The sequence below is a fragment of the Aquarana catesbeiana genome, linkage group LG08 (assembly GCF_042186555.1).
Source record: "Aquarana catesbeiana isolate 2022-GZ linkage group LG08, ASM4218655v1, whole genome shotgun sequence".
NCBI classification, from domain to species: domain Eukaryota; kingdom Metazoa; phylum Chordata; class Amphibia; order Anura; family Ranidae; genus Aquarana; species Aquarana catesbeiana.
This window is the reverse complement of record NC_133331.1, coordinates 301021693-301138088: the sequence shown is the minus strand read 5'-3', so window position 1 is coordinate 301138088 and position 116396 is coordinate 301021693. Positions and strand designations below refer to the sequence as shown.

Sequence of the window (116396 nt, the reverse complement as noted above, 5' to 3'; positions counted from 1 at the left end):
CCTGCTACTGATACTGAGGATACCAATATGCCTATGCGGTCTGCTTCCCCGGAACCGGAGACAGGTGACTCTAAGCAGCTCAGGAAATGTGATGGAGGATGTACAAACCTGCGCACTTTCTCTAAAAACACAGCCTCTGGTCTTTAACTCTTTCTAGCTTATTGAGTCCCATTCGTATTAGAATATATTGAAATACAGTATATTAGTTGGACAATAAATCTTAAAGATGGCTCATTGACATCTAAGGCCCTTGTGGCAACTCAGAGTTGTACTTCAGGGCAGGACCTCACTGGGAAGGTTCCTGTGTTTCTTCTCTACTCAGAAGTTTCTTACCACCTCCATAAGGGGGGGCGGCACTGTAGTCTACGTCCTTGTAGCACACTATTGCAGCCAATATCTTTAGGGAGGCCTAAGCACAAGACTGATGTTATAGCAGCATCTTCTCAGGGTAAAGCCCTGGAAGGAAGACCATGTGCCAAGAAGTGCCTGAGATGCTTAATATCTCTCCCAGCATGCATAGCAGGCCCACCCAGGCTGCAGAGTGGCCAAGTCTTAATCACTTGCTGTTTGATCGTTTTACATAAGCAGCTGTCTCTTGAGCGTGGGAGGTCATTTTAAAATGGCACCCTTTTGAAATGTTCATGCACACCCTCTAGCACATGTGCAAACATGCTCGGCAATTGCTGTGTCCATCGTAAAAATGGCAGATCATAGAGCAGAGTTTAGGGCCAATTAAATTGGCCCTGTACCATATGATCACTGGGACCAATACCAGGGATCACAAATGTAAACAAAAGCTGTGTTTTGCAGCCAACACGCTATTTCCTCTCACAGATCAGACAGAGTATGAGACAAAACAGAGTGTTTCAGTAAAGTGTCCCTCAGTGCTAGTCACACCAGTACAGTTTCACCAGTCCAGTGTAGCCAAGTCAGCTCAGTAACAGTGTTCCTGATCGCCAAAACACGAGTCTCTATGTCACTAGACCAGTGCAGGCGGCAACAGTCTTCTTGATCACCAACACACCAGCCCCAGTGTCATCAGGCCAGTGTAAGTCAACACTGTTAAGTAACAGTGTTCAGGATCACCATGCCCAGTGTTCAGGATCACCACCATACCACTCCCAGTGTCACCAGACCAGTATAAGAAAGTAACATTGTTCCCGATCATCACCACATCATTCCCTGTGTCACCAGACTGGTGCGGCAAGCTATAGTAATCTTGATCACCACCACACCAGTTTCAGTGTCAGCAGAGCAGTATAACCCCTCAACAGTGTTCCTGATCACCATCACACCAATCCCAGTGTTACCAGACCAGTGTACGCCAGCAACAGTTTTCCTGGTTACTACCTACACCAGTCCACCACACCAGTCCCAGTGTCACAAGACCAGGGTAAGCCACCAACAGAGTTCCTGATTGCCGCCACATCAGTTACAGTGTTGCCAGACTAGTGTAAGCCAGCACTAATGTTGAAGATCACTGTATTACCAGACTGGTGTAAGCCAGAAACAGTGTTCCTGATCGCTTCTACATCAGTCCAGTATCACAAGGCCAGTGCAGCCAGCAAAAATGTTCCTGATCACTACCCAACCCAGAGCCAGTGCAATCAGCAACTGTGTCTGTGGTTGCCACCAAAATAGTACAGCATCATCAGGGCCAGTGCAGCCAGCAACAGTGTTCCCGGTAGCTAGCCACACCTGTGCTAATGTCAGCAGAACTAGTGGAGCCAACAGTGCTCCTTATCGCTGCCTTCCCAGTGTCACTAGCCCAGTGTAAACCAGCAACAGTGTTCCTGATCGCTATCACACCAGGGTTACCGGACCCAGTGTAAGTCAGAAAGTGTTCCTGATCGCCGCCACATCAGTTCCTGTGCAGCCAGACCAGTGTAAGCCAGCAGTGTTCTTGATCACTAATTACACCAGTCCCAATGTCACCAGACCAGTGTAAGCCAGAAACAGTGTTCCTGATTCCACATCAGTGTCAGATTACTAGATCAGTGCAGCAAGCGACAATGTTCCTGTTCGCTAGCCACCCTAGTGCAAGTGTCACAAGAACCAGTGCAGCATGAAACAGTATTCCTGATTGCCACCATGCTAGTACAGTGTGACAGGAGCCAATGCATCCTGTAACCGTGTTCTTAAATGGCAGTCACACCAGTGCTATTGTCACCCGAAAGAGTGAAGCCAGCAGCAGTAATCATGGTTACCACCACACCATGGCAGTGTCGCCTCTACCCGAACCAATCCTTTGCCTGTTTGCTGATCAAACACTTTTGCCTGCTGCCTGTACTGACCCATCTGTGTGTCCATTATCTTGCTCAGAAGCCAGGCACAGCCATCATCTGGTTTCTGCAACCACAGGAACTCTTGTTCATCCCTTTACTTCCTGGCTAGTAAACATGGCATTCCTGGGGGCAGCAACATGCCAGTAGGTTAGGCTTGCTTGGCTTAAAGGAAAGGGAGCTGCTATAGGTGACACTACACTGAGATATAGTTCCTGACCACACATACAGAGGCGACCATTGCAGTACACTGTTTTTGATACAATATTGGTTGTTTTTTTATCATATACAAGATACAAGGTCCAGTACATAATCAGTCCAAACATTGAAACAGCCTGACATATGTGGTATCCCCATATTTGGGAGGGGTAGCAGAACGTGTTTGGGGTATAAGTCTAAGTCTGCCCATACTGTCTATAAAGAATATCTACCCTATGACAACTCCCTATTTCCCAATTTTCCAAAATCATGCGGCAGACAAATGAAATCTTCAAAAGACTCACCATACCTCTTAAAATATACCTTGGGGTGTTTACTCTCCAAAATGTGGTAATTTTTTGGGTGTTATTACTTTCCTGGTGCTCAGGGGCCTCCAGATACGGGATAGGTAGCCAGGAAATTAGATGCTCCTTGAAAGAATGAAGGTGTTCCTTGGATTTGGGGCCCCTCAATGCATGTAGGCTGCAAAAAAGCCTCACACATGTGGTATCCCCATACTTGGGAGGAGATGAAGAATGGGTTTTTGGGGTGAAATTGTAAGTATGCCCATACAACGTGTAAGACATATCTTATTGCATTAACATATGACAGCTCCCCATTTTCCAAAAACTTCTGGAAGACAAAATCTTCAAAAGACTCACCATGCCTCCTAAAAAATGCCTTGGGGTGTTTACTCTCTGAAATGTGGTATCCCCATACTTTGGAGGAGCTGAAAATGTGTTTTCCAAAATGTGGTAGTTTTGTGGGTGTTATTACTGTCCTTGTGCTCCAGGGCCTCCAAAAATGGGATAGGTAGTCACAATATTAGATGCATAATTTATGCCCATTGAAAAAATGAAGGTGTTCCTTGAATTTGGGACCCCTCTATGCTTCTAAGCTGCAAAAAACTTACTTGGGAGACATAACAGGATGTGTTTTGGGGTATAAGTATGCCCATACTGTGTGTAAGACATATCTTATTACAATAACATATGACAGCTCCCCATTTCCCAAAAACTTGTGGCAGACAAAATCTTAAAAAGACTCACCATACCTATTATAAAATACCTTGGGGTGTTTACTCACCAAAATGTGGTCATTTTGTGGGTGCCATTACTGTCCTGGTGCTCCCGGGCCTCCAAAAATGGGATAGGTAGCCAGGAAATTAGTTGCATAATTTATGCCCCTTGGAAGAATGAACGTGTACCTTGGATTTGGGGACCCTCTATGCATCTAGGCCAGTGTTTCTCAATTCCAGTCCTCAAGGCGCCCCAACAGGTCATGTTTTCCGTATTTCCCTCAGATGAAACGTCTGTGGTAATTACTAAGGCAGTGAAACTGATCAAATCACCTGTGCAAAATAATGGAGAACCTGAAAACATGACCTGTTGGGGCGCCTTGAGGACTGGAATTGAGAAACACTGATCTAGGCTGCAAAAAAAGTCTCACACATGTGGTATCCCCATACTTTGGAGGACTAGCAAAATGTGTTTTAGGGTATAAATCTAAGTATGCCCATACTACATGTAAGCAATATCTTAAAATTAACATATGACAGGCCCCCATTTTCCAAAAAAACTTGTGGAAGACAAATAAAATCTCCAAAAGACTCACCATGCCTCCTAAAAAATACCTTGGAGTGTTTACTCTCTAAAATGTGGTAATTTACTTTACTAAATAGGTGTTATTACTTTCCTAGTGCCCCAAAGCCTCCAGATACAGGATAGGTAGCCAGGAAATTTGATGCATAATTTATGCCCCTTGGAAGAATTAAGGTGTTCCTTGGATTTGGGGCCCCTCAATGCATGCAGGCTGCAAAAAAGCCTCACACATGTGGTATCCCCATACTTGGGAGTAGTTGAAGAATGAGTTTTTGGGGTGAAATTGTAAGTATGCCCATACTGCATGTAAGAAATATCTTATTACATTAACGTATGACAGCTCCCCATTTCCCAAAAACTTGTGGCAGACAAATAAAATCTTCAAAAGACTCACCATACCTTCTAAAAAATACCCTGGGGTGTTTACTCACCAAAATGTGGTAATTTTGTGGGTGCCATTACTGTCCTGGTGCTCCAGATACATGATAGGTAGCCAGGAAATTGTATGCATAATTTATGCCCCTTGGCAGAATGAAGGTGTTCTTTGGATTTGGGGCCCCTCAATGCATGTAGGCTGCAAAAACGCCTCACACATGTGGTATCCCCATATTTGGGAAGAGTTGAAAAATGGGTTTTTGGGGTGAAATTGTAAGTATGCCCATACTGCATGTAAGAAATATCTTATTACATTAACATATGACAGCTCCCCATTTCCCAAAAACGTGTGGCAGACAAATAAAATCTTCAAAAGACTAACCATACCTCTTAAAAAATACCCTGGGGTGTTTACTCACCAAAATATGGTCATTTTGTGGGTGCCATTACTGTCCTGGTGCTCCAGGGCCTCCAAAAATGGGATAGGTAGCCATGAAATGTGATGCATAATTTATGCCCCTTGAAAGAATGAAGGTGCTCCTTGGATTTGGGGCAGAATACATTTTGGCCTAAATTTATGAAGAATGGTTCTTTATTTGCAAAATTTTATAACAAAAAACAAACTTTTTTCTAAAAACGTTTGGTCTTTTTTTCTTTTATATAGTAAAAGTGGTGAAGAAACGCAACCAAAAGAAAGCTCTATCAGTCTCAAAAAAATTATATAACGTTTATTTGGGTACAGTGTTGCACGACTGAAGAAGAAGAAATTAGCTTGCCTGAATTCTTTGGTGTGCAATAAAAAAAATTCTGTAACTGAAACATTTCCTGCACTCTAAACACAGATGAGGAACACACTCAAACTCATGTGAATCAAGACAAGAGTATTTTTCTGAATGAAACTTTTCACGAAATCTGAACATGAATAAAGACGTTCAACTTTGTGAATCCTCTGGCGTCTAAGAAGTATTACTTTCGGGGTGAAGCATTTCCCACACTCTGAACATAGTTAGAGACGCTCACCCATGTGAGTTTCCTGGTGTCTAAGAAGGTCTCCTTTCTGAGTAAAACATTTCCTGCACTCTGAACATGAAAAGGGACGTTTACCTGTGTGAATTTTCTGATGTTGAAGAAGGTTTCCTTTCTGAATAAAACATTTCCCACACTCTGAACATGAGTATGGACGCTCCCCTGTGTGAATTCTCTGATGTTTAAGAAGGCATCCTTCCTGAGTGAAACATTTCCCGCACTCTGAACATGAATAGGGACGCTCACCTGTGTGACATCTCTGGTGTCTAATAAGACTTTTTTTCTCAGTGAAAGATTTCCCGCACTCTGAACATGAATAAGGATTCTCACCCGTGTGACTTCTTTGATGTATAAGAAGTTTTCTCTTCGCAGTGAAATATTTCCCGCACTCTGAACATGAAAAGGGACGCTCACCTGTGTGATATCTCTGGTGTGTAAGAAGGTCTCCTTTCTGAGTGAAACATTTTCCACACTCTGAACATGAATATGGGCGCTCTCCTGTGTGACACCTCTGGTGTCTAAAAAGACTTCTTTTCTCAGTGAAACCTTTCCCGCACTCGGAACATGAATATGGACTCTCACCTGTGTGAATTACCTGATGTTTTAGAAGGCTTTCTTTTTGAATGAAACATTTCCCGCACTCTGAACAAGAATATGGGCGCTCGCCTGTATGAATTTTCTGATGTTTACCAAGGTGTCCTTTCTGAATAAAACATTTCCCGCACTCTGAACATGAATAGGGACGATCACCTGTGTGAATTCTCTGATGATTTAATAGGCTTTCTTTCCGAATGAAACATTTCCCGCACTCTAAACATGAATATGGACGCTCACCTGTGTGAATTATCTGATGCTTAAGAAGGTTTGCTTTCCGAATGAAACATTTCCCGCACTCTGAACATGAATATGGACGCTGATCTGTGTGACATATTTGGTGTCTAATAAGACTACTTTTCTCAGAGAAACATTTCCGGCACTCTAAACATGAATAGGTACCCTCACCAGTGTGACTTTTCTCATGCTTAAGAAGGTCTCTGTTTTCTGTGAAAAGTTTCCCACACATTGAACATGACAATGAACTCTCTTCTGTGTGATCTCCTTCCTGCCCTGAAGAAGATTCCTCAGGAATAGACGGATCTATTAAAGTATTTCTACTGTGAGATCTTAGAGTCCTGGAATGTGATTTATCAGAAGATTCCTCAGACGTATTCCGGACATTATGGTCATCTGCTGAGAAATAATTTTACAATAAATGTTAAAAGAATTTTTTAAACCTTCCATTCAGGAGTCATATATGTTGATTGATCTTTGTCATGCAAGTGGGTGCAATCAGAAGAGAGAGCAAAATATGAACACAAACCAGATAAAAGATATAAGGAACCCCAAACCACACTGGGTGACATTCTGCATTGTTGACCTTGTTACTGTTAAAACAGGAGATGGACCTTAATTTACCTAATTACTAAAAAATACACCATACTTAAGAACAGAGATGGACCTTTCATATAGTGTACAGTATCTCCTCCTAATTTGTTGGGGACATGACATTATATTAGGGAATGTAGATGGACCTTTCATATGGTGTACAGTATCTTCTCCTCATTTGTTGGAAACATGACGTTATATTGAGGAATGGAGATGGACCTTTCATATGGTGTACAGTATCTCCACCTCATTTGTTGGGAACATGACATTATATTAGGGAATGTAGATGGACCTTTCATATGGTGTACAGTATCTTCTCCTCATTTGTTGGGAACATGACGTTATATAGAGGAATGGAGATGGACCTTTCATATGGTGTACAGTATCTCCACCTCATTTGTTGGGAACATGACATTATATTAGGGAATGTAGATGGACCTTTCATATGGTGTACAGTATCTTCTCCTCATTTGTTGGAAACATTGGGCAGTGTGGTAAATATAATTGTCTTTTTCCGATGATGACCACAGATGAGTTTTTCATATAGTGTGCAATACATTGTGCGGTGAAGTAGGTACATCGATGGTTTTTTTACTGTCAGTAATAAGGTTTCTCAGTTTTTCCTGTACAGAAGGATGCAATGTTCTCCACTTTGAACAAGAGCAGATTGCATGTAATTGGAAGAAAGAAAGCTTTCACCTCTGTATAAGGAAGGGGTGCTTTGTTTTTAATGCTGTGCAGATGAGGGATTGCCTGGTTCTCGATGACTCGGTATGTTATTAAAAAAAAATGACTGGATGGGTTTCTTATTACTAAAAAAGGCTACTAAAAATTGTAGGAAAAACATTGTAGAATGTTGATCCAGGGAAATGTCTATTGGAATCAGTAATTCTTTGAATCTAAAGAAGATTAGGCCGAGCTGTATATAGGTATTCTGTCCTGTGGATCAACTGCCTCTTTGAAACCTTTCTTTTTCTTTAGGGTGACTTTCATAGACATACTTTATACTCATAGAAGTAAAATAAAAATGTGAACTGTTTCTGCATTTAGTGTTGATTACTTACTTATATCCATATGTAGAGAAGATTCTCCGTGCTTACTTTTCATAATCATCTCCCCCTCCTCCATAGACTGCTGATCTCCACTCACCAACATCTCTTCTTCTTCTTTGTCGTCAACCTTAATGTCTTTTAGTTTTTCATCCTAAAACCCAAAAATGATAAAATACTTTTATAAACAAAGAACAAGAGATTTCATGGAAGAATGTCCTCTCATAGCTTAGAATATTTTTGAGTTCTAATTGCTCAGTCCCACCTACCTGATGATGGTGAGGGATGGTGTGATCTTCCTGTGTGGAATCCCAAGAATACAGAGGACCTCCCCCTCCCATAGACTGCTGAGCTCCATTAATTAGTGTCTCTTCTTCTTCCTCTTTCCTCTGCTGATCCCCAAACCTCTCTTCTTTTTCCACTTTAACCTCAACTTTGATGTGTTTCAGTTCTTCACCCTAAAGCACAAATATGATAGAATGGATTTGTAAAAAAAACAAAACAATAGATGACAGAAGAATGTTATCTCGAAGCTTAGAATTCTACAACGTATTTGAGTTCTAGTTTCTCAGTCCCATATACCTGATGATGGTGAGGGATGGTGTGATCTTCCTGTGTGGAATCCCAAGAATACAGAGGATGAGGACATCTCTCTGGTGGGTTCCCATTACTGGATCCATCTGAAGGAAACACACACACTGACTGAATACATTGTTTCTATGTGTTTATCAGATGATGGGGGATCTAGGTGGACCCTCTGTACTGCTCTCTCCTTTACAATAAAGTCTCCTCTTACCCGGTGATGTGAGGGGTGGCTGATTCTCCATCATGACGTCCTTGTAGAGATCCTTGTGTCCTTCTAAATACTCCCACTCCTCCATGGAGAAATAGACAGTGACATCCTGACACTTTATAGAAATTGAAGAGAATCATTGACCATGTATGATGGAGGATATGTGGACATGACACGAGTATATATGTGCATATGTAGACACATGTTCTGTTCAGTGGCCCGGAAATGTCTATATTGTGAGCCCCGTCATAGTAGTGTCTCTGAACACTACATGTACTGTACACATAGGTCTGGGGGCATCTGGGGGCATATGGTGAGGGGCCAAAGAGAATCAACAATCCTCCGCTAACATACTGTATAGAATTGCATCATCACCTCCACCAAACCACAAAAATCAGGAGATTTATCCCTTATTCTCTGTACTTTAGGGATGTTCATTCCTTCTGCTGCCTGGATTAGAACTTCTTCCTCCCCATATCCTGATCCAGAGAAGACATGGTGTCCATTATCTCACAGTGATGAGAGCCAACAACCCCGAGACAGCTTTATGGAGGATGGATAAATGGTTCTATATTTAGGATGTATCCGGTCTATAAACCAGAGGCTCTGGATGGACAGTTGGATAAATGGTTCTATATTTAGGATGTATCCGGTCTATAAACCAGAGGCTCTGGATGGACAGTTGGATAAATGGTCCTATATTTAGGATGTATCCGGTCTATAAACCAGAGGCTCTGGATGGACAGTTGGTTAAATGGTTCTATATTTAGGATGTATCCGGTCTATAAACCAGAGGCTTTGAATAGACTGTTGGATAAACGGCTCTATATTTAGGATTTATCTGTGTACATATTAAAATAGCGCAAACTTCTCTGCTGAATTTAAAGGATATCACAGTGACTATGGAGGAAGAGAACGGAGGGTTACTGGCTGTAAATGTAAAACAATTCTTATTACCTCCTCTGCCTCCGGTTGCATGAATATTGCTCTATACTTCCTACATACTTTCCTCGTTCTAGGAACTTCCTGTCTGTAGATGACATCACTTCCTGTCTGTAGAAGACATCACTTCCGGTGTGTATCTTCTATCACTTCCTGTTTTTGCATTCCACTGAGAATAAGTGAGATCCCCACCTTGTGGAAAAAATATAAAGTGCATCCTATGTTTTTAAATACTTTGCCGCTTCGTGGTTTGCTCTGCAGTTTTGTTTCTTGATATGACATACAAATAAAAAAAATCAAACAATAAAAAAAAAAAAAAAAAATGTTTTAAATAATTTTAGTTGTATGTTAAAATTTAGAATACATAGAAGTATGAATTAACAACTGAGATACAACATTGTTTTGAAAAAAATGTACAATATATTTATATCTATAAATTATGACCCAGTTTGAAGCAGAAGGTCTTCAGCACTAAAGATAGTTCAGAAAAAACATTTGTTTTTGAGTTTCAAACATTCCTTCTATGAACACTTACGCGACATACAGTAGTCGGTGTCAGTGGAATAAAATAAGTTCAATCGCTGGTGTTAATAGAATAAACTAATTGCCATTGTTGGTGTCAGCGGAATAAAATAAACCACATCAATGATGTCAGTGGGATAAAAACAGTCTAATTGTTGGTGTCAGTGGGATAGAATAAGTCCCATTGTTGGTGTCAGTGGGATAAAATGAGTCACATCATTGGTGTGATAAATACTATATTACCAAGAGTATTGGGACGCCTGCCTTTACACACACATGAACTTTCATGGCATCCCAGTCTTAAAGCGGAAGTAAACCCATCCAGAAAACCGTTTAATTTACGGCACGTGCCGGAAATGTAACACTCCCATTGGTTGTGCTCTCAACCAAACTGTCAAACCATCCAATGGTTGGTGTCATAACTGATCACATGGGAAGCATCATGGCAGTTGTAGTTTAAACAGAGGCAAAGATGACAGCTTCCTTGGCTGAAAACCATAGGGGGTTTACTTACACTTTAAGCCTCGTACACACGATCGGATTTTCGGCAGGGAATTGTGTGATTACAGAGTGTTGGCCTAAAATCCGACCGTTAGTACGCTCCATCAGACAATTGTTGTGCAACTTTCCGCCAACAAATGTTGGATAGCAGGCTAGTATATTTTCGGCGGACAATTTTCGTATTGTGTGTACACAAGTCCGTCACACAAAAGTCCAAAGTACAAACACGCATGCTTGGAATCACTGCTCACCAAACACGACATTAGCAGAAGGTGCCCAAAGGGTGGCGGTCAAGAGCTGAAATTCCACGTAGTACATCACTACGTTCGTATTTGTTGGCCGACAATTGTGTGCCATTAGTATGCAAGACAAGTTCCTGGCACACGCCCTTCGGACAAAAGTCTGACGCTCTGTTGGCCAACAATCTGATCGTGTGTACGAGGCTTTAGTCTGTAGGGTTCAATATTGAGTTGGCCCACCCTTTGCAGCTATAACAGCTTCAACTCTTCTGGGAAGGCTATCCACAAGGTTTAGGAGTTTATAGGAATGTTTGACCATTTTTTTGGATGAGAAGACCTGGCTCACAGTCTCCACTCTAATTCATCCCAAAAGTGTTTTATCAGGCTGAGGTCAAGATCAGCAGGTGTACAGACCTGGGAAGTTAGCACGGGGATGGTGGGAACCTCTCAGAATGGGCACAGCGGGTGTACAGATCCAGAAACTGAGCACAGGGATGGTGGAAGCCCCTCATAATGGGCACACAGGGATGGTGGGAACCCTTCATAATGGGCACAGCAGGTGCACAGACCCGGGAGCTTAGCACAGGGATGGTGGGGACCCCTCATAATGGGCACAGCAGGTGTACAGACCTGGGAACTTAGCACAGGGATGGTGGGAAGCCCTCATAATGGGCACAGCAGGTGTACAGACCCGAGAGCTTAGCACAGGGATGGTGGGGACCCCCCATAATGGGAACAGTAGGTGTACAGACCCAGAAACTCAGCACAGGGATGGTGGGAAGCCCCCATAATGGGCACAGCAGGTGTACAGACCTGGGAGCTTAGCACAGGGATGGTGGGGACCCCTCATAATGGGCACAGCAGGTGTACAGTAGGGGTGCACATCTTCAGTGGTCTCACGATTTGATTCAATTACAATTATCAGGTCAAAGATTCGATTCGATTCCGCGATGCATCACAATTGCTGGTTTTCATCAACAAATTCAAGCAGTCAGAAGAACTGAAGGATGGAAGAATCAAAGGATGGAGGAGTCTGGGGATAGAAAGGAGGAATCCATGAATTGAAATGGAAGGATGGAGGAGTCTGGGGATAGAAAGGAGGAATCCATGAATTGAAATGGAAGGATGGAGGAGTCTGGGGATAGGGAAGGAGGAATCCATGAATAGGGAAGGAAGGATGGAGAAGTCTGGAGATAGGAACTAAAGGATGGAAGGAGTCCGGGGATAGAACTGGAGGATGGATGAGACCCTATTTCTGTGGCTAATATGCTGTGGCTCCCACTGAAAGACAGAGCTCACCTCTCAAACCCCATTACTAAACACTCCCTAACCATATGGGACAAATTTAGGGGCACCCGCAATCTCCAATCCCAGCACAACCCCCTACTCTCCTTCCTCAGAAATCCTGCCTTTTACCCAGCTTGGGAATCCCCTTCGGCGTTCACGGCCTGGTCTAACGCGAACCTATTCAGACTCCATATGCTAGTCTCTAACAATGGTATCCATGCATTCCCAACCTTATGCTAAACTTTTGGACTCCCTAGAACTGAACTCTTTTGTTACTTATAAGTAAAAAATTTCTATATGCCCTTCCTCCAGACGGGATCACCACTAAACCAAATTACACTATTTGAACACATCTGTAAGAATGACCCACACATCAGAGGACTGATTTCACTCCTATATCAACATCTTAATGCAATTCCAAACGCTGCACTACCATCTTACACCACCAAATGGACGCAAGACATGGAGTGCACATTCGAGATCCCAGATTGGTCCAGCATATGGCTAGCCACCAAATCCTCCTCCCCCAGATAGCTTGACACTTGAAACCATTTATAAGGTTCTAGCACGATGGTATCTAGTACCAGCTAGAATTACAAAATTTGTCCCATCATACCCAGGGACTTGCTTTCGGGGTTGATCTGATCCGGGCACCCACATTCACATATGGTGGCAATGCCCAGTCGCCCAAGAATTCTGGAAAAAACATTTTGCTATGGCCTCCAAAGCCTTGGAAACCGATAATTCTCTCCAACCCACCCACAGCCCTTTTGAACCTTAAACCAGCTGAACTTATACTCAATTCCGATTACTCATCCACCACCTTGCCACTGTAGCCAAACAAACCATAGCCACGGCATGGAAATCCCAAACCTTGGTTGTGGCTGAAGCCAAACATAGGATGAATAGAGCCCTTGTCTTCGCCAAAATGACAGCTATTGAAAACGATAAAATAAAGAAATTTGACAAAATATGGCAACCATGGGTCAAGCACTGCTTACCTCCTGACTTTGACAAGTCTCCGTTATTGCCTTGTTAATAAATGCACCCTACCACCTATTAGAAACATTTCCTGACCACAAACCGCACTACCATTATGGTAGAATTTCTCCCCCTCTTTCTCTTCCCCTCTCACTTTCTCTTTCATGTTGATCTACTAGGAGTAGGCATTGTGTAGTGACACTTGCCATTCACAAACTCTCGAGGAACTATGACCCACCACATGCCCGCACCTGGGCCTTTCACCCCTTTACTTTCCTAAATCTACCCTCAACCATATGGCCCATCTATATGGAATATCCTTTCACCTTCCAATCTATAGCTTGTTACCGAAGTTGAACCCATACCAATCTACCACAAATTATGTCCTTTACAACTCTCTTATCAGACTAATTTTTCACGTGAATGTAGGTAGTGACATGAAGTACACACTACTTGCATACTCCCTATACCACACCTCTAGCTACAGTCAAGGACGAAATGTTATCTGACAGACGTGCCCCCACCCATTCACAGTTTGATCCCATTAGGGGTGAGCGGGTGGACTGGAGGCACACCCCACATCATACAATGGCCCTATGTTTCGGTCCTCTTTGTTAACCTGTTTTATTGGTTTTGTATTAATTATACTTTACATGTTCACCCTCCGGCGCATAAGCTTACATATGCTAGTGTTCGAAGAAATTGTATCCCATGTAACTGCTTATAAACTTTTCTGTCTTTCTGTCAGTAATCGTGGTTCCAGAGGCAAAGTAACTGGTGATCTCTCCTGGGTCGTATTCAGCCATCATGGGTTGAGGAACCTCCAGCCTCGGCGCTCCCAGATGCGCCATGTTTCCTTTCAGGCCACGAGGTCTCAGCATGAGGATCCAAGATGGTGACCCGAACAGTAATGCGTCCTCCTCTGCAGAGACTCCTCCCCCTGCCAACGGATTGGTGCAAAAGTTCTTTGGGAACTGTGGCGCCCACCTTCTTCCGGCTGCGGCGCCAAAACTATAATGGAGTATATTTTGGATCCTGTAATAACCCTCACAGTGCTGGCAGGAAGTGTCAAAAGACCAGGCTGATCCTCTCCCCTGAGCAATGAGACTTGGTGGTTCTTCCCCACATTGTAGTGGTATAGGACACACGACAACACAGTCTATAAGAAGGGTAAATGTTACTTGCCACCTTCCCACGGAGCCAGCCAAAATCCCAATGGAGCTGAAGCCGGTTGCTATGGGCGACTGCTGCAAGGACAACGCCTTAGCCCCACGTTTGGCGTCAAATGTAGCAAGGTCTCTGGCCTTGTCCAGTCTAATGAGAACTTTCCAGGCCAAAGATAGCTGACATCCTTCAATATGTAGTGGGGTGTGAAGCCTAGTGGTTGCAAAGATGGTGAAAGCCATTGGGTGCCAGACACTTCTTGGATGTAAAAGAGGTTTTATTTCTCTCCCGGTCTCTCACTGGACCCTCTGATTCACTGACTTTGAATCCCTTGAGCTCCTCCAATCTTGGTATCACCCTCAAGCGTCGCCCACGCTTCCCTGCTGGGTCCCTAGATTGGCACTCTAGATACTTCTCAAGCTTCACCCCACTGGCCTGTTCAGTCCCTGGCTTGACACACAAGGCTGCTCTGCAAGAGTCACCTCCGCTTGTTGGGTCCCTGACTTGATCACCGCCTGAAGTTTCCAGATTCTCCACCGTGCCCGTTCGACAGCTTTTATTCTACCTCCGACCATGACAGGTTATACGGCCAGCAGAACCGTCACTTTTGGTTGGATTGCAAGCCACAATCCCAACCCTGCGCTGCCCTCTTACTTCTGGATAAGCCCTCACACAGCCTGGCAGCCTGATGCCCCCGGGATAGGCCCGATCTCCGGCCTAGCAGCCTGGCCGTATGACACATGCCCACCCAGACAGCCGCCCAGGTGGCACAGAACATAGATCACCTGACCTCACCTGAATATTTAGGTTCTCACAGCAGGCCAAGGGATTCAAGAAAACCCCTGTCCATTGAGATACCCCATATACATATAACCGGACCTTGGGTTGTCCTTCTCGTGTCTAGTACCACCAGGCCTTTTTTTCAGCGGGAACACGGGGGAACGCAGTTCTGGCACCTCCTGGACTGACTGTATGTAATGGCAATGGGTGCTGGGGTGTGCTGCAGGGTATTGATGCTCACTGCTGGGGGATCTATTCTAGCTGGAGGGGATCTATTTTTGCAGGGGGGGGTCTATTGTTGCTGAGGAGGTCTGTTGTTGCTGGTGGGGGACCTATTGTTGCTAGGGGTGGGTCTTGCTGTGGGATAAGTGTGGCGGTCAGGCGACGCTGTTTAGAGATCACTCAAAACAGTTGATGCCATCTGAGGAATTGTGGGGGAGGTTCCAATATTTTGCCTATATATTGGCGGAATCTCCTGTTTAGTCTGCATCTTTGCTTATAGCTATATGCACCCTTTTGTCTTTTTGGCTATACGTAACTTCGTGATCCCTGTATTCAACCATTGCGCCGTGAATTCCTTTTTCCCGTGCACCAACGGATGTTCTTTTTGCATATAATCAGGGCTCCTTTTGATTCCCCTGTAGCCAAATACAGGGTTGAGTGTGACAAGTGTTCTTAGTGCCCTGGGGGTGTCCTCCTTGTGTCCCGGAGTTCCTGCATGTGTTTTTACTTCATGTGTTAATCCGTACATTCCCCTGACGAAGCCAATGTTTTGGCGAAACTAGTTGGGAACTAGTGACCAGCGATCACCCTTTAACATCTTGGTGACGGTTATTATTGTGAATTATATATCGTACTTTTTTGTCTTTGTAATTTTCTATATATGTATGTCTAATGTACATTTTTTAACTTTTTTTGATACGATTAAAATAAAAAAGAAAAAGATTTTAATAATAAAAGTGTTCAACTTATTTGTGGCACCGTAATAATCCCACCCCCCCCCCCCCCAATTTCTCCCTTTTGAATATTCATTAACAGGGATGAGGTGCCGTATCTAACAGGACATACCACCTATCACTTATCTAGGGGTGGGTCTTATGTTGCTGGAGGGTCAGTTGTTACTGAAGAAGATCTACTGCTGGGGGAGGGGTCTATTGTTGATGGCTGCCAGAGATTCTATTAATGCTGGCTGTGCGGAGATCTGTTGATGCTGCCGGGAGTCTATTTTTGCTGGGGGGGGGAGATTTTGTTGTGGGTGGTACATTGTTGTTAGGGGGATCTATTGTTGCTGACTGAAGGGGATCTATTTTACTGCTTTTCTTGATATCATTACCAAATTCCATACAAATTACTTATCACCACAAAATGATACTTGGTTCTGTATTGTCTAAAAGGGGTGGTACTGGGAGGTGGGTAGGAGATGGAACAGAGGGACGGTGCTCGGAGGTGGGTAGGGGCGGGGAAAAGGGGTGACTCGGAAAAGGGGAGTTCCTGCACCTATTGTATGCGAAAAAAAGCCCTGAGTACCACCAAGTACCCGGCCACCTATCGGTAGAAGAGAAAAGTGCAACAAGACCAAACTTGGAGAGAAATTAATGGATCGATATCAATCAACCAGGATAACTACTCCTGGCAAGTAAATTTGTGAGGAGCTCCCAGCCTAAGCTACAGGGTGCTACAGATGACCGCGCAATTGTCATTCAAAGTGTGACAGCGCTGAAAGCTGAAAATTGGCCTGGGCAGGAAGGGGGTAAAAGTGCCTGGTAGGCAAGAGGTTAATTGGGTTGAGTGAAAGTTATAGCGTCCACAAACTATGGGATATATACTGGAATTTACACAGCTATAGATGCTATACTGGTAATTGCGGTGATCAGTGACTTATAGTAGGACTATGGCAGCATGGTGGGCAATCTGCCAATAGCCGACGCTGGCTGGGAGGTACACTAACTTAAACCTATAGTGATACTAATACAGTGATCAATGCTAATACTGTACACTGTCACTGTACTATTGACCCTGGTTGGGAAGAAGAAAGGCCGTGACATACAGGTACGTTGCCCAGGCTGGAGTTGTTGCCCGTTCGCTGTATCACTACTGTGGACAGGCAACAAGAAGTTAAAAAAAAAAACCCAAAGGGATAGAAAAGTTGGTCAGGTCTATTAACTCTCCAGCATCCACCAAACATTAAAATCTCTCTTTTGGATGGACTGACTTTCTAATTTCTCCATAGTGATTAATCACTTCAATACCGGACACTTTCACCCCCTTCCTGCCCAGGCCAATTTTCAGCTTTCAGTGCTGTCACATTTTGAATTATATGAATGACACTGTACAAAAACCACGTTTTTTGATCATTTTTTTTTAAGACCAATAGAGCTTTGTTTTGGTGGCATTTACTCTAATTTGTTTTGCTAAACAAATGAAAAAGACCAAAAATGTTGAAAAGAATAAGTTTTTCTTAATTTCTGTTAGAAAATGTTGTAAAAAAAAGGTATTTTTTTCTCCTTCACTGATGGGCACTGATGAGGAGGCAGTAATATACAGCACTTATGGGCACTAATGAGGAGGCACTGATGATGAGGCAATGTTGGACAATGATGAGAAGGCACTAATATGCACCACTTATGGGCACTGATGAGGAGGCACTAATATGCAGCACTTATGGGCACTGATGAGGAGGCACTAATATGCAGCACTTATGGGCACTGATAAGCTGCACTGATGAGTTGGCACTGATGAGGAGGGACTAATGGGCACTGATGAGAAGGCAATGTTGGGCAATGATGAAGAGGCATTAATATGCAGCACTTAGGCTGCACTGATGAAGAGGGACTGATTGCCACTGATGGGCAGGCACTGATGAGGAGGCACCAATATGCAACACTTATGGGCACTGAAAGGCTGCACTGATTAGGAGGGACTGATGGGCACTGATGAGGAGGGACTAATGAGGAGGCACTGATGATGATGGCAATGTTGGGCAAGGACGAGGAGGCACTAATATGCAGCATTTATGGGCACTGATAGGCTGCATTGATGGGCACTGATGAGGAGGCACTAATATACAGCACTTATGGGCACTGATAGGCTGCACTGATGAGGTGGCACTGATGAGAAGGGACTAATGGGCACTGATGAGGAGGCACTGATGAGGAGGCAATGTTGGGCACTGATGAGGCGGCACTGATATGCAGCACTTATGGGCACTGATAGGCTGCACTGATGGGCACTGATGAAGAGGGACTGATGGCCACTGATGAGGCAGCACTGATGAGGAGGCACTAATATGCAGCACTTACAGGCAATGATGGGCAGGCACTGATAATAACTGATAACTGATAGTATAATCAGCTTGTTCTGAAGGACGTCCAAATGAAACCCCCGCCCAGCTGTCATTGTGCTATAGGTCGTGCGGGAAGGTGTTAAAGAAATCTGAGAACAAAGTATTGGAAAGTGCGGAGCGTTCTTATTTATTAATCACTAATTCTGATTTTCTGAAATAAACAAAAAAAAAATAAACAAACAAGAATCAGCATAAAATCTTATATAACTGAAGAAAATAAACTATAAATGCATTCATTATTGGATGGACCAATGAAAAGCCGGCTTCTTCCGTAAAACATCAAAAGTACAATTTCCCGCACTCTGAACATGAATAAGGAACGTTCATCCGTGTGAATTCTCTGTTGTGTACGAAGGTCTCTGTTCAGAATAAAGCATTTTCCGCACTCTGTACATGACTAGGGACGCTCATTTGTGTGAAGTCTCTGGTGTCTAAGAAAATTTGCTTTAAAATTGAAATGTTTCCCGCACTCTGAACACGAATAGGGGTGCTCACCCGTGTGACTTCTCTGATGTTCTAGAAGGGCTCTTTTCTGAATGAAACATTTCCCGCACTCTGAACATGAATATGGAAGCTCACCAGTATGAATTTTCTGATGTTTAAGCAGGTCTCTGTTGTGAATGAAACATTTCCCGCACTCTGGACATGAATAGGGACGCTCACCCGTATGAATCTTCTGGTGCTTTAAAAGTGAAGATTTCTGACTGAAAAATTTCCCACACTCGGAACACGAATAGGGACGCTCACCAGTATGAATTGTCCGATGTCTAATAAGGCCACTTTGATTAATGAAGGATTTCCCGCACTCTGAACATGAATAGGGACGCTCACCCGTGTGAATCTTCAGGTGCATTAGAAGTGAGTATTTCTGACCGAAACATTTCCTACACTCAGAACACGAATAGGGACGCTCACCCGTGTGACTTCTCTGATGTGCAAGAAGGATTCCTTTCTGAGTGAAACATTTTCCACACTCTGAACATGAATAGGGAAACACACGCCTGTGAATTCTCTGATGTGTACGAAGGTCTCTGTTATCAACGTAGCATTTCCCACACTCTGAACATGAATACGGACGCTCACTTTTGTGAGTTTTCTGGTGTTGAAGAAGGTTTCCCTTCTGAGTGAAACCTCTCCCACACTCCGAACATGAAAAGGGACGCTCACCTGTATGAATTCTCTGATGGGCAAGAAGGCTTGCATTATGAAGGAAACATTTCTCGCACTCTGAACATGAATAGGGACGCTCAGCCGTGTGAATTTTCTGATGTGTACGAAGGTCTCTGTTCAGAATAAAGGATTTTCCGCACTCTGAACATGAATAGGGACGCACACCTGTGTGAAGTCTCTGGTGTCTAAGAAAACTTGCTTTACGATTGAAATGTTTCCCACACTCTGTACATGAATAGGGACGTTCACCCGTATGACTTCTCTGATGTTCAAGAAAGAGTCCTTTCTGAATGAAACATTTCCCACACTCGGAACATGAATATGGATGCTGCTTGATCATGTGACTTTTCTTGTGCCTAAAAAATTCTCTGTATTCTGTGAAATGTTTCCCACACATTGGACATGACAATGAACTCTCATCTGTGTGAACTCCTTCATGGCTTAAAGAAGATTCCTTGGGATTAGAAGGATCTATTGAAATATCTGTACTGTGAGATCCTATAGTCTTGGTGTGTGATCCATCAGAAGATTCCTCAGGATTAGAGGGATCCATTGATCTCCCCAATTGGGAAGGTCTGGGATGTATATTTGGAGTAACGGGATTTCCTCCTGGAAAATATTGTACAATGTTATTATCTTCTGCTTTATAATCTGGAGATACAATGAGATGTTCCTCAGAGGTATTCCGGACATTGTGTCCACCTGTCAAAAAGAAATTTCACAATAAATGTTATTATTTAAACTTTGAATTCAGAAGTCATACATATTGGTCTAGCATTAAATGTGTTCTAAGAGTCCTGGTATGGAATTGGGTGCAATTAGAACAGAAAAATACAAACCAGATAAAGGATACAATACACCCAAATCACTCAGAGTAAATTTTTTTGTGAAATGATGCCATTGTTACTTTAAGAATGGAGACGGACCTTTCATATGTTGTACAGTATCTCCTCCTCATTTGTTGGGAACATGATGTTATATTGAGAAATGGAGATTGGAGATGGACCTTTCATATGGTGTACAGTATCTCCTCCTCATTTGTAGGGAACATGACATTATATTAAGGAATGGAGATTGACCTTTCATATGGTGTACAGTATCTCCTCCTCATTTGTTGGGAACATGACGTTATATTGAGGAATGGAGATGGACCTTTCATATGGTGTACAGTATCTCCTCCTCATTTGTTGGGAACATAACATTATATTAAGGAATGGAGATTGACCTTTCATATGGTGTACAGTATCTCCTCCTCATTTGTTGGGAACATGACGTTATATTGAGGAATGAAGATGGACCTTTCATATGGTGTACAGTGGCTCCTCCTCATTTGTTGGGAACATTGGGTAAAGTAATAAATATGATTACTTTCTTTTGATGAGGACAAGAGATGATTCTTTTATATGGTATACAATATAAACAATAGATTGGGCAGTGGGGTAGATACGCTGATGACGTTCCTACTGTAAGCAGTTAAGCATTCTCAGTCTTTCCTGTACAGAAGGATATGATGCTCTTTATTTTGAACATGGGCGGCACAGATTGTGCATATTTGGAAGAAAAAATGTTTCACCTCTGTATACGGAACGGGTGTTTTGTTTTAAGAGTTGTACAGATGGGGAATAGTCTGGTTCTCGAGGGCTCAGTATATTACTGAATAAATGACAGGAAGTTTAAAATAGTAATTCTTGTAGGAAGTGAACTGATTAACTTGGCATTTGGGATCAGGAAGGATCCGGTTTAACTTGAAAGAAAACTAGGCCAAGCTTTATATGGGTATTCTGCCTACTCCTGGATCAACTGTCACTGATTTATTTTTATTTTTTTCTTATTTTCCTCTTTGGGTGAATTCGATAGACATATACTTTTTTCTGAAGTGATGAGACAATGTAAATACATTGTTTATACGAGGAATGAGGCTAGGAATAAAGGATTTGCATTAAACTCTGGCTGTTATTGTTAGCTGAACGGGCAAATTAATTGTCTTATTTGCCCATCCGCTGAAACGAACCACATTTTTTTGGGTGACTTTGATAGACATACAGTATATGTTTCCTCAACTATGTAGCAATGTAAATAAATACTTTATACTAACAAAAGTAAAATGAAAATGTAAACTGTTAGATTAGTGGTTGTTGATGTTACATTTAGTGGTTTTGTTACTTACTTGTGTCCATATGTAGACAAGATTCCTCCAGTTTAATTTTCATAATCATCTCCCCCTCCTCCATAGACTGCTGATCTCCACTCACCAACATCTCTTCTTCTTCTTCCTTTTTAATCTCAACTTTAATGTCTTTTGGTTCTTCACCCTAAACCCCAAAGATGATAGAATACATTTGTAAAAAAAAAAGGAATAAGAGATTATATACTGTTAAACAATCTCAAAGTTGTAGAATTATTTTGGATTTCTATGTCTGAGACCATCTACCTGACTATGGCGTGAATAGTTGTGATCTTCCTTTATGGAATCCCAGGTGTACAGAGGACTATCATCCTCCATAGACTGCTCATTTCCCCTCACCAAGATCTCTTCTTCTTCCTTTTTAAACTCAACTTTGATTCCTTTCAGTTCTTCACCCTAAACCACAAAGATGATAGGATAGGTTTCTGAAAAGAGCAAGAGATTACATAGAAGAATGTCCTTAGATAGCTTAAAATCCTTTTGGTGCTCTAGTTGCTCCATCCCACCTACCCGATAAGGTTGTGCATAGTTGTGATCTTCCTGATTGGAATCCCGGGAATAATGAGGACTGGGACATCTCTCTGGTGGGTTCCCATTACTGGATCCATCTGTAGGAAACACACACAGACTGAATACATTGTTTCTATGTGTTTATCAGATGATGGGGGATCTAGGTGGACCCTCCGTACTGCTATCTCCTGTACAATGAAGTCTTCTCTTACCCGGTGATGTGAGGGGCGGCTGATTCTCCATCATGACGTCCTTGTAGAGATCCTTGTGTCCTTCTAAATACTCCCATTTCTCCATGGAGAAATAGACAGTGACATCCTGATACCTTATAGGAACCTGACTCACACAATGATACAGTCACCATCCAGACACATCCCTTGTCTGTTTCTGGATAATGTCCCAGAATTCCCAGCACTGCTCCCCTCTCCTGTCAGCAGATCAATGATCTTGTTAATGACTTCTGGAATCTTCTTGGCACTGGTTGCCTCTGTTGTCAGGCAGTGAGGTGGAGGCGCTGTGATGGGTGATGTCCTGTGAAGACAACTGTTGGGTAGTAATAGGCTGACTGCATAGTTTACTTCTTTTTTTTTTTTTAAATCCTGTGTAAAGAGAGAAAAGTAACAATTATCACTACAACCTTCCTAGAATCCTCCTCACCTTCTACTGATCTATACAGGACTCTACTTTCTGTAGACTAGGATAATAAACTGAGAAGTATCTGGACTGTACTGGGATGAATAATATCTGCACAGAGTTCCTCCAGAGTTCTAGCACTGTAACCTCTTTTAACCACCTCAATACCGGGCACTTTCACCCCCTTCCTGCCCAGGCCAGTTTTCAGCGCTGTCACAATTTGATGGACAATTACTCATGGAACACTGTACCCAAATTAAATATGTATTATTTTCTTGAGACAAATAGAGCTTTCTTTTGGTGGTATTTATTCACCACTTTTTTATTTTATTTCTTGCAATATGACCAAAAAAGACATAAAAATTACAGAAAATTTTGGAAGAAAAAATTTTTTCCTAGTTTCTGTTATAAATTTTGCAAATAAAAAATCTTTTGTCATAAATTTAGGCCAAAATGTATTGTGCTACATTTCTTTGGTAAAAATAACCCAAATCAGTGTATAACATATACTACTGTGTGTGAAATCTATAGTCTTCAAATTATGGGATAATTGAAAATAGATCAGTCCTGATGTACTGATCCCAAATCTGCCAGGATAGTACAAACGCCCCCTTTTTGGAAAGTAGACAGTCCAAGTTAGTTAGTTTTTCGACATAATTTTTTTTTGGCACAATTTTTTGGAAAATTAAGAAATTAAATAAAAATAGTTTTTTTTCACAAAGTTGCAATTTTAACAAGTTATTTCTCACACATAGCATAGGCATATTTATAATTACAAAAACACATTTTGCTATGTCTCCTGAATATTGGGATACCACATGTGTGAGACTTTTTTACAGCCTAGATGCATAGAGAGGCCCAAAATCCAAGGAGCACATTTGGGTTTTCAAGGAGCATACATTCCACATCTACTTTCCTGACCACCTATCACATTTTTGGAGGCCCTTAAACACCAGGAGAGTGGGAACACTTAAAATGACCCCATTTCGGAAAGCAAATACTCCAAGGTATTTTCTGAAAAGCAGAGTGAGCCATGATTTGTCAAATATTTTTGGAAAATGCAAGAAAGAAAATGTAATGTTTTTTTGTTTTTGTTTTTACACAGTTGTCAATTAATAAGATAGTTCTAACACGCATCATATACATATTTAGAATTATACCTCAAAACATATTCTGGCACTCCTCCCATGTATGACAATACCACATGTGTGTGAGGGTTTCACAGCCTGGCCACATAGAGGGGCCCAAAATCCAAGGAGCACCTTTAGGCATTCTAGGGGGATACATTTTGTGACTACCTATCACATTTGTGAAGGCCCTGGAGCAACAGGATGACAGAAACACCCACAAGGTATTTTTTAGGAGGCATGGTGAGTAATTTAAAGACTTAATTTTTGGAAAATGCGGAAAGAATTTTTTTTTTTAAGTAGCACTGTGGGGGCAATTTTGTATCACTAGTTCATGAAAAGAGAAGCATTCAGAGTGCAAAAATCTAAGCCCAGAAGCTCCAGATGTCAGGCTTGCACGGGAAACCCATATTCCTGCAGCTAAGACACACACAAGCCCCCTGAGCATGTGTGTGTGTAGACTTCCCTGGGCCTTTCCATGATTAACTTGCTGCCAGTTACTAGGTGTTTTCACACCACCAACCATACTGTCATCTGCTCGTTATCCACTAATCAATCCAGGGTGCTTGTTTTTTTGGAATTTTTTTGTTGAAAGAAGGGAATAGTGGGATACTCCAACTGGAACTATTTACAGATGAAGACAACTCTCACTTGGCCTCACCAGGTTTAATGTGGTAGCAGACTCTCTGCTATACCATACTGCACTCATATGGGAGAAATAAGTCCTTTGTTTGCTCTGGCAGCAGACTTGATGAATTTTATTTTCAGGACACTCACTAGCATTCCCTTTGGCTGACACCCATGCACTGACTCTACTAGCTGAAGGGATGGCCCCCACAGGACAGGCCCCAAGACACAGATCTGTACTCACAGTAGGCAGGAACAGATGCTTCATGGCATGTCTCCCTTCCAGTCAGCTTTGCAGGACATCTGGGTTGAAGCTTTACTCAGATTCAGGCCCTCAGGTCGACCACCCTAGGCTACATGTCGCCTGCGCAGAGGAGGGGCAGTCACCCCCTCCCTCTGGGACCCCGCTCTCCAACCCAAGACCCTGAGCATATGTGCCCTTGGCATATATACGGTCACCCAGCATGCATTGAGGCACTTTCCTCTGCCAATGGCCAGGGCTGTAACTATGCCTATGCTCTCACTTGTCAGGTTTCCTCTCACTATCCAATATGCCCCATCCTATTGGACTAGTGTGAAATATTCAGACAACACGAGCAGCATCTGAGCACCATGAGCAGACCCCATCAATGGATCCTTGCTCCCTGGTAGGCAGAGAGCACCCAAATTTACCTGGAAGACTTCCTGGTAAGCAGAAAGACCAACAAACTATACTCTCTGCTAGCACCTACCTAGGAAGGTGCTACATTTACCAAAACTGTCAATTTGATAATATATTTCTCGCACACAGCATGGATGTACTTAAAATTACACCCCAAGACACATTCTGCTACTCCTTCTGAGTATGGCGATACCACATGTGTGAGAATTCTTCACCGGCTGGGTTGAATATATACCGGACGTTGTATCTTGTGTATCATACAAATCAACCAATTGTATAAAGACCAATGTACTGTACTGGTCACCTCTATATGAGTGGTCAGGGAATATAGCTTATTGTAGCTTCACCTACAGCACCTATAGCATTTCCAGGGGATGGCTGAGACTGGTGACTCACAGGAACATAGTCAGTTGAGCATGCAGATGGGTCAGTTCAGGTGACAGGCAAATACATGGTCATCAAGCAGGCAAAGAATTGGTCCAGGAAACATGCAGAAATGTGGTCAATAGACAGGCCAGAGTCATAACAGTTGGCGGGTAGAGGCAACAATGCACTGGTGTGGCGGTGATCAGGAACACTGTTGCTGAATTATACTGGTTGGGTGACACTGGGACTGATGTGGTGACAATGAGGAACACCGTTGCTGGCTTACACTGGCGTAGTGACACTGCCACTGACGTGGCAGATATCAGGGACAATAGGAGTGGAGTGGCGGTGATCAGGGATAATAGGACTGGAGTGTCGGTGATCAGAGACAATATGACTGGTGTGGCAGTGATCAGGGACAATATTACTGGTGTGGCGGTGATCAGGGACACTTTGACTGGTATGGCGGTGATCAGGGACACTTTGACTGGTGTAGCAGTGATCAGGGTTGTTGTGAGTAGGTGGTGGTGATTGGGGACAATTATTGGTGCGGTACAATGTCACCATAGTGTAAGGTTTTGTTTTATTTTTTATTTTTTTACAATGTTTTCTCTCAAATTTTTTAAAATAAATCATATCATCACAGCAGGGAATGGTTGTATAAACAATAATTTCTGATAGCTCTCAGCTGCATGGTTCTATATTTAGGATGTATCCGTTCTATAAACCAGAGGCTCTGGATGGACAGTGGGATAAATGGCTTTATATTTAGGATGTATCTGGTCTATAAACCAGAGGCTCTGGGTAGACAGTTGGATAAATGGTTCTATATTTAAGATGTATCCGGTCTATAAACCAGAGGCTCTGGAAAGACAGTTGGATAAATGGTTCTATATTTAGGATGTATCTGGTCTATAAACCAGAGGCTCTGGATGGACAGTTGGATAAATGGTTCCATATGTAGGATGTATTTATGTAAATATTACAATACTCTATATAAGTGTATATCAGCATCTTCTGGAGATAAAAGAGATCACAGTGACTATGGAGGAAGAGGAAGGACATGACGGAGGGGTTACTGGGTGTAAAAATAAAATAAGATCTTATTACCTCCTCTGTTGCCGGTTGCAGGAATATCTCCCTCTACTTCCTGCAAGTTTTCCTTGCTCGGCGAACTTCCTGTCTTTAGGACTCTGTTGGTAGATGACGTCACTTCCTGTCTCTGCGTTCCACTGACAATAAGTGAGATCACCACCTTGTGGAGAATATTAAAACTGCAGCCTTTTTTTTTTTCTTTTCTTCTTTTTTTTTTGTTCACTAACTATTTTTATTGGGTACAAAAAGGTGGTACAAAAAGCTTTTGTCATATGCCATAAAAAGTACAATACAGGTAGTTTACACATAATGATGATTAAAATATATTGTGTGATTGTTGATAGATATATTTTGTTTTAGTAAGTTAACATGTTAACATTAATCTCTATGATTGTTATATATATATACATATCTTATATTGTTTTTTTGGACTCCGATTCCTGGTAATGTCATTCAGGGTTGAAAAGGAGATTGGAAAGGTTAAGCCATGGGTCCCATTTTTTATTATAAAAATGATTAGTATTCTGTAATGTGTGGAATATTTTTTTCCATAAGATTAATGTTGTTAATTCTGGTTTTCAAATATGTTAGAGAAACTGATGAGTATTTCCAATGGAATGCTATCAACCAGTGTATTGCTACACATATTGTGTGGCTCAGTCTCATATTATGGGTGGTGAGTCCAATAATAGGGGAAAATAGGAGAGAGTTGTGGAGAGTGAGGTTTATACTACTATCTGAAATGTTAAAAGCAAATTTTTCTAATTGCTTCCATATATGTGTTACCTTCTCACAATTCCCAACAAATGTGTGAGAATGAACCTGTGGAATTGCAACCTCTAAAGCATGTCTGAGGAGTATCGGGGGAAAATGGCATGAATTTTAACCAGAGTATAATACCAACTTGTGAATAATTTAATTGCAGTCTCTTTAATCGTGATTGATCTTGTGCACTTGTGTAAATTATTGATGCAATTGTCCCATTTTCTAGTGTGAAAATATATAACAACTGAGTGGGGATAAATGATGTCGGCAAAGGGTGGGTAGCCACCCCCATTATCTTAAAGCGGAGTTCCACCCAAAAGTGGAACTTCCGCTTTAAGTACTCCTAGCCCCCTGACATGCCACAATAACCATGTAATTTTTTTGGGGGGGGGCTGGGTACCTGGTTTGGAGTGGGACTTCCTGTCCCACTTCCTCCTTCCGACCCCTGACTGCCTAGGCGATTCCTAGGCGGCCCTTCCCTCCCAGCAATGTTCTGACAGGTCCCAGAACACTGCCTGGCCATTGACGGAGCACAGCTCCGCTCGCGCATGCGCAGTGCGTGGCGCGTGCCCGGCTGTGAAGCCGCAAACTGTCACAGCCAGGTGCCCACACTCACAATGTTGGCGCCGGCGGAGAGGACGGGGAGAGAAGGGAGGCTTCGGGCGGCCGCATCGCTGGACCTTGGGACAGGTGAGTGTCTGTTCATTAAAAGTCAGCAGCTACACTTTTTGTAGCTGCTGACTTTTAATAAACTAAAAAAAAGAGTGGAACTCCACTTTAAAGTATTGTGGGCAAAATAAAAGAGTTGAAGCTTGTTGTACCATGTTACGACAGTAGATGTCAGTGTGTCTTCGTTATTTGGCTGAATTTAGCCATTTTAGCTGTGAAAATGTACTTTACACAAAATACGTGCATAGGGCTAATATTGCAGTTAGTAAATGTTCTGGTGTTTTTATGTACAGGTTTATAACTATGAGGCCTTTCCAATTAGTTAGGGTGAGTGGGTATAAACCTGTTAAAGTAAATCTTTCAAAAAAAAAGAAAGAAAAAGAGAAAAATAAATAAAAAGTAAAATGCCAAAAAAAAAAAAAAAAAAAACTATATATATATAGTTCTCGAGGCCACTTGGTGCTAGGAACCCCAAACTGGTGTACAAACCCAGTGGAACTAGCACTACAACATATCCGCAGCTGGGGTTCCTAGCACCAAGTAGTGATATAATATATATATTGTGGTGGTATGATGTAGAGTGGGTAGTGATATAAATAATATTGTGGTATGGTGGTATGATGTAGAGTGGGTATGATAATGAATTAGTAAGTACTCTTCCGCAGCAACCCAATTCTTCCAGAGAGATGCACTTTATTGACTTCCAACACAGAACAAAGTCCAAAGTCCACAGATGACAAAAAAATCCGACAGAGTAGATATAATTCAGAGACCCATTTCCTAGGTCTGTGTGTTCACACACAGGCAAGCCTCCCTTCAACTATAGACTGAATGCCGTGTTATATTCATTAGATATTGAATGGCTGAGCAATTTGATTGGCCGTCTCCATTCAGGTCTTTTATATACTTTAGTCTTTCAGATAGACAACAACTCACAGCCGTGAACAGCTGCAGTCATAAACCACCCCAATTTGCACTCCCGCATATCAACATCAACAAGTCCCCTTAGATATGTGTAATTAGATTAGATTAACAGATACCACCTGAACACCCTTTGAGATGTTCAAATAGACTCGCATAAGATTAACACATCAAAGGGTCTTCAGCTGTCCCCTTGCTATGTTAAAATTCAGTTGACTTGGACAATTCAACTGAATTTCTGGTCATCATGGCACTCCAATACAATATTATACATAAATTGGCCAACATATTACAACATATACCCCCACTTGGGTCGGTTCTAACTACTAGAACTGACCCATAAATTAAACAACAAAAAATATCATTACGAGTTAAGGTACTGGATGCTTTACAATGGCTCATATAAAATATGAAGTTGAAACTGGTTACATCTCTCTTCACCAGCCTCTAAAATATCCCCATAAAACAGTTATTAGATAATATAACTTTTAGATCATGACTGGAAAAGGATTTGGTAAACATCAGTGGCCCATATAGCTGTTAGGCCTTATTATATCACATCAAGATCTTGAATATTGCGCAAAGACGAGCTGATGTCACAGTCCATTCTTTGGTCTGACTTCATCACATCTCTCACCATCTCACTGAAAGTAAACTTGGTATGCTCTGGGAACTCCAATCCACATAAGTCCAGGATTTTTTTCATCTCCAGGCTCAAGTTTTCCATTTTTAAAGATGCTTTTACGCAAACATTCTACTTTCATCTTTATAGTAAGAAGAACTATCAGTGTATCAGCACCCACTTTCAAGGTAGAAAAGGTTTGGATATGGCAGTAAAAACTGTGCTGCAAACTATTTCCTTGCACTTGACATTCATGAGTTTATCTTTGTTGATTGCCAGTCACAATTTGCTTTTGTAATTTGCTGTAGGCCGACCCCTCATTGCCTTCAATAAAGCAGTTACTTGGATCATTCAGTCCACAATTACACCTGAATGGTATACCAACATATACATATAGATATACCCCCACACGATGGTTCAGATAGAGTCATCAGTGTTTATCAGATCTTCTATCCAGACAAAGCGGCAGTGGAAATTCTTGCCAGTATCTTCACCATGAAAGGTAGAAAGGTCTTTTTCATCCATATATGTCATAGCCTTTAGCATATTATAAACAACTGAATCAACAAAGTTTCAAATCATGACTAGTGATGAATTTCACTCACCCCTCTTATAAATTTAGGAAAACCACCCAACATACTAAAATTTATGCTATGCCAAGCCATTGTGCAGCATCTCACCTTAGATGTCAAATATATTGATCAATATGCATTGTGTAATATGTACAGATGTTATGAAAATTATTTTAGGTTTAAATGCTTCTCTTTGGTTTTAAGATAAAGTTCAAGAAATAAAACAAACAAAATAAAAAATGAAAAGCAAAAAAGGGAGAAAAATAAAAATTAGGGTGTTGAAGAAAAAGGAAAAAGGTCCATTGCTCGATGCTTTCTTTATAATTCCTTGTTGTCTATTCAGCATTTCTCCCATAATTCTCCCCCACTAACCAGCAATTTCAGACTGTGCTTCTGCTATTCACCGTCATTTAAATGTCAATATCTGAAAGACAAAAAAAACTCTCCAACAAAACTAATTAGCAAGGTCCTTAAACGTTGTTTGAAGTTAAAACAAAACACTATTTACACGTTTACAGTTTAAAGCTAATTCACCCCCACTGCTAGAGAAGTGTCATTTGCATTCAAAAACAGATCTGGAGAATGTACATCTTCTGCCATTATGACACCCTGTACCCCCTTCAACTGCTCTAATAATTTATCACGTTCCCCTCTCATCTTGTCATACTCAATCTTCAGGTGGTCATATTTCTGTTTTAACTGAGAAAACGGTATCCAGATTTTGGACCTTTTCTTATTATTATTTTGGTCAGCTCTGTTCTTCATATTAATATCACCTATGTTTGACCCGGTGTCTTCTCTCTGGCTATTATCATAGGATATTATCTTCTGATCTTTATGTTCAGTATTTGTCCTAAACAATGTGGCTAAATCAATTTTGTCAGCCTGCTCATTTGACTTTCTCCATAAATGGTCTGCTCTCAACAATATGTCTTTTAAATCATGAGGATTTGGGGTAACTAATAAAATATTTTGTTTGATATCTTCATGCAACGCATCTAGAAACATACTCATATGTATCAAGCCACCACGCTCAAATGCAAGATTATTACCGACCAATAATTCCATAATAGTTGCTATCCTGTGTGACAATTCATAGGGAGATTCATTTTGCATTTGTTGGATCCTCCCATGAATAGTAACATCAGAACGTACACCATACAAAACACATAATAATTCCAGTAATATGTCCCTTGTCCTCAAAGGCTGAATACAGATTTGTTTAATTCTCATCCAAAGACCACTTCCTACAGAATGTTGCAAAACTCTTTCTGAGTCAGATGGGTTGAGATTGTACATATCTCTGACCTGCTGCACGTCACAAAACCATTTTAAAAATCTGTTTAAATCATGGTAGGGAACCATTCCTATTTCTTTAAGAATTGCGTCTAATTCTTTTGATTTCAAAGGCTTCATTACAAGCTGAACTTCACCTGTATTATTATTATTGTTATAAACAGTGGGGGCAGCTGGTAATGAATTATCAGATTTAATATGAGGTTCTGTTTGCTGCAGATTGCTGAATCCAAGATTTGATGCATATCTGCATTCCTGAGATCTCTTCTCTAATTCCATAATTCTTAATTTTAATCTCTCATTTTCCTCTGATAATTCATCACAACGTTTAGATTTCTCAAGTAAAGCTTCTCCAATGGTAACCGCATGCAATTTTAAATTTACTGTCTCAGTGTCTGATTGGTTTGTAACCTCTCACAAACATTGTTGCTATTATCAACTGCCTTCTGTAACTGGGTAATTTCCCCCACCTTACCATTCAAAGAACTTTCCATTGTTAAACAGCAAGATAACAAGCCCTGTATAATACAACCTTTTCTTTTACTTTCTGAAATTTTGCTATCAAAAACATTTTTCTCTAAAAATTCCTTCATCATCGTCCACGTCTGCTTACATTTTTCTGGAATTTCATAAGGACCGCTATGGCGCTTAATACATTTTAATACCCATCTGTTAACTTTATCAGAACTTACACTAGCTTCACACTGAGTAAGCATTTTGACTATATTACTAACAATAAAAAAAAAAAGAAATATTTTACTCACCACAGTTAGTTACTCCTTCAGCTTCCAGGGCTTCTGGTACACGACACAGTCTTTTTGTTTCCAGTCTCCAGAGAATAATTCTGGGGTTCCCAACTTGTTAAATTTTGTAGATCAGACTCTCTTATGTCACAACCAGACATTAGAGTCACAGCACAGCTCTTGGTTCTTCATCAGACTTCTGTCCACCTCACAGGATTGTTGTCACCACCGACTTCTGTTACTAAGTCCGAAAATGCTCTTCTGGTCACTTGAACGGCACCAATGTAGTGATCGGGTATATGTATGTATTGGGTGGATATAGTGTAGAGTGGGTATGATAATTAATATTTAGGTATTATTATAATGATGATGTAAGTACTCTTCCGCAGCAACCCAATTCTTCCAGAGAGATGCACTTTATTGACTTCCAACACAGAACAAAGTCCAAAGTCCACAGATGACAAAAAAATCCGACAGAGTAGATATAATTCAGAGACCCATTTCCTAGGTCTGTGTGTTCACACACAGACAAGCCTCCCTTCAACTATAGACTGAATGCCGTGTTATATTCATTAGATATTGAATGGCTGAGCAATTTGATTGGCCGTCTCCATTCAGGTCTTTTATATACTTTAGTCTTTCAGATAGACAACAACTCACAGCCGTGAACAGCTGCAGTCATAAACCACCCCAATTTGCACTCCCGCATATCAACATCAACAAGTCCCCTTAGATATGTGTAATTAGATTAGATTAACAGATACCACCTGAACACCCTTTGAGATGTTCAAATAGACTCGCATAAGATTAACACATCAAAGGGTCTTCAGCTGTCCCCTTGCTATGTTAAAATTCAGTTGACTTGGACAATTCAACTGAATTTCTGGTCATCATGGCACTCCAATACAATATTATACATAAATTGGCCAACATATTACAACAGCACCAAGTAGCCCCGAGATACGGGGCCCCAAATTCGGTTCGGAAAATGTCAAGCACTTTTCTACAGAAGAAAATGACATTTTCCGAACCGAATTTGGGGCCCCGTATCTCGGGTCCTCTTAGTGCTAGGAACCCCAGCTATGTGGATATGTTATACAGCTAGTTCCACTGGGTTTGCTAAATTTGGGGTTCCTATCACCAAGTGGCCCCGAGATACGGGGCCCCAAAGTCGGTTCTGAAAATGTCATTCTCTGTCGCAGAAAAGTGCTTGAATCGAGTATAAGCCGAGGGGGGCATTTTCAGCACAAAAAAATGTGCTGAAAAACTCGGCTTATACTTGAGTATATACGGTAATAAAAATGCTATAAATCTATTCCCTATTTTGTAGACGCTATAACTTTTGCGCAAACCAATCAATATACGCTTATTGCGATTTTTATTACCAAAAATATGTAGAAGAATACATACAGGCCTAAACTGAGAAAAAAATTAGCTTTTTTTAAAAAAAAATGGGGATATTTATTATAGCAAAATGTACAAAATATTGTGTTTTATTCAAAATTGTCGCTCTTTTGTTTATAGCGCAAAAAATAAAAAGCAGAGGTGATCAAATACCACAAAAAGAAAGCTCTATTTGTGGGAAAAAAAAGGACGTAAATTTTGTTTGGGTACAGCGTTGCACAACCGCGCAATCAGTTAAAGTGATGCAGTGTTGAATCGCAAAAAATGCTCTGGTCATTCAGCAGCCAAAATCTTCCGGGGCTGAAGTGGTTAAAGGAGAAACTCCATCTGTACCGGATCCTTGCTATGGAGAGCACAGAAGTGATTTTCCTGTGTCTGTCTAGTGTTGCTGGCGAGATGTCTGGATAGATCTGCAACTGAACTCCATCTAAAGTGATGTTTCTGATGCCACATGCAGTACGCATTATTTCTTCTTTGACCAAAAAGTCCTTCATACATAATACAATGTCCCTGGGAGGTTTGTCTGGAGGGGGTTTGGCTCTTAGTGTACGATGAATACGGTCGCAAATGAAGGATTGGGGGTCTTGTTCTGGCAGCATAAACTGGAATAATTTTGTGGAGTATGCGGTTAAATCTGTGATAGATTCTGGAGCACCTCTTATTCTAAGATTACTCCTACTGTTCCTATTGTCTAAGTCTTCCACTTGCACTTGCAACTGTGTAAAAGCAGATGAAGTGTTTCATGCTCCCTTGAGAGATCATTAAATGCAATTAATAATTCATTGTGCTTATTTTCCAGCAAGTCTCTACGTGTACCTATTGCTGCGATTTCCTGGCATAGGGTACTTGTGGATTTTTGGATCTCTGTTTGAAATTTTGTGAACAGTTTAGTATATAAAGTATATAAACTGATGTCCAGATCTGCTTTAGAAAGGGGTATGTACTCACAGCTTTTTGAAGAGTCTGTGTCCAGCTGCTGCAGGTCTTTTGCAGGAGAAGGGGAGGCAGATGAGGTGGGCAGGGAGCCAGCACTCCCTGCCCACCTCCCTGGTCCCTTGTTCTGCACACTTGTACTGATATATAGTATGTGTTGCATTCGAAGGGACAGGCTGAGCCTCTGCCCACTCCACCAGTCAGCGTACCTTTGTTACCTCACTCCCAGTAACAGAATGGGGTCCCACCAAGCACACAGCGCTGACCTCATGCGTGCTCACACTTCACACTTCCCTTCCTGTACCTAGTGATCAGGCAATAGATCTCTGTAACGCTAGTCCATTCCCAGTGAGCAGTGGAGGTGGACAGCTAGGAGGGAAGTCAGAGCGCACCGAATCCCTTGCTACCAAAGGACCTGTCACCTAAACAGGTGCCACGACATAGACTGGTTGCTGTTCTTCCTTGCGATTACTCATGACAACTCCCCATGCCTCCTTGTCTTGCTAAATGAGCCTCTGTCGTAGGGATTTTACACATACCCCATATTGCTGTTATGGACCCAGGTTCTTTAGGAATAAGCCAAGACCCCACATGCACCTCTTGAATATATTCACACCAGGCTCTGAGCAGTTGGATCAATTTATACTGTACATTTGGTGCAACGTGTAATGTCTTTCTGCTTACTAAACCTAACTGTGGCTGCCCCAGGTTACCTGCACAGGTGGAGCCTGCTTGGGAAACGTCCATACTTAGAAATGTTCCAACTGAGAAGTCCATGTTCTTGGGGTGTCCTTGGGCTGAAACAGCGGAACACAGGTCCCAGCAATTCTCTGCTTGTATCCCTAGTTGCGCATATCCCCCATAGGATCCAGATCTCTTCGCTTTACTCTCAAAAATGTGGTGGTTTTCTGGGTGTTTCTACTGTACTGGTGCTCCAGGGCTTCCAAACACAATATAGTAAAAAAAAAAAATACATGCCTAATTTATGCCCCTTGAAGCTTAAGGTGCTCCTTGGATTTTGGACCCCACTATGCAACTAGACTGCCAAAAAAGTGTCACATATGTGGTATGCCCATACTCAAGAGGAATAGCAGAATGTAATTCTAAGTATGCCCATTATGTGTGGAAAAATATCTTATCGACAAAAAAAATTATCTTCTTTCTTCATTTTCCACTTGTTTCAAAAAGGCGATCTTCAAAAAAGTCACCATACCTCTAATTAAATATGTTGGAAGGTCTACTTTGCAAAATGGGATCATTCATTAGGTGTTTCTCCTATCCTGGCACTTCAGTGCTCCTTGGATTTTGGGTGCCTATATGCATATAAGCAGCAAAAAAGTCCAAGACATGTGGTATCCCCGTACCGGGGAGGAGTAGAAGATTGTGTTTTGGGTGTGTAATTGTAAGTATACCCATGCTGTGTGTGTGTGACAAATAACTGGTTAAAATGACAACTTTGTGAAATAAAATCACATTTTATTTACTTTCATTTTCCAACAAATTGTGGTAAAACAGTTACAATTTCAAAAAACTCCCCATGCATCTTACTAAATACCTTGGACTGTCTACTTTCCAAAAAGAGGTAATTTGGGGGGGTGTTTGTACTGTCCTGGCATTTTAGGGCCTCAAGAATGGATATAAGCAATTTTCAATAATGTATACAATAATTGTAAACACTACAACTCTCACAGGTATTAAACAATATACATGCATATGATTTTTATTTGATCAAACTAAAGTAACAGAATACATTTTGGCCTAAGTTTATGCAGAAATATTATTTTTTTCCAAAGTTTTTTTTAACAGAAAGAAAGGAAAATGTTTTTTTTATTCTTCAAAATTTTAATTCCCTTTTCCTTTATCAACTTGCCGACCATGTAAGTTATGCCTCGTTTCCACTAAGCGGATCGGTTCGGTTCGGTACGGTACGCTATTTTGGGTGTTTCCATTATGAAAGCGGCCCATACAACCGAACCGAACCTCTCCATTCAGGGTCCTGCTTCAGATGTGGGGCCATAGAAAATGGAACGGTTCGGTTAGGGTGGAGCTACGATACATTCCACTGATTGGCTGACAGAAAACCCTCTGCTGTGCTATGCTGAGGCATTTTTTCTAAACCCTGTATGGCCCCATGTGGTCCCACTTGCAGTGGAAACGCTCACCAGAATAGACCGGACCATTCTAGGCCATTCAAACTGTACCGAACCGAACCGATCCGCTCAGTGGAAACGAGGCATTACATATACGGCAACAAGGTGGCACTACTGTGCCGGATCACATACCTAGTACGTCATCCAACATTTCTAGGAAGGGGGCGCGCATGCACACCACGGGCGTCCTCCTCCCACTGTGATTATACACAGCGGGAACTGATCTGCGGGTAATGCAGACTCGAAGTCCGCCAGGACCCGCCGATCATCCAGCACAGAGGCAGCACGGTGGTCTACCTATGTAAACAAGGCAGATCACCGTTCTGACAGGAGGGAAGGCATGAATCCTGTGTTCCTGCAAAGCCTTCCCCTAGTAAATCCACCTCCAGCACTGTACCCTAAAACACTGGTTAGGCACACATTTAACCCTTTCATCACCCTAGATGTTTTTAACCCCTTCCCAGCAAGTGTCATTCGTACAGTGACAGTGCATATTTTTAGCACAGATCACTGTAGTAGTGTCACTGGTCCCCAAAAAAGTGTCAAAAGTGTCAGTCAGTGTCCAACTGTCCATCGCAATATCGCAGTCCTACTACAAGTCACTGATTGCCACCATTACTAGGAAAAAATAAAGGAACTCAGGAACAGGGATGGTGGGAACCTCTCATAATGAGCACAGCAGGTGAACAGACCTGGAAACTCAGCACAGGAATGGCGGGTTGTTAGCTCGTGTGAATCTTCTGGTATGCCACAAGTGAAGATTTCTGAGTGAAACATTTCCCGCACTCTGAACATGAATAGGGACACTCACCTTTGTAAATTCTCTCATACCTAAGAAGTTTTCCTTTCTCATCCGTCGGACTAGCATACAGACGAGCGGATTTTTTGACCAGACTCGAGACGGTCGGAAAGATTTGAAGCATGTTTCAAACCTAAAGTCCGTCAGATTTTCGACTGGAAAAGTCCACTGAAGGTCCGATGATGCCCACACACGATCGGATTGTCCGCCGGACTCGGTCCGTCGGACCAGTCCGGTCGAAAAGTCCGCTCGTGTGTACGCTGCATAAGAAGTGAAGATTTATGATTAAAACATCTCCCACACTCTCAACGTGAATATGGGCGCTTACTAGTGTGAGTTTTCTGATGTGTACGAAGGTTTCCTTTCTGAATGAAACATTTCCCACACTCTGAACATGAATACGGACGCTCACTTGTGTGAGTTTTCTGATGTTGAAGAAGGTTTCCTTTCTGAGTGAAACTTTTTCCACACTCTGAACATAAATATGGACGCTCACCTGTATGAATTCTCTGATGTGCAAGAAGGCCTCCTTTCAGAAGGAAACGTTTTTCGCACTCTGAACATGAATACGGAAGATCCCCCGTGTGAATTCGCTGATGTTTACGAAGGTCACTGTTCACAATAAAGCATTTCCCACACTCTGAACATGAATAGGGATGCCCACCTATGTGAAGTTTCTGGTGTCTAAGAAAATTTCCTTTATGACTGAATTGTTTCCCGCACTCTGAACATGAATAGGGACGTTCACCCGTGTGAATTCTCTGATGTTCAAGAAGGAATCCTTTCTGAATGAAACGTTTCCCACACTCTGAACATGAATAGGGAAGCTCACCGGTGTGAATCCTCTGATGTGTAAGAAAGGTTCCTTTCTTAGTGAAAGATTTCCCGCACTCTAAACATAAATAGGGACGCTCACGCATGTGAATTTTCTGATGTGCAAGAAGGGTTCCTTTCTTAGTGAAACATTTCCCGCATTCTGAACAAGAATATGGATGCTCACTTGTGTGAATCCTCCTCTGATGTGAAAGAAGGTCTCTGTTATCAACGTAGGATTTCCCACACTCTGAACATGAATATGGACGCTCACTTGTGTGAGTTTTCTGGTGTTGAAGAAGGTTTCCTTTCTGAGTGAAACATCTCCCACACTCCGAACATGAATAGGGACGCTCACCTGTATGAATTCTCTGATGTGCAAGAAGGCCTGCTTTGTGAATGAAATGTTTCCCGCACTCTGAACATGAATAGAGAAGCTCCCCCGTGTGAATTCTCTGATGAATATGAAGGTCTCTGCTCAGTATAAAGCTTTTCCCGCACTCTGAACATGAATAGGGGCGCACACCCGTGTGAAAGCTCTGGTGTCTAAGAAAAATTCTTTTTCGATTGAATTGTTTCCCACACTCTGAACATGAATAGGGACGTTCACCCTTGTGACTTCTCTGATGTTTAAGGAAGGCTTTTTTCTGACTAAAACGTTTCCCACACTCTGAACATGAATAGGGACACTCACCTGTGTGAAGGCTCTTGTGTCTAAGCAAACTTCCTTTATGATTAAAATGTTTCCCACACTCTGAACATGAATAGGGTTGTTCACCTGTGTGACTTCTCTGATGTTCAAGAAGGTCTCTTTTCGAAAGGAAACATTTCCCGCACTCTGAACATGGATATGGACGCTTGATAATGCTCATGTGATCTCGCTTGTGTCTAAAAAGTGCTCTGTATTCAGTAAAACATTTCCCACATATTGGACATGTCAATGACCACCCTTCTGTCTGAACTACTTCATAGCCTAAAGAAGAAGCTTCATTGGAACTCAATGGAACAATGAAAGTATATGTATTGTAAAATCCTATAGTCTTGGTGTGTGATCCATTAGACGTTTCCTCGGGATTAGAGGGATCCATTGATCTCCCCAATTGGGAAGGTCTGGGATGTATATTTGGAGTAACAGGATTTCCTCCTGGAGAATATTGTACAATGTTATTATCTTCTGCATTATAATCTGGAGATACAATGAGATGTTCCTCAGAGGTATTCCGGACATTGTGTCCAACTGTCAAAAAGAAATTTCACAATAAATGTTATTTTTTAAACTTTGAATTCAAAAGTCATATATATTGGTCTAGCACTAAATGTGTTCTAAGAGTTCTGGCATGGAATTGGGGGCAATTAGAAGAGAAAAATATGAATACAAATCAGATAAAATGTACAGTATCTCCTTCTCATTTGTTGGGAACATGACATTATATTAAGGAATGGAGGTGGACCTCTCATATGGTGTACAGCATCTTTTCCTCATTTGTTGGGAACATGACATTGTATTGAGGAATAGAGGTGGACCTCTCATATGGTGTACAGTATCTCCTCCTCATTTGTTGGGAACATGACATTATATTTAGGAATGGAGATGGACCTTTCATATGGTGTACAGTATCTCCTCCTCATTTGTTGGGAACATGATGTTATATCGAGGAATGAAGATGGACCTTTCATATGGTGTACAGCATCTCTTCCTCATTTGTTGGGAACATGACATTATATTGAGGAATGGAGATGGACCTTTCATATGGTGTACAGTATCTCCTCCTCATTTGTTGGGAAGATGACGTTATATTGAGGAATGAGGATGGACCTTTCATATGGTGTACAGTGTCTCCACCTCATTTGTTGGGAACATTGGGTAAAGTTATAAATATGATTACTTTCTTCTGATGAGGACTAGACATGATTCTATCATATGGTATACAATATAAACAATACATTGAATAGTTGGGTAGATACGTTGATGACGTTCTTACTGTTAGCAGTTAAGGAGTTTCAGTCTTTCCTGTACAGAAGTATATGATGTTCTTTATTTTGTACATGAGCAGCACAAATTGCACATTATTTAGGAGAAAAAAAGTTTCACCTCTATATACAGAAAAGGTGTTTTGTTTTAAGAGTTGTACAGATGGGGAAAAGCCTGGTTCTCGATGACTCAGTATATTACTAAAAAAAATGACAGGATGTGTTTTTTATTACACAAATTTACCTGAATGACTTTTGGGATCAGGAAGGAATCCATTTAACCTGAAATAAAACTGGGCTGAGCTTTATATGGGTATTCTGTCTTCCTCTGGATCAACTGTCACTGATTGTTTTTTTCTTATTTTTCTCTTGGGGTGAATTTTATGGACATATATATTTTCTGAAGTGATGTGACAATGTAAATACATAGTTTATACGAGGAATGAGGTTAGCATTCATGGCAATAAAGGATTTTCTTCAAACTCTGGCGAAATGATTATCTTATTTGCCTTTGAAATGAACCCCCAAACACTTTGACATTTTTATTTTGAGTGACTTTGATAGACATATACACTCACCGGGGACTTTATTAGGTACACCTGTACAATTGCTTGGTAACACAAATTGCTAATCAGTCAATCACTTGGCAGTAATTCAATGCATTTCAGCTTCTAAAGATGACTTGCTGAAGTTCAAACCGAGCATCAGAATGGGGAAGAAAGGGGATTTAGGTGACTTTGAATGTGGCATGGTTGTTGGTGCCAGAAATACTGGTCTGAGTATTTAAAAAAATGATGATCTACTGGGATTTTCACACACAACCATCTCTCAGGTTTACAGAGAATGGTCCGAAAAAGAGAAAATATCCAGTGAGCGGCAGTTGTGTGGAAGAAAATGCCTTGTTGATGTCAAAAGGTCAGAGGAGAATGGGCAGACTGGTAAGAGATGATAGAAAGGCAACAGTGAACCAATCGTTACAACCAAGGTATGCAGAATACCATCTCTTTACGCACAACACATTAAACCTTGAAGCAGATGGGCTACAGCAGCAGAAAACCACACCGGGTGCCACTCATGTCAGCTAAGAACAGGAAACTGAGGCTACGATTTGCACAGGCTCACCAAAATTGGACAATAGAAGATTGGAAAAACCTTGCCTGGTCTGATGAGTCTTGATTTCAGCTGCGACATTCAGATGGAGGGCCAGAATTTGATGTAAACAACATGAAAGCATGGATCCATCCTGCCTTGTATCAATTGTTCAGGCTGGTGGTGGTGGTGGTGTAATGATGTGGGAAATATTTTCCTGGCACACTTTGGGTCCCTTAGTACCATTTGAGCATGGTTTAAATGGCACGGCCTACCTGAATATTGTTGCTGACCATGTCCACCCTTTTATGACTACAGTGTACCCATCTTCTGATGGCTCCTTCCAGCAGGATAATGCACCATGTCACAAAGCTCCAATCATCTCACAACTGGACAATGAGGTCACTGTACTCCAATGGCCTCCACACTCACCAGATCTCAATCCAGTAGAGAACCTTTGGGATGTGGTGGAACGGGAGATTCGCATCATGGGTGTGCAGCCGCCAAACCTGCAGCAACTGTGTGATGTTATCATGTCACTATGGACCAAAATGTCTGAGGAATGTTTCCAACACCTTGTCAAATCTATGCCATGAAGAATGAAGGCAGTTCTGAAGGCAAAAGGGGGTCCAACCCGGTACAAGCAAGGTGTACCTAATAAAGTGGCCGGTGAGTGTATCTTTCCTTAACTATGTAACAATGTATATAAATACTCAAAAGTTAAATTGACATTAAACTGTTTCTATTTGGTGTTTCTGTTACTCACTTGTGTCCATATGTAGAGAAGATTCCTCCAGTTTAATTTTCATAATCATCTCCCCCTCCTCCATAGACTGCTGATCTCCACTCACCAACCTCTCTTCTTCTTCCTTTTTAATCTCAACTTTGATGTCTTTCGGTTCTTCGCCCTAAACCCCAAAGATGACCGAATGCATTTGTAAAAATGAAATAAGAGATTATATACTTCTAACCAATCTCAAAGATTAGAATTATTTTGGAGTTCTATGTCTGAGTTCCACCTACCTGATTATGGAGTGAATAGTTGTGATCTTCCTTTATGGAATTCCAAAAGTACAGAGAACTTCCCTTCTCCACAGACTGCTGATCTCCACTCACCAACGTCTCTTCTTCTTCCTCTTTATTTTCAACCTTGATTTCTTTCAGTTCTTCAGCCTAAACCCCAAAAATAACAGAATACATTTATAAAAATGGAACAAGAAATTACATAGAAGAATGTCCTCTCATAGCTTAAAATTCTTTTGGTGCTCTAGTTGCTCCATTCCACCTACCCGATTAGGTTGGGCATAGTTGTGATCTTCCAGTGTGGAATACCGGGGACATCTCTCTGGTGGGTTCCCATTACTGGATCCATCTGTAGGAAACACACACACTGACTGAATACATTGTTTCTATGTGTTTCTCAGATGATAGGGGATCTAGGTGGACCCTCCGTACTGCTCTCTCCTCTCCTTTACAGTAAAGTCTCCTCTTACCCGGTGATGTGAGGGGCGGCTGATTCTCCATCATGACGTTCTTGTAGAGATCCTTGTGTCCTTCTAAATACTCCCACTCCTCCATGGAGAAATAGACAGTGACATCCTGACACCTTATAGGAACCTGACACACACAATGATACAGTTACCATCCAGACACATCCCTTGTCTGTTACTGGATAATGTCCCAGAATTCCCAGCACCGCTCACCTCTCCTGTCAGCAGATCAGTGATCTTGTTGGTGACTTCTAGAATCTTCTTGGCACTGGTTACCTCTGTTGTCAGGCAGTGAGTTGGAGGCACTGTGATGGGTGATGTCCTATGAAGACAGCTGCTGAGCGTAAATGGTTCACCAGATATTTTCTTCTACTTTATAATCCTGTATAACGAGAGAAAGTAATAATTATCACTACAGACCTCCCAGAATACTCATCACTTTTGCTTGACCTATACAGGACTCTCCTCTCTGTAGACAGATAATAAACTGAGAATTATCTGGATCATACTGGGGTGAAAAATGTCTGCACAGAGTTCCCCAATAGATTATAAATTCCCTTTAAATAACAACTCATCTATGTTGCCAAGCTCCTACAGACAAATCAAGAAAAGCTTGGTCTGGTACTTCTTGCTGCTCGATCTGTGATAGGCAACATTGGTGACAGACAGACGCTTCATCGATAAACCGAAAGCGGATCATGTGATTGTTTGGAATGAGGATAATTCTGAGTACTATAATCTCATGTGGACATCTTGGTTCAATTTCTCTCATACTCTCCATATTGAGGATACTTCATGTCTGATACGGTCTGAGCACAGGGTTTTCCCATAACTTTTTGTACTTGTCATGATACGATATGTATATTGTTACTTTGTATTCTAACATTTGAAAATCAATAAATAAGAATAAAACATAAATACCAACTCATACCAAAATGCTTTATTTTAGTTTTGAAATGACTGGAGAAGAGTTAGAACATTGTTCAAAGTATTCTTCTGTGTCCTAGTTGGTATTTACTTTCACTTTCTGTATCTGGTCTACAAAACTCCAATGACTCTGGAAGGACAGTTGGATAAATGGCTCTATATTTAGGATGTATCTGGACTATAAACCAGAGGCTCTGGATGGACAGTTGGATAAATGGCTCTATATTTAGGATGTATCTGGACTATAAATCAGAGGCTCTGGATGGACAGTTGGATAAATGGCTCTATATTTAGGATGTATCTGGACTATAAACCAGAGGCTCTGGATGGACAGTTGGATAAATGGTTCTATATTTAGGATGTATCCGGTTTATAAACCAGGGGCTCTGGGTGAACAGTTGGATAAATGGTTTAGGATGTATCTGGTCTATAAACCAGATGCTCTGGATGGACAGTTACATAAATGGCTCTATATTTAGGATGTATCTGGTCTATAAACCAGAGGCTCTGGATGGACAGTTGGATAAATGGTTCTATATTTAGGATGTATCTGGTCTATAAACCAGAGGCTCTGGATGGACAGTTGGATAAATGGTTCTATATTTAGGATGTAAATATTATAATACTCTTCATATGTGTGTTGTAGCATCGTCTGGAGATAATAGACATCACAGTGACTATGGAGGAAGAGGACAGACATGATGGGCGGTTACTGGGTGTAAATATAAAGTAATATCTTATTACCTCCTCTGCTGCCACTTACAGGAACACCTCCCTCCACTTTTTGCAAGTTTTCCTTGCCCGGGGAACTTCCTGTCTGCAAATGACATCACTTCCTGTCAGTACCTTATATCACTTCCTGTCTCTGCGTTCCACTGACAGTAAATGAGATCACCACTTTGTGGAGAAAATACAAACTGCAGGCTATTTTTTAAATACTTTGACAGATACTTTCTAATACTTCACATGCAATTGAAAAGTCAAGACAATAAAAAAAAGATAATAAAAAGAAATTGATTGTGTATTAACCCCTTCCCACCGAGCATACACAGATGTGCGTACTCGGCTTTCGGAGGTTATACCGGGATGCTGCAGGCATCATCCCAGTACGGTTTTTTTAGAGCCGGCGACTGGTTTTCCAGGTATAACAACCGATGCGTCTAAAAGCCGCTCGGCTGTTATACCGGAGGAGCGGGAGGGGACGCCTCCCTTCCCGCCGCCTCCCGCCGCTCTTACCGCGCCTCCCGTTCCACCGGGAGGCCCGAACACCAATCCCCCACTTCCGGTGGCTAGGGAAAGACTTGTACCAGCCTTCTAATTGTAAACACGGAAGCGAGGTCATGACGTCACTTCCCGTTTACTCGGCTGCCAATGGCGCCGGTTTTAAAAAAATATACAGTATTCAGAATCGCCGAAAACAGCGATCTGAATACTTTGAAGTGCAAAGGAGAGATTTTAGACCCCCGATCCCTCCATAAAGAGTACCTGTCACCACCTATTACTGTCACAAGGGATGTTTACATTCCTTGTGACAGCAATAAAGGTGATCAAAATATTTTTTTTTTTAAACACAATTTATTAATATAAAAATAAATAAAATAACTACCGTCACGAGGTCTCCTCAGCTTGACGCGTTTCACCCCTCCCACTGGGCGTCATCAGAAACTAGTGGGGCCCGTGACTGATTGCCTTTTATGCATTAAGTCCCGCCTACTACACCCAATGACTCCTACTACTCTCATTAAGTGCGCAGTAATAATTACCACCACTTCCGGTGTCCCACTACAAGTCACTGATTGCCACCGTTACTAGAAGTGCTGTGACCGCCATTTGCATGTATGATCGGCTTTATACCCATGCTGATTACTCTGAGTTATATATATTGAATGAACTGGGATGAACCAGATCACTATCCCTTGCACGTGGGGTAACACTTTGCCCGAAGGCATGCTCACTAATGCCTGGGACCAGCCAGGGGCCACGGTTATGTGAAGAATTAAAGATTATGACGGCCTTAAAACTCAGAGATGAGCCACATGTAGGACCAAAATACAGAGTTCCTTCATAAGCTGCTTCCTTCAATGTTCTACACACTTATACTAATATACAGTATGTGTTGCATTCGGAGGGACAGGCTGAGCCTCTGCCCACTCCACCAGTCCGTACCTTTGTTACCTCACTCCCACTAACAGAATGGGGTCCCACCAAGCACACATCGCTGACCTCATGCGTGCTCACACTTCACACTTCCCTTCCCGTACCTAGTGATTAGGCAATAGATCTCCATAACGCTAGTCCATTCCCAGTGAGCAGCGGAGGTGGACAGCTAGAAGGGAAGTCAGAGCACACCAAACCCCTTGCTAGCAGAGGACCTGTCACCTAAACAGGTACCACGACATTGACTGGTTGCTGTTCTTCCTTTATGATTACTCATGGCAACTCCCCCTTCCTACTTGTCTTGCTAAATGAGCCTCTGTCGTAGGGATTTTACACATACCCCATATTGCTGTTATGGACCCAGGTTCTTTAGGAATACACCAAGACCCCACATGCACCTCTTGAATATATTCACACCAGGCTCTGAGCAGTTGGGTCAACTTTTACTGTACATTTGGTGCAACGTGTATGACATGCAATAATGTCTTTCTGCCAACTAAACCTAACTGTGGCTGCCCCAGGTTACCTGTACAGGTGGAGCCTGTTTAGGAAAAGTCCATACTTGGAAATGTTTGAACTGAGATGTCCATGTTCTTGGGGTGTCCTGTTGAAACGGTGGAGCACAGGTCCCAGCAATTCTCTGCTTGTAACCCTAGTTGTGCATGTCCCCCATAGGATCCAGACCTCTTCCCTTTACTCTCAAAAATGTGGTGGTTTTCTGGGTGTTTCTACTGTACTGGTGCTCCAGGGCTTCCAAACACAATATAGTAAAAAAAAAAATACATGCCTAATTTATGCCCCTTGAAGCTTAAGGTGCTCCTTGGATTTTGGACCCCACTATGCAACTAGACTGCCAATAAAGTGTCACATATGCTGTATGCCCATACTCAAGGGGAATAGCAGAATGTAATTCTAAGTATGCCCATTATGTGTGGAAAAATATCTTATCGACAAAAAAAATTATCTTCTTTCTTCATTTTCCACTTGTTTCAAAAAGGCGATCTTCAAAAAATTCACCATACCTCTAATTAAATATGTTGGAAGGTCTACTTTGCAAAATGGGATCATTCATTGGGTGTTTCTCCTATCCTGGCACTTCAGGGCCTCAAGAAATGTAATAGCTATTCAGGAAATAGATGTGTAATTTATGCCAAAAAAGTGTCACATATGTGTATGCCCATACTCAGGAGGAATAGCAGAATGTAATTCTATGTATGCCCATGGTGTGTGGAAAAATATCTTATTGACAGTTGTATGTAAAAAAAAAAAAGAAAAATTTGCTTCTTTCTTCATTTTCCACTTTCAAAAAGGCGATCTTCAAAAAACTCACCATACTTCTAATTAAATATGTTGGAAGGTCTACTTTGCAAAATGGGATCATTTATTGGGTGTTTCTCCTATCCTGGCACTTCAGGGCCTCAAGAAATGTAATAGCTATTCAGGAAATAGATGCGCAATTTATGCCCCTAGAGAGCCTGAAGGTGCTCCTTGGATTTTGGGTACCTATATGCATATAGGCAGCAATAAAAGTCCAAGACATGTGGTATCCCCGTACTGGGGAGGAGTAGAAGATTGTGTTTTGGGGTGTAATTGTAAGTATACCCATCCTGTGTGTGTGATAAATAACCGGTTAAAATGACAACTTTGTGAAATAAAATCACATTTTATTTACTTTCATTTTCCAACAAATTGTGGCAAAACATTTACAATTTCAAAAAACTCCCCATGCCTCTTACTAATTACCTTGGGCTGTCTACTTTCCAAAAAAGAGGCCATTTTGGGGGGTGTTTGTACTGTCCTGGCATTTTAGGGCCCCAAGAATGGATATAAGCAATTTTAAAAAATGTATACCATAATTGTAGACTCTACAACTCTCACACGTATTAAACAATATACATGCATATGATTTTTATTTTACCAAACTAATGTAACAGAATACATTTTGGCCTAAGTTTATGCAGAAATATTATTTTTTTCCAACCTTTTTTTTAACAGAAACAAAGGAAAATTTTTTTTATTTTTCAAAATTTTCGGTCCCTTTTCCTTTATCAACTTGCCAACCATGTAACTTACATATACGGCAGCAAGGTGGCAATGCTGCGCCAGATCACGTACCTAGTACGTGATCCAACATTTCTGGAAAGGGGGGCGCGCATGCGTGCCACCGGCGGCCTGCTCCCGCTGTGATTATACACAGCGGGAACTGATCTGTGGGTAATACAGACTCGAAGTCCGCCGGCACCCGCCGATCATCCAGCACACAGGCAGAACGGTGGTCTACCTATGTAAACAAGGCAGATTGCCGTTCTGACAGGAGGGAGGGCATGAATGCTGTGTCCCTGCAAAGCCTTTCCCTAGTAAAACCACCTCCCATACTGTACCCTAAAATACTGGTTAGGCACACATTTTTAACCCTTCCATCACCCTAGATGTTTAACCCCTTCCCAGCAAGTGTCATTCGTACAGTGACAGTGCATATTTTTAGCACCGATCACTGTATTAGTGTCCAACTGTCCATCCCAATATCGCAGTCCCACTACAAGTCGCTGATTGCCACCATTACTAGTAAAAAAATAAAGGAACTCAGGAACAAGGATAGTGGGAACCCCTCATAATGAGCACAGCAGGTGTACAGACCTGGGAACTCAGCACAGGGATGGTGGGTTGTTAGCTCATGTGAATCTTCTGGTATGCCACAAGTGAAGATTTCTGAGTGAAACATTTCCCGCACTCTGAACATGAATAGGGACACTCACCTTTGTGAATTCTCTCATGTCTAAGAAGTTTTCCTTTCTCATTGAAGCATTTCCCTTACTCTGAACATGAATAGGGATGCCCGTCTGAACTAAATTGAGAGATCTCACCTGAATATGAATAGGAATGCTCACTCATGTGAATTCTTAAAGCAGGCTTCTTTTCTGACCAAAACATTTCCCGAACTCTGAGCACAAATAGGGACGCTCACCCGTGTGAATTTTTTGGTGTAAAACAAGGTGGTTTTTTTTGATTAAAAGATTTCCCGCACTGTGAACATGAATAGGAACGCTCTCCCGTGTGAATCTTCTGGTGTATAAGAAGTGAAGATTTATGATTGAACATCTCCCACACTCTCAACTTGAATACGCGCGCTTACCAGTGTGAGTTTTCTGATGTGTACGAAGGTTTCCTTTCTGAATGAAACATTTCCCACACTCTGAACATGAATACGGACGCTCACTTGTGTGAGTTTTCTGGTGTTGAAGAAGGTTTCCTTTCTGAGTGAAACTTTTTCCACACTCTGAACATAAATATGGACGCTCACCTGTATGAATTCTCTGATGTGCAAGAAGGCCTCCTTTCAGAAGGAAACGTTTCTCGCACTCTGAACATGAATACGGAAGATCCCCCGTGTGAATTCTCTGATGTTTACGAAGGTCACTGTTCAGAATAAAGCATTTCCCGCACTCTGAACATGAATAGGGATGCACAGCTATGTGAAGTCTCTGGTGTCTAAGAAAATTTCCTTTATGACTGAATTGTTTCCCGCACTCTGAACATGCATAGGGACGTTCACCTGTGTGAATTCTCTGATGTTCAAGAAGGAATCCTTTCTGAATGAAACGTTTCCCACACTCTGAACATGAATAGGGAAGCTCACCGGTGTGAATCCTCTGATGTGTAAGAAAGGTTCCTTTCTTAGTGAAAGATTTCCCGCACTCTAAACATGAATAGGGACGCTCACGCATGTGAATTTTCTGATGTGTAAGAAGGGTTCTTTTCTTAGTAAAAGATTTCCCGCACTCTAAACATGAATAGGGACGCTCACGAATGTGAGTTTTCTGATGTGCAAGAAGGTTTCCTTTCTGAGTGAAACATTTCCCGCACTCTGAACAAGAATATGGACGCTCACTTGTGTGAATCCTCTGATGTGAAAGAAGGTCTCTGTTATCAACGTAAGATTTCCCACACTCTGAACATGAATACGGACGCTCACTTGTGTGAGTTTTCTGGTGTTGAAGAAGGTTTCCTTTCTGAGTGAAACATCTCCCACACTCCGAACATGAATAGGGACGCTCACCTGTATGAATTCTCTGATGTGCAAGAAGGCCTGCTTTGTGAATGAAACGTTTCCCACACTCTGAACATGAATAGAGAAGCTCCCCCGTGTGAATTCTCTGATGTAAATGAAGGTCTCTGCTCAGTATAAAGCGTTTCCCGCACTCTAAACATGAATAGGGGCGCACACCTGTGTGAATGCTCTGGTGTCTAAGAAAAATTCTTTTCCGACTGAATTTTTTCCCACACTCTGAACATGAATAGGGACGTTCACCCTTGTGACTTCTCTGATGTTTAAAGAAGGCTTTTTTCTGACTAAAACTTTTTCCGCACTCTGAACATGAATAGGGACACTCACCTGTGTGAAGGCTCTTGTGTCTAAGCAAACTTCCTTTATGATTAAAATGTTTCCCGCACTCTGAACATAAATAGGGTTGTTCACCTGTGTGACTTCTCTGATGTTCAAGAAGGTCTCTTTGCGAAAGGAAACATTTCCCGCACTCTGAACATGGATATGGACGCTTGATTATGCTCATGTGATCTTGCTTGTGTCTAAAAAGTGCTCTGTATTCAGTGAAACATTTCCCACATATTGGACATGTCAATGACCACCCTTCTGTCTGAACTACTTCATAGCTTAAAGAAGAAGATTCATTGGAACTCAATGGAACAATTAAAGTATATGTATTGTAAAATCCTATAGTCTTGGTGTGTGATCCATTAGAAGATTCCTCAGGATTAGAGGGATCCATTGATCTCCCCAATTGGGAAGGTCTTGGATGTATATTTGGAGTAATGGGATTTCCTCCTGGAGAATATTGTACAATGTTATTATCTTCTGCTTTATATTCTGGAGATACAATGAGATGTTCCTCAGAGGTATTCCGGACATTGTGTCCACCTGTCAAAAAGAAATCTCACAATAAATGTTACTTTTTACACTTTGAATTCAGAAGTCATATATGTTGGTCTAGCACTAAATGTGTTCTAAGAGTTCTGGCATGGAATTGCTGGCAATTAGAAGAGAAAAATATGAATACAAATCAGATAAAAGGATACCATACATAAATAAGGTGGACCTTTCATATGGTGTACAGTATCTCCTCCTCATTTGTTGGGAACATGACATTATATTGAGGAATGGAGATGGACCTTTCATATGGTGTACAGTATCTCCTCCTCATTTGTTGGGAACATGACGTTATATTGAGGAATGGAGATGGACCTTTCATATGGTGTACAGTATCTCCTCCTCATTTGTTGGGAACATGACATTATATTGAGGAATGGAGATGGACCTTTCATATGGTGTACAGTATCTCTTCCTCATTTGTTGGGAACATGACGTTATATTGAGGAATGGAGATGGACCTTTCATATGGTGTACAGTATCTCTTCCTCATTTGTTGGGAACATGATGTTATATTGAGGAATGGGGATGGACCTTTCATATGGTGTACAGTATCTCCTCCTCATTTGTTGGGAACATGACATTATATTGAGGAATGGAGATGGACCTTTCATATGGTGTACAGTATCTCTTCCTCATTTGTTGGGAACATGACGTTATATTGAGGAATGGAGATGGACCTTTCATATGGTGTACAGTATCTCTTCCTCATTTGTTGGGAACATGATGTTATATTGAGGAATGGGGATGGACCTTTCATATGGTGTACAGTATCTCCTCCTCATTTGTTGGGAACATTGGGTAAAGTGATAAATATGATCACTTTCTTCTGATGAGGACTGGACATGATTCTATCATATGGTGTACAACATAAACAATACATTGAACAGTGGGGTAGATACGTTGATGACGTTCTTACTGTTAGCAGTTAAGAAGTCTCAGTCTTTCCTGTACAGAAGTATATGATGTTCTTTATTTTGTACACGAGCAGCACACATTGCACATTATTTAGGAGAAAAAAAGTTTCACCTCTATATACAGAAAAGGTGTTTTGTTTTAAGAGATGTACAGATGGGGAATAGCCTGGTTCTCGATGACAGGATGTGTTTCTTATTACAAAAATTTTAATGAATGACTTTTGGGATCAGGAAAATTTCCATTTAACCTGAAAGAAAACTGGGCTGAGCTTTATATGGGTATTCTGCTTTCCTCTGGATCAACTGTCACTGATTGTTTTCTCTTATTTTTCTCTTGGGGTGAATTTTATGGACATATATATTTTCTGAAGTGATGTGACAATGTAAATACATAGTTTATACGAGGGATGAGGTTAGCATTCACGGCAATAAAGGATTTACTGCAAACTCTGGCGAACTGATTATCTTATTTGCCTTTGAAATGAACCCTCAGCCACTTTGAAATTTTTCTTTTGAGTGCCTTTGATAGACATATACACTCACCGGCCACTTTATTAGGTACACCTTTACATTTGCTTGGTAACACAAATTGCTAATCAGTCAATCACATGGCAGTAATTCAATGCATTTCAGCATCTAGACGTGTTGAGTATTGTTGCTGACCATGTTCATCCTTTATGACTACAGTGTACCCATCTTCTGATGGCTCCTTCCAGCAGGATAATGCACCATGTCACAAAGCTCAAATCATCTCACCACTGGACAATGGGGTCACTGTACTCCGGTGGCCTCCACACTCACCAGATCTCAATCCAATAGAGAACCTTTGGGATGTGATGGAGATTCGCATCATAGATGAGCAGCTGACAAATCTGCAGCAACTGCGTGATGCTATCATGTCACTATGGAATGTTTCTAACACCTTGTTAAATCTATGCCATGAAGAAGGAAGGCAGTTCGGAAGCCAAAGGGGGGTCCAACCTGGTACTAGCAAGGTGTACCTAATAAAGTGGCCGGTGAGTGTATCTTTCCTTAACTATGTAACAATGTATCTAAATACTCAAAAGTAAAATTAACATTAAACTGTTTCTATTTAGTGTTTTTGTTACTTACTTGTGTCCATATGTAGAGAAGATTCCTGCAGTTTAATTTTCATAATCATCTCCCCCTCCTCCATAGACTGCTGATCTCCACTCACCAACCTCTCTTCTTCTTCTTCTTCCTTTTTAATCTCAACTTTGATGTCTTTCGGTTCTTCGCCCTAAACCCAAAAGATCACAGAATGCATTTGTAAAAATGGAATAAGAGATTATATACTATTGAACAATCTCAAAGATTAGAATTATTTTGGAGTTCTATGTCTGAGTTCCATCTACCTGAATATGCCGTGAATAGTTGTGATCTTCCTTTATGGAATTCCAAAAGTACAGAGAACTTCCCTTCTCCACAGACTGCTGATCTCCACTCACCAACGTCTCTTCTTCCTCTTTATTTTCAACCTTGATTTCTTTCACTTCTTCACCCTAAACCCCAAAAATGACAGAATACATTTATAAAAATGGAACAATACATTGATCATAAAATAATGTCCTCTCATAGCTTAAAAATTCTATAGGAGCTCTAGTTGCTCCATTCCACCTACCTGATAAGGTTGTGCATAGTTGTGGTCTTCCTGTGTGGAATCCTGGGAATACAGAGGACGGGGACATCTCTCTGGTGGGTTCCCATTACTGGATCCATCTGTAGGAAACACACACACTGACTGAATACATTGTTTCTATGTGTTTATCAGATGATGGGGGATCTAGTTGGACCCTCCGTACTGCTCTCTCCTTTACAATAAAGTCTCCTCTTACCCAGTGATGTGAGGGGCAGCTGATTCTCCATCATAACGTCCTTGGAGAGATCCTTGTGTCCTTCTAAATACTCCCACTTCTCCATGGAGAAATAGACAGTGACATCCTGACACCTTATAGGAACCTGACACACACAATGATACAGTCACCATCCAGACACATCCCTTGTCTGTTACTGGATAATGTCCCAGAATTCCCGGCACCGCTCACCTCTCCTGTCAGCAGATCAATGATCTTAGTGGTGACTTCTAGAACCTTCTTGGCACTAGTTACCTCTGTTGTCAGGCAGTGAGGTGGAGGCACTGTGATGGGTGATGTCCTGTGAAGACGGCTGCTGGGTGTTAATGGTTCGCCAGATATTTTCTTCTACTTTATAATCCTGTGTATAGAGAGAAAGTAACAATTATCACTACAGACCTCCCAGAATCCTCCTCACTTTTGCTTGACCTATACAGGACTCTCCTCTCTGTAGACAGATAATAAATGGAGAATTATCTAGACTGTACTGGGGTGGAAAATGTCTGCACAGAGTTCCCCCATAGTTCATAAATTCCCTTTAAATAACAACTCATCTATGTTGCCAAGCTCCTACAGACAAATAAAGAAAAGTTTGGTCTGGTACTTCTTGCTGCTCGATTTGTGATAGGCAACACTGGCGACAGACTGAAGCTCCATCAATAAACGAAATGCGGATCATGTGATTGCTTGGGATGAGAATAAATGAGGATAAATCTGAATACTATGATCTCATGTGGACATCTTGGGGATACTTCATGTCTGATATGGTCTGAGCACACAGTTTTCTCCCAACCTTTTGTACTTGTCATGATATGATATGTACTGTATATTGTTACTTTGTATTCTAACATTTGAAAATCAAAAAATAAGAATAAAACATAAATAACAACTCGTACCAAAATCGTTTATTTTAGGTTTGAAATGACTGGAGAAGAGTTAGAACATCGTTCAAAGTATTCTTCTGTGTCCTAGTTGGTATTTACTTTCACTTTCTGTCCAGCATGTATCTGGTCTACAAAACTCCAATGACTCTGGATGGACAGTTGGATTAATAGTTCTATATTTAGGATGTATCTGGACTATAAACCAGAGGCTCTGGATGGACAGTTGGATAAATGGCTCTATATTTAGGATGTATCTGGTCTATAAACCAGAGGCTCTGGATGGACAGTTGGATAAATGGTTCTATATTTAGGGTGTATCTGATCTATTAATCAGAGGCTCTGGATGGACAGTTGGATAAATGGTTCTATATTTATGATGTAACCGGTTTATAAACCATAATCTCTGGATGGACAGTTGGATAAATGGTTCTATATTTAGGATGTATTTGGTCTATAAACCAGAGGCTCTGGATGGACAGTTACATAAATGGCTCTATATTTAGGATGTAAATATTACAATATTCTATATATATGTGTGTTGCAGCATCTTCTGGACATAGAAGACATTACAGTGACTATGGAGGAAGAGGACGGACATGACTGGGGGGTTACTGGGTGTAAATATAAAGTAATATCTTATTACCTCCTCTGCTGCCACTTACAGGAACGCCTCCCTCCACTTTTTGCAAGTTTTCCTTGCCCGGGGAACTTCCTGTCTGCGAATGACATCACTTCCTGTCAATGCCTTCTATCACTTCCTATCTCTGCGTTCCACTGACAGTAAGTGATATCACCACTTTGTGGAGAAAATACAAACTGCAGGCTATTTTTTTTAAATACTTTGACAGATGCTTCCTTATACTTCACATGCCATTGAAAAGTCAGGCAATAATAATAAAAAAAAAAAAGATAATAAAAAAATTGATTGTGTATTAAAATTCAGGATACATAAAAGCATGAATTCAAAATGGAGATACAACATTGTTTTGCAAAAATGATATCCTTAAATTATGCCAAATACACAGTCCTTGGAAACAGAATTTGTTAGCATGTAAGATTTTTCAGAGAAACTTTTGGCTTTTTGGGGTTTATTTTCCTGGGAATCGATCCAAACACTTCCTGGTACAGATGAGCGTGGTTACGCCATGTGCATAAGCTCTGTGGAGTTCCAAACATTTGGGCACCACTGGATGGCATCATAAGCCGATTTACTCCGGAAATTGGGAGATATCCTCAGATCCCCTGGATGTCTATACAGATCCTCCATTGATGAAAATTAATACACATGCCTTTTTGACTCTTTAACTGGGTCCAATGGTTCTGGTAAGAGCCCTCCTCATTTGAGGTGATGGTGCACCTGTGTGTTGCAAGCATTGGCTCACACGAGATTTTTATCAGCACAGCGGTGGATTTTTTGACACATTCAGGACTGATATATATGTATAAATATATATATACAGTATCTCAAAAAAAGTGAGTACACCCCTCACATTTTTGTAAATATTTTATTATATCTTTTCAGGTGACAACACTGAAGAAATGACACTTTGCTACAATGTAAAGTAGTGAGTGTACAGCTTGTATAACAGTGGAAATTTGCTGTCCCCTCAAAATAACTCAACACACAGCCAGGCTTCAGCCCCGAAAGATTTTACCCCCTTTTCCTGACCAGAGCACTTTTTAACAATTTGGCACTGCGTCGCTTTAACTGACAATTGCACGGTCGTTCGATGTTGTACCCAAACGAAATTTGCGTCCTTTTTTTCCCACAAATAGAGCTTTCTTTTGGTGGTATTTGATCACCTCTGCGGGTATTATTTTTTGCGCTATAAACAAAAAAAAGAGCGACAATTGTGAAAGCAAAAACAATATTTTTTACTTTTTGCTATAATAAATATCCCCAATAATTAAAAAACAAAAACAAATTTCTTCATCAGTTTAGGCCAATATATATTCTTCTACATATTATTGGTAAAAAAATTGCAATAAGCGTATATTGATTGGTTTGCGTAAAAGTTATAGCATCTACAAACTATGGCATATTTATGGCATTTTTATTATTTTTTTTTTTACTAGTAATGGTGGTGATCTGCGATTTTTAGCGGTACTGCGACATTGCGACGGACGGATTGGACACTTTTGACACTTTTTTGGGACCATTAACAATTATACAGTGATCAGTGCTATAAAAATGCACAGATTACTGTGTAAATGTCACTGGCAGGGAAGGGATTAACAATAGGGCGTCATCAAGGGGTTAACTGTGTGTTCCCTCAGTGTGTTCTAATTGTGTGGGGATGGGAGTGACTAGGAGAGGAGACATATCGTTTTTCCTACTTAGTAGGAAACCACTCACAAATTCCCGTGCTGGAGCTTGTGCACATGATCATGCGTGGCTGGCGGCAATAATGCCCACCAGACACGTACATCAGGTCCCCCGCCATGCAGCGGGCGTGCGCGCGCGCCCTCTGGTGGCCGGAAAAGAGGAAGGACGTACCCATACAGGGTTTTGCCCGGGAGAACCATAGTATATCTGCGTGAGCCGGTCGGGAACCGGTTAATGTCTAAACCACTGGCAACAAAAGTGAGTACACCCCTAAGTTAAAATGTCCAAAGTGGGCCCTAAGTGTCAATATTTTGTGTGGCCACCATTATTTTCCAGCACTGCCTTAACCCTCTTGGGCATGGAGTTCACCAGAGCTTCATAGGTTGCCACTGTAGTCCTCTTCCACTCCTCCATGACAACATCACGGAGCTGGTGGATGTTAGAGACCTTGCGCTCCTCCACCTTCCGTGGAGGAGGATGCCCCACAGATGCTCAATAGGGTTTAGGCCTGGAGACATGTTTGCTCAGTCCATCACCTTTACCCTCAGCTTCTTTAGCAAGGCAGTGGTCATCTTGGAGGTGTGTTTGGGGTAGTTATCGTGTTGGAATACTGCCCTGCAGCCCAGTCTCCGAGGGGAGGGGATCATACTCTGCTTCAGTATGTCACAGTACATGTTGTTATTCATGGTTCCCTCAATGAACTGTAGCTCCCCAGTGCCGGCAGCACTCATGCAGCCCCAGACCATGACACTCCCACCACCATGCTTGACTGTCATACGTCTATTTGTCCTGTCTTGTTAAACCACTGTATGGTCTTGGCCACCATGCTGCAGCTCAGTTTCAGGGTCTTGGCAATATTCTCATAGCCTAGGCTATCTTTTTGTGAAGCAACAATTCCCTTTTTCTGATCCTCAGAGAGTTCTTTGCCATGAGGTGCCATGTTGAACTTCCAGTGACCAGTATGAGAGAGTGAGAGCGATAACACCAAATTTATCACACCTGAGACCTTGTAACACTAACGAGTCACATGATACCTGGGAGTGAAAATAGCTAATTGGGTCCAATTTGGACATTTTCACTTAGGGGTGTACTCACTTTTGTTGCCAGCGGTTTAGACATTAATTACTGTGTGTTGAGTTATTTTGAGGGGACAGAAAATTTACACTGTTATACAAACTGTACACTCACTACTTTACATTGGAGCAAAGTGTCATTTCTTCATGTTGTCACATGAAAAGATAGAATAAAATATTTACAAAAATGTGAGGGGTGTACTCACTTTTGTGAGATACTGTATATTACTATATTATTTTTTTTATTTTTTTTTTATATATCTATTTTTATTGTCAATGTTGCACATCTACGAATCCTTAAGTTAAAAGATAATCAATTTGTATCTACAATAAGAATATGCTAAGAAGTTCCTTAGCTCAGGTTAGAGCAGGTTTCACAAGTTTCAAAGGCAATGAGGACCCAGGCTTACTCTACAAGCAGTTGCAGGAAATCGGATGATAGCGTCATTAGGTGAAGTTTCTTCCAACTGGTACAGTCCTTCCTTGGTGTGAAGTTCATTTGGTGTCCGACTTTCAGTCTCTGTTGTAGGCTTTTTTTTTTATTTTCACATTTTTTATTTAAGAGAAAAAGGCAGCTTCCATATAGACATACATATACCAAACAGGAAGTATACAAATATCAATGCCAGGGAAATCAAAAAGAGGACTAATGTTGGCCATAACATTGCAAGGGGACATAAGCATCACCCAGAACATAAACTGGAGTTAACAGGGTGAACATGGGAAATCATCCCCTAAAACAGTAACCTGGCATGGCAAATTGCAATTCCAAACAATAATTCAGAAACAGGGTAACCCCTGTAAGAGTCGTATACATAAAAGAAAATTGGCCTGTTTTTGCAGGCAAGAAGAAAATCAGAGAGTGAAGAAACAGAAGAGAAAAAGGGAAAAGAAAAAAAGGCGGGGGGGGGGGGGTTTGGGGGCTGAAGGGGGGGGCAGAGATGGGAGGGGGTAGCAGTTTGTGAGTCAGTCAGTCTGCTATGAGATGTAAGGACACCATCACTCATAATAAGAATAGGTAGCCAATCCCACATGGGCGTGTCCTTTTTCTATTACACTGATGCAAACATACAGTACTCCAATTCAGCCTCTAGATGGCACTGTTGTATGATACATGCCATAGGTCATACATGTCAAAAGGTCAAGCTATTGTTGACCGATGCTGCATTCGTCCCCCCCCAGCCAGCTCTAACACAGAGAACCGAACAAACACCACCGATCGCTTGGTTCTCACAGCTCCGTGAGCAGAGAGCTGGTGACTGTCAGTCACCACTCTCTGCTCTGCTCCCTCCTCGATCACTGGAGCACTGAGCTGTGGAGGAGGCGGGGGTGCCCGGATCAGGCTCTCAGCGGCTTGCTGAAAGCCTGAGCCGGGCGCTGGTCCAGGCATGCGGGTGGATCCCGACTCCACTGTCGCAATCTTGCCCAAGCAGGAACTGGCTCTATGACGTCAGCAGACAGACACTGTTAGCTTAAAATGACTCACAGGAGTTATGCACTCCTGTGGCTCATTTTAAGCTAACAGTGTCTGTCTGTCCATGCTTGGGCAAGATTGCGACAGTGGAGTCGGGATCCACCCACATGCCTGGATCCATAGGAGGAGTACAGCTAAATGAGCTTTGGCTTTACTTCTCCTTTAACTACCAACTGACTTTAGCCCAAAATACAATTGTATTTAAAGCGGAGTTCCGCCTTATTTTTTTTTAGAAGTCGGTGCTACAAATACTGCAGCTGCTGACTTTTAAAATATGGACACTTACCTGTCCAGGGTGCCCGCGATGTCGGCACCCGAAGCTGATCTGTCCCGCGGCTCTCGGGTGCTGCCGTCGGCATTTTCGGTAAGGGAATCAGGAAGTGAAGCCTTGCGGCTTCACTTCCTGGTTCCCTACTGCGCATGTGCGACTCGCGTTGCGCATTCCCACTGGTCCCTGCTGTCTCCTGGGACCCATGTGTCTCCCAGAAGACAGCGGGGGGGGTGGGAAGTGGCATAGATACCCACGGGTGGCAGGGGTATCTATGCCCGGATGTGGGAGCAAAATACCTGTATTAGACAGGTATTTGCTCCCCCCTGAAATGTGCCTAATGTGACACCGGAGGGGGGGGATTCCGAAAAGTGGAAGTTCCATTTTTGGGTGGAACTCCGCTTTAAGTTCTCAATGTTTTAGAAGACAGCTAGAGTAAACGTTCCCAAGGCATTTGTTTGAGACGTCCACTCAAACATTCAAAAGTAACCTGATTTTTTGCTTTTCTGCTTCTAATACAAACAACCAGAGTCTTCCATTTAAGTCTGAGGAAATCAGAAAACACATATACTGTATGTCTGTATGTATGTATATATATATATATATACAGTGGGGACGGAAAGTATTCAGACCCCCTTAAATTTTTCACTCTTTGTTATATTGCAGCCATTTGCTAAAATCATTTAAGTTCATTTTTTTCCTCATAATTGTACACACAGCACCCCATATTGACAGAAAAACACAGAATTGTTGACATTTTTGCAGATTTATTAAAAAGGAAAAACTGAAATATCACATGGTGCTAAGTATTCAGACCCTTTGCTCAGTATTTAGTAGAAGCATCCTTTTGATCTAATACAGCCATAAGTCTTTTTGGGAAAGATGCAACTTTTTTTTTTTCACACCTGGATTTGGGGATCCTCTGCCATTTCTTCTTGCAGATCCTCTCCAGTTCTGTCAGGTTGGATGGTAAACGTTGGTGGACGGCCATTTTTAGGTCTCTCCAGAGATGCTCAATTTTGTTTAAGTCAGGGCTCTGGCTGGGCCATTCAAGAACAGTCACAGAGTTGTTGTGAAGCCACTCCTTTGTTATTTTAGCTGTGTGCTTAGGGTCATTGTCTTGTTGGAAGGTAAACCTTCGGCCCAGTCTGAGGTCCTGAGCACTCTGGAGAAGGTTTTCGTCCAGGATATCCCTGTACTTGGCCGCATTCATCTTTCCCTCGATTGCAACCAGTCGTCCTGTCCCTGCAGCTGAAAAAAACCCCACAGCATGATGCTGCCACCATCATGCTCCACTGTTGGAACTGTATTGGACAGGTGATGAGCAGTGCCTGGTTTTCTCCACACATACCGCTTAGAATTAAGGCCAAAAAGTTCTATCTTGGTCTCATCAGACCAAAGAATCTTATTTCTCACCATCTTGGAGTCCTTAAGGTGTTTTTTAGCAAACTCCATGTGGGCTTTCATGTGTCTTGCACTGAGGAGAGGCTTCCGTTGGGCCACTCTGCCATAAAGCCCCGACTGGTGGAGGGATCCAGTGATGGTTGACTTTCTACAACTTTCTGCCATCTCCCGACTGCATCTCTGGAGCTCAGCCACAGTGATATTTGGGTTCTTCTTTACCTCTCTCACCAATGCTCTTCTCCCCCTATAGCTCAGTTTAGCCGGACCGCCAGCTCTAGGAAGGGTTCTGGTCATCCAAAAACGTCTTCCATTTAAGGTTTATGGAGGCCACTGTGCTCTTAGGACCTTAAGTGCAGCAGAAATGTTTTTGTAACCTTGGCCAGATCTGTTCCTTGCCACAATTCTGTCTCTGAGCTCTTCAGGCAGTTCCTTTGACCTCATGATTCTCATTTGCTCTGACATGCACTGTGAGCTGTAAGGTCTTATATAGACAGAGTGTGTGGCTTTCCTAATCCAGTCCAATCAGTATAATCAAACACAGCTGGACTCAAATGAAGGTGTAAAACCATCTCAAGGATGATCCGAAGAAATGGACAGCACCTGAGTTAAATATATGAGTGTCACAGCAAAGGGTCTGAATACTTAGGACCATGTGATATTTCAGTTTTACTTTTTTAATACATCTGCAAAAATGTCAACAATTCTGTGTTTTTCTGTCAATATGGGGTGCTGTGTGTACATTAATGAGGAAAAAAATGAACTTAAATGATTTTAGCAAATGGCTGCAATATAACAAAGAGTGAAAAATGTAAGGGGGTCTGAATACTTTCCGTCCCCACTGTATATATATATATATATATATATATATATATATATATATATATACACACACACACACACATACGCTATATTACCAAAAGTATTGGGTCGCCTGCTATTACACGCACATGGACTTTAATGGCATCCCAGTCTTAGTCCGTAGGGTTCAATACTGAGTTGGCCCACCCTTTACAGCTATAACAGCTTCAACTCTTCTGGGAAGGCTGTCCACAAGGTTTAGGAGTGTGGGACCTGCTCAGGATGCAACATTTTGAGGGGGACACCACATTGTTCCCTTCCACCAGTCCAGCTAGACTCCCCCACCCATCTACCAGTGACAGGGTGGGTCCCGCCAAGAACCAGTACGGACCCTGTGAGTGTGCATAAATAACTCTTCCCTACCATATGGCTAGGTCCCTAGGGTCTTCGCCACGTTGGTTGATGGGGCACCGACTGCTCGGGAGGTAGGCCATGAACCGCTCCTCTCCTGTGTGCTCCACAGAAAATGTGAGCTTGTTAACTTCGCACTTGACTGCCCGTGGAGCACACACAGGAGAGGAGAGGGGGGAGAAGGGGGAGCAGATCAGCTGTGTCCTTTCTCATCCCATGGGAGAGGACGGATGGAGGGAGAGATAGAACTGTCAAAGCCAGCTCTGTGCTGCCCTTCCATGAGAGACACGCTCTCCGTTCAGAGCCGTGCGAATAGCAACCCCGCTGGGGCCCCCCTACAGTGACGGAATGCCAGGGCCCCATCGCAAGTGCGACTGTTGCTTCCCTGGTAATTCCACCACTGCCCTAGTCCCTAACTACAGGCTTGTGTCTGCCCCCGGCATACCTGCTTAGGAAAGGGTCTATTGCTGACATCTTCTGGGAGGACTGCCATTCCCAGCAATCCCCCTACATGTGGAAGTCTTCAGGACACAGGTCTGCAGCAGCTTTCACTGGTTGGCTGGGTCTTTCCTTTCCACGTAGCAGGCTGTGTGTTGTGAGATTACAGGTCTCAGCAGCCCCAGGCATGTTGGCAGGCTCCTCACAGAAGACTATCTCCAGTGAGGACAGTCAGTTCGGTGAGGACAGTCGCTTAGAAAATAGCTGAAGTAGGAATGAGCAGAGCCTGTCTGGGGAGGTTCGGCTTAAATTGCAGCATTTAGCCTCTCCTCTCCCATATGGCTGCTCTCTGTTGGGGCAATGCTTCTTCCTAATTTATAAGCACCGGAAAGAGGCCGAGCCCAGCAGAAGCGCACCGAGAAAAACACCTGTGAAATAAGGTAACCGTTTCCCTCCCTGCTGGGCAGCAGCTATCTACCACTTTCTGAATAAATAATAATACAGTGTAGACAGGGCTAAAATACTCACAGGCACCCTGTCAGCACCTGCTTGCAAGCGGCCCCTTCAGGGGTTAGCATTACAATAAGTTAGAGGGAGATGTGGATAAAGGCAGGGATGTTTATCAGGCTTTTCCAGCTTTTGCCTGTTTTCTGGTGTGTGGGCTTTTTTCTATCCTGTCATGCTTTGTAGATTTTTAATTTATAGACAAAAAGGCTGTATGCAGAGATGGGTGTGGGGATTATGGGAACCCCTATAATAAGCACAAGAGGTATGTAGAGCTGAGACCCCCCTGAAAGACTGGTGGGAACCCTCATAATGGGCACAGGAGGTGTGCAGAGTTGGGACCCCCCCCCCCGGAGGACTGGTGGGAACCCTCATAATCAGCACAGGAGGTGTGCAGAGTTGACAGGAGGTGTGCATTATGGCAGGAACCCTTCATAATGGCCACAAAAAATGTGCAAAGCCAGGATGCAGGGATGTACAGTGATGGTGGGATAGGGTAACCAGATTCCCCCAATTTCAGGAGACTGAACCCCAGCTAAAACGTGTCCCCAATTTTGTCTCAGTTTAAAAAACAGCATCAATGGTTGGGGCTGCGTGTAAATCCTACCTAGTGTCACGCTTACCCCTAACGCAGGTGGTCAGACATGATAGCTGGCTACTGTGTTCCTCACCTATAGCAGCCCCCTTTCCCATAAGGCAAGCAGGCTTACCAGCACTCGGTTGCCCCCAGGTCATATACACAATGCTAAAGTGCCTGTCTACTACGCCAGGGCAGGTGCAAACTGAGCAAAGCAAACACATACTTGCGGAGTTCAGAAAATAGTCGATATCCGATCCGAGGTCATACACGGGGATATCCAATCTAGCAGAGATGGGCAGACAAACAGACACCTTGATCAGGTATTACACAATCTCTATCACAAGCATGAGACTGCAGGCTGAAATCAGGTTTGGTCTCCACCCTGAGTCTGGCCCCATCAATCACCTTGCAGGTGGACAGACAGACAAGGAGAATGCGTCACAGCCAGAACCAGGATGCTGCAGCAGCTATGATGGAGCAGGAGTGCATATGCTCCTGACACCAAATAGCTATTGTTCTCTCAATGACTCCTGGAGAAGGGAGGTGAGCATGCATTAGCATCTCCCAGCCACCACACCAGTCCAAGTCACCAGACCAGTGTTAGCCAGCCAGTGTTCTTGATTACCGCCACACCAGTTCTAGTGTCTCAAGACCATTGCAAGCCAGCAACAGTCTTCATGATCACCATCACACCAGTACTGTGTTATGAGACCCGTGTAAGCCAACAACAACGTTTCTGATCGCCACCATACCAGTCCCACTGTCACCAGATCAGTGCAGACAGCAACAGTTTTCCTAATAGCAGAGCTGCACGATTAATCGTTAAAAAATTGCGATCTCCATTCAAACCCCCTCACAATCTCTATGTAGAAATTACCGATTCTTTCATGTAACAAGTGTAGAGAGTTCTCTGCTCATTGAGCTGTCAAAAGAAAAAAAAACGGGCAGCCTGCCAAGTTTTATCACAACATCGCCGATAACTAAACAAAGTAACTTTTCGTTATTAGATCAAAGAGATGAACTTCGGTGTGTAAATGAAGGAAGTTTAACCACTTAACCACTTGCCGATCAGCCACCGCAGTTTTACTGCGGCAGAATGGCACAGCTGAGCAAAACGACGTTATGTAATGACGCTTTGCCCTGTGGCCACTAGGGGCGTGCGTGCCCGCTGCTCGCCCCTGGAGCCGATGCGAGTGCCCGGTTCTCTGAGGGGAGAAGAGAATGATCGTCTGTTCATACAAAGTATGAACAGCGATCTGTCATCTCCCCTAGACAGTCCCATCCCAACCTGCAGTTAGAACACAGAGAGTGAACACAGTTACCCCCTTGACCGCCCCCTAGTGTTAACCCCTTCCCTGCCAGTGTAATTTTTACAGTAATCAGTGAATTTTTATAGCACTGATCCCTATATAAATGCCAATGGTCCCAAAAACGTGTCAAAAGTGTCCGATGTGTCTGACATAATGATGCAGTTCCGAAAAATTAATAGTAAAAATGCATAAAACTATCCTCTGTTTTGTAGACGCAATAACTTTTGCGCAAACCAATAAATATACGCTTATTGCATTTTTTTTAACCAAAAATATGTAGAAGAATATATATCAGTCTAAACTGAGGAAAACAATAGTTTTTTTAATATATTTTTGGGGGATATTTATTATAGCAAAAAGGCAAAAATATTGCGTTTTTCTTTCAAAATTGTCGCTCTTTTTTTGTTTATAGCGCAAAAAATAAAAAACGCAGAGGTGATCAAATACCACCAAAAGAAAGCTCTATTTGTGGAAAAAAAGGATGTCAATTTTGTTTGGGTGCAACGTCGACCACGCAATTGTCAGTTAAAGCAACGCAGTGCCGAATCGCATATAGTGCTCTGGTCAGGAAGGGGGTAAAATCTTCTGGGGCTGAAGCTTTTACCCCCTTCCTGACCAAAGCACTATATGCGATTCGGCACTGCGTTGCTTTAAAAAAGTTAAAATCAGTATTTTATGCTAGAAAATTACTTGGAACCCCAAACATTATATATATGTTATATATATATTTTAGCAGAGACCCTAGAGAATAAAATGGCGATTGTTGCAATATTTTATGTCACACTGTATTTGCGCAGCAGTCTTTCAAACGCATTTTTTGGGGGAAAAAATAGATTTCAATGAATTTTAAGAAAAACTAAACAGTAAAGTTAGCCCAATTGTTTTGTATAATGTGAAAGATGATATTACGCCACAAGAATCGTGATCTTTATTCTGAGCAAAAAAATCGTGTTTCTCATTTTAGCCAGAATCGTGCAGCTCTACCTTATAGCTGTCACACCAGTTCCAGTGTTGCCAGACTAGTGTAAGCCAGCAACAGGCTTCTTGAGCTCTAGCCACACCAGTCCCAGTGCCACTAGACCAATGTAAGTCAGCAACAGTGATCCTGATCGCTGTCACAATGTCACAAGATTAGTGCAGCCAGCAACAATGTTCCTGATCACTTGGCACACCACCAGTCCCAATGTCATCAGAGCTAGTACAGTCAGCAACAGTGTCCCTGATCACCGCCAAACCAGTGCAGTGTTACCTCTGCCTGCACTGTGCCTGGCCTGTTTATTGACCACATTTATACCTGCTGCCTGGATGGATCCTTTGCTTTTTTGCTTACCACGTCTCTGCCTACCTCCTGAACTGACCCACCTGCACGTCCCACTGACTAAGTTCCTGGGACACCAGTCTCAACCATCTGCTGTAGAAAACTGCATGCACCTCTGGAAGCACAAGAACGCTTTTGTTCATCCTTTGTTCGCTCTCCAGTACTTCCTGGCCAGTGAGCATGGCATTCCTGGTGGGCAGCCAAGTACTAGTAGGCTAGGCCTACTGTTGTAAAAGGTTTGGTACATAATCAGTCCAACATTTCAAAACGTCTCACACATGTGGTATCCCCCTACTTGGAAGGAGTAGCAGAATGTGTTTTGGTGTACAATTCTAAGGATGTCCATGCTGTGTGTAAGAAATAGCTAACAAATTTGTTTCAAAAATAGGTTTTCACTTTTTCCCCGCATTTTCCAAAAACTTGTGGCAAAAAAAAGATCTTCAAAAGACTTACCATGCCTCTTAAAAATACCTTTGGTTGTTTACACTCTAAGTTGTGGTACTTTTTGGGGTGTTTCTACTGTCCTGGTGCTGCACAACCTCCAAAATATGATAGGTGGTTAGGAAATTAGATGCCTAATTTATGACCCTTGCAAGTCTGAAGGTGCTCCTTGGATTTTGGGCTTTTCTATGTGAATAGACTTTGAAAAAAGTCTTACATGTTTTATATCCCCATACTTGCGAGAAGCAGAATGTATTTTGGGGTATAATTCTAAGTATGCCTATGCCATGTGGTAGGATTATCTTCTTAATTGACAATTTTCTATCTTTTTGTTTCCAAAAATGTGTGTCAATGAAATATTCAAAAGACTCACTATGCCTCTTCAAAAATAATTTTGGGTGTTTGCTTTCCAAAATGTGGTCATTCTGTGGGTGCTCCAGGGCCTCCAAAATGTGATCAATAGTAAGATAATTAGATGCATAATTTATTCCCCTTGCAAACCTGAAGGTGCTCCTTGGATTTTGGGGCTCTTTATTTGGTTAAGCTCCAAAAAAGTCTCACACATGTTTTGTCCCCATACTCAGGAGGAGTAGCACAATGTGTTTTGGGTGCAATTCGTATACGCATGCTGTGTTGTAGAAATACCTTATTAATTTATAACTTTGTGTAAAAAAATTTAAAAAAATTATTGCCACATTTTCCAAAAACCTGTAGCAGAAAAATGAAATATTCATAGAATTCATCATTATTATTTTTAATTATTTTACAGGATTTATATAGCGCCGACAGTTTGTGCAGCACTTTACAACTATCGGGCAAACCATACAAGTACAGTACAATTCAATACAGGAAGGATCAGAGGGCCCTACTCATTAGAGCTTACAATCTAGGAGGGAGGGTCAAGTGATACGATAGGGTAATAACTGTGGGGGATGAGCTGATGAAAAAAAAAAAAGAACAGTTAGGTGGAGGCAGGGTAGGCTTCTCTGAAGAAAAAGGTTTTCAGGGATCACCTAAAAGTATACAGATTTGGAGATAGTCTGACAGATTGGGGTAGGGTATTCCAGAGGATGGGAGAGGCTCAGGAGAAGTCCTGGAGGTGAATAGGGGAGGAGGTGATAAGGGAGCTAGAGAGCAGGAGGTCTTGGGAGGAACGAAGAGGACAATTAGGTTAGTATTTTGAGACTAGGCTAGTGATGTAGCTGGGGGCAGAGTTGTGGATGGCTTTGTAATTTATTGTTAGTATTTTGAATTTAATTTGTTGGGCGAGTAGCAGCCAAAGGAGGGATTGGGATTGCCTATTCAAAAATACTCTGGGGTATTCACTCTCTAAAATGGGGTGGATATTTTTACTGTGTTGGTGCTCCATGACGCCCAAACACAAGCTAGTCAAAAAAATAGATGCCTAATTCATGCCTCTTGAAAGCTTGTAGGTGCTCCTTGGATTTTGGACCTATTCATGCGACTAAACTGCAAAAAAGCGGTGTGAAAAACATCTTACTGACAGCTGAGTGTAAAAAAAAAATACAATTTAATTTTCTTTCTTCATTTTCCAAAAACTTGTGGCAAAAATGTGATCTTCAAAAGACTCACCATACCTCTAATTAAATATGCTGGAGGGTTTACTTGGCATTTTTGGGGTGTTTTTTCTACTGTACTGGCACTTCAGGCCTCAAGAAATGTGAGAAGTAGTCAGGAAATTAGATGCATGATATATGCCCCTAGAAAGCCTGAAGGTGCTCTTTGGGTTTTGGGTGCCCCTATGCATAAAGGCAGCAAAAAAGTCCCAGACATGTGGTATCCCCGTACTGGGAAGGAGTAGAAGATTGTGTTTTGGGGTGTGATTGTAAGTACGCCCATGCTGTGTATGAGAAGTACATTTGTTAAAATGACAACTTTGTGAAATAAAACAACATTTTATTTACTTTCTTAATTTTCCCAAAAAATTGTGGCGAAAAATTACAACTTACAAAACAACTTACAAAAAATTCACAAAGTTGTCATTTTAACAAATGTGCCTCTTACTAAATACCTTGAACTGTCTACTTTCCAAAAAGAGGTTTTTTGGGGGTTGTTTGTACTGTTCATCCAGAACCATTTATCCAACTGTAAATCCAGAGCCCCTGGTTTATAGACCGGATAAATCCTAAATATAGAGAGATTTATCCAATTGTCCATCCAGAGCCTCTGGTTTATAGACCAGATACATCCAAAATATAGAACCATTTATCCAACTATTCAATCCAAAGCCTCTGGTTTATAGACCAGATACATCCTAAATATAGAACCATTTGTCCAACTTTTACTCCAGAGCCTCTGGTTTATAGACCAGATACACCCTAAGGCCCCTTTCACGCTGGGGCGGTAGGGGGCGTCGGCGGTAAAACAGCACTATTTTTAGCGCTGTTTTACCGCGGTATTCAGCCTCTAGCGGTGCGGTTTTAACCCCCCGCTGGCGGCCGAAAAAGGGTTAAAACCCCTCGTACAGCGCGGCTATAGCCGCGGTATAGCCGCGCTGTCCCATTGATTCAATGGGCAGGAGCGCCTTCACCGCTCCAAAGATGCAGCTCGCAGGAGATTTTTTTCTTCTCCTGCCAGCGCACCGCTTCAGTGTGAAAGCCCTCGGAGGGTGGAATCAATCAGAGCTCTCCATTGCGCAACTGTGGGATGTTCCGGCTGTTTCCATTTAGTTAGGATAGCTTTTCTGGCATTGAACGAGGCATAACAAAATGAACAATCTTTTGTGTGTGTTAGGCGCAACAGTGTCACAGATACTCAAAAGGAGGATGAGAGGGTCAACTCTTATGTTTAGTCCTCCTACAGAGTTAATGTTGTGAACCACATCTCTCCAGAACTACTGGATAAGGGGGCAGGACCACACTACATGCAAGAATATACCCAGTTCAGTGGTGCATTTTGGGCATCTATCGGATTGAGCTGAGTATATTCTTGATAGCCTTTGGGGGGTGTAGTATGCCCTGTGGAGGAACTTTAGCTGGACATATCTATCCCTAGCTGAGATCATCAGAGGGATATATTGTTGGATCCCCCCCTCCCAGTCATCATCCGCAAGGGGGGTAGATCCTCTTTCGATTTATGGAAGAGTTCAGTCCCTCTGCCATTGTCCTCACCGGATATTCAAAGATACACTGAGGAGAGGATGCGATCGGCATTACTGGAAATCAGAAAACGCTCCACCACATGTGACTTTAGTTGTATTTCAGCAAGGAATTGAGCTTGTATCGCATGCCGCAATTGCAAGTATCTGAAAAACATCTTCAGTGAGAGTTGGAAGGTGTGTTTCAAGTCATCATAAGAGAGAAGTCTACCCTTTGGCATAATCTGTTGTCATGTCTTATTGTCATATCCAGTCCAGACCGCTAGGTCCGGGATAGACTGGAGGTGGTGTAGCCTAGGATTACCCCAGAGTGGAGTGTATGGGGAGATTGTGTTAGTCGTGTTGAGTCTAGCAGACATTTGTTCCCATACCCGTGTTGTCATGCGCATTGGAGTTGTCATTGTCGGGTGCGCTTTTGGACCCCTAAACACCAGGTTATTCAGTGCTGAGTAGGACCCCAGGATGGCCGCCTCTAGGTTAACAGACGGGTTAGTACGTGATTGGGTGAACTCCTTAAATAAGGAGTTATCAGGATTCATTTTCAAAATCTAGTCCATTTATGGTGGGAGCATCCACAGCAGATATAGAAAAGCAGGAACTAATCCAATGATAGGTGGGAACCTCTCATAATGGGCACATCAGGTGTACAGACCCGGGAACTCAACACAGGGATGGCGGGTTGTTAGCAAGTGTGAATCTTCTGGTATGCCACAAGTGAAGATTTCTGAGTAAAACATTTCCCGCACTCTTAACATGAATATGTCTAAGAAGATTTTCTTTCTCAGTGAAACAATTCCCACACTCTGAACAAGTTCAGGGCTTCTGACCTGAATATGAATATGGATGCTCACCCATGTGAATTCTCTGGTGTTTAAGCAGGCTTCTTTTCTGACTGAAACATTTCCCACACTCTGAACATGCATATGGCCGATCACCCGTGTGAACTCGTAGATGTTTTAGAAGGTCTCCATTCTGACTGAAACATTTCCCGCACTCTGAACACAAATAAGGACGCTCACCCGTGTGAATTTTTTGGTGTAAAACAAGGTGTTTTTTTAGATTGAAAGATTTTCCACACTCTGAACAGGAATGGGGACGTTCACCCGTGTGAACTCTCTTGTGTCTAATAAGGTCTCCTTTGTCAGCGAAAGATTTCCCGCACTCTGAACATGGATAGGGACGCTCACCCGTGTGACTTCTCCGGTGTCTAACAAGGTCTTTTTGCAGGGTGAAAGATTTCCCGCACTCTGAACACGGATAAGGACGCTCACCCGTGTGAATTCTCTGGTGTTTAGCAAGATCTCGTTTCAGAATGAAAGATTTCCCGCACTCTGAACATGAGTAGGGACGCTCACCTGTATGAATCTTCTGGTGTGTAACAAGTGTAGATTTTTGAGTGAAAGATTTCCCACACTCTGAACATGAATAGGGACGCTCACCTGTGTGAATTCTCTGGTGTCTAACAAGCTTTTCTTTCTCAATGAAGCTTTTCCCGCACTCTGAACATGAATAGGGGCACTCGCCAGTGTGAATTCTATGATGTTTTAGAAGGTCGCCTGTCTGAATGAAACATTTCCCACACTCTGAACATGAATAGGGACGCTCACCTTTGTGACTTTTCTCATGTCTAAGAAGCTCCCAGTTTCTTGTAAACATTTTCCCACACAGTGAACATGCCAATGAACACTTTTCTGTACAGCTTATAAAAGACTTATCGGGAATAGATGGATCTATTGAAGTATCTGTACTGTGAGATCCTATAGTCTTGGTGTGTGATCCATCAGAAGATTCCTCAGGATTAGAGGGATCCATTGATCTCCCCAATTGGGAAGGTCTGGGATGTATATTTGGAGTAACGGGATTTCCTCCTGGAGAATATTGTACAATGTTATTATCTTCTGCTTTATAATCTGGAGATACAATGAGATGTTCCTCAGAGGTCTTCCGGAAATTGTGTCCACCTGTTGAGAAACAATTTTAGAATAAATTTTATAAGTATTTTCCAAGCCTTGCATTCACGTTTGGTCCAGCATCAAATGTTTTGTAAGACCCCTTTCACAGTGAGGAGACTTTCAAGCGCTTTTGCGTTAAAAAAAATCGCCTGGAAAGCTCACGAAAACGGCTTCCCATTAAAAATCAATGAAAATGCTTTCACACTGGAGCAGTGCGCTGAAGGGGAGGTGAAAAAACTCCTGCAAGCAGCATCTTTGGAGAGCTAAAAAAATCGCCTTAAAAGCGCCCCCCAATTGAGATGAATGGGAAGCACCTGAAAAGCTCTTCAAAAGTTAATTCCATGCCAGAGCTCCAATGCCGCATACACACGATCTGAAATTCGGCCAGCAAAAGTCTGATGAGAGCTTTTGGTCGGAAAATGCGACCGCGTGTATGCTCCATCAGACTTTTGCTGGCGGGAATTCCAAAGATTGAGAGCAGGTTCTCTATTTTTCGGTCGGAAAAAGTTTCTATCCGAAAATGCGTTTGTCTGTATGCAATTCCGACGCGCAAAATTCCTACACATGCTTGGAAGCAATTTGACGCGTGCTCGGAAGCATTGAACTTCATTCATTTTCTTGGCTCGTCGTAGTGTTGTACGTCACCACGTTCTTGACAGTCGAAAGTTCAGAGAAATTTTGTGTGACCGTGTGTATGCAAGCCAAACTTGAGCGGAATTCCGTCGGAAAAACCATCCAAGATTTTTCGGACAGAAATTCCGCTCGTGTGTACAGGGCATTAGACCCCTTTCACACTGAGGCACTTGAAATCTGTCCATAAAACGGCGAGCGCTTTTTAGGAGTTAGCAGTGCGCTTTTTTGAAGGTTATGTGACTTTACTTCAAGAGGATATGCAATGTACATTTTATCTACTAATAACACAGAAGATGCAGAACATCATAATCTCAACGTGTTTCGTGAAACACAGTACACTTCATCAGGTCTTTGATGTTGCCGTCAGGCTGTCCTAAAATTCTGGAATCAAATAGGCAGATCTACAAACGTATGAAAATAATTTTAGCGGGACAAAAAAGATAGGATAGATTGGGATAGATGGGATAAGGAAGCTTCTGTTTTTAATCTTTTTACTCTGCTGTTTGTAATAAAGTATTGATTTTGTATAATTTTATATATATTGGGCGTGTTGTGACCTCCTTAAAAATCTCAGGGGAAATGTTTTTACACTTATTTGCAAATATAATTTGGGATGGGTGCTTTTCAATCGCTTTTCAACTGCTGGGGTAGTTGCCATTTCTTTGTATATATCTTCGATTAATTTGGGCGTATTGTATCCTTTTATCTTGTTTGTATTCATATGTTTTTTTTTTTTAATAATTGCTCTTAATTCCACGCTGAGGCGCTTCAAAATGGTTCTTGCAGCAGTTTTATTGAGTCACATGATCTCCAAAAAAAGTGCACTGCTAACTCCTGAAAAGCGCTGCAAAATCGCTCGCCGTTTTATAGTCAGATTTCAAGCGCCTCAGTGTGGAAGGGGTCTAAGAGCTCTGGCATAGAATTAGGAGCAATTATTTAAAAAAAAAACAAAAAACAAACATATGAATCCAAACCAGATAAAAGGATACAATATGCCCAAATTAATCGAAGAGATATACAAAGAAATGGCAACTACCCCAGCGGTTGAAAAGCACCCGTCCCAAATTATATTTGCAAATAAGTGTAAAAACATTGCCCCTGAGATTTTTAAGGAGGTCACAACACGCCAATATATATAAAATTATACAAAATCAATACTTTATTACAAACAGTAGAGTAAAAAGATAAAATACAGAAGCTTTTTTTCTCCTCCCACTAAAATTATTTTCATACCTTTTGTGGATCTGCCTCTTTGATTCCAGAATTTTTAGACACCCTGACAGCAACATCAAACTCCTGATGAAGTGAACTGTGTTTCACGAAACACGTTGAGATTATGATGTTCTGCATCTTCTATGTTATTAGATAAAATGTACATTGCATATCCTCTTGAAGTAAAGTGTATCTACAGTATGTCCGAGAAGGAATTGATCAAATGTGTAAACCTTTTTCTGGTGAAATGTTTTTGCATCTCCATTGTTACTTTGAGAATTGAGATGGACCTTCCTCCACCTCATTTCTTGAAAACATGATGTTATATTGAGGAATGGAGATGGACCTTTCATATGGTGTACAGTATCTCCTTCTCATTTGTTGGGAACATGACGTTATATTGAGGAATGGAGATGGACCTTCCATATGGTGTACAGCAGGGATATGCAATTAGCGAACCTCCAGCTGTTGCAGAACTACAAGTCCCATGAGGCATAGCAAGACACTGACAGCCATAAGCATGACACCCAGAGGCAGAGGCATGATGGGATTTGTAGTTTTGCAACAGCTGGAGGTCCGCTAATTGCATATCCCTGGTGTACAGTATCTCCACCTCATTTGGTGGGAACATGATGTTATATTGAGGAATGGAGATGGACCTTTCATGTGGTGTACAGTATCTCCTCCTCATTTGTTGGGAACATGACATTATATTGAGGAATGGAGATGGACCTTTCATATGGTGTACAGTATCTCCACCTCATTTGTTGGGAACATGACGTTATATTGAGGAATAGAGATGGACCTTTCCTATGGTGTACAGTATCTCCTCCTCATTTGTTGGGAACATGACATTATATTGAGGAATTGAGATGAACCTTTTATACTCCACCTCATTTCTTGAGCACAATACACATAGTACATTAGGCGGTGCTTTGTTTTTAGAGCTGCTGGGATGAGGAATAGTTTCATTTAAGATGACCCAGTATGTTGCTGAATTTATATATGTGTGTATATATTTTTTTTTATATATTATTTAATATGTGTAGGAAAAAATAGTGTAGATTTTTTCCTGATTGCCTTTGGTGATGAGGAAGAAGTTTTCATGAGTTTTCGTTAATCATAAAGGATCGTAAAGAAAATTAGGCTGAGTTTTATATGGGCATTCTGCCTTCCCCTGGGTCAACTACCACTTTGAATTTTTTATTTTTCTCTTGTGTGAATTCAATAGACATCTGTATGTTTAAATACATACTTATACAAGTAAAATAAAAATGTGAACGGTTTCTGCATTTAGTGTTCATTACTTACTTGTGTCCATATGTAGAGAAGATTCTTCATGTTTAATTTTTTTAATCTTCTCCCCCTCCTCCATAGACTGCTGATCTCCACTCACCAACCTCTCTTCTTCTTCCTCTTTAATCTCAGCTTTAATATCTTTCAGTTCTTCACCCTAAACCCCAAAGATTATTGAATATTAAGAATGTCATCTCATAGTTTGGAGTTCTAGTTGCTCACTCCCACCTACCTGATAATGGTGAGGTATGGTGTGACCTTCCTGTGTGGAATCCCGGAAATACAGAGGATGGGGACATCTCTCTGGTGGGTTCCCATTACTGGATCCATCTGTAAGAAACACACACACTGACTGAATACATTGTTTCTATGTGTTTATCAGATGATGGGGGATCTAGGTGGACCCTCCGTACTGCTCTCTCCTTTACAATAAAGTCTCCTCTTACCCGGTGATGTGAGGGGCGGCTGATTCTCCATCATGACATCCTTGTAGAGATCCTTGTGTTCTTCTAAATACTCCCACTCCTCCATGGAGAAATAGACAGTGACATCCTGGCACCTTATAGGAACCTGACACACACAATGATACAGTCACCATCCAGACACATCCCTTGTCTGTTACTGGATAATGTCCCAGAATTCCCGGCACCGCTCCCCTCTCCTGTCAGCAGATCAATGATCTTCTTAGTGACTTCTAGAACCTTCTTGGCACTGGTTTTCTCTGTTGTCAGGCAGTGAGGTGGAGGCACTGTGATGGGTGATGTCCTTTGAAGACAGCTGCTGGGTGGCAATGAATCACCAGATATTTTCTTCAATACGCTATAATCCTGTGTAAAGAGAAAAAGTAACAATTATCACTACAGACTACCCAGAATCCTCCTAATCTTTGCTTGACTTATACAGGACTCTCCTATCTGCAGATGGATAATAAGCTGAGAATTATCTAGACTGGGAGGAATAATGTCTGCACAGAGTTCCTCCATAGTTCTGACAGCTGAAGCTCCATCTTAACTGAATGCGGATCATATGATTGCTTGGGACAGGGATAAATCTGAATTCTATAATTTCATGTGGACAGTTTGGTTCCATTTCTGATACTCTTCAAACTTTGGATCCTTCATGTCTGATATGGTCTGAGCACTCAATATTCTCCCAACCTTTTGTACTTGTGTTGATATGATATGTACAGTGTTTTGTTACTTTGTATTGTAACATATGAAAATCAATACAGAAGATTAAAACAAATATACCAAAATCTTTTAGGCTTGAAATGACCGGAGAAGAGTTAGAACATCTTTCAAGATATTCTTCTGTGTCCTGGTTTAAGAGATTTCCTTATATTTCCTGTCCAGCAATTATCTGGTCTACCAAACTAATGACTCTGGATATACAGTTGGATGGTTCTATATTTAGGATATATCTGGTCTATAAACTCAGAGGCTATGCATGGACAGTTGGATAAATGGTTCTATATTTAGGACATATCTGGTCTATAAACCAGAGGCTCTGGTTGGACAGTTGGATAAATGGCTCTAAATTTAGGATGTATCTGGTCTATAAACCAGAGGCTCTGGATGGCAGTTGGATAAATAGTTTTATATTTAGGATGTATCCAGCCTATAAACCAGAGGTTTTGGATGTGCAGTTGGATAAATGGTTCTATATTTAGTATGTATCTGGTCTATAAACCAGAGGATCTGGATGGACAGTTGGATAAATGGATCTATATTTAGGATGTATCTGGTCTATAAACCAGAGGCTCTGGATGGACAGTTGGATAAATGGATCTATATTTAGGATGTATCTGGTCTATAAACCAGAGGCTCTGGATGGACAGTTGGATAAATGGATCTATATTTAGGATGTATCTGGTCAATAAACCAGAGGCTCTAGATGGACAGTTGGATAAATGGATCTATATTTAGGATGTATCCGGTCTATAAACCAGAGGCTCTGGATGGACATTTGGATACATTGTTCTATTTTTAGGATGTAAATATTACAATACTCTATATATATGTGTATATCAGCATCTACTGGAGATAAAAGACGTCACAGTGACTATGGAGGAAGAGGACGGACATGACGGGGGGTTACTGGGTGTAAATATAAAATAATATCTTATTACCTCCTCTGCTGTCAGTTGCAGGGATATCTCCCTCCTCTTCCTTGCTGTGGTAACTTCCTGTCTGCTGATGACATCACTTCCTGTCTCTGCGTTCCACTGACAATAAGTGAGATCACCACCTTGCGGAGAAAATGCAGACTGCAGCCTCGTTTTTTAAATACTTTTACAGATGTTTTCTAGTATCACGTGCAATTCAAAAGTCAGACAATGAAAACATATAATAAAAAATGAATTAAGAATGGAAATACAACATTGTTTTGCACAAACTATATCCTTACGTTTTGCCAGTTACACAATTCATAGAAAAAAGTTTTTGGTATATACTTTTTTCAGAATTTTTTTTTGTCTTAGCGGGTAAAAAATATATTGTGTGTTGAAATTCAGGATACATAAAAGTATGAATTAAAAATGGAGATATAACATTGTTTAGCAAAAACAATATCCTTAAATTGTGCCTTTACAGTGCCTTGAAAAAGTATTCATACCCCTTGAAATTTTCAACATTTTGTCATGTTGCAACCAAAAAGTAAATGTATTTTATTGGGATTTTATGTGATAGACCAACACAAAGTGGCACATAATTGTGAAGTGGAAGGAAAATTATAAATATTTTTCAAAATTTTTCCAAATAAATATGTGAAAAGTGTAGGGGGTACATTTGTATGGCGCCCCCCCCCCCCCGAGTCAATACTTTGTAGAACCCCCTTTCTCTGCAATTACAGCTGCAATTCTTTTTGGGGATGTCTCTTCCAGCTTTGCACATCTCTGAAATGTTTGCCCATTCTTCTGTAGAGCCCTGGGGTTTAGTCAGGAAGCTCCTCACCAAATTCCTTAGCAGGGGTAGCTACCATAGTTAAATTGTTAGCGATCCATTGATTTTCAACAAGTTTGGCCTTGTTGCACTTTTCTCTTCTACCACTATATGAGAAGGGCAACCCAAGGTCAGGTTATGGGTATGTGGGTGTCCCATTCAATGGGCAGGGGTTTTATTTAATCCCTTGGCCTGCTGGGAGTGCCTATATATTCGGGTGAGGTCAGGTGATCTGTGTTCTGTGCCACCTGCCATCTGACAGGACTTGTGTTGTCTGCCCCAGACTGCTAGATTTGGCCTATCCTGGGGGCATCTGGCTGCCGGGCTGTGTGAGGGCCTATCCAGAAGTAAGAGGGCAGCACAGGGTTGGGACTGTGGCTTGCAGTCCAACCAAAAGTGACAGTTCTGTTGGCCAGAGAACCTGTCAGTGGTCGGTGGTAGAAGGGAAGCCACAAAAGGACCAATCGCCTTTACCAGGGACCACAGTGAGTAACTGAAGCAGGTACCGGAACCACATTCTCACCGACAGGCACAGTGAAGAATCGGGAAACTTCAGGCGGTGATCAAGTCAGGGACCCAACCAGTGGAGGAGATGCTAGCAGAGCAGCCTTGTATGTCAAGCCAGGGACCAAGCCGGTTAGCAGGGGTGAAGCTTGAGGAGTATCTGGAGTGCCAAGCTAGGGACCCAGCAGAGAAGGGGGGGTGATGCTTGAGGGGATACCACTGCCAACTTTGGAGGAGTTCAAGGGATTCATAGTCAGTGGGTCTAGTGAAAGACCAGGAGCTCAGTATTGAAGAACTACAAGGAGCAGTTGTAGTGGAGCTGAAAGAACTGCTACATTGAGTTAGGAACTGTTAAAGGACTGTTACCATAGAAGACAGCAGTCCTGCAGATGCAGAAGTGGCGCCTTGCTGGAGCCTTTCCCTGTAGGGCTGTTCTCCTATTAAGGTCTCAGAGTGTGCCAATTGAGTTTGCAACTATCTAAGGGTGCCCTGGCCCTAACCCTCCTTCCCCCAAAATATATAAAAAGGACTGTCGAAAGAAATAAATCCTCTTTTACATCCAAGATGTGTCTGGCTCCCAATGACTTTCACCATCTTTGCACCCACTATGCCTCACAACCCACCACATATTGAAGGATGTCAGCTATCTTTGGCCTTGGAGGTTCTCTTTAGACCAAAAGAGGTAAAAGACCTTGCTACACTTCTTTGCAAAATAGTTCTGTCAGATTGGATGTAGGGCGTCTGTGAACAGCAATTTTCAAGTCTTGCCACAGATTCTCAATTGGATTCCTCTCTCTCTTTCTTGCTACTATATATTCTTTATTTTTAGTCTATATCACACACAAAATTCACTATATCTCAAAGAAAAGGAGCTTCCTATTATTTATCTCCCCCCTCCACCCAAAACTGGGCCATTCTAACACATGAATATGCTTTGATCTAAACCATTCCATTATAGCTATGGCTGTATGTTTAGGATTCTTGTCCTGCTGGAAGGTGAACCTCCGCCCCAGTCTCAAGTCTTTTGCAGACTCTAACAGGTTTTCTTCTAAGATTGCCCTGTATTTGGCTCCATCCATCTTACCATCAACTCTGACCAGCTTTCCTGTCCCTGCTGAAGAAAAGCACCCCCACAACATAATGCTACCACCACCATGTTTCACGGTGGGGATGGTGTGTTCAGGGTGATGTGCAGTTTCAGTTTTCTGCCACACATAGCGTTTTGCTTTTAGGCCAAAAAGTTCAATTTTGGTCTCATCTGAGCAGAGCACCATCTTCCACATGTTTTATGTGTCCCCCACATGGTTTCTCACAGACTGCTTATGGCTTTCTTTCACCAATGTCTTTCATAAAGGCCAGATTTGATTAGTGCACACTAATAGTTGTCCTGTGGACAGATTCTCCCACCTGAGCTGTGGATCTCTGCAGCTCCTACAGAGTTACCATGGACCTCTTGGCTGCTTCTCTGATGAATGTTCTTGCCCGGCCTGTCAGTTTAGGTGGACGGCCATGTCTTGGTAGGTTTGCAGTTGTGCCATACTCTTTCCATTTTTGGATGATGGATTGAACAGAGCTCCGTGAGATGTTCAAAGTTTGGGATATTTATTATAACCTAACCCTGCTTTAAACTTCGACCACAACTTTATCCCTGACCTATCTGGTGTGTTCCTTGGCCTTCATTATGCTGTTTGTTCACTAAAGTTCTCTAACAAACCTTTGAGGGCTTCACAAAACAGCTGTATTTATACTGAGATTAAATTACACACAGGTGGACTCTAATTACTAATTAGGTGACTTCTGAAGGCCATTGGTTCCATTAGATTTTAGTTAGGGGTATCAGAGTATAGGGGGCTGAATACAAATGCACACCACACTGTTCAGATAATTATTTGTAAAAAAAAATTGAAAACCATTTATCATTTTCCTTCCAATTTACAATTATGTGCCACTTTGTGTTGGTCTATCACATAAAATCCCAAAAAATACATTTACATTTATGATTGTAACATGACAAAATGTGGAAAATTTCAAGGGGTATGAATACTTTTTCAAGACACTGTATATGTACTGTGGGCGGGGAGGAACTAGTTTAAGATTTTTTTTTATGGAAAAAGACTGTGTGCAGACAGAGACGTGTTTGTAGGGATTATGGGAACCCTTTCTAATGAAAACAGGAGGTTTGTATGGTTGGGAGCCCCCCTAGAGGACTAGGGAGAACCCTCACAGGAGGTGTGCAGAGTTGCCAGGTGGTGTGCAATATGGCAGACACTCTTCATAATGTGCACATGTGTGCAGAGCCAGGAAGCTGGCTTTCCACTGAAACTGTTACAATGTTGATGTGTGGTAGATCTAAGGAATTGATTGGCTATTTTGTTCCCAACAATTTTCTGCAGATCCACATAAAAAAGGGGCCCTTCAGTGTCCTAAGAGAGAGCTGCTGGAAATGCTGGACTGTACACCCAGCTGGGGGGGGGGTGTATTTGGGATTCCCTGAGGGACTGGGAACCTGAGGACTCTTATCTACCAATCTTGGACTTGCTGCCTTTAAGGATCTTCACCAAACATAGACTATGTGGACTCTGCTACCTCTTGTGAATTATTTGCCAATCATGGACATTTCTTCAGTAAAGTTATCATTAACGGTTTAATGCCTGGTCTGTAGTGCCTCTCTTAAATGGTGTATTGCATGGTACATCTAAAGAACAGGGCTTGTAACATGGGGACTGTAGTTTAGAGTCAATATAGTATATTTTAGTCCAGCATGTATTTTGCTGTCTAGTTTAGGCTATGTTGCCATTGCTAGGGACATCTGTACATGTACAGTTTCGTAAGCAACCAACCAGACAGAGAATGGGTGACTTGGTGTACGGTGATGGTTATTCACCGTACATTCTGGTGAAGGGGCGTTGTGCTCATCCCTTTCACCAGCAGCAATTTCCCTACAGTTTGAAATTGCATTAGCAGCACAGAGTTCCTAGGGACCTAGCCTGGGAAGTCACGAGTGAAAGGTGTAGAGGGGCCCCTGGGAGAGAGAAGCAAGCATGTAGTTATGGAGTGAGGTTAATTTCCCATATTTATTGGTAACTGTGGATAAGTTACTGGGAGAGGGGTAACAGGAATTGGTGAGTTGGTGGATTTCGGTGCAGGCTCTGCGGTACTGAATCCTAAATGCTGCGCACTCAGGATTTGGCGTTCTCTAACTGTAGTAGTGTCTGTAGTGCTTAGTGCTAACAGTACAGCCAGTTGCCTCAGGTTGTTAGAGGGTTAATTGTGTTCTCTCCTAAGTCTGGAGTTGTGCTTTAATGCTGATTTCCCATGATAGCAAACTCTTGCCTAGAACCTAGGCTATTAGTGAGTGTGGTTCTAGTGTCCCCCACTAGGGCGTCTAAGCCTCGCCCACACAGGGATTTACAGGGACGGTGGGATAGGGTAACCAGATGTCTCCAGCTTCAAGAGGCTGACCCCAGCTAAAATGTGTCCCCGATATTGTCCCATTTTAGAAAACAGCATCAACACTTCGGGCTGCATGTAAATCTACCTAGGAACTATTGCTGTTCTCTCATTGGTTCCTGGAGAAGGGAAGGGAGTAGTCTATGCATTAGCTCCCAGCTTCTCCCAGCCACCACACCTAGGGTAAGACCTCAACATTCCAAACAAAGAAAAAAGGTGTGGATGTTATGAACAGTATTATAGGATAAAGGGCTCAAAATGACAGGGCCAGCTGGACTGGGGGTTAGAGATGGCACACCATGGTCTTTGATTTATGACCAGCATCGAATAAACAAACAGCCTGATGGAAAACAAGGCTCAAGGAGAAGCAGACAAACCCGATGGGCAAAGGCAGCGTTGCCATCCCTTGGGTACATTCTGGAAATGTGGCGCTTGAAGGAAACTTAATGCTTGAGAAGAGCGTTGGGATAGGCCCGAAGGCTGAGATGATCTGCAGGGGGTTGGGATGATCTTGGAATGGGCTGATGAAAATGCCGCCTTCCTTTGGGTGGAAGGAACGTCCAGCTGCAGGTCTTGGAAGTGTCATCTCAGTTCAGGTATAGAAGAGGCTTCAAACTGGCGGCCTTGATGAGAAAATGAAAGCTTAAAAGGGAACCCCCATCTGTACTTTATTCCTTGTGTCTGTAATATCTGCAGATATGGTTTCAGCGATCTCCTTTTGGCGATCGTGACCGGGGAAAGGTCTGCAAATAATTGGAGGGAGTTGCTCTGGAAGAAAAGGTCTCGACGGTGGTCCCTGGCTGCCTGCAGAAGCTTCTCTTTAGTGCGATAATAATGGAATGTGATAATAATATCTCTTGGTGGGCCCTCGGTTGGTTTAGGGGCCAGCGATCTATGAATGTGATCAAATTCCAGACGTTCAAGGGGGATCTCTGGTGCCAGTTCTTGGAAGAAAGCAGTGGCGGTACCTTGCAGGTCTGTAATGGCTTCAGGGACTCTGTGGATGTGGAGGTTATCTCTGCGGGCCCTATTTTCGGCCTCTTCTAATTTATCCCGTAAACTCTCCATTTCAGCATTCAGATTGTCAACCTCCTCTTCATGACCCTCAAGGACCGTGGTTGCAAAGTGCATGCGTTGCTCTAATTGATTAGTGCCGTGGCCTAGCTCTTTAAGACATTTTACTAGATCAGAGGAGAGCTTGCGGGAGGCTGTGGTAATTTCATCCCGCACTATAGAGTGGAATTTCAGCAGTAAGGCATCAGAGTCTAGTGGCACAGGGCTTACCAGGGAAACTGATGGAGACGGTCCACAGGAGAGGCTGGGTCAGCCGCTGAGATCTGTGTGGAGTCATCTGACTCCGGAGGTTCGGGCGCCATCTTGCCCCTTCTCTTTCCCTCAGCAGGAGAATCCCTTGGCTTGTTCTTCCGACAGCGCTGGGAGGCTCTGCGCATACCCGCTGGGAGCCTGGCACGATCCGGAGCACGGGAGCCTGTTTGACTGTGCCGGTAAGAGGAATGCGCCCCGCTAGCCGAGTGTACTGTCTGATGGCACGGAGCGAGGAAACTATGTGGCCATCTTCCCTGATTCTGCACATGGGCCCCAGAGATGGACCTTTCATATGGTGTACTGTACCTTCTCATTTGCTGGGAACATGATGTTATATTGAGTAATAGTGATGGACCTTTCATATGGTGTACAGTATCTCCCCATTTGTTGGGAACATGATTTTATATTGAGGAATAAAGATGGACCTTTCATATGGTGTACAGTATCTCCTCCTCATTTGTTGGGCACAATACATAGGTACATAGGGTGGTGAGGTAGGTACATTGATGATGTTCTTGTGTCAGGAGTTAAGATTTCTCAGTATTGCCTTTGCAAAAGGATGTATTGTTCTCTATTTTGTACATGAGTAGCATTATGTGTAATTAGAATAAAAAAGAAGCTTTTGCCTCTGTATATGGAAGGGATATTTTAGAGCTGTGAGGATAAGGGGTAGTCTTGTTCTAGGTGACTCCAATGACTATACGCATGCATATATATTTATTCTAATATAACATTTGCAGAAAAAATAATATAGAATTTTTTATTTTTTTCTTGTGATTTCAATAGACCTATGTATATGTAAATGCATACTTTATACTCCTAGAGGTCAAATAAAAATGTGTACTGTTTCTGCAATTAGTGTTTATGACTTGTGTCAATATGTAGAGAAGATTTCTTCTGTTTACTTTTCATAATCATCTCCCCCTCCTCCATAGATTGCTGATCCCCACTCACCGTCTGTTCTTCTTCTTCCTTCTTTACCTCAACTTTATTGTCTTTAAGTTCATCACCCTAAACCCCAAAGACTATGGAATCCACGCTGGTCCCAGAAATCGCTGAGTAGTCATCTTGCAGAATGGCACACATCCCACACTGCAGTACTAGATATACTACACGCCCCACATATCATGGTCTGTAGCTTTATAAAGAATTTTATTGATGGAAAAAGGCTGTGTGCAGAGTGGGGTGTGCAGGGATTGTGGGAACCATTCACAACTAGCACAGGAGGTGTACAGAGTTGGGATCCCCCTGGAGGACTGAGGGGAACCCTCATAATGGGCACAGGAGGTGTGCAGAGTTGGGACCCCCCTGAAGGACTGGTGGGAACCCTCATAATGAACATATGAGGTGTGCAGAGTTTACAGGAGGTGTATTATGACAGGAACCCTTCATAATGGGCACAGGAGGTGTGTAGAGTTGGAAACCCCTTGGAGGACTGGGGTTAACCCTTATGATGGACACAGGAGTTGTACAGAGCCAGAATAAATGGCTGTAAAGGGATGGAGGGATAGGGTAACCAGAGGTCCCCAATTTCGGGTGACTCCAACAATTTTGTCCCTTTTTTAAAAAACAGCATTAACGATTTGGGCTGTGTGTAAATCCGCCTAGGAACTATTGCTGTTTTCTCATTGGTTCCTTGAGAAGGAAGGGAAGGGAAGGGTGCGTGCATTAGCTCCTGGCTGCTCCCAGCCACCACACCAGTCCCAGTGTCACCAGATCAAGGTAAGCCAGAAACAGTTTTCCTGGTCTCTGTCACAAGAGTGCTAGTGTCTTCCGACCATTGCAAGTCAGCAACAGTGTTCATGATCACCACCACACTTGCACTGTGTTATGAGACCAGGATCAACAGTGGGGTTGCTGGATGCAGCCTCGCACGGACGAGAGAGAAGAGAGAGCTGAAACTGCTCCTCCTTCTCCCGCCCCTATCCCCCTGATATCTTGTGTGTGCCCACAGCCCACACTCCAATCAGATTGGAGTGTGGGCGAGGAAGCGGGGATACGTGAGCGAGGAAGCCCAGCAGCCAGGAACACCATGGAGAATGAGTGTGGAGGATATGAATACTGGATGAGCCTCCTTTCTTCTTGGGGTGAGTTCACCATTCATCCATTAACCCCACTGATTGCTTCCACTCCAGTCTCAGTGTTGCCAGACTAGTGTAAGCCAGCAACATCTTTCCTGATCCCTGCCACACCAATCCCAGTGTCACCAGACCACTGCAGCCAGCAAGAGTGTCCATAATTGAAGCAAAACCAGTTCCAGTGTAATCAGATCAGTATAAGTCAGTAACAGTGTTCTTGGTTTCTGATCTGGTTTCAATGTTGCCAGACCAGTGTAAGCCAGCTATAGTGTTTCTGATCACTGCCACACCAATGACAATGTCAGAAGAATAGTAGAGCCAGCAACTACGTTCCTGATTGCTAGCCAAATCATTGAAGTGTCACAAGAGTCAGTGCAGTCAGCAACACTGTTCCTGATCACCGCCACACCAGTGCAGTGTTGCATCTGCCTGTACTGAGCCTGGCCTGTGTATTGACCACATTCTGCCTGGATCGATCCTTTGCCTGTTTGCTTACTATGCCTCAGCCTGCCGCCTTAACTGAACCATCTGAACGTCCCACTGATTAAGTTCAAGAGACACAAATCCCAGCCATCCTCTGCAGAAAACTGTACTTCTGGAATCACAGGAACTCTTTTGCTCACCCTCTGTTCAGCCTCCTGTACTTCCTGGCCAGTGAACATGGCGTTCCTGGTGGTCTGGTGGCCATGGACCAGCAGGCTAGGTTTGCTTGGCCTATAGTTACGAGGTGATGCTACACTAAGCTATATTACCTGACAACTCATACAGAAGCAACCATTTCAGTACACTGTATTTGATATAATTGGTTGAGTTTTGTGATACCCAAGACACAATGTCCAGTACATAATCAGTCCAAACATCAGAAAAGTCTCACATGTGGTATCCTCATACTCGGCAGGGGCTGCAAAATATGTTTTGGGGTGAAATTCCAGGTATGCTTATGCTGTGAGAATGAACTTAGCACTTTGTGCTTGAAGGGAATTAGGAGTCCCCTACCGGTCACCCAAAAAAAGAGAGAGAACAAGGACTATCTTGGTACTGGCTTGAACAGCATAAACTCAAGATATATAATAGGCAAATAGAAAATTTTATTAGTACATAATTAAAAACACATTGTTGGGTACAGTTTGAATCCATAGAGGCTACAACTTTTTACTTTGTGCTTTATTGTAATTGAATCTAGAGTGCTTCGTTAACAATAATTTGTAGCTTACAGTCTAATATGTGGTAACACTGTTCCATAGAAAGAGAGGGATTTGCTATTTTAAGACATTCTGGCAATACACCCAGATTGTATGCTTAAAGAATGTAAGCACAATATGCTGATAATATGTCTAGAACTAAGATTATGCAATAACCTTCAGATATATACTTTAAGACAGGGGTCCCCAAACTAGGGCCCTCCAGTTGTACTACAATTCCCATCATGTCTAGTCATGTCTGTGAATGTCAGAGTTTTACAATGTCTCATGGGACGTGTAGTTCCACAACAGCTGGAGGGCAGCAATTTGGGTATCCTTGCTTTAACCAGTTAAAGACCGCTTACCGAAGATATACTGTGGCAGGGTGGCTCTATTGTGCGAAATGACGTACCTGTACAAGTGGCGGCTGGTGAAGTTTTAGAATGGGGGAGCGCCAGACCCTGCCCTTCGTTTTTGACCACTCCCACTTCTCATAAGCCCCACTCCTTAAAGAAACCACCCACTCCGTCCCCTGTATTCCACTTGTTTCCATCCATAGTATCAGGAGTATGCAGCTCAATATCACAGGACAGAGTATACAGCCCCAAAATCACAGGACAGGAGCATACAGTGCCAGCATCACAGATCAGGGTATAAAGCTCAGCATTAAAGATCAGGGTATACAGCTCAGCATTAAATATCAGTGTATATAGCTCAGCATTACAGGTCAGGGTATACAGCTCAGCATTACAGATCAGGGTATACAGCTCAGCATTACAGATCAGGGTATACAGCTCAGCATTACAGATCAGGGTATATAGCCCAGCATTACAAATCAGGGTATACAGCTCAGCATTACAGAGCAGGCTATATAGCTCAGCATTACAGAGCAGGCTATATAGCTCAGCATTACAGAGCAGGCTATATAGCTCAGCATTACAGAGCAGGCTATATAGCTCAGCATTACAGAGCAGGGTATACAGCTCAGCATTACAGAGCAGGGTATATAGCTCAGCATTACAGAGCAGGGTATACAGCTCAGCATTACAGAGCAGGGTATACAGCTCAGCATTACAGATCAGGGTATACAGCTGAGCATTACAGATCAGGGTATACAGCTCAGCATTACAAATCAGGGTATATAGCTCAGCATTACAGAGCAGGGTATATAGCTCAGCATTACAGAGCAGGGTATATAGCTCAGCATTACAGAGCAGGGTATACAGCTCAGCATTACAGAGCAGGGTATACAGCTCAGCATTACAGAGCAGGGTATACAGCTCAGCATTACAGATCAGGGTATACAGCTCAGCATTACAGATCAGGGTATACAGCTCAGCATTACAAATCAGGATATACAGATCAGCCTCACAGATCAAGGTATATAGCTCAGCATTACAGATCAGGGTATACAGCTCAGCATTACAGATCAGGGTATACAGCTCAGCATTACAGATTAGGGTATACAGCTCAGCTATACAGATTAGGGTATATAGCTCAACATTACAGAGCAGGGTATACAGCTCAGCATTACAGATCAGGGTATATATCTCAGCATTACAGATCAGGATATATAGCTCAGCATTACAGATCAGGGTATATAGCTCAGCATTACCAATCAGGGTATACAGCTCAGCCTCACAGATCAGGGTATAAAGCTCAGCCTCACAGATCAGGATATATAGCTCAGCCTCACAGATCAGGGTATGCAGGTATATATTATCTGTCCTGTATACAGCTAGCTATATACACCCACCTTCCTTCCTGTATATAGAGACCTTCCTCCATCATCACGGACTGCAAATTTACATCATTTGTCCTGTATACAGCTATTTATACAGTAACCAGACAGATGATGTATATCTGCAGTCCGTGATGATGGAGGAAGGTCTCTATATACAGGAAGGAAGAAGGTGGGTGTATATAGCTGTATACACTACAGGGCAGATGTACTCACAGTTTGTGACTGTAACATATTGTGTGTAGTGTAACATATTCAGTACACGGCATAAATCCCCAAAATTATGTATTGCAAAGCAGCAAGCGAAACATGATGTGGCACCAGTGAGTGGCACACTCACTGACACTGACACACTGATGCTCCAGTCATTGTATAATTTACCCACCATTGTCATGATCCATATTATACACCCATCATCACTATCCTTATCCCCATATTATACACCTGTCATCATCATTATCATATTCCTCATCATTGTATAATACACCCATCATCGCTAGCCTCATCATTGTAAAATACACCCATCATCATCCCATTGCATAATAAACCCGGTGTCATCATAAAAAATCCTATTGTGCTATCAAGTCTTAAAATTGATAAACAGTCAAGATGTTTAAAATAAATAAACTTCAATATTTGAAAAGCAAAGTGACCTGTGCCTTATTTTCCTCAGTGCTTGTAAAAAAATCAAAGTGCAGGTGTTCCACTCAGTGCTCCCCTATGTTAATGCACTCATCAGAGGGCTCTCCCCTCTAGGGGGTGTTACGTCTTCACAGCCAACCTGCTGTATATTGGGACACAGACCTCCACTGATGTTATCCTCATATCCTTATAAGCCCCTTCATCTCACTTCTGATGACGTCGTGCTGACGAAACGCGTAGCGCCATTGCATCACTTCCTGTTTGGTCCGTGGAACGCATGGAAAATAGGAACTTTCCATTTTTTTACTGCTTATCAATTTTAAATGAAATGTAAGTGCATATTTACACGTTTACCATAGAATAAAAGGAGTTTAAACAGTATTGCACTACGGAGTGTAATTTCTCTTTGCATATATTGCACATTACCAAGATGAAGGGGCCGATAAGGATATGAGAATGACATCAGTGGAGGTCTGTGTCCCAATATACAGCAGGTTGGCTGTGAAGGCGCAACACCCCCTAGAGGGGGGAGCCCTCTGGTGAGTGCATGAACATAGGGGAGCACTGAGTGGAGCACCTGCACTTAGATTTTTAGTACAGAGGAAAATAAAGCACAAGTCACTTTGCTTTTGAAAGATTGACTTTATTTATTTTTAACATCTGAACTGTTTATCAATTTTAGTACTTGATAGCACAATAGGATTTTTTTCACCAACTGTCATTTATTGTATTTACGATTCATTCTTATTTGTTTTTTTATTCTTACCTTGTGATACACGGTTTACACATGTTTATTCATTTTGAGGATTGCTGATCATTTGCACCTGTCACTTTATTGGAAGGTATTGTTTCACACACACACTTTATTGTGTTAATGTGCAGTATATGCAAAGAGAAATGACACTCCCTAGTGCAATACCATTTAAACACTTACATTTCATTTAAAACTGATAAGCAGTAAAAAAACAGGAAGTTCACATTTCCCATGCATTTTGCGGACCAAACAGGAAGTGACGCAATGACGCTGTGGCTCCACCCTTTCGCGTTTCGTTGGCACAACGTTATTGGGAGCGAGATGAAGGGGCGATAAGGATATGAGAATATCAGTGGAGGTCTGTGTCCCTATATACAGCAGGCTTGCTGTGAAGGCACAACACCCCCTAGAGGGGAGAGCCCTCTGGTGAGTGCATTAACATAGGGGAGCACTGAGTGGAGCACTTGCACTTAGATTTTTTTACAAGCACGGAGGAAAAAAAAAGCACAAGTCACTTTGCTTTTGAAAGATTGACTTTATTGATTTTCAGCATCTGGACTGTTTATCAATTTTAGGACTTGATAGCACAATAGGATTTTTTTACCAACTTTCCTTTATTGTATTTATGATTCATTCTTATTTATTTTTTTATTTTTTATTCTTACCTTTTTTAATCATTTTGAGGATTGCTGATCATTTGCACCTGTCACTTTATTGGAAGGTATTGTTTCACACACACACTTTATTATGTTATATGGTTCATATCTGATTGTTCACCCTGAGGAGAGGTGATTAATATTACACCTGTCGCTTTATTGGAAGGAACTGGTTTTCAGGGATCACACAGTTCCAAAATAGAACACAGTGTGAAGATTGCACATAGCATTTGCATTCAAAAAGAATACATTCAATACGCCCGCTAATTTTCTCAGACCTAAATTAAAATAAACAACAATACAGAACCTCTGGACTGGTCATTGGGGCAACGAGCTGAAGTTAGTCACCTGGCCGTGGGAAATACTGTGTGCCTGGCTGCAGGGGTTGAAATAAGGGAGAATACCAGCGGCTCCTATGTGTGAATTTTCTGGTGTGCAACAAGTGATTTTTTGTAAACAAAACATTTCCCGCACTCTGAGCAGGAATAGGAACGCTCACCCGTGTGAGATCTCTGGTGCTTAAGTAGGCTTTCGCTCTGACTAAAACCTTTGCCACACTCTAGGCATGAAAAGGGACGCTCACCTGTGTGAATTTTCTGGTGTACAAGAAGGGCTCCCTTAAGCATAAAACATTTCCCGCATTCTGCACAAGAAAAAGGACGCTCACCTGTGTGAATTCTTTGGTGCGAAACGAGTTGTTTTTTTATCATGTAAGATTTCCCGCACTCTGAACATGCATAAGGACGCTCACCCGTGTGAATTCTCTGGTGCTTATCAAGGTCTCCTTTATACATGAAAGATTTCTCGCACTCTGAACACGAATAAGGACGCTCACCTGTGTGAACTCTCTGGTGTAGAACAAGCTTTCCTCTAAGGGTGAAAGATTTCTCGCACTCTGAACATGAATAGGGGCGGTTGCTCGTGTGAATTTTCTGGTGTTTTAGAAGGTCCCCGTTAAAAAGAAAACATTTACCGCACTCTGAACATGAATGAGGACGTTCACCTGTGTGAATTCTCTGATGTTTTAGACGGTCTCCATTATAAATGAAAGATTTCCCACACTCGGAACATGAATAGGGACGCTCACCCGTGTGAATTCTTTGGTGTCTAATAAGTTTTCCTTTCTCAATGAAGCATTTCCCGCACTCTGAACATGAGTAGGGACTCAAATCAATGTGAATTTTCTGGTGTTGAATAAGGTTTCCTTTCCGATTGAAACATTTCCCGCACTCTGAACATGAATAGGGACGCTCACCAGTGTGAATTCTCTGATGTCTTAGAAGGTCTCTATTATTAATGAAACCTTTATCGCACTCTGAACATGAATAGGGACGCTCATCAGTGTGAAATTTCTTGTGATTAAGAAGTGTTGATTTTTTTGTAAACAATTTCCCACACTCTGAACATGACAATGAACTCTCTTCTGTGTGAACTCCTTTATGGCTTGAAGAAGATTCCTCGGGAATAGAAGGATCTATTGAAGTATCTGTACTGTGAGATCCTATAGTCTTGGTGTGGGATCCATCAGAAGATTCCTCAGGATTAGAGGGATCCATTGATCTCCCCAATTGGGAAGGTCTGGGATGTATATTTGGAGTAACAGGATTTCCTCCTGGAGAATATTGTACAATGTTATTATCTTCTGCATTATAATCTGGAGATACAATGAGATGTTCCTCAGAGGTATTCCGGACTTTGTGTCCACCTGTTGAGAAACAATTTACCATTAAATGTTATAACCTTCCATTCAGGAGTCATATATGTTGCTCCATCACCAAATAATTAATAAGAGCTCTGGCATGGATTTGGGAGCAATTAAAAGAGAAAAATATGAATACAAACCAAGCGAAAGTGTCCAGAGCTCCAAACACAAAGTGCACAGTGCTATGTCTCTTCTGTTCTCGTGTGCAAAATTCTCTTCCGGAGTTTAATAAAAATGTTCTCAGTGCTCCACACCACCCGCTATCCTGCAGCTTCACATCAGAGAACTCACCGGAATTCTACAACCCCCCTCTTACCAATGGGTCGTTAAGCCCAATGATAGGTCGAGAAGGTGGTCCTGGATGATCTTCCCCTTGATGGATACAAGCTCTTAATGACCCACTGGTAACCAAAGAGTCCTGGAATTACAGTCGGTTCTCCGATGTGAAGGTGGAGGATAGCGGGTGGTGTAGAGCACTGAGAACATTTTTATTAATCTCTGGAAGAGAATTTTGGAGAAGAGGAGAGACATAGAACTGTGCAGGTTGTGTTTGGAGCGCTGGACAGTTTCTAATTTGTAAGATTAGAGGGATCCATTAATCCCCCCCAATTGGTAAGGTCTGGGATGTATATTTGGAGTAACGGGATTTCCTCCTGGAGAATATAGTACAATGTTATTATCTTCTGCATTAGAATCTAGAGATACAATGAGATGCTCCTCAGAGGTATTCCAGACATTGTGTCCACCTGTTGAGAAAAAAATTTAACATTAAATGTTATAACCTTCCATTCAGGAGTCATATATGTTGGTCCATCACCAAATAATTTATAAGAGCTCCGGCACAGATTTGGGTGCAATTAGAAGAGAAAAATATGAATACAAACTAAGCGAAAGTGTCCAGCGCTCCAAACACAAAGTGCACAGTGCTATGTCTCTTCTGTTCTCGTGTGCAAAATTCTCTTCCAGAGTTTAAAAATGTTCTTGTTGTGTTTGGTGCACTGGAAACTTTCTTTTTTGTACCACTTTCATGTTGGAAATTGAGAAAGGAGATGGACCTTCCTCCACCTAATTTCTTGAAAACATGACATTATATTGAGGAATGGAGATGGACCTTTCATATGGTGTACAGTATCTCCTCCTCATTTGTTGAGAACATAACGTTATATTGAGGAATGGAGATGGACCTTTCATATGGTGTACAGTACCTCCTGCTAATTTGTTAGGAACATGACCTTAAATTGAGGAATGGAGATGGACCTTTCATATGGTGTACAGTATCTCCTTCTCATTTGTTGGGATCATGACGTTATATTTAGGAATGGAGATGGACCTTTCATATGCTGTACAGTATGTGCTCCTCATTTGCTGGGAACATGATGTTATATTGAGGAATGTAGAAGGACCTTTCATATGGTGTACAGTAGGGATGGGCTGAATGACCCCTTGTTCGGTTTGCACCAGAAGTTTCGAACATTGTGAAAGTTCGGAACCGAAAAAAGGAACCCCATTAAAGTCTATGGGACCTGAACTGTAAAAATCAAAATTGCCCATTTTGAAGGCTTATATATATATTCAAGTAATTGGGCATACAATGGTTATGGGGGTTCGAGTACTGCCCTGGGGGACACGTATCAATGAAAATAAAGTTTGTAAAAAACGTTATTTTTAAATGAGCTTAACTTAAAGTGAAAGTATAAAAATGAAAAAATCCTTTCAATATAGTGGCTGGGGAGTCCCCTTAGTCTACCTGTAAAGTGGCACATCTGTACTGTGTATAGAAGCTGCTGCAGCAATAATTGCATTTATAAAGCCAAAAAAAAAAATTCATTTTCACTGCAAGCTTTCTTTATTTTGTAACCAACGACTTGTGGAGCCAGTCTGTATGATGATACTACAATGGAGTGCACTGGGAACAAGATTAGAGATTTTTTTTTGGATAAATTCTGGTGTCTATTCCATAGACTTTGGATAGAAAATAAGGTGCGGAAAAATTGGTCATTGGGTGTCAGTGGTGCCTTCACACCGTAAGCCTATATAGGTACTCTTGATGAAAGCAAGAATTGGCCTTGCTATCAAAAATTGCAATGATATGCACCTGTCTAACAGGTGTGGAAAAATTGGTTTTTGGGTGTTAATTGTGCCCATGAAACCTACACCAAAAAAATTCTTCCAGATGAGATCAACACCCATAATGCTAGGTAGCCTAGAAGTCCTGCAGAGATTTTTACATCCCAAAAAAACTTAATCAGTGACATCGGCATCAGGGGCGTCAAAGCTGCTGGTAATCAAGAACTGATTCATTTTGATAAATGTCAGTCGGTCTACCGAGTCTGTGGACAGACACGTTGTATTATCAGTAACAAAACCTCCAGCAGCACTGAATGCCCATTCGGAAAGCACGCTGGATGCAGGGCAGCCCAGCAGCTCAATTGCATACTGGGTAACTTCTGGCCAGTGGTCTATTCTCATGACCCAGTAAACCAGTGGATCGTCGACTGGAAAGCTCTCCATCTCTGTTTTCGCTCCTAGATAATCGTCCACCATGTGATGCAGACGCTGCCAATGGAATATGGAAGCTGACAGCCCTGGGCGACAAGGACTAGAAAAATTGTGAAATGCATCACTTAAGTGGCCGCCTTCTCCCCGGCTCATCTCTTGACCAACAGAAGCCTCAAAACATCATTTTCCACAACACTGTAACCTACCAGAGTCAGGAAAAGCGTTCAATAAACTCCTCTTTAAGGTGTCCTCACGAGATTTCATCTTCTGCACACTCTGTGGGGACGGGATGAGTTCTAAGACTTTCCCCTTGTAACGGTTGTCAAGGAGGTTTGGCAACCAATAGTGATCCTTCTACCTTTACACCACTTATTCTTGGGTCTTTTTGCAGGCTTTGGAGCATGAGGGAGCCCATGCACCAAAAATTTGCAGAGGCATGAGAAGCAGACTCCTCTGGGTCACTGAGGATTATAGTATCTAAAAACTGCCTCCTCCCAGCCACGTGCTACTTCCAAGGGTTCTGGGATGGAAAACCATCTCTTACGGTTTCCTCTGCTTCAATGCCTCCAAAACTGCCAGAATCCTCCTCCTCCTCCCTCTCCTCTAGTGTGTTCTGTGGTGTAGGAACAATGGTGTCTGCATAAAGTGGGCCTTGAAAGGAAGTCCTCCTCTTCCTCCTGCTGCTCTGCCTCAAGTGCCCACCTGGTGGGCATGTCACAAATCAGACGGTTTACGCGCAGGTAGAATTCCCACTGAATTTCAGCCAACCGAGCACTGGCTGAGATTGACAGCCTGAAATAGCTACAGATTTTTTTGGCCTGCTTTAGCAGATCTTCCAACCCTGGCAACCTATTTATGAAACGCTGCACAGCCAAACTGATGACATGTGGCAGGCATTGCACATGTGTCAACTTTCCCTGTCTAAGGGCGGACAGGATGTTTGTGCCATTATCGCACACCACCATTCCTGGCTCCAGCTGGCATGGCGTGAACCACCTTTGGGCCTGTCCCTGCAGAACTGCAAGAATCTTTGCTATGGTGTGGTTCCTGTCCCCTAGACACACCAGATGAAGCACTACATGGCACCTTTTAGCCTGACTCATTGAATAGCCCCTTGAACGCTTAGGGGGTACTTGTGGTTCATAGGGCAATTCAGCAGAAGAGGGCATGGAGAAGGGTGTAGAGCTGACAAATCTCGTATCATCACTACCAGCTGTATGGAGACATAGCGGCACAACAAGCTGCAGCACTGAGCCCTGTCCTGCATCTTTCCGAGTTGCAAGCAGAGTTCCCCAGTGTGCTGTGAACGAAATGTATTGTCCCTGACCATGCTTGCTGGACCACGTGTCAGCAGTAACGTGGACTTTGCGGCTGACTGCCTTGCCCAACGATGTCACAACATTGCCTTCCACGTGATGGTACAGAGCTGGAATGGCAATACGTAAAAATAAATAGCGACCGGTGGTGTGCTACTGGCAGATGTGCTTCAAGGACCTGGGACACCCTGCGCTATACCATCATCCCTGTCAGTGGAGGATGCTGAGAGGTCATGAGGTAGACTGAAATGAGTAAGGAGGAGAAACAGAATTGCGCCCCTTTTGTGAGGCTTTCAGGTGCTCTTGCCAACGGATGAGTGGTGGGAGGTTAAATGCATTGTCAAGCATGTGGTACACAAATTGCTTGTGTTTTAGCCACGCTTGATGTGCTTGAAACAAAGTTTGCAAAATTACTACAGTGCGATCGGCTACAAGTGCTAAAAAAGGCCCAGACAGCTGAGCTTTGGGAAGTAGGTGGGGGGTTGTGCCTCACCCTCACTTTCCTCCTCTGCTGTAGCTGGCCCCCAAGTCACGTCAGTGACCTCATCATCATTATCTCCTCCATCCTCATTACCACTGGAGACTTGGCAATACACTGCGGACTGGGGAACATGACTGCCAATTTGTGTACCAGTGTTCCTGCCTTCCTCAACCTCAGAACCAACATCTGAATCAAGAAATGGCTGTGCATTATCAAGGAGCAAGTGGCTGATGCTGTGTTCAAATAAGAATAGCTCATATAAGGAGCTGACTCCTCCATGCCTGATGCTGGGGCTATGGCAGAAATAACTGTGGACAAGGAGGCAGGTTTAGCCACTTTGGCAGCTGCAGGGGACTGCGCACTGGTCTGTGCTTGGGTGACAGAGGATGAGGATGGTTTAGTAAACTAGTCCACCACCTCCTCTGCATGCTGTGGCTGGATAGCACGGGCAAACTCACTAAACAGAGGAAATAATGCCCTGCCTGAGGACTGACCACATCCACCTTTGCCTGTGGTCATATATGCTGCTGGCCACCTCACAGTGCCATGGGAACATCTGCCACTTCTTTGTTGTCCACCCAGACCTAATGGGGGGGGGGGGGGGGTGCTTATTAACAAAATGTAATAAAGATGTGGAAATGTGTACGTGGATCCACTTTAATCAATGGAAAGTGGTGTTTGGTGCACATTAACTGGAGTACTCACTACACAAACACACCACAGAATAATATACTGCAGTAGAACTGCACTGACACACTGCAAAATACCGCATCAAACATGCAGTAATGCACAGAAATATATTGCGTTAAATGTGCACTAACGCACTGAAATATACAGAGTCAAACTTGCAGTAACGCACTGAAATATACTGCGTTAAGTGTGCACTAATGCACTGAACTATACTGCGTTAAACGACATGTAGCGCACTGAAATATACTGCGTTAAACTGAAGGTAATGCACTGAAATATACGGTGCTAAACTTGCAGTAACGCACTGAACTTAAAGCGGGGGTCCACCTATCTATCGGTTTTCTTTTTTGGAGTTCATTCACAAACTTTTCTTCTCATCATTATCTACTCACATGTTCTGTGTAATAAGTCCGCCTGTGTCCGATTTCGTTGTAAAGAATAACTTATAAAATTCACTGAAGGCGGTTTCCATCTTCATTGTGGGCATTTGAAGCCCACAAGCATGTATTTCCTGGATGCCATGAATGCTGTGCTCCCAGCATTCACCGAGATGTTGTGATGACGCTGTTGCACAATGCATGCTGGGAAGCCTGAGACTAGCTCCCAGGGGACTGTGGGAGGTCTGGGAGAGGCTAGAAACACGCCTACTCCCATGGGAGGAAAACCAGGAAGTGCTAAGAAGATTAGAAAAAAAAAGGTAATTACGGCGATTTAAATTTTTTTACACAGCATGTCAGCATCTAGGCAAGGAAGAGAATGCATAGAGATAATGTTCAAAATTTGGGTGGAACCCCGCTTTAACTGCGGTAAATGGCATGTAATGCACTGAAATATACTGATTTAAAGGGAAGGTAACACACTGAATTATACAGCGTTAAACTTGCAGTAATGCACTAAACTATACAGTGTTAAACTTGCAGTAACGCACTGAACTATACTGCGTTAAACGGAAACGCACTAAAATATACGGCATTAAACTTGCAATAACTCACTGAAATATACTGCGTTAAACGTGCACTAACGCACAGACATATACTGCATTAAATGGCACATAACGCACTAAAATTTACAGTGTTAAACTTGCAGTAATGCACTGAACTATACTGCGTTAAACGGAAGGTAACGCACTTAAATATACGGCGTTAAACTTGCAGTAATGCAAGTATCTCCTCCTCATTTGTTGGGAATATGATATTATATTGAGGGATGGAGATGGACCTTTCATATGGTGTACAGTATCTCCACTTCACTTGTTGGGCACAATACCCATGATACATTTGGTGGTGGGGACCCACCCTATTAAATTACATCGATGATATTCTTGCTGTCAACAGTTATAGTTTCTCAGCATTTCCTTTACAGAAGGATGTGATAATCTCTAGTATGTACATGAGCTGCAAACTTTGAGAGTGACTAAAAAAAACAACCTTTGTATATGGAAGGGGTGCCTTGTTTTTAGAGCTGTGTGGGTGAGGGATAGTCTTGTTCTATATGACTATACACATGTATATAAATAAGGGTTGGTGTGATCTTCCTGTGTGGAATCCTGAGAATACAGAGGACTGGGACATCTCTCTGGTGGGTTCTCATTACTGGATCCATCTGTAGGAATCACACACACTGACTGATCACATTGTTTCTATGTGTTTATCAGATGATGGGGGATCTAGGTGGACCCTCCGTACTGCTCTCTCCTTTACAATAAAGTCTCCTCTTACCCGGTGATGTGAGGGGCGGCTGATTGTCCATCATGATGTCCTTGTAGAGATCCTTGTGTCCTTCTAAATACTCCCACTCCTCCATGGAGAAATAGACAGTGACATCCTGACACCTTATAGGAACCTGACACACACAATGATACAGTCACCATCCAGACACATCCCTTGTCTGTTACTTGATAATGTCCCAGAATTCCCAGCACTGCTCACCTCTCCTGTCAGCAGCTCAGTGATCTTGTTGGTGACTTCTAGAATCTTCTGCTCATTATTTTTCAATAGGGTTAGGAGGGGTGGTGGATGCATGGTGATGGGGCCTTGTCTTTCTCTTTGTCTTGTGGACAAGCGGTGACTTCTCCTTCTTGTATTATTTTCAGTAGATGACTTCATAACTACAGTACAGTCCTGTAATATACATCAATAAATAGTAAATCAGAATCCTCCTCACCTAACAAGGCAGGTCTGTGTATTATTCATAAAGTTAAGAATCCTCCTCACCTCTCCAGTCAGCAGATAGATGATCTCCAGGGTGAGGTTAAATATCTTTTCAGTCGTGTGATTTTGGCCCTTCTCCATTCTCAGTGATGTGGTCATATGATCTATACAGGACTCTCCTCTCTGTAGACAGATCATAAACTGAGAATTATCTGGACTGTACTGGGATGAATAATGTCTGCACAGTGTTCCTCCAGAGTTCTAACATCGTAAATTCCCTTTAAATAACAACTCCTACCAAAATATTTCATTTTAGGCTTGGTATGACTGGGGAGGAGCTAGGACTTCTTTCAAGGTATTCTTCTGTGCCCTGGTTGTGGAGATTTCCTTTGACTCACTGTCCAGCATGTATCTAGTCTATAAACCAGAGGCTCTGAATGGATAGTTAGATACAGTACCTTGAAAAAGTATTCATACCCCTTGACATTTTTCACCTTTTGTCATGTTACAACCAAAAACGTAAATATATTTTATTGGGATTTTATGTGATAGACTAACACAAAGTGGCACATAATTGTGAAGTGGAGGTAAAATGATAAATGGTTTTCAATTCCCGTTACAAATAAATATCTGAAAAGCAGATCTGTAGCATCTGTAGCATTATGGCTTCACGCTGGGTCCCTAATGTGCATGCCGGAGGCACCGTTGCACTTTCCTATTGGCCCTGTGGCGGGGAAAGGAGGAGGGATCCGAGCCGCTTACATAATTCATCGCGGCCTGGTCTCCTGGAAGTGTGGACAGGATACTATCCACTCCCCCCTCCCCCGAAAGGTGCCACTTTTTGGTGGAACTCCGCTTTAATCTCAGTATAAATACAGCTGTTCTGTGAATCCCTCAGTGGTTTGTTAGAGAACCTTAGTGAACAAACAGCATTATGAAGGCCAAGGAACACACCAGGCAGGTCAGGGATAAAGTTGTGGAGATGTTTAAAGCAGGGTTAGGTTATAAAAACATATCCCAAGCTTTGAACATCTCACGGAGCTCTGTTCAATCCATCATTAAGGAGAGCATTCATCAGAGAAGCAGCCAAGAGGCCCATGGTAACTCTGGAGGAGCTGCAGAGATCCACAGCTCAGGTGGGAGAATCTGTCTACAGGACAACTATTAGTCGTGCTCTCCACAAATCTGCCCTTTATGGAAGAGTGGCAAGAAGAAAGCCATTGGTGAAAGAAAGCCATAAGAAGTCCGGTTTGACGTTTGCGAGAAGCCATGTGGGGGACAAAGCAAAAATGTGGAAGAAGGTGCTCTGGTCAGATGAGACCAAAATTGAACTTGTTGGCCTAAAAGCAAAACACTGTGGCGGAAAACTAACACTGCACATCACCCTGAACACACCATCCCCACCGTGAAACATGGTGGTGGCAGCATCATGTTGTGGGGATGCTTTTCTTCAGCAGGGACAGGGAAGCTGGTCAGAGTTGATGGGAAGATGGATGGAGCCAAATACAGGGCAATCTTAGAAGAAAACCTGTTAGTCTGCAAAAGACTTGAGACTGGGGCGGAGGTTCACCTTCCAGCAGGACAACGACCCTAAACATACAGCCAGAGCTAAAATGGAATTATACAGTGGCAGGACGGCACAATCCCGCGAACTGTCGTAGCTGTACATCAGTCCTTTTAAGCAGGACAGCACTGCAAGGGTGCCAATGCGCGATCGCGGGCACGAGAGCCAGAACTTGGACGTGTGTGTGTAAACACACAAATCCCTGTTCTGTGAGAAGAGGAGAGACAGATCGTGAGTCCCTACCAGCTAGAAACAAAGATCTGTCATCTCCTATAATCAATCCCCTCCCCTACAGTTAGAACACACACGAGGGAACACAGTTAACCCCTTGATCGCCTCCTAGTGTTAACCCCTTCCCTGCCAGTGACATTTACACGGTAATCAGTGCATTTTTATAGCACTGATCGCTGTATAATTGTCAATGGCCCCAAAAATGTGTCAAAAGTTTCTGATGTGTCTGCCATAATGTTGAAGTCTCCATAAAAATCGCTGATTACTGCCATTACTAGTAAAAAAAAAAAAAAAAAATAATAAAAATGACATAAATCTATCCCCTATTTTGTAGAAGCTATAACTTTTGCGCAAACCAATCAATATACGCTCATTGTGATTTTTCTTACCAAAAATATGTAGAAGAATACATATCGGCCTAAATTGAGGAAAAAATTGGCTTTTTTTTAAAAAAAATTGGGGATATTTATTATAGCAAAAAGTACAAAATATTGTGTTTTACTCAAAATTGTCGCTCATTTTTATGTTTATACCGCGAAAAATAAAAACCGCAGAGGTGATTTGTTTGGGTGCAGCGTCGCACGACCGCGCAATTGTCAGTTAAAGTGACGCAGTGCCGTATCGCAAAAAATGGCCTGGTCATTGAGCAGCCAAATCTTCCAGGGCTGAAGTGGTTAAAACATATTCATGACCAGGCCTACCCATTAAGAATCTGTGGCAAGACATGAAAATTGCTGTTCACATTCCATCCAATCTGACAGAGCTTGAGCTATTTTGCAAAGAAGAATGGGCAAAAATGTCACTCTCTAGATGTGCAAAGCTGGCAGAGACATCCCCAAAAAGACTTGCAGCTGTAATTGCAGAGAAAGGCGGTTCTACAAAGTATTGACTCCGGGGGGGCGCCATACAAATGTACACCACACATTTCACATATTTGTAAAAAAAATTGAAAAACATTTATCATTTTCCTTCCACTTCACAATTATGTGCCACTTTGTGTTGGTCTATCACATAAAATACATTTACGTTTTTGGTTGTAACATGACAAAATCTGGCAAATTTCAAGGGGTATGAATACTTTTTCAAGGCACTGTAAATGGTTCTATATTTAGGATGTATCTAGTCTATAAACCAGAGGCTCTAGATGGACAGTTGGATAAATGGTTCTATATTTAGGATGTATCTAGTCTATAAACCAGAGGCTCTGGATGGACAGTTGGATAAATGGTTCTATATTTAGGATGTATCCGGTCTATAAACCAGAGGCTCTGGATGGACAGTTGGATAAATGGTTCTATATTTAGGATGTATCCGGTCTATAAACCAGAGGCTCTGGATGGACAGTTGGATAAATGGCTCTATATTTAGGATGTATCTGGTCTATAAACCAGAGGCTCTGGATGGACAGTTGGATATGTAACTGTGTACATTTTATAATAGTGTAGAAGCATCTGCTGAATTTAAAGGACATTTCAGTGACTATGGAGGAAGAGGACGGACATGACGGGGGGTTACTGGATATAAATGTAAAACAATTCATATTACCTCCTCTGTTGCAGCGTGAAGGAATATCCCCCTCTATTGTCTGCAAATGTTGCTATCTCTCTAGGAATCTCCTGTCTGTAGATGACATCACTTCCTGTCTCTGCATTCCACTAAGAAGTGAGTTCACCACCTTGTGGATAAAATAAAAACTGCAGCCGGAGTTTTTAAATATTTTAACAGCCGTGTCTTGGTTTGTTTTTCAGGTTTGTTGCTTAATATCACATGCAAATAAATATCACATGAAAAAAAAATTCTGTCTGGGATGACATGAAGAGACAGAAGGATTTGAGGCAGCCGACAACCACAGAAGATCTGTACTTGGTTCTCCAAGATGTTTGGAACAACCTACCTGCCGAGTTCCTTCAAAAACTGTGTGCAAGTCTACCTAGAAGAATTGATGCTGGTCTGAAGGAAAAGGGCGGTCACATCAAATATGGATTGGATTTGGATTTCTCCTCTGTTCATTTACTTTCCATTTTGTTCATTGATAAAAATAAACTAATAACACTTCTATTTCTGAAAGCATTATTCTTTTAAACTTTTTTTTTTTTTTTCGGAACTGCCCATAAATTTTTGGACATTACTGCATATCTATGGTTAAAAGCATTGTGTCTGTTTTTTATTGAATTGACTACTTTTATATGACCATTGAATATAAATAGTTTTATCCATAATAAATAGTAATGCATGGGACTTGTAAAAGTCCTGTGGTTTATCCAGAGTTGCGTATTTCAAGCTTCAGTATGGAATTTGCTCATTAGCGCAATGGTGCCAGGCTTTACATTTGTACCCCAGTATGGCATACAGATTACAACAAAAACTATATCCCTAAATTATGCCAGATACACAAAAAGTCTTCGGCGTGTAAGAATTTGCAGAAAAACTTTTTCTTAGGGACTTATTTTAGATATTTGATTTGGGTGGGTTTCTCTTCTGTCCTATCACTGTCTGTAGATGTTTATGAAAAAAAGATGTGTGCAGAGATGGATGTGTTGGGATTATGGGAACCGTTCATAATGAGCACAGGAGGTGTGCAGAGTTGGGGATGCCCTGGAGGACTGGTGGGAACCCTCATAATGAGCACAGGAGGTTTGCAGAATTGGGACCCCCCCCCCCCCGGAGGACTGGTGGGAACCCTCATAATGAGCACAGGAGGTTTGCAGAATTGGGACACCCCCCCCCCCCCGGAGGACTGGTGGGAACCCTCACAATGAGCACAGGAGGTGTGCAGAGTTGGGAATGCCCTGTAGGACTGGTGGGAACCTTCATAATGGGCACAGGAGATGTGCAGCATTGGGGACGCCCTGGAGGACTGGTGGGAATCCTCATAAAGGGCACAGGAGGTGTGCATTATGGCAAGAATCCTTTATAATGGGCAGAGGATGTGTGCAAAGCCAGGATGCAGGGATGTTAAGGGATGGTAGGATAGGGTAACCAGACATCCCCAATTTCAAGAGGCTGACCCCAGCTAAAATGTATCCCCAATATTTTCCCTTTTTTGAAAACAGCATCAACAATTTAGGCTGTGTGTAAATCTACCTAGCAACTATTGCTGTTCTCTCATTGGTTCTTAGAGAAGGAAAGGAGGGGAGGGGTGCGTGCATTACCACCCAGCTGCTCCCAACCACCACACCAGTCCCAGTGTCGGACCAGTTTAAGCCAGCAACAGTGCTCCTGCTCACTGTCACACCAGTGCTAGTGTCTTTAGACCATTGCAAGCCAGCAACAGTGTTCATGATCACCACCATACCTGTACTGTGTCGCAAGACCAGTTCAGCCAGCAACGGTGTTCCTGATTGCCCCCAGACCAGTTCAAGTGTCCCCAGACCAGTGCAACCAGCAACAGTGTTCCTAATTGCCCCCACACCAGTCCCATTGACACCAGACCAATGAAGCCAGCAACAGTGTTCCTGATTGCCACCATACCAGTCCCATTGACAATAAACCAATAAAGCCAGCAACAGTGTTCCTGATTGCTGCCACACCAGTCCCAGTGTTGCCAGATTAGTTTAAGCCATCAACAGTTCCCGATTACCACACCAGTCCCAATGTCACCAGACCAGTGCACCCAGCAAGAGTGTTCTTGATTGCAGCAAAACCATTTCCAGTGTTATCAGACCAGTTTAAGTCAGTAATAGTGTACTTGGTCTCTAGCCACGCCAGTGTTGTCAAGCCAGTGTAAGCCAGCTATAGTGTTCCTTGTCACTGCCACACCAGTGACAATGTTGCAAGATTAGTGCAGTCAGCAACACTGTTCCTGAACAGTACCAGATCAATGCAGTATTGTGTCTGCTGGTACCGACCCTGGTCTGTTAGCACATCTCTGCCTGCCACCAGAGCTGAACCATCTGCACGTCCCACGGACTAATTTCCTGAGACACCAATCCCAGCCATCCCCTGCAGAAAACTGCACTTCTGGAACCACAGGGACTCCTTTGCTCATCTTCTGTTCAGCCATCTGTACTTCCTGGCCAGTGAACATAGCACTCCTGGTGGCCACGGACCAGCAGGCTAGGTTTGCTTGGCTTATAGGTAAAGCTATATTCCCTGGCAACTCATACAGAGCGACCATTGCAGTACACTGTTTTTGATACAATTGGTTGATTTTTGTGATACACAGGAAACAATGTCCGGCACACACACAATCAGTCCAAACATAGGAAAAGTCTCACACATGTGGTATCCTCATACTCGGCAGGAGTAGCAGAATATGTTTTGGGGTAAAATTCCAGGAATGCCCAAGCTGTGAGAATGATCTTATCAAGCTGACAACTTTGTGTAAAAAATACATTTTGAGTTTCTTTCTGCATTTTCCACAAATTTGTGGCAAAAAAAGAAATCTTCAAAAAGACTCACCATACCTCTTAAAAAATATCTTAGAGTGTTTACTCTTTAAAATGTGGTAATTTTGTGCGTGTTTCTACAGTCCTTGTGCTCCAAGGCCTCCAAACTATGATAGTCAGAAAATGAAATGCCTAATTATTCCCTTTTGCATATCTAAAGGTGCTCTTTGGATTTTGGGCCCCTACCAAGAAACAAATACTGCTGATGTTCCTTCTCACGCAGCTAATGTTTGTGCACATATTTCGGCATACAGATGAGCTTGGGCCAGTAACCAACATGCACCGACATTTCGATATATCTGTGTGCACCACACACCGGTGCTTACACATGTCCAATCTTTGGAATGGCGCCAAGCTGCTTATTTATTATTATTATTATTTAAGGTACTTATATAGCGCCATCAATTTACGCAGCGCTTTTACATATACATTGTTCATCCACATCGGTCCTTACCCTGAAGGAGCTTACAATCTAAGGTCCCTAAATCACATTCATATATTGGGGCCAATTCAGACAGAAGCCAATTAACCTACCAGCATGTCTTTGGAGTGTGGGAGGAAACCGGAGTACCCGGAGGAAACCCGCGCAGGCACAGGGAGAACATGCAAACTCCAGACAGGTAGTATCGTGGGAGGTCTTGATGTGTGCTAATCGCTGGATGTTCTTCACAGCTTACCTGGGTTCCTACTTTTGCTGAGACTTCTAGCTGCTGACCCAGCTTGCTCTTGACCTTGCTCTGTGGATTCTAGATACGGACCTCGGCTCGTCACTGACTACGCTTTGCTTGCTTCCCTGGTACTGACCCCGGTTTGCTACTGGACCTTGCTCTGCCTGCTTCCCTGGTACTGACCTCAGCCTGCTACCTGACTATGCTTTTCTCTGCCTTACCATGTATGACCCTGGCTCACAGTGACTATGTCTCTGTCTCAGGCAGTCACCTGTTACCTAAGAGAAGGGAAGGGAGGGAGACATCGTGACCACTCTGGTGTAGTAAGTTCCAAGAAGGTTTATCTACAAAGAAAAGTTCAAAATGAATACTTACAAAGTGTAACAACCAAACACAGGAGAGTGTAAGCCTGTGGTGGAGGCCCAGTCCTAACAGAGTGCAGCTTAATGGATAGATGATGAGCTGCTACAGGCACAAAGTCCGCATCTCTGTGCCACTGGCTGTTATTGGGGAAATGGCTGACAGACCAGTAAACATGTGCAGCTTCCTCGTTCCCGGTGTCAATGGCCAATGGATTGCAATGTCCACCTGGAGTCCAGGGTCACTGGTCACAGGACGTGTTTCTTCCTCTTCCTCAGCTGACTCCAAATTAGCTACTCGCTCTGTTTAAATTGCCCCTAAAAGGTCATGAACCTCAGGATTGATCAATTTTCAGAAATGTATATAATAGTTTTTAGACTCCAAAACAGACTTAATAATACACACTGATTTGTTTTTTTTGTTTTTTATTTTTATAAAAGAAATGTAGCAGAATATATTTTGAAGAAAGATGATTTATTTGCAAAGTTTTCTAACAGAAACAAAACAAAACAGTTTTTTTTTCCTTTACAGAGTAAACAAAACCAAAAGAAATCTACTTTCCACCCAGGCCAATTCTGATATTTCTCTCCTACACGTAAAAATCATAAATTTCTTGCTAGAAAATTACTCCTAACCCCAAAACATTATATATATATATATATATATATATATATATATATATTAGTAGAGACCCTAGCGAATAAAATAGCGATCATTGCAATTTATTATATCACACGGTATTTACGCAGCGATTTTTCAAAAGCAATTTTTTTGCGGAAAAATTCAACTTTAATGAATAAAAAACAAAACAAACACGCTATTTATCGTAATTTTTGGATATAATGTGAAAGAATATGTTATACCGAGTAAATAGATACCTCACACATCACGCTTTAAAATTGTGCACGCTCGTGGAATGGCGCCAAACCTCTGTACCCAAAAATTTCCAAAGGTTACGCTTACATTTTTTTTTACAGGTTATCAGTTTAGAGTTACAGAGGAGGTCCAGTGCTAAAATTATCATTCTCGCTCTAAAATTCCCAGTGATAACTGGCATGTGTGGTTTGATTGCTGTTTAAATATGCGAGCACGTGGGGATGAGACCGAGTCAGCACTGTATGTTTAGTGGGTCATATTACTAGAATTCAATTCCAGGTGCCCTAAACCAAAGTGTACCTGAAAAATAATATTGTTACCCCTCCCCAAGACATCATGAACATGATAAAAGTTTGTTAGCTTGTGTGAATTTTCTATGGTTCCCCATTGACAACGTCACATATGACGAAACGTGTCTGGAGGAGGATACATGCTGAAGTCACCACACTGTCTCGCTAGGAGGACAGGAGTTTGTTTACAGTTGGCCAGCTCTGTAATTTTATGCGTGATTTTTAAACTTCTATAATGTAAGTGCAATACTGTTTTTTACCAATAAATATCCATTAGGCAATATTACACTATGGTAGTTCTCTCTTTTCTGGGTTACTGATGAGTGAGTTGCTGAATCAATGGTCCTGGGTTGAGCGGTGTCATCAGTGTTTGAAAATATCTGTGTAATTATCCATCCAGAGCTTATCCCCACGATCTTCGGTGCGAGCAAAGGCCTTGGCTGGGCTATAGCCACATGCCTGGTTTTGCGTGCCATCTGGTAAGCGAGTTTTTCTTAAGGTGGTGGCACACTTATTGAACGAACTCACTGTGGTGTTAATAATTGAAGAATTGATGATTATTATTCCACACTTTTTTGCCATATGAGAGATGTTTTCCATTTCTACAATCAACTATTTGTTAATTGGACTTTATTAGCGCGGCTTCTTCTTTCCTAAGTGATAATTAGTGACTGAAAAATTTCTCATACTCTGAACATGAATAGGCGGGAACGTCTTTAATATTGATTGGACCCTGGGCAAATCATTTCTTGGGCCCTACTGAATCCACTTGCCAACTATTTGCAGGCTGTGTGGGCTCAAGGGGCAGCTCCTTTGGTCCCCACAACAATGACTGGGCCCGGGGCAGCTGCCCCTTTTGCGCTGCCTTAAAGATGGCCCTGTGAATAAGGACGCTCACCTGTGTGAGTTCTCTGGTGTTTAACAAGATCTCCTTTATCAATAAAAGATTTCCCGCACTCTGAACATAAACAAGGACGCTTACCTGTGTGAATTCTCTGGTGTCTAAGCAGGCTTTTGTTCTGAGATGCCAAATAAAAAAAAAAAAAACAAAACCCCTGGATTGGTCATTGGACTAACGAGCAGAAGTTGTGCATCTGGCATTGGGAAATACTGTGTGCCTGGCGGCAGGAGCTGAAATAAGGGAGAATACCAGCAGCTCCTACGGGGGTGGAGCTACACTTGTGTGAATTTTTTGGTGAGCAACAAGTGATTTTTTGTAAACGAAACATTTTCCGCACTCTGAACATGAATAAGGACGCTCACCCGTGTGAATTTTCTGGTGCCTAACAAGGTTACCTTTGTCATTGAAAGATCTCCCGCACTCTGCACATGAAAAAGGATGCTCACCCATGTGAATTGTCTGGTGCTTAACAAGGTTTCCTTTTTCACTGAAAGATTTCCCGCACTCCGAACACATATAAGGACGCTCATCCGTGTGAATTCTCTGGTGTTGAACAAGCTCGCTTTTACCAATAAAAGATTTCCCGCACTCTGAACATGAATAAGGACGCTCACCCATGTGAATTCTCTGGTGTTTAACAAGCTCTTGTTTATTAATGAAAGATTTCCCGCACTCTGAACATGAATAAGCACGCTCACCTGTGTGAATTCTCTGATGTCTAACAAGGTTTCCTTTCTGATTGAAACATTTCCCGCACTCTGAACATGAATAGGGGCGTTCGCCCGTGTGAATTTTCTGGTGTTGAAGAAGGAGTGCATTACAAACAAAACGTTTCCCGCACTCTGAACATGGATAGGGGCGTTCACCCGTGTGAATATTCTGGTGTTTTAGAAGTTGCCATTTAAGAACAAAACGTTTCCCGCACTCTGAACATGAATAGGGACATTCACCTGTGTGAATTCTTTGATGTATTAGAAGGTTTGAATTATAAAGGAAACATTTTCCGCACTCTGAACACGAATAGGGACATTCACTCGTGTGAGTTCTTTGATGTCTAATAAGTTTTCCTTTCTCAATGAAGCATTTCCCACACTCTGAACATGAGAAGGGAATCACGTCCATGTGGTGATATTTCTGGTGTCGGAGAAGGTTTCCTTTCTGGCTGAAACATTTCCCGCACTCTGAACATGAATAGGGACGTTCACCTGTGTGAATTTTCCAATGAGTTAGAAGGTTTCCATTATGAATGAAACATTTCCCGCATTCTGAACATGAATAGGGACGCTCACCAGTGTGAATTTTCTTGTGCCTAACAAGTAACCATTTTTTTGTAAACAATTTTCCACACTCTGAACATGACAATGAACTCTCTTCTGTGTGAACTCCTTCATGGCTTGAAGAAGATTCCTCGGGAATGGAAGGATCTCTTGAAGTATCTGTACTGTGAGATCCTATAGTCTTGGTGTGTGATCCATCAGAAGATTCCTCAGGATTAGAGGGATCCATTGATCTCCCCAATTGGGAAGGTCTGGGATGTAGATTTGGAGTAACGGGATTTCCTCCTGGAGAATATTGTACAATGTTATTATCTTCTGCTTTATAATCTGGAGATACAATGAGATGTTCCTCAGAGGTATTCCGGACATTGTGTCCACCTGTTGAGAAACAATTTAACATTAAATGTTATAACCTTCCATTCAGGAATCATATATGTTGGTCCATCACAAAATAATTTATAAGAGCTCTGGCATGGATTTGGGGGCAATTAGAAGAGCAAAATATGAATACAAACCAAGTGAAAGTGTCCAGAGCTCCAAACACAAAGTGCACAGTGCTATGTCTCTTCTGTTCTCGTGTGCAAAATTCTCTTCCAGAGTTTAATAAAAATGTTCTCAGTGCTCCACACCACCCGCTATCCTCCACCTTCACATCAGAGAACTCACCGGAATTCTACGACCCTTCTCTTACCAATGGGTCATTAAATGCTTGTATCCCCAAGGGGATGATCATCCAGGACCACCACCTCTATACTACATCTCCAGTTATCTCATACCATACCTGCCGGTATCTTCTCATCTTAGATCCATCACAGCCTCTGACACATCAACAAAGATGGCGGCCATGCCATCATGTTCTGCAGCGCTCCCCAAAAGTGACCAAAAGTAGAGGAGCCACACAGATGTCAATGATGATGTTGAAAAGGTGGTCCTGGATTATCTTCCCCTTGATAGATACAAGCTCTTAATGACCCATTGGTAAGTGGAGAGTCATGGAGTTATGGTCAGTTCTCTGATGTGAAGGTGGAGGAAAGGGGGTGGTATTGAGCAGTATTTCTCAACCCATGGTATGTGTACCCCTGGTGGAAAGCACACCAAGGGCAGGGGGTACGCCGGCCACAGCGGGCGCCACCATAAGCAGGGCTCGAGCCCTACAGGAACAGTGTTCCTGTTAGCAGCCACGTCCTGGACCTGATCCTCGGCGGGTGCACCAGGCCCAGGTGCCGAAGCTCAAGTGCAGTTCTCGTCTCCCTCCTCCTCCTGTCCCCCTTGTGTGTGACACAGCGGCAATCTCCCGCTGTGTCACGGAGCTCTGGTCTGAATTTTTTGGCGCTGTAGCAAAGTCCCGCCTTTTAAACAGGTGCTCCTGTGATAGACGGAACACTGATCCAATTAAATCAGTGTGACGATTATCATAAGAGGCAGGACTTTGTTACAGCAGCAGCCCGGGCGGGCATTTCAAATCCAAGCTTTGTGACACAGCAGGAGATCGTGATCCAGGCACTGATGAGGCTGCATTTGATGGGAACTGATGAGGCTGCATTTGATGGGCACTGATGAGCTGCATTTGTTGGGCACTGCCCTGGTAGGCTGCATTTGGTGGGCACTGGTAGGCTGCCTTTGGTGGGCACCGATGAGGCTGCATTTGATGGGCACTGCATTGGTAGGCTGCATTTGATGGACATTGATAAGCTGCATTTGCTGGGCACTGCACTGGTAGGCTGCATTTAGTGAGAACTGATGAGGCTGCATTTGATGGGCACTGCACTGGTAGGTTGCATTTGATGGGCACTTGTAGGCTGCATTTGTTGGGCACTGGTAGACTGCATTTGGTGGGCACTGCACTGGTAGGCTGCACGTGCGTGCATGTGTCTACCTGTGTGTTAATTTTGGCTTATGTGCGTGTGTCTGTAAGTGTGTTAATTTGGCAAAGTGTGTGTCTGCCAGTCTGTTAATTTGGGATTTTGAGGGTATTTGTGTGTCTGCAAGTGTGTTAGTTTAGGATTGTGTGCGTGTGTCATTGTGTTAATTTGTGACTGCGTGTGTTTATCTATCAGTATATATGTGTGTGTGTATCTGTCATAACAGCATGCACACATACAATGATATTGCACACGAACAGAAATCATCACAAATACATACTGACATTACACACACAGAAACCATGACACCCAAACAATAGAAATTACTTTTTCGAGACAAGGGTACTTAGAAACCTTTTTAGACCTGCAGGGGTACTTCACCGTAAAAGGTTGAGAAACACTGGTGTGGAGCACTGAGGGCATTTCTATTAATCTCTGGATGAGAATTTAGCACAAGAAAACACTTTGGAAACGCACTTTGTGTGTGGAGCGCTGGACAGTTTTTTTTGGTATATTGAAGCACTTTCATATTGGAAATTGAGAAAGGAGATGGACCTTCTTTCACCTCATTTCTTGAAAACATGATGACATAATGAAAAACTGAGATGTATCTTTCATATGGTGTACAGTATCTCCTCCTCATTTGTTGGGAACATGACGTTATATTGAGGAATGGAGATGGACCTTTCATATGGTGTACAGTATCTCCTACTCATTTGTTGGGAACATGACATTATATTGAGGAATGGAGATGGACCTTTCATATGGTGTACAGTATCTCCTCCTCATTTGTTGGGCACAATATACATGATACATTGGGTGGTGGGGAGGGTACATCGATGATACTCTTGCTGTTGACAGTAAAGGTTTCTCAGTATTTCCTTTACAGAAGGATGTGATCATCTCTATTTTGTACATTACCAACAAACTTTGTGTGTAACTAAATAAAAATCAAAATCTCTGTATATGAAAGGGGTGCCTTGTTTTTAGAGCTGTGCAGATGAGGGATAGTCTTGTTCTAGATGACTATACCCAATATACTGTATATATAAATTATGGATGGTGTGATCTTCCTGTGTGGAATCCCGGGAATACAGAGGACGGGGAGATCTCTCTGGTGGGTTCCCATTACTGGATCCATCTGTAGGAAACACACACACCGACTGAATACATTGTTTCTATGTGTTTATCAGATGATGGGGGATCTAGGTGGACCCTCCGTATTGCTCTCTCCTTTACAATAAAGTCTCCTCTTACCCGGTGATGTGAGGGGCGGCTGATTGTCCATCATGACGTCCTTGTAGAGATCCTTGTTTCCTTCTAAATACTCCCACTCCTCCATGGAGAAATAGACAGTGACATCCTGACACCTTATAGGAACCTGACACACACAATGATACAGTCACCATCCAGACACATCCCTTGTCTGTTACTGGATAATGTCCCAGAATTCCAAACACTGCTCACCTCTCCTGTAAGAAGCTCCATCATCTTGTTGGTGACTTCTAGAATCTTCTTCTCATTATTTTTCTGTAGGGTTAGAAGGGGTGGTGGATGCATGGTGATGGGGTCTTGTCTTTCTCTTTGTCTTGTGGACAAGCGGTGACTTCTCCTTCTTGTATTATTCTCAATAGATGACTTCATAACTACAGTACAGTCCTGTAATAAACATCAATTAATAGTATATCAGAATCCTCCTCACCTAACAAGGCAGGTCTATGTTTTATTAATAGAGTTAAGAATGATTAAACATTCCCAGAATCCTCCTCACCTCTCCAGTCAGTAGACAGATGATCTCCAGGGTGAGTATTATTATCCCATTATGGAGATTATTTACTTTCATATTTACATAATTGAGAAGCTGTTGATTCTCCATCATGATGTCCTTGTAGAGATCCTTGTGTCCTTCTAAATACTCCCACTCCTCCATGGAGAAATAGACAGTGACATCCTGACACCTTATAGGAACCTGACACACACAATGATACAGTCACCATCCAGACACATCCCTTGTCTGTTACTGGATAATGTCCCAGAATTCCCGGCACCACTCACCTCTCCTGTCAGCAGCTCAGTGATCTTCTTGGTGACTTCTAGAATCTTCTTGGCACTGGTTACCTCTGCTGTCAGGCAGTGAGGTGGAGGCACTGTGATGGGTGATGTCCTGTGTAGAGGACTGCTGGGTGTTAAGGGTTCACCAGATATTTTTCTCACAACTTTATAGTCCTATGTAAAGAGAGAAAGTAACAAATATCATTACAGATTTCCCAGAATCCTCCTCACCTCTCCAGTCAGGTCTGTGTTTTATTAATAGAGATAAGAGTGATGTCATGTGACCTCCCAGAATCCTCCTCACCTCTCTGGTCAGCAGGTTGATGATCTCCAGGGTGAGGTCCAATATTCTTTCAGCCATGTGATTTTGGCCCATTTCCATCGTCATTGATGTGATCTATACAGGACTCTCCTCTCTGTAGACAGAGAATTATCTGGACTTTACTGGGGTGAAAAATGTCTGCACAGAGTTCCTCCAGAGTTCTGACATCGTAAATTCCCTTTACATAACAACTCCTACCAAAATCTTTCATGTTAGGCTTGGTACGACTGAGGAAGAGTTAGGACTTCTTTCTTTCAATTGCTGTCCAGCATGCATCTAGGTCTATAAACCAGAGGCTCTGGATGGACAGCTGGATAAATGGCTCTATATTTAGGATGTATCCGGTCTATAAACCAGAGGCTCTGGATTGACAGCTGGATAAATGGTTCTATATTTAGAATGTATCTGGTCTATAGACCAGAGGCTCTGAATGAACAGTTGGATAAATGGTTCTATATTTAGAATATATCTGGTCTATAAACCAGAGGCTCTGGATGGACAGTTGGATAAATGGCTCTATATTTAGGATGTATCTGGTCTATAAACCAGAGGCTCTGGATGGAGAGTTGGATAAATGGTTCTATATTTAGAATATATCTGGTCTATAAACCAGAGGCTCTGGATGGACAGTTGGATAAATGGTTCTATATTTAGGATGTATCCGGTCTATAAACCAGAGGCTCTGGATGGACAGTTGGATAAATGGCTCTATATTTAAGATGTATCTGGTCTATAAACCAGAGGCTCTGGATGGACAGTTGGATAAATAGCTCCATATTTAGGATGTATCTGTTCTATAAACCAGAGGCTCTGGATGGACAGTTGGATAAGTGGCTCTATATTTAGGATGTATCCGGTCTATAAACCAGAGGCTCTGGATGGACAGTTGGATAAATGGTTCTATATTTAGGATGTATCTGGTCTATAAACCAGAGGCTCTGGATAGACAGTTGGATAAATGGCTCTATGTTTAGGATGTATCCGGTCTATAAACCAGAGGCTCTGGATGGACAGTTAGATATGTAACTGTGTACATATTATAATAGTGTAGAAGCATCTGCTGAATCTGAAGGACATCTCAGTGTCTATGGAGGAAGAGGACGGACATGACAAGGGGGTTATTGGATATAAATGTAAACAATTCTTATTACCTCCTCTGCTGCCAGTTGAAGGAAAATCTCCCTCTATTTCCTGCAAATGTTGCTCTCTCTAGGAACTTCCTGTCTGCAGATGACATCACTTCCTGTCTGTATCTTCCATCACTTCCTGTCTGTACCTTTTATCACTTCCTGTCTCTGCGTTCCACTGATAATTCATGAGTTCACCACCTTGTAGATAAAATACAAACTGCAGCCGGTGTTTTTAAAGACTTTATAGCCGACACCCACAGAAGATCCGTGCTTTGTTCTCCAAGATGTTTGGAACAACCTACCTGCCGAGTTTCTTCAAAAACTCTATGCAAGTCTACTTAAAAGAATTCATGCTGGTTTAAAGGCAAAGGGTGGTCAGTCACATTAAATATTAATCAGATTTGGATTTCTCTTCTGTTCATTTACTTTCCATTTTGTTCATTGATAAAAAATAAACTATTGACACTTCTATTTCTGAAAGCATTCTTCATTTACAGCTTTTATTTTTTTTTAGAACTGCCTATAAATTTTGCACATTACTGCATACCTATAGTGAACAGCATTGTGTATGTTTTTTTTTTTATTGCATTGTCTACTTTTATGTGATCATTAAATATATATAGTTTTTTTTCATAATAAATAGTAATGTATGGTACCTTTAAAAGCCCTGTGGTTTATCCAGAGTTGCGTATTTTAAGCTTCATGATGGAATTAGTTTATTAGCTCAATGGTGCCAGGCCTTTGTACCCAAGTTTGACATACAGATTACTACAAAAACTTTGCAAAAAGGTGTCCTTAAATTTTGCCAGATACACAAAAAGTCTTTGGTGTGTAAGATTTTGCAGAAAAACTTTTGCTTAGGGAGTTATTTTAGATATTTGCTTTGGGTGGGTTATTTTCTGTCCTGTCATTGTCTGTAGGTTTTTAAAGAGTTTTATTTATGAAAAAAGGCTGTGTGCAGAGACGAATATGTAGGGATTATGGGAA

The 116396-nt window shown here is 42.3% G+C and overlaps 2 protein-coding genes and 1 pseudogene across 2 annotated transcripts; all 3 read right to left on the bottom strand.

Annotated features, from left to right (window-relative positions):
• Nucleotides 1-5030: 5030 nt before the first annotated feature.
• Nucleotides 5031-27493, bottom strand: LOC141104970 (uncharacterized; annotated as a pseudogene).
• A 20389-nt stretch (nucleotides 27494-47882) lies between these two features.
• LOC141104773 (uncharacterized) lies at nucleotides 47883-55553 on the bottom strand. The gene is made up of 7 exons (XM_073594505.1): nucleotides 55467-55553; nucleotides 54132-54300; nucleotides 53922-54045; nucleotides 53708-53805; nucleotides 53442-53588; nucleotides 53179-53326; nucleotides 47883-51139 (listed from the first exon to the last, which is right to left on the bottom strand). The coding sequence occupies exons 3-7, from the start codon at nucleotides 54004-54006 to the stop codon at nucleotides 49314-49316; spliced, it is 2304 nt and encodes a 767-aa protein (XP_073450606.1). The 5' UTR covers nucleotides 54007-54045; nucleotides 54132-54300; nucleotides 55467-55553; the 3' UTR covers nucleotides 47883-49313.
• A 12353-nt stretch (nucleotides 55554-67906) lies between these two features.
• Nucleotides 67907-115714, bottom strand: LOC141106864 (uncharacterized). Its single transcript, XM_073597791.1, is given in 19 exon segments — nucleotides 67907-71045; nucleotides 71048-72247; nucleotides 75395-75536; nucleotides 75612-75709; nucleotides 75826-75970; nucleotides 76081-76206; nucleotides 83005-83501; nucleotides 91066-92355; nucleotides 99057-99180; nucleotides 99267-99458; nucleotides 99552-99671; nucleotides 102829-102861; nucleotides 108789-108876; nucleotides 109029-110421; nucleotides 113163-113286; nucleotides 113373-113564; nucleotides 113677-114131; nucleotides 114262-114373; nucleotides 115431-115714. Coding segments are annotated over 17 exon segments (6000 nt in total). The 5' UTR covers nucleotides 113836-114131; nucleotides 114262-114373; nucleotides 115431-115714; the 3' UTR covers nucleotides 67907-70968.
• Between the last annotated feature and the right edge of the window lie 682 nt (nucleotides 115715-116396).

What these genes read in the sequence shown, in the direction of transcription:
- LOC141104773 (XM_073594505.1), bottom strand. Translation starts at nt 54,006, where the DNA reads ATGGAGAAGTGGGAGTATTTAGAAGGACACAAGGATCTCTCCAAGGAC. An exon ending in GCTGCCCCTCACATCACTGG is followed by an intron (nt 53,806 to 53,921) that starts GTAAGAGGAGAC and finishes TGTTTCCTACAG; the next exon opens with ATGGATCCAGTAATGGGAAC. An exon ending in TTCTCTACATATGGACACAA is followed by an intron (nt 51,140 to 53,178) that starts GTAAGTAACAAA and finishes TCTTTTTGACAG; the next exon opens with GTGGACACAATGTCCGGAAT.